This window comes from Bufo bufo, chromosome 8, assembly GCF_905171765.1.
Source record: "Bufo bufo chromosome 8, aBufBuf1.1, whole genome shotgun sequence".
Taxonomy (NCBI): domain Eukaryota; kingdom Metazoa; phylum Chordata; class Amphibia; order Anura; family Bufonidae; genus Bufo; species Bufo bufo.
In genome coordinates, this window is record NC_053396.1 from 23,707,537 (window position 1) to 23,845,203 (window position 137,667).

The 137,667-nt window shown below is 44.2% G+C and overlaps 1 protein-coding gene across 1 annotated transcript; it reads left to right on the forward strand.

The window, feature by feature from the left end:
* The first annotated feature begins 33,656 nt into the window (after window positions 1–33,656).
* On the forward strand, window positions 33,657–82,207 carry DUSP9 (dual specificity phosphatase 9). The gene is made up of 5 exons (XM_040442190.1): window positions 33,657–33,833; window positions 52,894–53,403; window positions 62,044–62,553; window positions 71,435–71,878; window positions 74,170–82,207. The coding sequence occupies exons 3-5, from the start codon at window positions 62,196–62,198 to the stop codon at window positions 74,472–74,474; spliced, it is 1,107 nt and encodes a 368-aa protein (XP_040298124.1). The 5' UTR covers window positions 33,657–33,833; window positions 52,894–53,403; window positions 62,044–62,195; the 3' UTR covers window positions 74,475–82,207.
* Window positions 82,208–137,667: the final 55,460 nt, after the last annotated feature.

The window sequence follows — 137,667 nt, forward strand, 5'->3', positions numbered from 1 at the left end:
CATGTATAGGAAGATACCACAAGCGCGCTGTAAGGCCCCTTTCACACGAGCAAGTTTTCCGCGCGGGTGCAATACGTGACGTGAACGCATAGCACCCGCACTGAATCCTGACCCATTTATTTCAATGGGTCTGTGTACATCAGTTCTGCGTTGCGTGAAAAACGCATGTTCTATATTCTGCGTTTTTCACTCAGTCCTGGCCCCATAGAAGTGAATGGGGCTTCAGTGAAAAACGCATTGCATCCGGAAGCAAGTGCGGATGCGATGCGTTTTTCTCTGATGGTTGCAAGGAAATGTTTGTAAACCTTCAGTTTTTTTATCACACGCGTAAAAAACGCACCAAAACGCATTGCACCTGCGCGGAAAAAACAAACACTGAACGCAATCACAGACAAAACTGACTGAACTTGCAAAATGGTGCGAGTTTCACTGAACGCACCCTGAGACAGTCCGCCATGCTCGTGTGAAAGAGGCCTAAGTCTTCCCGTACATGAATCTCTGCATCCCCCTGCAGTACCAGCTTGCAGATAGGGGGCAGTGTTGTCACCAGGTGCAGGATTATCCGTTATCCTTCATTGTGGTTGGTAAAGGGGTTGTCCAGGATAAGAAAATCATGATTGCCTTTGTCCAGAAACAGCGCCACCCCTGGCCATGGGCTGTGTCTGGTATTGCAGCTTGGTTTCGTTTGATTACATGGGGCTGGGCTGCAATCCCTGGAGGTCCGCAATAGATTTGTTGAGATATCATGGCTTTTTAGGAATTTATAAAAAAAAATCCTTTCTAGAATACAATGCCAGGACTACAGTGAAGACTGACAAACACGTCCATGCTGATCCGGAATAGAATGCCAGAACTACAGTGAAGACTGACACACAAGTAGAGGGAGCTGGTATGCATTAACAGTGAGGACAGATAGGGCAGGGGAACGCTGGGTGGCTACCCCCAGGGGTCTAAGCATCTTCTGTTTCTGGCAGATAATATGTTTTGCCCTGTGATGCCCCCACCTGGTGATCACTTGACATATCTAAAGCTTCTGGCAAATGGTCCATGTCATCATCCGTCTGGTGATTTCTTAAAGGGTTCATCAGCTCGGAAATTGCTTCCATCCTTCTGTTTTACGGGGAAGACTCCATATGTGAACCAGACGTCCTGGCTGCTCCCGCCCGGAGGACTCGACAGTGATGTCTCATCAACACAATCCCTGTGCATGTCCCATGCTGGGGGTATAGATGCCATGTGGAGACTGGGTTCAGAGCTGAACCCAGACATACCCATATTTTCACCCAGGCAGCCCCCCTGACAAAAGCATTGGAGCATTTCATGCTCCCATGCTCTCCTTTGCCCTGCGCTGAATCGCGCAGGGAAAAGGCTTTTTATTTAGATCCGGTGACGTACCAGGCTCTCCTTAGGGATGTTAGGCAGAGGCTTCCACCCAGTATGAGCCTGGTGATGTCACCGGCACTGATGGGCGGGCTTTAGGCTGCCCTAATCTGTTAAATGGCTAGGGCAGCGCTAAAGCCCTCCCATCAGAGCCGGTGATATCACCAAACACACCGAAATGCTCCGATGCTCATCTTAGTGGGGCTGTCTGGGTGAAAATATGGGTATGTCCAGGTTCAGAGCTCTTAAAAAAAAATTAACTTAATCCCAAAAAAACCTTTCCACTGCATTTCATTGCTGTCATTAAAGGACCTGCTGAGATCATTTCAGTAATCGTCTTGTTAACTCAGGTGAGAATGTTGACGAGCACAAGGCTGGAGATCATTATGTCAAGGCTGATTGGGTTAAAATGGCAGACTTGACATGTTAAAAGGAGGGTGATGCTTGAAATCATTGTTCTTCCATTGTTAACCATGGTGACCTGCAAAGAAATGCGTGCAGCCATCATTGCGTTGCATAAAAATGGCTTCACAGGCAAGGATATTGTGGCTACTAAGATTGCACCTCAATCAACAATTTATAGGATCATCAAGAACTTCAAGGAAAGAGGTTCAATTCTTGTTAAGAAGGCTTCAGGGCGTCCAAGAAAGTCCAGCAAGCGGCAGGATCGTCTCCTAAAGAGGATTCAGCTGCGGGATCGGAGTGCCACCAGTGCAGAGCTTGCTCAGGAATGGCAGCAGGCAGGTGTGAGCGCATCTGCACGCACAGTGAGGCGAAGACTTTTGGAAGATGGCCTGGTGTCAAGAAGGGCAGCAAAGAAGCCACTTCTCTCCAAAAAAAACATCAGGGACAGATTGATCTTCTGCAGAAAGTATGGTGAATGGACTGCTGAGGACTGGGGCAAAGTCATATTCTCCGATGAAGCCTCTTTCCGATTGTTTGGGGCATCTGGAAAAAGGCTTGTCCGGAGAAGAAAAGGTGAGCGCTACCATCAGTCCTGTGTCATGCCAACAGTAAAGCATCCTGAGACCATTCATGTGTGGGGTTGCTTCTCATCCAAGGGAGAGGGCTCACTCACAATTTTGCCCAAAAACACAGCCATGAATAAAGAATGGTACCAAAACACCCTCCAACAGCAACTTCTTCCAACAATCCAACAACAGTTTGCATTTTCCAGCACGATGGAGCACCGTGCCATAAGGCAAAAGTGATAACTAAGTGGCTCGGGGACCAAAACGTTGACATTTTGGGTCCATGGCCTGGAAACTCCCCAGATCTTAATCCCATTGAGAACTTGTGGTAAATCCTCAAGAGGCGGGTGGACAAACAAAAACCCACTAATTCTGACAAACTCCAAGAAGTGATTATAAAAAGAATGGGTTGCTATCAGTCAGTAATTGGCCCAGAAGTTGATTGAGAGCATGCCCAGTCGAATTGCAGAGGTCCTGAAAAAGAAGGACCAACACTGCAAATACTGACTCTGCATAAATGTCATGTAATTGTCGATAAAAGCCTTTGAAACGTATGAAGTGCGTGTAATTATATTTCACTACATCACAGAAACAACTGAAACAAAGATCTAAAAGCAGTTTAGCAGCAAACTTTGTGAAAACTAATATTTTTGTCATTCTCATAACTTTTGGCCACGACTGTACAGTGGATATAAAAAGTCTACACACCCCTGTTAAAATGTCAGGTTTCTGTGATGTAAAAAAATTTCGACAAAGATAAATCATTTCAGAAATTTTTCCACCTTTAATGTGACCTATAAACTGTACAACTCAATTGAAAAACAAACTGAAATATTTTAGGTGGAGGGAAGAAAACAAATAAAATAATGTGGTTGTATAAGTGTGCACACCCTCCTATAACTGGGGATGTAGCTGTGTTCAGAATTAAGCAATCACATTCACAATCATGTGAAATAGGAGTCAGCATACACCTGCCATCATGTAAAGTGCCTCTGATTAACCCCAAATAAAGTTCAGCTGCTCTAGTTGGTCTTTCCTGAAATTTTCTTAGTCGCATCCCACAGCAAAAGCCATGGTCCACAGAGAGCTTCCAAAACATCAGAGGGATCTCATTGTTAAAAGGTATCAGTCAGGAGAAGGATACAAAAGAATTTCCAAGGCATTAGATATACCACGGAACACAGTGAAGACAGTCATCTTCAAGTGGAGAAAATATGGCACAACAGTGACATTACCAAGAACTGGACGTCCCTCCAAAATTGATGAAAAGACGAGAAGAAAACTGGTCTGGGAGGCGACCAAGAGGCCTACAGCAACATTAAAGGAGCTGCTGGAATATCTGGCAAGTACTGGCTGTGTGGTACATGTGACAACAATCTCCTGTATTCTTCATATGTCTGGGCTATGGGGTAGAGTGGCAAGACGAAAGCCTTTTCTTACGAAGGAAAACATCCAAGCCAGGCTACATTTTGCAAAAACACACCTGAAGTCTCCCAAAAGCATGTGGGAAAAGGTGTTCTGGTCTGATGAAACCAAGGTTGAACTTTTTCGCCATAATTCCAAAAGATATTTTTGGCGCAAAAACAACACTGCACATCACCAAAAGAACACCGTACCCACAGTGAAGCATGGTGGTGGCAGCATCATGCCAAGGGGCTGTTTTTTATTCACCTGGAACTAGGGCCTTAGTTAAGCTAGAGGGAATTATGAGCAGTTCCAAATACCAGCCAATATTGGCACAAAGCCTTCAGGCTTCTGCTAGAAAGCTAAACATGAAGAGGAACTTCATCTTTCAGCATGACAACGACCCAAAGCATACATCCAAATCAACAAAGGAATGGCTTCACCAGAAGAAGATTAAAGTTTTGGAATGGCACAGCCAGAGACCAGACCTGAATCCGATTGAAAATCTGTGGGGTGATCTGAAGAGGGCTGTGCCCAGGAGATGCCCTCGCAATCTGACAGATTTGGAGTGTTTTTGCAAAGAAGAGTGGGCAAATCTTGCCAAGTCAAAATGTGCCATGCTGATAGACTCATACCCAAAAAGACTGAGTGCTGTAATCAAATCAAAAGATGCTTCAACAAAGTATTTGTTTAAGGGTGTGCACACTTATGCAACCATATTATTATATTTTTTCTTCCCTCTAAAAGATTTTAGTTTGTTTTTCAATTGAGTTGTACAGTTTATAGGTCACATTAAAGGTGGAAAAAGTTCTGAAATGATTTATCTTTGTCTCATTTTTTACATCACAGAAACCTGAAATTTTAACAGGGGTGCGTAGACTTTTTATATCGTGTGTGTGTGTGTTATATATATATATATATATATATATATATACAGTACAGACCAAAAGTTTGGACACACCTTCTCATTCAAAGAGTTTTCTTTATTTTCATGACTATGAAAATTGTAGATTCACACTGAAGGCATCAAAACTATGAATTAACACATGTGGAATTATATACATAACAAACAAGTGTGAAACAACTGAAAATATGTCATATTCAGGTTCTTCAAAGTAGCCACCTTTTGCTTTGATTACTGCTTTGCTCACTCTTGGCATTCTCTTGATGAGCTTCAAGAGGTAGTCCCCTGAAATGGTTTTCACTTCACAGGTGTGCCCTGTCAGGTTTAATAAGTGGTATTTCTTGCCTTATAAATGGGGTTGGGACCATCAGTGGCGTTGAGGAGAAGTCAGGTGGATACACAGCTGATAGTCCTACTCAGTAGACTGTTAGAATTTGTATTATGGCAAGAAAAAAGCAGCTAAGTAAAGAAAAACGAGTGGCCATCATTACTTTAAGAAATGAAGGTCAGTCAGTCAGCCGAAAAATTGGGAAAACTTTGAAAGTAAGGGCTATTTGACCATTAAGGAGAGTGATGGGGTGCTGCGCCAGATGACCTGGCCTCCACAGTCACCGTACCTGAACCCAATCGAGATGGTTTGGGGTGAGCTGGACCGCAGAGTGAAGGCAAAAGGGCCAACAAGTGCTAGGCATCTCTGGGAACTCCTTCAAGACTGTTGGAAGACCATTTCAGGGGACTACCTCTTGAAGCTCATCAAGAGAATGCCAAGAGTATGCAAAGCAGTAATCAAAGCAAAAGGTGGCTACTTTGAAGAACCTAGAATATGACATATTTTCAGTTGTTTCACACTTGTTTGTTATGTATATAATTCCACATGTGCTAATTCATAGTTTTGATGCCTTCATAGTCATGAAAATAAATAAAACTCTTTAAATGAGAAGGTGTGTCCAAACTTTTGGTCTGTACTGTATATATATATATATATCTCTACAGTTGCAAGAAAAAGTATGTGAACCCTTTGTAATGATATGGATTTCTGCACAAATTGGTCATAAAATGTGATCTGATCTTCATCTAAGTCACAACAATAGACAATCACAGTCTGCTTAACCTAATAACACACAAATAATTAAATGTTACCATGTTTTTATTGAACACACCATGTAAACATTCACAGTGCAGGTGGTAAAAGTATGTGAACCCCTAGACTAATGACATCTCCAAGAGCTAATTGGAGTGAGGTGTCAGCCAACTGGAGTCCAATCAATGAGATGAGATTGGAGGTGTTGGTTACAGCTGCCCTGCCCTATAAAAAAAACACACACCAGTTCTGGGTTTGCTTTTCACAAGAAGCATTGCCTGATGTGAATGATGCCTCGCACAAAAGCTCTCAGAAGACCTACGATTAAGAATTGTTGACTTGCATAAAGCTGGAAAGGGTTAGAAAAGTATCTCCAAAAGCCTTGCTGTTCATCAGTCCACAGTAAGACAAAGTGTCTATAAATGGAGAAAGTTCAGCACTGCTGCTACTCTCCCTAGGAGTGGCCGTCCTGTAAAGATGACTGCAAGAGCACAGCGCAGACTGCTCAATGAGGTGAAGAAGAATCCTAGAGTGTCAGCTAAAGACTTACAGAAGTCTCTGGCATATGCTAACATCCCTGTTAGCAAATCTACGATACGTAAAACACTAAACAAGAATGGATTTAATAGGAGGATATCACAGAGGAAGCCACTGCTGACCAAAAAAAAACATTGCTGCACGTTTACAGTTTGCACAAGAGCACCTGGATGTTCCACAGCAGTACTGGCAAAATATTCTGTGGACAGATGAAACAAAAGTTGAGTTGTTTGGAAGAAACACACAACACTATGTGTGGAGAAAAAGAGGCATAGCACACCAACATCAAAACCTCATCCCAACTGTGAAGTATGGTGGTGGGGGCATCATGGTTTGGGGCTGCTTTGCTGCGTCCAGGGTCTGGACGGATTGCTATCATCGAAGGAAAAATTAATTCCCAAGTTTATCAAGACATTTTGCAGGAGAACTTAAGGCCATCTGTCCACCAGCTGAAGCTCAACAGAAGATGGGTGTTGCAACAGGACAACGACCCAAAGCATAGAAGTAAATCAACAGAATGGCTTTAACAGAAGAAAATACACCTTCTGGAGTGGACCAGTCAGAGTCCTGACCTCAACCCGATTGAGATTCTGTGGCATGACCTCAAGAAAGCGATTCACACCAGACATCTCAAGAATATTGCTGAACTGAAACAGTTCTGTAAAGAGGAATGGTCAAGAATTACTCCTGACCGTTGTGCACGTCTGATCTGCAACTACAGGAAACGTTTGGCTGAAGTTATTGCTGCCAAAGGAGGTTCAACCAGTTATTAAATCCAAGGGATCACATACTTTTTCCACCTGCACTGTGAATATTTACATGGTGTGTTCAATAAAACATGGTAACATTTAATTCTTTGTGTGTTATTAGTTTAAGCAGACTGTGATTGTCTATTGTTGTGACTTAGATGAAGATCAGATCACATTTTATGACCAATTTGTGCAGAAATCCATATCATTCCAAAGGGTTCACATACTTTTTCTTGCAACTGTATATATACAGTACAGACCAAAAGTTTGGACACACCTTCTCATTCAAAGAGTTTTCTTTATTTTCATGACTATGAAAATTGTAGATTCACACTGAAGGCATCAAAACTATGAATTAACACATGTGGAATTATATACATAACAAACAAGTGTGAAACAACTGAAAATATGTCATATTCTAGGTTCTTCAAAGTAGCCACCTTTTGCTTCGATTACTGCTTTGCTCACTCTTGGCATTCTCTTGATGAGCTTCAAGAGGTAGTCCCCTGAAATGGTTTTCACTTCACAGGTGTGCCCTGTCAGGTTTAATAAGTGGTATTTCTAACCAAGTCCAAACATTTGCACTAACCTGGGAACCTTGGAATCAATTTAGGAGCTCCTCTCGTTTTCAAACCTGGTTGGTCTCAGGTGACTGTACCTGGGATACGTGATATGATGTCTTGTCCTTTCCCCTTCCCCCCCGCCCCCCCTACTTTCCACCCCCCCTCCCTCCCCTGTCTTTTGTTTCGTCGTGTTTTGTTCTTGTCTGTCCCCCTGTCTCTCCTAGGTTAACGATTTAATCTGTTTCACTTAAGAGTTACATATTAGTAGCCCTTTGTTCAAAACGCCATCACTGAGTATCTCAGGATTGTGTCCTAAGTTCCTTTTGCCTTCCCTTTCAGTAGTCAAGGTTCTTCATATCGTACTGTATGTAACTAATATTGCTGAACCTCTCCTTTAGCATTTATTTGATGGCATTTGTTTTCTCTGGTCTTCATGGTTGCGTCCCAGAGAAATATGGTGGTCTCTGAATCCATCTGTGCACTTTATTTTATGTTTTACATGGTCTTGGAAATGGAATTGGAGATATACTTTTCATACAATGTCTTGGTTGCTATGTATGATTGTTGTGTTCTTTTTCTATTCAATAAAAATAGATTCAACACTAATAAGTGGTATTTCTTGCCTTATAAATGGGGTTGGGACGATCAGTTGCGTTGAGGAGAAGTCAGGTGGATACACAGCTGATAGTCCTACTGAATAGACTGTTAGAATTTGTATTATGGCAAGAAAAAAGCAGCTAAGTAAAGAAAAACGAGTGGCCATCATTACTTTAAGAAATGAAGGTCAGTCAGTCAGCCGAAAAATTGGGAAAACTTTGAAAGTAAGGGCTATTTGACCATTAAGGAGAGTGATGGGGTGCTGCGCCAGATGACCTGGCCTCCACAGTCACCGTACCTGAACCCAATCGAGATGGTTTGGGGTGAGCTGGACCGCAGAGTGAAGGCAAAAGGGCCAACAAGTGCTAGGCATCTCTGGGAACTCCTTCAAGACTGTTGGAAGACCATTTCAGGGGACTACCTCTTGAAGCTCATCAAGAGAATGCCAAGAGTATGCAAAGCAGTAATCAAAGCAAAAGGTGGCTACTTTGAAGAACCTAGAATATGACATATTTTCAGTTGTTTCACACTTGTTTGTTATGTATATAATTCCACATGTGCTAATTCATAGTTTTGATGCCTTCATAGTCATGAAAATAAAGAAAACTCTTTGAATGAGAAGGTGTGTCCAAACTTTTGGTCTGTACTGTATATATATATATATATATATATCCTGCAGTGCCTGCTTCAGGAGTAATGTGGTATTACATGGCGACCGTTGATTTGCATATAATAAAAATATGTCTAATACAAGGTTTTAATGTTTGATAGACAAAAGCTATGTTATATATAGAGATGTTAGGAGATAGAGATCAGCGGCGCTACATGGGTGCTGCTTATTCTTCAGTGCTGCAGTGTGTATTATACAGTACGGTGTCACAGCTGCTGTAGAACATCATAACACTTACCTTTGCTGCTGCAGAACTTCATAGTACACACCTCAGCTGCTGCAGAACCCCATAATACACACCTCAGCTGCTGCAGAACCTCATACCTCAGCTGCTGCAGAGACTTATAATACACATCTTGACTGCTGCGGAACTTTATAATACACACCTCAGTTGCTGTAGAACCTCATAATACACACCTCAGCTGCTGCAGAACCTCATAATATACAGTATGTATCAGCTGCTGTAGAACCTCATAATACACACCTGGGTGCTGCATAAACTCATAATAAACACCTCATCTGCTGCAGAACCTCATAATATACAGTATGTATCAGCTGCTGCAATACCTCATAATACACACCTTATCTGCTGCAGAACCTCATAATATACATTATGTATCAGCTGCTGCAGTACCTCATAATACACACCTCAGCTCCTGCAGAACCTGATAATACAGACCTCAGCTCCTGCAGAACCTCATAATACACACCTCAGCTGCTGCAGAACCTCATAATACACACCTGGCTGCTGCAGAAACTCATAATACACATCTCAGCTGCTGCAGAGCCTCATAATATACAGTATGTATCAGCTGCTGCAGAACATCATAATACACACCTCAGCTGCTGCAGAACCTCATAATATACAGCATCAGCTGCTGCAGAACATCATAATACACACCTCAGCTGCTCCAGAACCTCATAATACACACCTCAGCTGCTGCAGAACCTCATAATACACACCTCAGCTTCTGCAGAACCTCATAATACACATCTCAGCTTCTGCAGAACCTCATAATACACACCTCAGCTGCTGTAAACCTTCTGTCTGAAAAGATGACGGTATTTTAGACCAATCTTTCCAACTTACCCTTCAAAAAGAGGTTCTGCAGGAGCCAGCATTATATTATGTGATATTGGATTTTTTTTTTACCACTTTATGCTAATGGACCTTTGTTTGTTAACACGCTCAGGCGAAGACATCACTGAATTGTGTGGCCGCCATTGTCGTTTGCCTGCTCCAGGCCTTCCTTTGTCCATTGTGCCCTGGCCTGTGAGAGCTGTTGGTACAGTACATGTCTGATGATGGGCAGCGCTCTGGGCCGGGCTGAGATTTCAGACAACTTCAGCTTGTCCTGTTTGTCTCCTTCGGCCTTGAACTCTGTTTTACAAACATCCCATTCTTTGCTTCCTCCCCCTCTTATCTGTTCCCGCTGGAGGAAGGGGATTATAACTGAAGTGCACTTGGCCGGACGCGGGGCTGATAATACCAGGAAGCTCTTAATGGTTCCAGAACAAAAGCTTGTCTTTACTGTCCTGAATCAGCGCAGCAGATGGCTGGTGATATGAAATAGTCTTAGCGAGTGCGTGCTGGCTGTGCGGGTGGGCCAAGCGCAGCACACCACTGCAGCAAGACAGGAGACCACGGCTTGAAGGACCTTCTCACTTTGAACCATGAGATTGTTCTTCTGGTGGTGATCAGGCCCAATTCTAATCATAAAGAGTGTTTTCACCAGAAGGTCCTCAAAAAGGTCCCTATACACATTATTGTTGGTCCGTCGTTTTCAACGGGGCAGGTTAACAATCTTATGTGCCTGGGGAGCTCCCGAGTGAAGATGTCAGGAGAGAGAAGGACGGGACATGTTGAATTCCTTTTGTGTTGCAGAAGTATCTAGCAACAGCTTTCTCCTCTCTCCCCATTGACGATACATACTGTATACCTTCGGCCATGTATCCATGTGTATGGTGGAGTAGGGAAAGATAGCCATCGGCCAAAGGTGTTGAAGGTGTATGGGCGACTTTGGTCTGTTTCCGGGTGATAACCAATATGGCCTTCCACAGAGGTAGTCAGCAGTAAAGAACACAGAAGAGCCTTTGGCAAAGATAAAAAATAAGATCTCTTTCAGGTGCTGCTTGAGACTATTTGACTTCTATGACCTCTTGTGATGGGGAGTCCTGGTGCCACCATCTCATTTTCCTGATGGGTACCCAAGCTTGCAGCAGCTGTGGAGACCACATCTCTATGCAGGTTCTCACCACTCATTAACGTGGGCCAAACTGTAATGGGCCACCGTTATACAGGGTCCAACGCAATTGGGAGCTTTACTGGACACTTGAATGCCACTGTTTTCTCAAATTATATATACCTGTCTGGTTTGCTGTTGCATATCTACAGTAGAAAACATCTGGCTGTCGATCCGGCGGATTCTTCGTTACCCTTGTATAGCATGATGGTTATAGCAGCAGAATCTGCAGTGATCATCTGATTACCAGGAGCTTCATTAGGGGGAAGTGAGGCAGTAAATCTTTTGGGCCTCCCTCAACCTGAATGTTGGGTTATGATAATATGAAGCAGCACCACCAGAGGACGCCTTTTCGGTTTTGCCCTCACTGTATACTACTGATAGCTGTCATCACATACAGTAGAATGTCAGGGCATTGGCGGTTAGGTGTTGGGCCCAAGTAAAGCTTTTCTACCTGGGCTTGTGTGCACCACCTTGTCCTTGTGACAACTCACGGCGGAATGGTCAAGATGGATCACAGACCGCGAACTAGTCCAATCCAACCCCAACCTAGGTGGGCATTCATAAAAAACAGCAAGTGGTAAGGGTGATGGGTCTAATGCATTTTGGATGGTGATGCCTTTTGAACCTTGGCTTCACTCTGAGGGATACCTATGGAGTATGTGCCAAGTGTACTAGGTAACAGGGGTCCCGAAAAGCCACTCTGCCATGGTCATGAGGAGCAAGGCTAGAGGAGCAAACTAAATCTTAGGAATCTTAGTGAAGAAAAGCCTATCCTGGGTATCATACATAGCCCATGATTTGAACACTGCCTCCTTCAGTCAGTCATGCACATTTCAGTGGTGACTCTAGGGTTATTTCTCCTCCGCACCAACCCAGTGAGCTCTGATCCAGCCAGTTAGTATATACTTCCATGTAGGTTTCCTCTGGGTTCTTCCGCTTACTCCCACACAAACATACTGGCAGGTTAATTACCATCTGACAAAATTGGCCTTAATGTGTATGTATGTGCCCGCGGTAGGAAAATTACAAAGCAAGCTGTACTCCAGCAAGAATAGAAGTGAATGAATGAATGCTCCCTGTAGAGCGCTATGTAATATGGCTGTGATATGAGATGATGGATAATCATGGTAATTACTGTCAGGAAATTCTTCTACATTTCCTGACGGCTACCAAGGTTTAGACTTTACTATCAGCATAGTTTTGGGAATCAGTCCACAAGAAATAGACCCTAGTGGAAAGTGTCTCCAAAGTCACCTCCCAATCGGGTTGTCTTCTTCTGGACCTTTGGTCCCGTTTTTATGTTGGAGCCTGGACCCACTGGTGGGTCCTCTGGTACTGATGGCCAGGAGCTAATTGCACTAAAAAAATATGCCATTGGCATTACTATTTACCCCATTACAAAGCAAGGGTCTGTTATCCATGGACTGAAGGCTTATCTAAACCTTGGACCCACCAAAAGCCATCATATTCCAAGTCCTCTAGGGCCTCAATGACTCTCCATCACTGATCTGCTACAGGTATTCTGAAGTGGAGTAATACAAGGTGAAAGGGGATTTCTGGTACCCAGCAGGTCCTGCAAACCCACCTTACTTAAACATAACACGACTGTAGAAGAAAGTTTGTAATATAATTATCGCTCCGAAGTAGCATGGATTGGCCTTTTGGCAGCCTGGTCACATGGCGCTCCACTTCTGAAAATCCAGCTTCCTCCGACATCATCTCCTTTACCGAGTTTCTGATCTGGGCTATGGATGGGATGTTATTTCTGCTGTGGATCGGCCACAACTACTCCTCTCAGTGGCACATGCACAAACTCCTGAATCCACCACATTTGTGCATGCACCAGGGAGAGGAATATTTCTGGTCCCATACACAACAGAAGTGTCACACCATCCATAACCCAGGCTGGAACCCTAGTAAAGGACGTGATATCGGTGGAAGCAGGATTTTCAGAAGAAGAGCATCATATGATTGTGTTCCCGAGTGCCCGATCAGCACAACTTTGGAATCCATGTTAAATATAATTACGGTGGGGTTACAGGACCCACTGGTTCCGCTAAACCCCTTTACAATAAAAGTCCTATCCCCAAACTGAATGGCATAAAGGGGTTCTCCACTTTGGACACTAACTTCAGTGTATGCCTGACTGCTGGGACCCTTCAATCAGCTATAATTGCACAGGAACACAGCTACAGGTGGTTTACATTTTGTGCAGTGCCTCCTCAGGTGAAATGAAGAATTACATGTGAGGTCCTCCAGGGCGAGGTATGCTCTTTGTAGCTGCTCTCTGCTCTGCTTTGCTCTGAACTCTGCTCTTAATCTTCTGGATTAAAGAACTGCATGCCCCTGGACCACAAGAGGGTCTTGGTGCCTACCAAGAATATACAGGTATAATACAGGTATAAAAGTACTATTGTAACTGTGATGTGAGACAGCCAAGACCAAATGGTTGACTGTAACTGGTTGGACGATCCGAGCATGCATGTGTATGGCGGGTTTGAGAGAGATAGCTGTCAGCCAACAGATATCTCATGCGTATGGTCAGCCTCAGTTATCTCCAGTATCCATGTTAGTGCATATAGATAACATACAGGAGGGTCCACTGCTCAGGACCACCTTTCTCGAGCCAGAATAGAGAACCACTGTGTTTGAGTGGCTCCCACTCTGCTGGACTTTTACAAGGACCCGATATATTTAAACGTCCGCCATGTAATACTACCTGTCCCCTACTGATTGTCAGGAAATGCATGGTCCCTGATGAGACATCCCCTTTAACTGTGCAGGGTGGTCCAAAAGTATGGAGACACCCAAATAAATAGAAAACGGTGGTTGAGGATGTTGGGGAAGGGGGCAAATCGGTAAGGGGCAGTGTCCAACAGGGCAGCCATTTTGAAAGCCACCATCTTGGAACCAAGTTGATATTTTCAGTTGGTAAGGGGTGCATGTGACATATGTATCTGACAGGGAATTTGATGAGGAATCCAAATCTGTGCCAAAGTTACTAACAATTTTGTTGTTGTTACAGACACAGATAGGACCTTCCACTGGACTCCTAAGCACAGCAAGATCAAGGAAACTAGATATCACGTTGCTTCGATCCTTCTGCTCTATGTGCAGTGAGCCCCTGAGGAGCTGGTGCAGAGGATGGGAGTGGTAGTGGCCTTGATGATGTGTTGTGCCATGTATACCCTCAGGCCGTCACTCCATGGGGATCGGTGGAGTGGAAATGTAGTTTGAAGAATCAGGCCAGAAGTAAATGTGTAAAAGACTCTCTTTACGAAATATAACTTGTGGCATATCCAGCAGTATTAAGTACAAAGTGCAGTTTCTGGCACCAGATGAGGAGGTATGGTGGTTGCAATAGGTTGGCACTTGCAAGCACTTGTGGATATAAGAATCCTCTTTAATACAGGCTTGATGTTAGTCTGGCCTAGCGATGGTTTAGGTAGGTGGTGGTGTCTGAGCTGTAGTCGCTCACTTTGCAGCAGTGTCTGTAAAGCTGTATTTCACTGATCACTCTGCTGTCTTGCTAAACTGATGCTTTCTTGAAGCTGGGCTCTTGAATTTTGCTGATCTCTCTGGAGTGTCGGTCTCACAGGAGAATAAGAAACGGTTCCTGGGAGTAGGAGCTCTGACATGTGCTTCCTCACTCTCCCACTATCAGAACAGGAAGGCTCCTCTCTCTCTAGCTGCACTGGATCTCCCCCTCCTGGCAGGAAGCAGGACCAGCCCTCTCCTACCAAGAGGGAGGAACAGTGTGGTTAATCCTGTTCCTGCCAATCATTGCCAACCATTCTGCTGGAATTAAATGGTCAATGTAATGAAAATACATAACATTTTCAGATACTTCTTCTAGGTCCTGGGTACTGCACATGCTGCCTGCAGGTTGCACTGCGTTTTCAACATGACGGGTTCCCTTTAAGTTTTACTACTGGCCGAGAGGTCACAGAGGTCGGATCCCCACTGATTGGACACGTCCTAGTTATATCTGATCAGTTTGAGATAACCCCGGCCTTTAAGTCCTTAGCAACAAAGGCGCCCTTGTCCTGGTCTGTGGCTGGTGATTTCATTGTGGAAGCATTATATGATTACAGGCCTGGCCATATTCACATTTAAAGGTTGCCCGGGGACACAGTTTATCAAGTCACAGGAAATTGCAGGTTGTGCTGGCGTCCGCACCTGGTGTGTTATTTGTATGAACTGCTTGTATTATGTCTTCAGGGTGGTGGTGCCAATATTACGTTAGAGGACAAGTTAGAATATCCAGTTGTGCGTCCCACTAGCTTTCCTATTTATGCCCCACAAATACCGTGCCCTTCCACTAACCCTTAAAAAATGTACCGTTTGGCTAAAACTGGCCTGACTTCCTCAGATTGTCCTGCGAAATCTTCGTCATTTCTCAGAAATCATAGAAACCGTCTCCATACTGCTCCTTTCATCGCGGCTGGCGAGAGGCCAATCATAAGGAATAAGCTCCTGTCGCTTTACAAAAGCCTTTTTTTTCCCCCCAGTCCTGAGATTAGAAAAGAAAATATCAAGATCTGTGTAAATAATTGTCTGGATCAGATACCGAAATCATAATTCAATTCTCGCTCGGTGTTATGGAGGCCTGAGTGTGTGCTTCCATTAGGTGACATGTTGAGACAAAGGTAGGCCAGCTCTCACATGTATGACCTGTTTCCATTAGCGCACTGTACTTATGAACTTAAAGGGGTTTTCCAGGATGGAGCTTGTCTTGCAAACCTACCTTAGTTACACATACTGTAAGTCTCCTGTAGAAAAAAGTCTGTAATCTACTTATGCAGCAAGCTGCAGGAGCGATGTGGAGGATGGGAGTAGTCATATGTACAGGTCCCTGCAGTGATGGGAAGGGCGCACTTTTTCTTCCCTTCGGAGCACACTCTCATTTTGGGGCTCTTGCCGGATGTTAGGTGGGGTGACCTTGGTGGTTGGAGAGTGCATCTCGGTGGTCTTAGGTTTTGAGGTGCAAGGCAGGCTTTGGTGCACACAATGATGAGGCCGGGTTTTGGGGTAACAAGTCCACTGTACTTTACTGAGGCTATTTTTCAAATGGTTCACCTAAGCACTGTACACATTAAATGCAGTCTTTACGGTTGGCATAGGCTGGTCTCTTGGTCTATCTCTTTTCCTGGCATAAGAAGTGCACCGTGTCTACGTATATACATATCTGGAGGTAAACATACAGTACAGACCAAAAGTTTGGACACACCTTCTCATTCAAAGAGTTTTCTTTATTTTCATGACTATGAAAATTGTAGATTCACACTGAAGGCATCAAAACTATGAATTAACACATGTGGAATTATATACATAACAAAAAGGTGTGAAACAACTGAAAATATGTCATATTCTAGGTTCTTCAAAGTAGCCACCTTTTGCTTTGATTACTGCTTTGCACACTCTTGGCATTCTCTTGATGAGCTTCAAGAGGTAGTCCCCTGAAATGGTTTTCACTTCACAGGTGTGCCCTGTCAGGTTTAGTAAGTGGGATTTCTTGCCTTATAAATGGGGTTGGGACCATCAGTTGCGTTGAGGAGAAGTCAGGTGGATACACAGCTGATAGTCCTACTGAATAGACTGTTAGAATTTGTATTATGGCAAGAAAAAAGCAGCTAAGTAAAGAAAAACGAGTGGCCATCATTACTTTAAGAAATGAAGGTCAGTCAGTCAGCCGAAAAATTGGGAAAACTTTGAAAGTAAGGGCTATTTGACCATGAAGGAGAGTGATGGGGTGCTGCGCCAGATGACCTGGCCTCCACAGTCACCGGACCTGAACCCAATCGAGATGGTTTGGGGTGAGCTGGACCGCAGAGTAAAGGCAAAAGGGCCAACAAGTGCTAAGCATCTCTGGGAACTCCTTCAAGACTGTTGGAAGACCATTTCAGGGGACTACCTCTTGAAGCTCATCAAGAGAATGCCAAGAGTGTGCAAAGCAGTAATCAAAGCAAAAGGTGGCTACTTGGAAGAACCTAGAATATGACATATTTTCAGTTGTTTCACACTTGTTTGTTATGTATATAATTCCACATGTGTTAATTCATAGTTTTGATGCCTTCATAGTCATGAAAATAAAGAAAACTCTTTGAATGAGAAGGTGTGTCCAAACTTTTGGTCTGTACTGTATATGTAATCATATATCCCCAGTATCTGCAGCAGAATACAGTCTATAATGGGGAACCTGAAGCTTATTTTCTCCCACCACATGCAGAGAAGTCTGTAGCCTCAATGGAGGGACGTTACCTTTCTCTGACAAATACAAAAATCTTGTTGCATTCTTTAACTCTTTTTCTTTCAAGGACTTCTGCTTTTGTAAGCCCCTGTTCAGCACTGCTCCCTTGCTGTTTTCTTATACACAGCTTATACTACACTGACTATGTATATAGCCCATGGGACACTGTGCATAGAATATATTACATTAGCTCTAGCAGTGGGACACTGCACTTACCGTTCCGAAGTTGCATGGATCGGCCTCTCGGGAACCCAGTCAAGTGATGCCCCTCTTCTGAAAACCCTACGTCCACTGACATCACAACCTTTACCAGGTTTCCATCCTGGCCTATAGATGGCAAATCACTTCCACTGTGGATAGGACCAGAACTACTCCTCTCCCTGGCGCATGCGCAAACTTCTGGACCCATCTCATCTGCACGTGCATAGAGAGAGAAATAGTCGCGGCCCCATCCACAGCGGACGTGACGTTCTGAACCCACCTCATCTACTCATGCACTAGGGAGAGGAAAAATTGTGGCTCCACCCACAGTTGAAGTGGTGTTCTGTCCATAGCCCAGGCAAGAAATCTGAAAAGAAAGTAAAGTCAGTGGAATCTGAACTGTCAGAAGAGAAGCCTTACTTGAGCGAGAGACTGATCCACACAACTTTCAAATGGTAAGTATATTACAAACTTTCTCCTGCAAGGGTGTTATATTTGAATAAGGTGGGTTTGTGGGATCCCTGCTCCTTGAAAAAAATAATATATTTTTTTTAAAGTGAATGTCTGCCTTTTAATGTCATACTCAGTTCCACCACTAGAGGGAGCCTATTGCATATTGTATAAGTTGCAAGCAGTGAGCTCCTATGCTCTCCCTAGTGGTGGTTCTAGGCGGCCAGAATTTTAACATGTTACGGTGACAGATGATATAGGGCTCAATATTAGTGTTCATCGAGCATGCTCGGCCAAACACTAGTTCGGCTCGAGCATCTCGATGCTCGGCACATGGCGGTATTCGGTCGAATACCGCATGCGCTCGAGCGCAATGCTCGAGTCTCCTCCCCGCAGGTTTGTTGGCTGCTACGCAGCCAATAAACGTGCAGGTGAGTACTGCCCTTTACTGTAATGCCGTAGCCATGTTGGTTACTGCCATTACAGTGATTGGCTGGCCGGAACGCTACATCGGGTGCTATATAGCTCAGTCTTAGTCAGGGAGAGTTGTGCTGAAGAAGGGAAAGATAGTGTAGGGAGAGAATATTTTTTTTTTAAGTTGAAAAACTTGTCAGAGACCCAAAAGTCCTTTTTAAGGACTATTGTGTGTGGCAGCAGCAAAATATACTTTTAGTGCAACTGGCGCTAAGTTGCTAAAACTTTACAGACCCAAAAGTCCTTTTAAGGACTATTGTGTGTGGCAGCAATATCTATTTTTAGCGCATCCTGCGCTAAATAGCGTGCAATAGTTAGTCCGCTGCAGACAGCGACATTATCTGCGTTACATCTCCTGTGTAACGTGTCTACATCACAAAAGTATCTGTGACATCCAGTGTACTTTTTCCGTAGACGGTGTCCACTGCGGACAGTGACATTACCTGGGGTACATCTCCTGTGTAACGTTTCCACATCCCAAATACCTGAGATATTCCCTGTAATTTTATATTAGCCGCTGCTGACATCAGCGACATTATCTGCTGTATATCTCCTGTGTAACGTTTCCACATCCCAAATACCTGTGATATTCCCTGTAATTTTATATTAGCCGCTGCTGACATCAGCGACATTATCTGCTGTACATCTCCTGTGTAACGTTTCCACATCCCAAATACCTGTGACATTCCCTGTAATTTTTTATTAGCCGCTGCTGACATCAGCGACATTCCCTGGGGTACATCTCCTGTGTAACGTTTCCACATCCCAAATACCTTTTTTAATTTTTTGCCGCATACACTTACAAATCCTACGCTACTGTACGTGTGACATACTTTCAAGCATATATAACATTTAATATGAAGAAGGCGAGCAGTAAGGGACAGGGAAGTGGCGGTGATGCTGATCGTGCACGCAGAGGCCGTGGCCCTGGGTGTGTTGAAACTGTGCCTGCTGCCAGAGCACAAGAAAAACAATCATCCACAATACCTAGCTTCATGTCCCAGTTTGCAGGGCGGCGCAGGACAACGCTCTCGAAGTCAGACCTGTGCGACCAGGTGGTCGGTTGGATTACAGCAGATAATGCTTCCAGTCGGTTAAACACCACCCTGTCTTCCACCAAGTCCAGTCTCAGTAGCCAAGAGTCTGGTCAACACAATCCTCACCCTGATCCTCCTTCCTCCCACCATGGAGAGTCTTGCCAAACAAGTGATCCCACACTCGGATATTCAGAGGAGCTCTGTTCAGCACCATTCCTTCATTTGGGCCTCTCGAAAAGCCTGCTTGAAGAGGGACATGAGATATTGTGCCCTGATTCCCAAACTCTTTAGCATCCACAATCACAAGAACATGACGATGGGGAATGGCAATTAGTGTTTCACTAGGTAGATGATGATGATGAGACAGTTGCCAATAAGTCAACTACAATTAGTGTCTCAAGAGGTTGATGATGAGACATAGTTGTCAATAACTGAGGTTGTTGTTAGGTCAACAAGTCAGGAGGATGACCAGAGTGAGGAAGTGGAAGAGGAGGTGCTGGACGATGAAGTCACTGACCCAACCTGGGAAGGTGGCAAGCCGAGCAAGGACAGCAGTACAGAGGGGGAGGGATCCACAGCACCGCAACAGGCTGGAAGAGGCAGCAGAGTGGCAAAAGGGAGAAGGCGGGCCACGCCAAAGATGCCCGCAACTGTTCCCCGGAGCACACCCTTGCGGAAATCTCCCTTGCCAAGGGGTAGGTGTTCCGCAGTCTGGTGCTTTTTTGAGGAAAGTGCGGACACCAAAAGAATTGTAATTTGCAACCTGTGCTAAACAAAAATGAGCAGGGGCGTGAACACTAGCAACCTCACGACCACCAGCATGATCCGCCACATGGCAGCGTACAAATGTCCTTACCCCAGGCATTTGAGCGGAAGTGCAAATACCCAGCCACCCACCCACAGGCCATAGCACTAAATGCGCAACATTCCAAATTACTGGCCCTGAAAATGTTGCCATTTAGGCTTGTGAACACGGAGGCCTTCCGCAGCCTGATGTCAGCAGCCGTCCCTCATTACGCAGTACCCAGCCGCCACTATTTTTCACAGTGTGCTGTGCCCACCTTACACCAGCATGTGTCCCGTAACATCACCCGTGCCCTGACCAACGCAGTTACTGGGAACGTCCACTTAATCACTGACACATGGACAAGTGCTTTCGGCCAGGGACGCTACATTTCCCTGACAGCACACTGGGTTAACGTTGTGAAGGCCGGGAGCGAGTCGTACCCTGGGATGGCACAGGTGCTACCGACGCCAAGGATTGCGGACCCTAATTCCATCAGGGTTTCTGCCACCACCTACGTTAGTGGCTCCAATACCCACTTCTCCTCCGCTTCCTCCTCCATTTCCACCTCAGAATCATGCTTTTGCAGCACTAGTCAGCCATCAGTCGGTAGCTGGAAGCAGTGTAGCACTGCAGTGGCGAAGTGGCAACAGGCCGTGCTTAAGCTGATCTGCTTAGGTGACAAATAAAACACTGCTGCAGAGCTGTGGCAGGGGATAAGAGACCAGGCTAAGCTGTGGCTCTCGCCACTCAACCTAGAACCAGGCATGGTTGTGTCTGATAATGGGCGTAACTTGGTGGCGGCTTTGGAGCTGGGGAAGCTCACACACATCCCATCCCTAGCCCACGTCTTCAACTTAGTGGTTCAGCGGTTTCTCAAAACCTACCCCAATTTGCCTGAGCTACTGGTGAAGGTGCGCCGCGTGTGTGCCCATTTCCGCAAGTCATCGACAGCTTTCGCCGGTCTGTCAATGCTGCAGCAGCGCTTACAATTGCCAGCTCACCGACTGTTGTTCGACGTGAGCACCTCTGGAACTCCACGTTCCACATGTTGGTTAGGCTTAGTGAGCAGCAGAGGGCAGTTGTGGAATACCAGCTGAAACATGGTCGTCGCCTTTCCAGTCAGCTTCCGTTCTTTACGAGCGAGGAGTGGGCATGGATGTCTGACCTCTGTCAGGTTTTAAGAAACTTTGAGGAATCAACACAGGTGGTTAGCGGCGATAACGCTATTATCAGCGTAACCATCCCACTTCTGTGTCTACTCAAATGCTCGCTGCACACAATTAAGGCCGACGCTTTGCATGTAGAAGAGGTGGAAATGGGGGAAGACATTACACAGGGTGATAGCCAGACCACCCTCAGTTTGTCTTCTCAGCGCAAATTGGATGATGATGATGAGGAGCAGAAGACGGTTGCCTCCGCTACAGAGGGTAGTACCCATGGAAGTTTAATTCCATCTGTTCTGCGTGGATGGGCAGAAGAGGATGAGGAGATTGAGAGTCAACCTTCTGATGACGACAGCTAAGTCTTGCCTGTTGGGACTCTGGCACACATGGCTACCTTTCCCGTGACCCACGCTTTTTACGCATTTTAGACAACACAGATTACTGGTTGTTCACCCTTCTCGACCCCTGCTACAAAGAGAACTTCTCATCTCTCATTCCTGTGGTGGAGAGGACAAGCAAAATGGTGCAATACCAAATGGTCCTTGTGGAAAAATTGCTCCAAAAATTTCTAGCTGACAACGCTGGCTGCAGAGTACGTAGTTCCTTGGGCAACCGAGGAGGGGAGACAAGGGGAACACACAGCAGTTCCAACAGAGGCAGGGCAACACTCTCCAAGGCCTGGGACAGTTTCATGACACCCCGCCAGCACCCTCACCCTGATGCGTGGCCTAGTGTCACAAGGAGAGAAAAGTTTTGGAAGATGAAGGAGTACGTAGCAGACTGCGTCAGCGTCCTCAATGATCCCTCTGTACCTTACAACTACTGGGTGTCCAAGCTGGACACGTGGCACGAACTGGCGCTCTACGCCTTGGAGGTGCTGGCCTGCCCTGACGCCAGCATTTTGTCAGAGCGGGTATTTAGTGCTGCTGGGGGCATAATAACTGATAAGCACATCCGCCTGTCAACTGAAAATGCTGACAGGTTGACTCTTATAAAAATGAACAAGGCCTAGATTGCCCCTGACTTCTCTACTCCACCAGAGGAAAGCGGCTGAACATAAAGGCCTTTTAAATGTGTTTTTTTTATAATGTACTGAATACACTGTATTCCCATGCACCCCTTCCACCACAAAAAAGGGTTTATGGTTCAAACTTCCTTTTCTCGTCCTCCTTCCCCTCTTCCATTATATCAACATGCTTATTAGTCTGCCCTCACTCCTAGTGTTGTAGAGGGTCAGCTCACCTGCAGGCCCTCGCATATAATGTTTTAGAGGGTCAGCTCACCAGCAGGCCCTGTGCTTCCTAGTGCTTCCCGAGGTCCCCAAGCACTCCACTTGACACCGTAAGCGCTGCAGACCCCACGAACTGCCGAATCTTGGTTGAGGTCTCACCGTCTCCTACCCACCCTGGACCTACGACAAGGCTCCAGGCTCCAGTGGAGGAACCTCTCCCAAATCCCGAGAGCAGGAACAGCTCTTACAAGAGCTAATAGTATGGCCAGGGGAGTATAGCAAATCTTCAGCGTATAGCAATCCCCCAGTGTCGATCAGTTACCCAAACACCAGCCTCCACATGGTAAAGGGCAAAACAGGAACTCTTTATTTGAACACACAAGCATTGATTTATACACATTTTCCAACAAGGTTACCACCCACAGGGTTTTGTAAAAACAGCCAATAACCACATACAATACACTCAGACACTCCCACACAAAATCCTCCCCTCTGCCCGCGATACAATTACCTCATTATGGGTTGATGCAATTATCACAGGCAGGAGAATACACAATGTCCTCTGTCCTGGAGACAACTGAGACGTAATTCAATTATCTCTCAGGACAAAGGACATCGCCAATACACACAGAGAGACAATGGAACAGACCTCACTACTCAACGTATACAATGTCCCACCCTTTTCAATACACATAGTCATGTAACCTCCCAAAATGGCACGAATTAGACCAGGGGTTCAAGTTAGTACAAGTCCTTTGTGAACAAAGGAAGCCTGGCTGATGAGAGGGCCCATAATCCTGGGGCAAGAGGCTGGTAGCCAGGCCCCTCCAAAACCCAGTGGCAAGGTTGGTTTCGCCACAGGGATAATGGCACATAAAAGGAACAATCAAACCTGATGAATCTCTACATGAGAAATAATGGGGTTGTCTAACACATGATAAAAGTCAGATTGGTAACCTTGCGATGAGGCCTGTAGTGGTAGGGGTTACCATATTGTTTGCCTTAAGGTTGTCATTGCAGCTGCTTGCTGCCGCCACTAGTGGGAGATCACTACATACAAACTTATAGACCTACTATTGTTTTCAATACTAACTGGATATGAAGTTAGCTCCCCCTAGTGGTGCCTGCATGTAGATCGAATTATAACGTTTATCAGTTTATAACAGTCAACAAACAGAGATCACTATACAGATATATATTAAAATGTCTTCACTACAGAATGTTGAACCTAAAATGATAATAACATACTTACCGTCAATTCCAGTGGTACTGTTTTGGTCCTCCCTGCTTGTCTATGCTTACTTGGCTGCAGCAGTGACATAGCTCTAAACCCTACATGCAGTGGTGTAGCTACAAATGACTGGGCCCCACAGCAAATTTTTGAATGGGGCCCCCCTCCCCCAGTAATTTTTTCGCAACCCCTTCCTTTCATGCCGCCCCAATTCCTGTGGCTAGTAAAGATTGCTCTCTCAGACCAGGCCCGGCAGCTGTTCCTTCAGTTTTCTACACTGTCTATACTGTCACTGTATATCATTTAATTGTGTAATACTGTTGAGGGGGCCCTGACAAAATCTTTTAGTCCTTCTCCTCCTGGATGGGCCCCTTCTGGGTCAGGGCCCCAAAGCAGCTGCTTCCGACTATAGTTACGCCCCTGCCTACATGGCTGCTGCAGTCAATCTCTGGTCTCAGTGACCACTATTGGCTGCAGCAGTCACGTTGGGTATCCAGCTGCAGCTAGGTAAACACAGACGGGGGAGGCACAGTGGCAGTATGGTTATGGATGGAAGTGATGGAGTTAACAACTCTGGCACATCCCTTTCAGGAAGCTTGGGTGTGGATCCTAGATCCACCATCTGCTAAGTATAAAGAGTTCCATCAAGTAGAGGAAAGAGGAGAAGGAATTCCATGTACTCCATTCCTCACAAGACTGAATTAAGCTACAGAGACTCACTGATCTCTGGATGATCTACAGAAAGAAAGAAAGAGACGAGAAGGTTCAGAAATCTGTATAGCTGAGCATTGGAGTCAGTAAATTAACCTGCTACCTAAGCTATTTAGACTTTACTGCAGTGAGGGGTATACTGTTATGACACCCTTCACACTTGGACACACACTCCTATTTCCCACTATAGTAAAGAGAGACTTTTATTCTTCTACATCTGGCCTCGTTACTGACTCCTGCACTTTACATGCCCTGCCTTGCACCTATACAAACACTCAACATCAGGGGCACCCTGACTACCATCAGGCAGGAGCCCTAACATCAGGGTGTGTCTTTGGGGGAAGAAAGGGGGCGTCCCTCTTTTCACTGAACAGCCCTAGGTAGCAACGGTGTTAGGAAAGCCACTTTGATTGACTGTAACAGCCAGAGCCACTACCACTCCCATCTTCTGCTTTCATTCCCCCCCCCCCCCCCCTTTAAAGGGCTTTTACATGTTCAGGATATTAACCTCTTCAGGACACATGACGTACCGGTACGTCATGATGTCCTGGTACTTAAGGACACATGACGTACCGGTACGTCATGTGTTGTTCCGATCACTGCCGCCCGGCCGGCTGTGATCGGAACAAGATGCCTGCACAAATCATTGAGCAGGCACCTCGGCTAAATGCGCGGGGGGGTCTCGTGACCCCCCCCCCATGTTGGCGATCGCAACAAACCGCAGGTCAATTCAGACCTGCGGTTTGTTGCGCTTTCAGCAGTTTCGCGGGGATCAGAAACTTTATATGCCTAAATCATAGTTTTATTAAACCCCCACTGCACTCCCGAATGATTTTATGGCGGCGGGAGGTGCAGGGGGAGGGTTGCGGGCGGTGCGGGAAGCGGGCGGTGCGGCAGGCGGGATCGCGATCCCCCACCCGCCTCCCCTTGAATAATCGTTGGTGGCCAGTGGGTATACCAGGTTGTCAGCACATTGCTGACACCCTGGTATAAACGGCTGACATCTGTGATGCGATGTCAGCCATTTAACCCTTTCCATACCGCGGTCCGTACGGACCGATTTATGGAAAAGGTTAACAGCTCAGGGAGCTCCCTCCCTCTCCCATCGGGGGGCTGCTGTGCCTTTGCAGCACCCTGATGGAGAGGGAGAGAGCCCCCAGACAGCCCCCCTCCTTACCCTTCCCCGTCTGCGCAGTTATGGCCACTACTGAGCAGACGGGGAAGGTTCCCATGGCAACAGGACACCTTCTCAGGCATCCTGCTGTCCATGGTGCTGAACAGATCTGTGCTAAAGGCATAGATCTGTTCAGACAAAGTGTAAGTAAAATACAGTACAGTACACCATATATTGTACTGTACTGTATTATACAGACATCAGACCCACTGGATCTTCAAGAACCAAGTGGGTCTGGGTCAAAGGAATGTAAAAAAAATAGGGAAAAGAGTAAAGATAAAAAAAACACATTTATCACAGAATAAAAAAAAAAATAATTAAATACACTACACATATTAGGTATCGCCGCGTCCGTAACGACCTGATCTATAAAACGGTCATGTTACTTTCCCCGCAGGGTGAACGCCATAAAAATAAAAAAATAAAAACTATGAGAAAATTGAAATTTTGCCCACCTTACTTCCCAAAAAAGGTAATAAAAGTGATCAAAAAAGTTGCATGTACGCCAAAATTGTAACAATCAAATCGTCATATCATCCCGCAAAAATCATACCCTACCCAAGATAATCGCCCAAAAACTGAAAAAACTATGGCTCTTAGACTATGGAAACACTAAAACATGATTTTTTTTGTTTCAAAAATGAAATCATTGTGTAAAACTTACATAAATATAAAAAAAAGTATACATATTAGGTATCGCCACATCCGTATCGACCGGCTCTATAAAAATATCACATGACCTAACCCCTCAGATGACCACCGTAAAAAAATAAAAATAAAAAAATAAAAATAAAAACGGTGTAAAAAAAGCCCTTTTTTGTCATCTTACGTCACAAAAAGTGTAATAACAAGCGATCAAAAGTCATATGCACCCCAAAATAGTGCCAATCACACCGTCATCTCATCCCTCAAAAAATGAGACCCTACTTAAGATAATCGCCCCAAAACTGAAAAAACTATGGCTCTTAGACTATGGAGACACTAAAACTTTTTTTTGTTTTAAAAATTAAATCATTGTGTAAAACTTACATAAATAAAAATAATTGTATACATATTAGGTATCGTCGCGTCCGGGACAACCTGCTCTATAAAATTACCACATGATCTAACCTGTCAGATGAATGTTGTAAATAACAAAAAAAAAAAACTGTGCCAAAAAAGCTATTTCTTGTTACCTTGCCGCACAAAAAGTGTACTATAGAGCAACCAAAAATCATATGTACCCTAAACTAGTACCAACAAAACTGCCACCCTATCCCGTAGTTTCTAAAATGGGGTCACTTTTTTGGAGTTTCTACTCTAGGGGTGCATCAGGGGGACTTCAAATGGGACATGGTGTCAAAAAAAAACAGTCCAGCAAAATCTGCCTTCCAAAAACCGTATGGCATTCCTTTCCTTCTGCGCCCTGCCGTGTGCCCGTACAGCAGTTTACGACCACATATGGGGTGTTTCTGTAAACTACAGAATCAGGGCCATAAATAATGAGTTTTGTTTGGCTGTTAACCCTTGCTTTGTAACTGGAAAAAAAATATTAAAATGGAAAATCTGCCCAAAAAGTGAAATTTTGAAATTGTATCTCTATTTTCCATTAAATCTTGTGCAACACCTAAAGGGTTAACAAAGTTTGTAAAATCAGTTTTGAATACCTTGAGGGGTGTAGTTTCTTAGATGGGGTCACTTTTATGGAGTTTCTACTCTAGGGGTGCATCAGGGGGGCCTCAAATGGGACATGGTGTCAAAAAAACCAGTCCAGCAAAACCTGCCTTCCAAAAACCAAACGGCGCACCTTTCACTCTACGCCCCGCTGTGTGGCCGTACAGTAGTTTACGGCCACATATGGGGTGTTTCTGTAAACGGAAGAGTCAGGGCAATAAAGATACAGTCTTGTTTGGCTGTTAACCCTTGCTTTGCTAGTGGAAAAAAATGGGTTAAAATAGAAAATTAGGCAAAAAAATGAAATTCTCAAATTTCATCCCCATTTGCCAATAACTCTTGTGCAACACCTAAAGGGTTAACGAAGTTTGTAAAATCAGTTTTGAATACCTTGAGGGGTGTAGTTTATAGAATGGGGTCATTTTTGGGTGGTTTCTATTATGTAAGCCTCGCAAAGTGACTTCAGACCTGTAGTGGTCCCTAAAAATTGTTTTTTTGTAAATTTCTGAAAAATTTCAAGATTTGCTTCTAAACTTCTAAGCCTTGTAACATCCCCAAAAAATAAAATATCATTCCCACAATAATTCAAACATGAAGTAGACATATGGGGAATGTAAAGTCATCACAATTTTTAGGGGTATTACTATGTATTACAGAAGTAGAGAAACTGAAACTTTGAAATTTGCTAATTTTTTCTAATTTTTGGTAAATTTGGTATTTTTTTATGCAAAAAAAAATTTTTTTTTACTTCATTTTACCAGTGTCATGAAGTACAATATGTGACGAAAAAACTATCTCAGAATGGCCTGGATAAGTCAAAGCGTTTTAAAGTTATCACCACTTAAAGTGACACTGGTCAGATTTGCAAAAAAGGCCTGGTCCTTAAGGTGAAATAAGGCTGTGTCCCTAAGGAGTTAATGGACACTGTCCAACTCTCAGCACCCCCACTGATGATCTGTGTGAAGAGGCAGTGGTCACACATGGCTCGGCTCCATTCACACAGGGGACTCAGGGACCTAGTTCCCCTGATTGTGGGTTTCCCAGAAGTCAAAAGTTAAGAACCATCTACCAAGAAAGCCCATATCTTGTCAGATATAAAAATGTGACTTCTGTCAAGATGTGTAATCTTGTTGGAAGAGTGTTCTACACCCCGAGGTTGCAATGGCCATTAAAACTAGACAAAGCCTTTTTGGAGGCAGGCGGTGTGTAATTACACAGGGTGCTTGATGGATTTGATTAGTTTAGATTACTTTAGTGGTCTTTACATCTGTGAGTAATCTAGAGAATTACCACATGGAGCAATGCGAGTAGATGGATCTTCCAGGTTCAAGCTAAGGCTGAAGTTAATTTTAGACTTTTCATGGCTGAGGGGGTAGGGTGGGAGTTGTAATCGTTTTGAAAATTTATTTTTTGATTGAAAATGTTCCATCAAAATACTTATTTGTTAGAATAATTGGAGCAAAACAGATTTATATTTTCTTAATGAGATTATCCTATGATCTGTTAATTCAGAGAGGTCCACCATTCACCATCTATGAACCCAAAAAAGGGAGCGACTACAAAGAATATCTGTCTGCAATCTGATAAAACCCAACTACCAGGATAGCATGAATAGCAGCTGCTTTGGGACCCATCAACTAAGGTGGGTCCATCTTCACTCAGAGGGAGAGGTGCAACTAGTTTTGACTACAAAGGATGGAAAGGGGACATTAAAAATTGGATGGGGCCCAGTTCTAAGCGTAGCTATGGAGCCACCTGGTTGCTTGTGTGCATTATCTCTCTACTTTGCATCATCCCCATACCATGACATCACTATATGTATTAAGGCTGCCATATACATTCAATAGCTGTTGGCCAAACCCGTCGGCTTATCTCCTGGGATAAGTCAAAAATATTCACTTAGTCTGTCGGGGGACAGTGGAGAGCTCCCCATGCACATTAGACTTTTGGACGAACCCGCTGTACACCAATGTGTAAAGGGGCCTATACATAGTAACATAGTACATAAGGCCGAAAAAAGACATTTGTCCATCCAGTTCGGCCTGTCATCCTACAAGTTGATCCAGAGGAAGGCAAAAAAACCCTGTGAGGTAGAAGCCAATTTTCCGCACTCTTGGAATGTGACATCATTTTGTTTTCCGGTGTGTGTGATGTCACTGTGTGCCAGTAAAATGTATGCATGTGTTATACCTGTATTATGATACCATTGAGAGCTTTATTCATATGCCTACTATTTGCATAATTCCAGTGGGTAGATTATCCTTGTGTTTATTATCCCTGTACTGTGACATCACTGTGTTTATTATCTTTATACTGTGACATCACTGTGTTTATTATCCCTGTACTGTGACATCACTGTTTTTATTATCTTTATACTGTGACATCACTGTGTTTATTATCCCTGTACTGTGACATCACTGTGTTTATTATCTTTATACTGTGACATCACTGTTTTTATTATCCCTGTACTGTGACATCACTCTGTTTATTATCCCTGTACTGTGACATCACTGTTTTTATTATTCCTGTACTGTGACATGACTCTGTTTATTATCCCTGTACTGTGACATCACTCTGTTTATTATCCCTGTACTGTGACATCACTGTGTTTATTATCCCTGTACTGTGACATCACTGTGTTTATTATCCCTGTACTGTGACATCACTCTGTTTATTATCCCTGTACTGTGACATCACTTTGTTTATTATCCCTGTACTGTGACATCGCTGTGTTTATTATCCATGTACTGTGACATCACTGTGTTTATTATCCATGTACTGTGACATCACTATGTTTATTATCTTTATACTGTGACATCACTGTTTTTATTATCCCTGTACTGTGACATCACTGTGTGTATTATCCCTGTACTGTGACATCACTGTGTTTATTATCCCTGTACTGTGACATCACTGTGTTTATTATCCCTGTACTGTGACATCACTCTGTTTATTATCCCTGTACTGTGACATCACTCTGTTTATTATCCCTGTACTGTGACATCGCTGTGTTTATTATCCATGTACTGTGACATCGCTGTGTTTATTATCCATGTACTGTGACATCACTGTGTTTATTATCCATGTACTGTGACATCACTATGTTTATTATCTTTATACTGTGACATCACTGTTTTTATTATCCCTGTACTGTGACATCACTGTGTTTATTATCCCTGTACTGTGACATCACTGTGTTTATTATCCCTGTACTGTGACATCACTGTGTTTATTATCCCTGTACTGTGACATCACTGTGTTTATTATCCCGGTACTGTGACATCACTCTGTTTATTATCCCTGTACTGTGACATCACTCTGTTTATTATCCCTGTACTGTGACATCGCTGTGTTTATTATCCTGTACTGTGACATCACTGTGTTTATTATCCATGTATTGTGACATCACTATGTTTATTATCCTGTACTGTGACATCACTGTGTTTATTATCTCTGTAGTGTGACATCACTGTGGTTATTATCTGTGTACTGTGACATCATTGTGTTTATTATCCCTGTACTGTGACATCACTGTGTTTATTATCCCTGTACTGTGACATCACTGTGTTTATTATCCCTGTACTGTGACATCGCTGTGTTTATTATCCCTGTACAGTGACATTGCTGTGTTTATTATCCCTGTACTGTTACATCGTTGTGTTTATTATCCCTGTACTGTGACATCACTCTGTTTATTATCCCTGTACTGTGACATCTCTGTGTTTATTATCCATGTACTGTGACATCGCTGTGTTTATTATCCATGTACTGTGACATCACTGTGTTTATTATCCATGTACTGTGACATCACTATGTTTATTATCTTTATACTGTGACATCACTGTTTTTATTATCCCTGTACTGTGACATCACTGTGTTTATTATCCCTGTACTGTGACATCACTGTGTTTATTATCCCTGTACTGTGACATCACTGTGTTTATTATCCCTGTACTGTGACATCACTGTGTTTATTATCCCGGTACTGTGACATCACTCTGTTTATTATCCCTGTACTGTGACATCACTCTGTTTATTATCCCTGTACTGTGACATCGCTGTGTTTATTATCCTGTACTGTGACATCACTGTGTTTATTATCCATGTATTGTGACATCACTATGTTTATTATCCTGTACTGTGACATCACTGTGTTTATTATCTCTGTAGTGTGACATCACTGTGTTTATTATCCCTGTACTGTGACATCATTGTGTTTATTATCCCTGTACTGTGACATCACTGTGTTTATTATCCCTGTACTGTGACATCGCTGTGTTTATTATCCCTGTACAGTGACATTGCTGTGTTTATTATCCCTGTACTGTGACATCGCTGTGTTTATTATCCCTGTACAGTGACATCACTGTGTGTATTATCCCTGTACTGTGACATCACTGTGTGTATTATCCCTGTACTGTGACATCACTGTGTGTATTATCCCTGTACTGTGACATCACTGTGTGTATTATCCCTGTACTGTGACATCGTTGTGTTTATTATCCCTGTACTGTGACATCACTGTGTTTTTTATCTCTGTACTGTGACATCACTGTGTGTATTATCCCTGTACTGTGACATCACTGTGTTTATTATCCCTGTACTGTGACATCACTGTTTATTATCCCTGTACTGTGACATCATTGTGTTTATTATCACTGTACTGTGACATCACTGTGTGTATTATCCCTGTACTAGTACTGTGACATCGCTGTGTTTATTATCCATGTACTGTGACATCACTATGTTTATTATCCCTGTACTGTGACATCACTGTGTTTATTATCTCTGTACTGTGACATCACTGTGTTTATTATCCCTGTACTGTGACATCGTTGTGTTTATTATCCCTGTACTGTGACATCACTGTGTTTATTATCCCTGTACTGTGACATCACTGTGTTTTTTATTTCTGTACTGTGACATCACTGTGTGTATTATCCCTGTACTGTGACATCACTGTGTTTATTATCTCTGTACTGTGACATCGCTGTGTTTATCATCCCTGTACTGTGACATCACTGTGTGTATTATCCCTGTACTGTGACATCACTGTGTGTATTATCCCTGTACTGTGACATCACTGTGTGTATTATCCCTGTACTGTGACATCACTGTGTGTATTATCCCTGTACTGTGACATCGCTGTGTGTATTATCCCTGTACTGTGACATCACTGTGTGTATTATCCCTGTACTGTGACATCACTGTGTGTATTATCCCTGTACTGTGACATCGCTGTGTTCATTATTCCTGTACTTCAATGTTATCTGCATGCTGCAACATCACTGTGCATTAATGGAAAGACACAAGGCACAGATTAGAGATTGGAATAATCAGACGTCTTTCATGGTAGAGTGGGGTCCCATTCCAAGTCTTACTTTGGGGCCCCATAGTTAGATAGTAACAACTCAACACGGTCAATTGTCTTCTTCTCCTTCTTCCAAGAACTAATGCTCAGCAGGGTCCAGCAGCATCCATGCATATCAGGTTTTTGGCCGATGATGCAGACAATGAGAAACGGGCAGCTTCATTCATTCTATACCCTACCAAAAGAATGGATCAATCAATGTGCTATTTTTCTTCTCTGCAAAGCATTTGCCAAAAGCTTGATTGAAACATATCCCCCGCTCATCCAGAAGGCCCCAGCAGGAATGCAGGAGTTAATTCTGTCTCATTCCTGAAGATGATCATTACACAGGCTCAGTCGTGAAAATGACTCAGAAATCCCCAGGCCCCCACTTTCCTGTGTAACCTGACATCAACCCAGGCCTCTGGTACTATGAAACCCCTCCCCGTATCCCAAATCATCCAGTATGGAGCAGCAGGCTGGGCTTCAGGTTGTACACAGCTTGCACGTGTACTGGGAGGAGGATACTGGGGAGTGATGGAAGGAGAAGAGGAGGGAGGGACAGGGGCTTGCTTCTTTTTTTTTTGTAAGAGGAAACACAGCAGCCAAGCTGTGCTGGAAATCATTAAAAGTCTTGCTTGCCTGCCAGCGTGCAAAGACAAGAGGGAAAAGACTGAGACAGGTTCTCTCGCCCTTTTCTGGTCATCCTAATCCTTCGTTGCATGTATCAGGACCACCAAGCTCAAGAGTGGACTTTATCCCAGCTTGCCAGGTAAGACATTGCCATACTGGGACTCACTGTCTGCATCTGGAGTGGGCGGTAGGGCTCGGGGGAACTGGAAGAAAAGTCCTCCTTCGCTGGAAGGGTGGAGGATTCGTGAAAACAGTAAGGCTAGGAGGAGGCGAATGCAGCAAAGGAATGGAGAAGGATGTACAGATGTAACCCGATGAATGGAAGAACACGCAAAAGCAAAAAAAAAATTCAAGACCATCAATGACTTAATATCCTCACTGAATCAGTACGTACCCATTATTAAATTCCGTTTGTGGGGTGGACTGGAGTAGCCTTGGCCATCACAACAAAAGTTCTTGCGATAGGTATTAGAATGGTGTCACCCGTAGACCAGATGTGTGAAACCCAAGCGCCGTCAAAAGTCACGCAGACCAATTGCTACAATTGACATTACATGACAATGGATCTCCTGTCCCCCACTACTACTTGTTCTACAATATATTTTCTAGTTTGTTTTTTTCCGAAGCAGATAGGGCACCACTAAGCAAGGGCCAAGAGTTCTCGCTGCTCCTAGCCTCTCTGCCATGACAACCTCAATATACATGGGCCAAGTCAAGGCAGAAGAGTTAATGAGGGTATTGTTTTGGCCAGTAGAAGGATTGTTGGAGAAATCACGGAAATGTGTTGATGCTTGACAGTGTGGGTGTTTGGGCAAACATTATGCTGTTCAAGTAGAAGAATCCAAAGGAAATGATAACAATATGTATGCAGGACCAAATAGGTCTCTCTGCTTGCCAGGAGGTTAAAATTAGTTCCATAAATGCGGTGGTGATGATGCTGGGAAGATGTCTTCCCGGATCTGTTTTACGCCTGGAAATGTTTACTGCAAAGGTCGGAGGATAATAAGGGTTTTCCATGATGGTATTTTGTCTTTGTAGATTTTGTCTTCTTGTTGACCTATTCCGTTCCATTTTGGTTCTTCGTTGGTGCCTCAATATCCTAGAATCTTGTTGGTCAATGACTGCCACCCAGTTGTGTGTTTTTTTTTGTTGTTTTTTTATCGTATCTCTCAAATTCGACCAATGATTTCTAGGTACACAAAGGTTGACCTCTAATAGGATAAAAGGTTTGACCATGGAAGGTTTTGGTGGTCCAGACACTCATCCTTTCTCCTCTCTTTTCCCTCATTCTTTTCTATTTTAGATCTCTCTCTCTCCCGCTTCCCTCTGTGTCTTTCCCCTCTGTCTTTGCTTTTCCTCCCTCTCTCTAGTACGGAGGCGATCAGCACATTTTCCATGCTCTGTAAAGCTTTTGATTCACAAGTAGGGATGTAACAGCTTCACGCAGATTCCTGCCCAGTCTCTGCTTCCAGGCTGATGGTATAAAAGAGACTTTGTGCCGGGATGTGATGCAGTGGTGAAACCACTAAATGGAATTTTAGGGGGGAAGCCTGGAGGGTGATTGACTTCAGAGAATTCCATGAAGGAGCCACATTGTAGACTAGACCCCTATAAATAGAATATCTTATCATATTTTTAAGACGGAGATCACAGGCCATGCTCTTTCACAAGACTAATATAACCTCCCCGAGTATGGTTCGTCCTTCCTTCATTCTTAAATGTCTCGTGAATTTTTCAATGTCTTTTTCTTGTTATGGTGGAGTCTTAAAGACGTATTACACATGGCATACATTGTGCTGTCTACCAGATCTTCTCCTCATTCTCCAGGAATTCCCAGTCCAAATAATTTGGAAGAGTCATGTTTCCAGTTTACTAAGTGGTTACCAAAACAACTCTTTACAAAAAATACTCTTGCATTTCATAGGTTGTGAATATGCTAAAAGGGGGTGTCCACTTTTGGAAAAACCCCTTCCTGAAATGACTTAACCCTACGTTCAATTCATAGGGGAGAAGGGAGGGGGGAGTTGCTGTGATATAAACATCTCTGGTTAGAGGCTATATCTCATGAATGGTTGAGACACTCCTCTATAAGCCATACAGGAACGCTTGCTAACATGCATGACTCTTGCTCTGGTGGACATGGCTTGTCCATATATTACGTGGATGGGCTTTTATCTGAATGTACTCATGTAATACTACATTCACCTGTAGCAGTCATTGTAGGGAAAATGAGCAGCCGACTGCAACTACAGCCGATCACCACAGGCCCAGCTCATGAGGCCCCCAGCAAACAGCCAGTTTTGCCACAGATCTCAAGAGCCTCCATAAGGATGATCAACTGATCGCTCCGACAGATCTTAGGTTAAAAGGTTAGTTTTTGATTAGACAACCCCTTTCAAGATGATGCTTTCTTGGAAAATATGCAGAATTGCAGATTGATGGTAGCTAATGGAGGTTTTCCTGTGTGTTGGCTGTGAATGAAGATGGTGTCACTTAAGCAAGGATTGTCCATGGGTGGTCAAACCCTTTTAAGAGATTGTACAGGATTAGAAACATATGACTGCTTTCTTCCAAAAACAGTATCCCCATGCACTTACTTCCGCAGAGTAGAGATGTAATACCAGACTCAACCTGTGGACATGTGTGGTACTGTTTTTGGAAGAAAGCAGACATGTTTTTCTAACCATGGGCAACCTTATTAAGTAGTCTGTGACATCAAGTTACTTCTCAGTCATATAAAATCACTAAATCAAGCCTTCTCATAAAGGGTTCGCTCAAGTGGGGTACATGGGGATCCCCAAAATTTTTCTTTATAGGCTGCCAATAATGCACAGAAATTATTCCTTCAAGAAAAGCCATCAAGTCCTTGAGTTGTCTTCTTCTTTCAGCCATTAGGCCTGCCCACCATTTGGTCTTGGATCTCATATTGCTGCATGATTAGGCATCGAGAAAAGTTGGGTGACACCCCTGTGATGGCCATACTAGTTGTGACCCAGCAGAATGGAATTTTTAAGAACATCAAATGTTCTTCAAGTAAAAAAAAAAAAGGCCTCTGTTGACTAGACTACAAAATATGCTTGACTTCAGACGTATCCAACAGCTGCAGTAGTAAAATAGAGCCACTGGCAAAACCAAATTATGACCTGCAGACAGTGGATATCTTCTTGTTTCTCTTTGTATTCTTCTTCAGTGACATCCGGAAATGGTAAACTCCACACAGATGTTTCTCATCAGTTAGGGACTACAACTGTGCTGGTCTCCATAATGCCAAACGTGATGGTGCCAGACCTAAATTACTGCATGAGCTTTTCTACGGACAGTCACCCGTGAAAGTCAGCTCCTGATCTATTTGGGCTAGAACCACCCAAGCATATCTACCATTCCTGACTTGCATTTTAGGAAACTGCATGAAATGAGACCTCTTCTAGAAGGCATTATAATCATGAGGAGTAGTTTCATGGCTGTTAACGGGGTTGTCTATCGAACGCTTGCTCAATATCTTAGAGTTTTATTTTCATGGGCAGATTTTCTGCCAGAAACAAGGGGCAATGGATAATGTAATTTAACTATTGGTGCTTGATTATTTACATGGAGCAGTTATTTGGCATGAGTGGCCAAAGGTTTGCACAGGGCAATGATCTGGAGTGAACGTTCATCTGCTTGAATATCATCCTGTACAAAAGGGTACTTACTTGGAACGAGTTTTGGGGTGTTTCTTGGAACTTTATTGGGGGTTCATTGGAAGCAATAGCTGGCACTATTAAAAGGGTTGTTTCATGTGTCCACCTCTTTGTAGATTAAATCTCCAGGGTGGGTCATCAATATTAGATCAGTGGGGTAGGGGGGGACTCTCAGAACCCCTGACGATCACGGGTCATGGTGCTCATGGGTGCAATGCAGCCTCTTCACTATTCACCTGCCTGACATCTACATGGTAGCGGTGGTGCAGTGGCAATTCCTGTTCTCATTACTTCACTTGAACAGGACAAAGGTGTAGTAGCCCCTTCAAACAGATGATTGGCATGGGTGCCGAGAATTGGTCTCCCACCGGTTTGATATTGGTGGCCTATCCTGATAGGCAAATATTCTAAAGCCAGAATACCCCTTTAAATCCGACTGTCTCCCAAAGTATCTGTTTCCAGCCCTAATTACATAAGTGCTATTCAGATTAATGGCTGTCTATGTAGTACTTGGATGGACTGGGTCCGCTGACTCGCAGAAGGGGATCCAGCGCTAGGGCCCCAGCTTTATCATGTCCATGAGCTCCAACCCCTTTAAAGGAAGTATGGATCTGTTTTAGGGTTTTGTGTAAAACCTCAGGGACGTCCAGCGTAAGTAATGAATGGTGTAGATAACCTCTGAGTGCCCATGTACCACTTTGGAAATTACCAAAAACATTGTGGTGCCCCATATGCATGTGCTCCAGCGATCTGCTGATGATTCTGGTTCTTGCATTCACAGATGAGGTTTTCCAACCAATTAAAGTTACTGTAATGAGGGAGAAGCCAGAACTTCCCCATGTGCAGGAAGAATGTACAGATGTTATCTAAATGATGGAATCAAGCCAATGACCTCTGGCTAACGGAATGACCCTGGTTCCTTGCCACCCATTTCCACACATTTGCTGTAGGTGAATCTATGCTAGTTTAAGAAGTTCTGGGGAAATACTATAAGCAAGGAAACTCGATTAGGCTTGTGTCACACATATGTTTTTTCTGGCTTTTGCTGGTTTTGGTGGGGTTTTTTTGTTGTCAGTTTTATGCATGTTTGTTAGACAAAAAATGTCAGTTGCCAGATGTTGCATGAAAGTCTTCGGGAAATATTAAATGCAGGGCAAACAGGCGTGTTTTTTTTTACTCTTAAGGTGTGTTTTTTGGGTGCAATGTGTTTTTTCCAAATTACATTTCTTTGGAAATGGGAACAATTGAGACCTCTTCTAGAGAACTTTATAATCATGGGCAGTAGTTTCACTGCTGTTAAATGGGTTGTCTACTCAACTCTTGTTCACTATGTAAGAAGGAATCATCGTGGATGATAGGTACGTGTCACCAAGGTTCCTGGCCTCCGTGGAGTAAGAGCCGTTTTTTATGTTGTCAGCAGCAGTTGCTGTTTGACACCTTAGTATGGTTGTATAGCTGATCCGGGACGGCTCTTACTGGGAGTAGTCAATGTGCTGAGTGGGTGACTATTCCCCATTATCCAGGCCGGGTTTGGCCAGGCCTAAAAAACAGCCAGCACTGCCAGGTGAGGAGGATTACCTCAGTCTGACAGTGGAGCTCAGGAGGTGTGTGTGCTGGGATCTGAGGTTTGTGCTGTGCTAGAGGGCTAAGACCTATCTGTAAGGGAAATGGGCCCCCTAAAAGCCTGCTACGGACTGCTGGAGGCAGAACTGCCAACAAGGTGATTTTTTGCTATGTGGACTTTCCATTGTGTGTGAACTAACACCAAGACTGCAAAGTGACATTTTGTTTTTGCTTTATGTGTGAATAAACACAGAAGTTTGATTTAATAACTGGTAATTTGCCTCTGTACTGCGTCCGCACACCCTGTCTACCAGAGTGAATCCCCACAACTATTAAAAATACAGAAATTAATTCTAACTAATCGAATTCTGGAGCAGCGGTGGGCTAGGCCCACTACTTGAAAGACTCTACCCTTGATGGACAGGGCCAGACATTTTGCTTGGCCCTGTCAATCTCACACCTGAGCCGTTGCTCTGAGTATTAGCGCAAGAGGAGAGGATCTGCTGCTTCTACCTGAGCAGCTCAGATACCAGCTACATATTCACCATTGAAGTCTGGGTACATGTCCGGTGACAGCACATGTGTGTCCCAGGGATCAGTGACAAACGAACAGCAAACAGTTTACACAGGGCAGTGATCGACCTGTGTAGATGTGCTATAATCTGTAAGCCAATGTTTCTCTACAAGGAGTTTTGAGTTGTTTCTTGGAACTTTTTCAGAGGTTCCTTGGAAGACAGCAAGGAACTGGCACAATTAAAGGGGTTCTCATTATAACCACCTGGTTAGGCCATCCATATAAGATCAAAGGGCGTCCGACTCTCAGCACCCCTGCCGATCAGCAGTTTGAAGGGGGCGTGGTAATCGTGGAAGCACTGCAAGACAAACAGGCCTTTTCTTGTAGTGGCATTTTTTTTTTAAAAAACATTACTAAAAACACTGATCAAGTCATGCATTTATTTTAAGAATTTGTATTGGCCCTAAAAACACCAGGACAAAAACTATGTGTGAATGAGCCCTTAGAAAAGTAAGGAAGCATATAATTTGCTGTATTATGGACTAACCCAGGATTAAAAAGGAGGGGAAAAAAAGCATCCCAAAAAAATCAAAGAAAAGCTAAAATTTTCTTAAACAATCTGTTCTTAGCAGAACCTCATTTAGCAAAAGAAAAATCAACCACCTCAATGGTTAAGGAAATACATCTGTTTACTAGAGAAATTGAAACCAGGTCTGTGTTTCCGTAATTGTGTCTTCAAGCGGCTCTCGACTACTTGAGGAACCAGGGACATCCCTAAAGCAAAACATCATGTACTAAAATCCTGAGCATTGCTTTTTGATGGCATCTGTAAACATGAGAAATGTTTGGAAGTCGTAAGTCGGCTGAAGTCGCTGCTGGTTTAATGTCACTTTAACCTCAAAATTTCACCCATAGTTTATGTGTAGTCACTGTGAAGTCTGGGCTGGGTAGGAAATGGTTGTCTAAGCCGCCATATTAGCTCAAGTTGGATCGTTTTTTCTAGGGTCCTTTCTCCTCTCTTGAGCTGTCCCTCAGAGGGGAAGGGCTGGGAAGCGTTCAGGGCACTGATGTCACGACCATGTCCATGGCCGTGACTCCTTGGGAGCCGCATGCGGTTGCCCGCGGTTTGGTGTTGTGTCAACCGCAGCTGGGGGCACTTTGCTGTTTGCCTCAAGTGCGGTTGCCGCGGACAACAGCTATGTGTGCGGTTGCATTTGGTTTGTGTGGGTGTTTGTATGCAATCTGAATGTCTGGTGTGCACTGTGTTTTATGTTGTGTGCACTCTGACATTTTCCCCTTCCCCTGTGGCTGCCCGTGGCAACGTTTGGTCTTTGTACATGTGGTGGCAGTGTCTCGGACTTTTGGCCGGTTCCCAGGACACGTTTGCCACACATGTCGTTGTCGACGGTAACAGCTACAGTGAGTGTTTGTGTGTATTCCCCTCTCTGTGGTTTCACTACACTGCCTGGTTAAGGAAGGGTTAACTCCCTCAGTGTGTGTGCACTGGGTGTGTCTGTGTGGGTGTGACTACTTGGGCCTATATAGTCTCTGCTTTAGCAGTAGTCAGAGGGGGTTCTTCAGCCATGCTTGCTGGAGACTTCCTCCTGTTATTCTCCATCTGCCAGTGGGGGCCACCCTTGTGGTCATAAGTTTAAGTTTTTGTAAGGTGTTTAGAAGATGTCTGTTTGGTCTTTATTTATTGCAGAATATGGTTTCCTGGGTTCCCGTGTGATGTCTGTGTGTGCGGTGTCCTTTGTGTTGTTTGTGGACAGCAGCACTTGCACGTGGGTTCCAGGTGGTGTGTCTGTGGCAGGTAAGTGTGGTGCTAGTCTCACTTACCTGTCACTGCCATATGTCTGTTCATGTCCCCCTTTCTATGTAGCCTGGCCACTATTAGACTCCTGTTCCTCCGTGTCCAGGAGGAACGGGCTGTCTACCCAGCTCCTAGTTCAGGGCCACCCTGAGGGCGAGCAGGAATATCAGGTTCCAGTGTATGAGCCCTCCCACCATCAGGGTCGGCTCATATGGCTAGGAGACAGGGTCAGAATTAGGGATGTGTAGGAGGTGACCTTCTCCCTTATTCCTGTCCTGGCCATGCTCTGACCATCCATCTTCTGATACCGCACGGCTGAGGGTTTTCCCCATCCTCAGCCGTGACAACTGAACGTAAAAGCACCACCTCCTGGGCCCTTCAGTCTTGGCGCCGGTGTATAAAAACTTCAGTCAAGCAATCCCTATGACCATCACATCACTATCTTCCTGTCACCTGTATCTAGTGTTGTCATCAGTTTTGAGGGCTTGAAACTGCTGACAGATTCACTTTAACTTTATATTAATGCAGAGGATTTGGAGCTATGTATCAAAAAATGGTCTAAAGATGTATTAGGATATTAAGCAGCAACCTTTTCTGAATTATCAGAGCAAGGATCTTCATCTCCTGGCCAGAGGATAGCTACAAAGAGTGTCTCTCACTCTGGAAGACCTGTCTGTCCTGCATTACACAGGGCAAGGATCCTCATCTCCTGGCCAGAGGATAGCTACAAAGAGCGTCTCTTACTCTGGAGGACCTGTTTGTCCTGCATTACACAGAGCAAGGATCCTCATCTCCTGGCCAGAGGATAGCTACAAAGAGCGTCTCTTACTCTGGAGGACCTGTTTGTCCTGCATTACACAGGGCAAGGATCCTCATCTCCTGGCCAGAGGGTAGATACAAAGAGCTTCTCTCACTCTGGAGGACATGTCTGTCCTGCAGTACACAGAGCAAGGATCCTCATCTCCTGGCCAGAGCATGGCTACAAAGAACATCTATCACTCTAGAGGACCTGTCTATCCTGCATTACACAGAGCAAGGATTCTCATCTCCTGGCCAGAGGATGGCTACAAAGAGCATCTCTCACTCTGGAGGACCTGTCTGTCCTGCATTACACAGAGCAATGATCCTCATCTCCTGGCCAGAGGATAGCTACCAAGAGCATCTCTCACTCTGGAGGACCTGTCTGTCCTGCATTACACAGAGAAACCATTAATAGTAGTGGACACTGTGTAATACCTAGTTTGACCTGTGGTGGTGCTGCAGGGAAGTTGAGCACTTATCACCACTTTTACCTATAGATTACAGTTGATTGTTTGGCATCCTAGCAGAATCAGAATGTGCGTCCCCTGAAAAAGTAGAGATTATCCACATCAGACAAGCCCCATTTAAGAGGAAGCAAAACTTTATAAATCCTGCATAGGGCACAATTGGTTTTTAGAACATCTGCAGGCTATAACCAACTTTAGTTAGAGTGGTAATTTTTTTTCTAAAGAAAATAGTGAGGGATTTTTGGCAGCGGCTTGAGAACAGTTTTCACCCAAATAGAATTTATATACATAATTTTCCCAGCCTGGCGGCGGCTCTAGCCTTCCTCTTGCTCTTACCCTGTCTTACAGTTTCTTATTAACGCCTCTCACACTTGCCAAAAAACACTTTATATAATCTATTACCTCCCTCTATGTCATAAAGTGAGCAAAATGCAAGAGAAAATTCCACTATAAAGAAAATACATGCACCAGGCGTCCATTTATACAGAGATAGCTCTCCTTCCAGAAACAGCTATGCAGCACCAGTGGGACCTTACAAAATGACTTTGGCCACCACAGTTAGCTCTACTGGATTCTGTCTGTACCCAGTCTCTTGTCACCCAAGTGAGTTTGTGTGGTCACAGGAGGGCCACTTTATATCAAGAAAGAGTCTCAGTGCAACGTCTGTGGTGCACTGTGTATCTGAGCTTGCCCTGTGGCTAACCGCTATCCAGACTTAATAAAATCTGCATCACTGATTAATTTTCCCTCTGAAAATTTCCACACCTTGTACATGAGATTTTGAAAATCTCATCTACCTAGCTGGGACTGTATTACGCTGCGGTAATCCTCACATAATACGCACAATGTGCATATACTGTAAAGTCAATTAGCATCTTGGACCCATCTCATCCTTGTGCTTTGTTCTGCTGAAGCATGAGGGTCCATTAGTATCTTGGACCTTTGAGACATCTTGGACCCATCTCATTCTCAAGCTATGTGTCACTAGAGCATGGGGTTTCATTAGTACTTTGGACCATTGATACATCTTGGACCCATCTGATCCTCAAGCTATGTGACACTGAGCATGGGGGTCTGTTAGTACCTTGATGAGGGTCCATTAGTATCTTGGACCTTTGAGACATCTTGGACCCATCTCATTCTCAAGCTATGTGTCACTGGAGCATGGGGTTTCATTAGTACTTTAGACCATTGAGACATCTTGGACCCATCTGATCCTCAAGCTATGTGACACTGAGCATTGGGGTCTGTTAGTACCTTGGACTGCTGAGACATCTCTGACCCATCTCATCCTTGTGCTATGTGCTGCTAAAGCATGAGGGTCCATTAGCATCTTGGACCTTTGAGGCATCTCGGACCCATCTCATCCTCAAGCTATGTCATTGGAGCATGGGGATTTATTAGTACTTTGGACCATTGAGAAGTCTCAGACCCATCTCATCCTCACGCTATGTGCCACTGGAGCATGGTGGTCTGTTAGAACTTTAAAATGCTGAGATGTCTCTGACCCATCTCATCCTTGTGTGCTGCTAAAGCATAGAGGTTCATTAGCAACTTGAACATCTCCAACCCATCTCATCTTTCCACTATGTGCCGCTTGAGTAGGGGGGTCCATTAGCACCTTGGACCTCTGAGACATCTCAAACCCATCTCATCTTTCCTCTATGTGCTGATGGAGCATGGTAGTCTGTAAGAACCTTGAACCTCTGAGATGTCTCAGACCCCTCTCATCCTCATGCTATGTGCCGCTGGGGCATAGCGATCCATTAGCACCCTGAACCTGAGAAATCTTGTACCCATCTCATCCACCTACTATGCCCTGCTGGAGCATGGGGGTCCGTTAGCACCTAGGACCTCTGAGATATCTTAGACCCATCTCATCTTCCCACTATGTGCTGCTGGAGCATGCAGGTCCATTAACACCTTGGACTTTTAAGACACCTTGGACCCATCTCATCCTTGCGCTATATGCTACTGGAGCATGGGGATCAGTTAGGACATTGAACCTCTGAGACATCTTGAACCTGTCTCATCGTCTCACTATGTGCCACTGCAGCATGAGGGTCTGTTGGCTCATTTTCTTTGAGAAAACTTAAGGTTTCAGATGTCCTACAAACAAACAAAAGGAAAGGCTTGAGCTTCTTCCTACACAAAAAGTTGGCCAAACGTGGAGCTTTGCTATAAATATCCCATGGCCTGATCGTGCTGGAACACTTTATTTTGCTCATAGTTTCCTTCAGGCAGTGGAATAATTGATACCGCTCTTATGGCATTTCGGTGTAGCGTCATCCCAGGGTAATTGTTTCCCGTCCTACCCGAGGAGAAGACTAAATGGCATGGTATTCATTGATCGCACCGTTTGAGGCCTGGGGCATCACATCTGTCTTTTTTTTTTTTGTCTATTGAGTTCCTTGTTTTTTTTTATGCTGGCATGATGGAGGTTAACCGAACACGGGACTGACGTGTAGCCGTGTGCCAGGCATGTTTTAGCTTGCTCAGGTAGTAAACCTCCTGCCTCTCCTCACCTCAAACCATCCCAAAACCTCAAACCAGTCACTACACGTCCTCCCTTGCCAAGTCCCAAGGCCAGCCCTTGGAAACGAGACACTGTTCCAGGAACCTGCAATTACACATCCAGGAAAAAAAAAAAGAGAGGAGTGATGGCGGGCATGTTCCAGGGCTGCAAAAACGCGTTAACCTCTCCACTGCCATGACCGAGGCGTAAAGGCCAAGCATGTTCTTCCACTTTGGTTTCAGGGGTTGCCTTGCCTTCAGGGTTTGAATGGTAGTGGTGGTGAAGGGGTTAAGGCTCGCAGCTCGAGGACCCCTGATAGAAGTGCCATTGTTGGGGGGGGGGGGGCGGAGAGGCTTGCAGCTGCAGGCACAGTGTGGCGGTGTGCGCTCTGTCACGAGTTGGTAGCGGTACGAACAGAGCGCACTCACATGATTAGCGACATGCCATGATGTGATGCCACTGCTAATGCCAATACCATCCAGTACGATGGGTATGAGAGGATTGGTAGTAAGCCGGCTCGATTTATACACAGATCCCTATGTTCTGATCCTATACAAACGTATGTATATAGACGTAGCAGAGCTGGGTTTGTCATTTGCACGGTTCTGTTCACGTTTATGAGAATACTATACCGTACATATATCTATGGTCAGTGGCGCCTAATTTCAGCTACCGGGTACAGAGGATGAACACCAGGGGTCACAAAAGCCCATCGTATAGAACTAATCCCATTAATGTATAGATAAATATTTTCAAAAGGACTGGTAATTGTAGAGACCCACTGCCCCTTGCCCCACTGTGCGGCTTTAATCCGCGACGGTGTCCGCGTTTACCCTGAAAATGAAATAATCACTATAAATATATTATTATGTGGTTTCTTAGTTATTTCTGTTTCTGAAAAAGTTGGATGACAGTCAATATGGCCGCCATTACACCCCACAAATGCAGGCACCTAGCTTAACTAAACCTAAATGGTAAAACTGCCTAGAAATGAAGGTGATCCACTCTAAAATTAGACTCTGGGAAAGCTGGATGACAACCAACATGGCTGCCATGACCACCCTCGTGACTGGGGGCTCAAGAGGGCTGGCGAGTGGAATAAGCGAAGGCCCATAATACTGTGTTAGCCTCTAATGGGTTAATTACCCATGAGCCTAATTGTCACGGGGCAGATTTATGTGAACTGTCAAAAAGAAAAATCTACCTGTTGCCCATAGCAACCAATCACAGAGCAGCTTTCATTTCACATTCTGCTTTTTAAAAATGAAAGCTTTGCTGTGATTGGTTGCTGTGGGCGACCAAGACAGTTTTGATGAATCCTCCATTCTTTCTCTCTGTTGCTCGGTTACACGGGCCAGGTTCAGGCCCAATACGCAAATGTCAATAAGGGAGCCCAAAATTTGCCTTTCTTATCCTTTTCTGGTAGTAAATTTTCCAGACTTACCCCATAGTCATAGTTTGTTACATAATTTCGGACATTGACAGACATCCCAACCTGCAAAAACTCATTTCAGGGAGGTGTACGTCTCATTTCAGGGAGGTTTTCTTTTTTTTTCTTTTACGAACTTTTTATTACATTTTCCAAACATATGCAGTATCTGCACACTGTGCTCTATGGTGTGGAGGACGGGGCTCATTACCCTGCCCCAAATTATCATATTTATGTATATGATTAAAGGGATTCTGTCACCACCTAGAAGCCCTGTGAGCTAAACATCTGCTCATGTCCAGGGTAGCAGCATTCTGATTTCAAGGTGGCCTTATAAAAGCTATTTGTGGCTTTATTCTGCGGAAAAACAGGTTTTACTAACCTGTCAATCATTGAATTAAGGTGCCCAAGCAGGGGAGGTCTGTGGGTGCATGGTGCCCGGACGCACGCATCGCCGCCTTCTACTCCTCAGTGCCGCCTCTCCCTCCCTCCCCCTCCTCCCGCTTTGAGATCCTGCGCGTGCGCACAGGCTCAGCCTGATGCGCCGTTGCGGACTGCTGGCATCGGCTTCTTCTTGCACTGTGCGCACGCGCCGAGAAGGGGACACTGCTACAGGTTGCCGGAAAGGTTTACTGCGAGTAAACTAGAGATGGGAAGTTCGGATCTTGGTTGAGGAATGCGCATGCGCGGATGCTTCCATTCACTCGCTGAGTCGGCTCTTGGTCTGAGTCAGGAAGTTTATTCTTTAAAACCCTGTGTGTAATTATCTACCCCACTGTAGGGAAAAAACAAGCATCCAGGGGGTGTGAATTTAACACTGGGGTAAATAATATAATTAAAATGGAGGGTTAAATGTGTAAATGTATTTAAAAAAAATACATCTCTCTCAATAGTTCTATAGCTACTGAATGAGACAGAAGGAGGGATGCCTTTAACATATAGATCTCCTTGAGAAGCCAATTTGACCCTAGAGGGTTAATTCAACCTGTAATCTAAACTCTGTCCTGTCACTTCTCGGATATATTGTCTCACATGCGGGTGTCAGGGAGCCGCTATCTAATAGCGGGAGACTCCCTGAACCTCCGGGAGACTTGAGATCCCTGCATTGAGATTGCCTCAGAATGGCCATCACCTGGGCCATTTTGGGGTAGCTTTTCACAAACCCTGCCTCTTTGCTTAAAGGGGATGTCTCACATCAGCAAATAACATTTATCATGTCGAGAAAGTGAATACCAGGCACTTACTAATGTATTGTGATTGTCCATATTGCTTCCTTTGCTGGCTGGATTCATTTTTCCATCACATTATACACTGCTCGTTTCCATGGTTACGACCACCCTGCAATCTAGGAGTGGTGGTCATACTTACTGTAACTACCACAAAACCGCAGCATAATCCAGTAAAAAAAAAAGAAGAAAATAAAGGCGACATAACTGAGCATCTTAGTATACCCTTAAAGGGGTTGTCCAGGTTTTAGTTTTTTTTATTACTTTTCACCCAGCCATTATCTGCTTCCTGCTCCCTGGCTGTCTTCATTACAATTCCAGTCCCCGTCTATCCTCTTCCATACATATGGGGGTCACGTGTGCCGCTGCAGCCAATAACTGGCCTCAACTGTTACATGTCCCCAAGTGGCACATGACCCAGCAGTGGTGTGTCACTTAGGGTTGTCACCGAAGAGTGCCGGGAAGCCACAGGAGCTAGAACGGAGTAGGGTTTGAAAAAAAAAGGGGAGGGGGGGTTTAAAAAAAAGAAAACCGGGACAACCCTATAATATAATGTCATAGGGATCCCGACTTACCCCGATGAAGAGCACAACCTTTGTAATACAGACAGGGGTTGTCCTACAGGGGCCTTACTACAGGTTGTCTTCACACTTGGATCCTGTGCCTGAGAGGCCCCATAAGAGGACATCAACATGTCCTTGACCTTTCATGATTAGGGGGCCCATTACAGAATTTTGCACTGGGGCCCTGGAGCTTTGCACAAGGTTACGCCCCCCTACTGGGTCATTGTACGTCATGTGGCCCCTTGAGGTCCTCATATACATCTGTGTGTAGATTTGGAGTACAATGCTGTATTGATTTCTTCATTGTAAGTAACTTGTAAATGTATTCTTCTGCCTCTGTCAGGATGTGGCCCATGGGAGCCCGGAGGATTAGTAGCGTTTTGTAGCTACTGTTAAACCATCAGCATCATGGCTGCATTAAAAAAAATCTGCTTCTTGCTCCCTTGAGGGAATGGTGTGAGCTCGGTAATGTACTGTCTCAGATCTGGATGACACAGATATGATCAACCCTCATGGGGAGATGATGCCCTTTATGTCCAGTGATAAGGGAAAGATGCCGATGAGGTCAGTAATGGTCTAAATGGCTTTTTAGACGTTGATGGTTTGAGGTTCAGCCTTCAATTAGAAGACCACTCAAGTACATAAAATCTTAGATTGTACCCATATGTAATCAGGGTGGAGCTGAACGTGCTTCTGACTCCAAATTAGTCATGTTAGTCCTTATGCTGGAGGACGGAAAAGTGGCTTCTTGATGCTTATCTTCAATCAACATATCCACCAGTCTAAGTGAACCCTCTAAAGTAGATGCTTGAAGGTATCTAACATACCTTCTTTTACAACTGATCTTATAGTATGTATGGGCAATTTAATTCACGCAGCAGTATCTATCTAATGTAACTTGCATCATATCTGGAAAGTCTTCAAATATGGAAGATCTTCTGGATCCCTGCAAAGACTGCTCACCAGCAGCGAGCCTAGCAGCCAGCATCCGACGTGTCTTCTACAGGCCTAAGCCTGCTTTTCTCTGTGAAGGCCTCCCAGCCTGTCTCTAGGGCATGTGGTCGCTTCCCAACTCTTAAAGGGCCAGTACACATTCACCCTAGTTTCCTCCAGCCAATGGCTGGTCACTTTAGGGTATTTAGGGCACCTTCTCCTATGTGCCTGAGTTTTAGGTTTTCTAGCTTGCTAGTTACCAGTGAAGGTGTGCCATTCTCTTTGTCTGCCTGTGTACCGACCTCTGCCTGTTTATTGACTATGACCCTCTGCTGTCTGTCCTGACCATAGCCTGTTAACTGTAATGATCCTTTGCTGCTTGCCCTAACCTCTGACTAATTTCACAGATTTGCATGAGCTCTGCTTGCGCTGACCTCGGCCTGTTTTCTAACTACAAGTATTGCCTGATCCCTCGTTGTCCTGCACCAATGTCTCTGACCCTTATGGGTCAGCTCCAAGTGGGACTACTCCAAGTGGTAGCGGCCTGGTAGCAAAGTCCAAATTGCTGTATCGGGATTAAAGGATGAATACCAAGGTACTGCCAGGATAACGCCCTTAGGTCTAGCCCAAAGTCAAACCCGTTGGTTGGCGTAGTGGTCCACACCCGTTGCCCATAACAATCTATATGTGGAGAGCCCACCTTTGTGGCAATTGCAGGCGTCCAGGATTTTAAATTTTGTTCTTTAATTATGTGAAGATAAGCACTAAGCTGGCATGGCTCATGTGGGGGCACCTTGTGGAATTGTTTATTGGGGTGCTCTGATGACGCTGTCTATCAAGAGTCAATCTTTGGTGGAACTAATGCTTATGGACCGTCTGCTGTCACAAAACAAAAACTATGTAGAATTTGTGGAATAAGCAACACCCTGGGGTCGACAATTGACTTAATCCTGAGGATAGGCCATCACCTGGTCTACCCTTTTAATTAACAAATTGCTGAAATGACGAATAACGATAAATCAGGGTTCCTTTTGAAGAAAATGACTAGATACTAGTAAGGTAATATCAGTGTAACATAATGATAGAGAATTTTTTCATTTCCTTTCCAGATCGTATGGTTTTGTGAATACAAAATCCTATGTGTCTCCATGGCTACAGACTACAAACGAACCCTACGTAGTCAGTCATCTTTTACAGTTTACAGTGTGAAACATGTACGTCAGGGGTTCAGTTATTGTCTGACGGGCCCAGAAATCTATGTGCTTTAGAAAAATATACCAGGATTATTTACGGCACAGTATAGTGACGGTGGCTTTTACATATCTTGCACAGGGGTTCAGTAGCTTCCAGCCATGAAACCGTTTAGCTATGACATGCTATATGCGCATCTCCTCCATCACGTAGGACTCGGAGAGATAGAAATGCTTCATTATACAGATATAAATAAGATAATTACTAGTTGCTTCCAGTCCTTTACATTTCCTGGAAAGTCCTTATGTCCCTATTCATGACTTATATAATAGAGCCTGCTTACACGACACGCTCCATGAACGCGTGCGGAAATCAATATTCTTTTATGTCGAGCATCTCGCCTACTCCACAGCTACTAGTTTGTGCATTTAAAGAGCTTGGCACCCCCTAAAAGCCTAGAAATCATAATGCCACTTTCCCATCCAGAGAATAGCTATACTACTAGAGCTTGGTTCTTTAGATGTAATAGAATAACGTTCTTCATTTAGTGGCAGTTTTACCAGGATCACCTGTGGATTTCTTCAAAAATGCGTTGGAACTTAAAGGGGTCTCCTGGTTTTATGGAAATAGAGCATAAAGTGGTATTCCAGCAGTGTTATATGGCAGTAGAATATGCTGTTCACCTCTCATCCATAGGGGTCCGGCTGCAGAGACCCGCAACGATCATCAAAGCACCATTTTTTTTTGCACGGTGCGGCTCCCCGTCCAGATGCTGTGCAGAGAACTGGACAGCAGTGATGCCACATTTCGGAGGGGGCCACATGCTCCCTCTGATTCTAGCCAGCAGATGGACCCACTCTGGCATGTCCTAGCTATGTGTGGCTGATATACTCTCTTAAAGGGCTTTTTTTTTTTCTGGGGAAATACATTTTTTAAAGGGCCAGAAGGAGTTTAAAAAAAAAAAAAAACGTTAAAGGGGTTTTGCTACTAATAACACATCCACTGTCTACAGGATGGGGAATAAGTGTTTGATCACTGAGGGTCTGACTATTGTGACCCCGGCAATCACAAGAATGGATTTCTGCAAGTGCTGTTGAACTGCCCCATGACGATGGAGCGGTGGTGCACATGTGTGACTACCACTCCATTCACTTCCATTGGACTGCTGCAAGCGCAGTCCCATAGAAGTAGACGGAACGGTGGTCACGCATGTGCACCGCCGCTCCATCCTCAGAAAGCAGTTTGGCAGCACTTGCAGTTGACCGCGGAGATCAAACACATCACCGTCCTGTGGGTCAATGTTGAAATCCTGGACATCCCCTTTAAGATGTTTACTTCCAAGATGTTTAAATCTAAAGTAAATGACCAGGATCGTAAAAACATGGCTGCTCTCTTCCTGAAATGACGTTTCGTTCACTCCCATGGTTCATCCCCATTTATTGCAATAACGCTGAGCAGCAATTCCCAACACGACCCATGGACAGGTGGGGCGCTGTTTCATGAAGAAGGCGGTCATGATTTTGTAATCCTGGACAACCCCTTTTTAATAAGATTAAGAAAAATATAAACAGGATAAAACAAGGAAAAAACCAGAATCGACTTGTAATGGATGCTAACAATACAACATCGTTATAAATAGCTCAGCGTGATAGTCAATGCTAGGCGCGCGGCAGATGTCTCCAGAACCTTCTAGTTGTTTGCTGGTTGAAGGTGCAAGTGTTTATTGGATTTGCAGGATTGTAGGTGAGATCTTTCTTAATGGGTCAACTAAATCCAAGTACTCCATGGTTAGGACCATGTAGTTATAGGGGCGTAATGGTGGAAATTGCCTGATAGGGCCCAACGGCTCCAATACCACATGGGAGAACACCAGTACCAGTTGAGGATGCTAGTGTTTATGGGATCTGCAGGATTATAGGTCAGTCTGGTGGATCTTTCAGACCTTTATATACACTAAGTCTTAATGAGTCAATTAAATCCTAGTATTCCATGGTTAGGAGTCGACCGTGTGGTTACAGGGATGTAACTGTGGAGAAAGCCTGATAGGGCCCAATGGCTCCAATACAGCATGGAAGAACACCAGTACTATTTGAGGATGCATGCGTTTATGGGATCTACAGGATTATACATCAATCTGGTGGGTCTTTCAGATCTTTATATAAGTCTTAACGGGTCAACTAAATCCTAGTACTCCATTGTAAGGACCATGTAGGTCCAGAGGCATAACTGTGGAGGGTGCCTGATGGGGCCTAATGGCCCCAACACCACATGGAAGGACATCAGTATTATTAATGACACTTGATGGTTGGCAGGACCTGGTACAGGTTTGGAACTGGGCCTTAGACACTTTAAGTTACACCTTTAAGTGACTAAATGTCCAGTAGTAATGAGAAGAAGAACATCTCACATAGGCCATGCAATGTTTGGGTTAACTTATTGTCCTTCTCCGTAACGACAGTGACATCAGGAATGTCCTTCCAAGTATAGGAGAGGAGCCTAATTATAATTTTCACACTGCAGCCCTCTTCTCTATGGTCAGCAGCACCGATGAATGATGAAGGAGCTCACTCAGCACATGGAACGATTGTGTCACATCCTCTGCTAAAGCTGAGGTCATGTGGACATGCCTAGGTCTCGGTGAGCAGGAAATTGAGGGGTGGATTTTCAGGAAAATGGGCAGTGAGATCCATTCTGCTTAGTTTTCAATGATTCCCCTTGGTATTACTTGCTGTTTTTTTTTCGTCTTTGTAGGTCAAAAACTTCAACGTGTGATACAGTTGACACCTGGACTCAAGAGGGACAAGAAGCCGAATTATCTGACGTTCCACACTGGAAGACACCTGGATGCCTTCTCGCCAAAGACGCATGATAAAGAGGAAGGCTGCTGTGGTGTCTGAACTGCAGCCTGGATAGAGGGCAGAAGACACCTGTAGACAGTCGTTCAGTTTGGGAGGACCATAACCAGAATTTATTTCATGAGGGAAATGCCTGGAGCTACTGACCACGCACAAAAATATAGAACAGAAGGAGAAAGATTGATCTGTTATGAATGAGGAAAGGGGGTGCTGACTGGGAAGAGTCCCACAGATGGGCTTCCAGTTGGGACATTGACTTGGTTAATAATCTACTACGACTTCTTGGATACTGAAGTCCCATCATGATCGCCTGGAGGCTCCGACCAAAATTCGATTTTGCATTGTGAGAATAATTCTTGCTCTGAAGAATCTGTAAATAAGAGGAACACACATATAAAAAAAAAAGGTAAATGTTAACCTATAAGATGTGCTGAGGTATAGAGGTAAGTAGCGAAGGATGTTTTTTTTCCACTTACAGCGCCCCTCTTGGTTTGTGTGTGGTACTGCGGTTCCGCTCCATTCAAGTGAATGCAATACCTGCCTTTGGCCAGAAATGGACCTTCAGTTCTCATTTCAGATAGCACTGTTTAGAGGGGTTGGCCAATTTTAGAAAAATAATGGCTGTTATCTTCCAAAAACAGCACCACACCTGACCACAGGCTGTGTGTGGTATTGCAGCTCAGTTCAATTCAAGCAGACCTGTGCTGCAATACTAGACACAACCCGTGGACAGGCATGGTGCTATTTTTGGAAGAAAAAAAATACGTTTTTTTTCCCATCCTGGACAACCCCTTTAAAGGGATGTCACTTATTGCTATAGCTACACCAAATGAGACTGAAATGCAGCAGACAATAAAATTCACAAATCCTTATATGCCGATTTTCAGCCATATTACCAGCACATATTAGCAGTATCAACCCTATAGACCAGTCACGACACCTGGTAGGGTTGATACTGCCTATTAAAATGCAAACTGTCTTGTGAAAATTGGTTGTGGCGTTTTTTTGTTATGCAAATTAGGGCTTCAGTGCACTGAGGGTTAGCACAATAAAGATGAGGTGCACTGAAGGGCTAGACCACGCCCCACAGTACACTGAAGCTCTAATTTGCATAAAGAATAAAAGTCTTTTTTCTCTGGAGCGGCGCCCCCGATTATCACAAGACATGTATAATTTTAATCAGCAGGATCAACTCTACCGTGTAGTATGTCTGGTTTAATAGAGTTGATCCTGCTGACAGGTGCTTTATAAGGTGGCCACACCTATTATATTAATGTCAGCCAAACCATTTGACTTCGGATGATCAGCCAACCATCTAATGTAAATGGGGGCATCCTGACTTACCCCCAAGGCAAATGTCAAGATAAGGAAGGATCAGGCTGTTGGATTTCAACATACCCAATCCTGATAGCCTTTTATTCCCTTTTTCCTATTGAGAATGCATGCATACTTGGCTGAGCATGCATGTGTTTGGGGAGGGGAAGTCATCCAAGGTATCTGTTTATCCTTATGGGACTTCTGTATCTGTCGCCCAGTGGCTCCTCTGCACCCTCCCTCTGTCCTCCCTGGCAGTCACAGTGAGAGACCCGTTCACTGCGCAGAAGGATGCTGGATCCACTCTATGCAAAAATTGTCTAAAATGTGATCTAGTATCAGTGATCAACCCAGAACATAGATTTGGATCACTCTGGATCTAGGCTGCGTGGCTTGTTGGCGCCCCCTGGCACCCACCACCCCCGGTGTACGCCCCACCAGCCTCCTCCTCTAGCTATACCCAAGCACCAACTAGTGATGTGTCATGAGACACTCCCACGCAATGCAGAATGAAAGTATGACTCCCCAGATTTCTGACGAATTTATGATTTTTTTTTATTAAATAGAATACATTTTTAATGGAAAAAATTGTAAAAAAATAAATAAAAATCACCCACTTTATCCAACTTCTATATTTCATTGTATTTACACTTTATTCAAATCTGCTTCCCTTCATGCAATAAATAAAAAAAACTGGCTGGCTGCCACCACCACTAGAGGGAGCTCAGTGCATGGGAATTCCAACAGTTACCATTGATCTTTGCACTGAGCTCCCCCTACTGCTGGCTACCGGAAAATGCAGTGAATTCACATGAGGAACAGGAGCAGAAGTTCGGCGCTTGGCCCTGTAGCAGTCTCGTGGTCTGCCTGCGTGATAGGTAAGCCACCATGCTCATAGCTGAAAAAAAATGGCAACTGGATTCTAAGGCCCCTTTCACACGGGCGAGATTTCCGCGCGGGTGCAATGCGTGAGGTGAACGCATTGCACCCGCACTGAATCCGGACCCATTCATTTCTATGGGGCTGTGCACATGAGCGGTGATTTTCACGCATCACTTGTGCGTTCCGTGAAAAACTCGCAGCATGCTCCTCTTTCTGCGTTTTTCACGTAACGCAGGCTCCATAGAAAGCATCCGTAAGCAAGTGCGGATGCCGTGCAATTTTCACGCACGGTTGCTAGATGGCGATTGGGACGGGGACCCGATCATTATTATTTTCCCTTACAACATGGTTATAAGGGAAAATAATAGCATTCTGAATACAGAATGCATAGTACAATAGGGCTGGAGGGGTTAAAAATAAATAAATAATTATTTAACTCACTTTAATTCACTTGTTCGCGCAGCCGGCATCTTTTCTGTCTTCTTTTGTGAAGAATAGGACCTTTGATAACGTCACTACGTTCATCACATGGTCCGTCACATGATCCATCACCATAGTCACCATGGTGATGGATCATGTGACGGACCATGTGATAAACATAGTGACGTTATCAAAGGTCCTATTACTCACAAAAGAAGACAGAAAAGATGCCGGCTGCGCGAACAAGTGAATTAAAGTGAGTTAAAAAAAAAAAATTAACCCCTCCAGCCCTATTGTACTATGCATTCTGTATTCAGAATGCTATTATTTTCCCTTATAACCATGTTATAAGGGGAAATAATACAATCTACACAACCTTAAACCCAAACCTGAACTTCTGTGAAGAAGTTCAGGTCTGGGTACCACAGTCGGTTTTTTATCACAAAACACATTGCACCCGCGCGATAAAAACTGAACAACGGAACGCAATCGCAGTCAAAACTGACTGCAGTTGCATACCTACTCGCGCGGGTTTGCCGCAATGCACCGGGACGCATCCGGACCTAATCCGGACACGCTCGTGTGAAAGAGGCCTAATTGAGGTCACATGTGTGAGTTTTCTAGACTAGGCCCAGCTTTAATGATAGCTGCCATGCCGTTTTCTCATTTTAGTGAACTGAAAGCCGTAGATCCAAATGACTTTCATTTAAAATGGATTTTCGCCCTGAACATAAAACTGGCCAAATAGTAGAAGAAAAAAAAATAATGACAGCGATAGACAAAGTAGACAAAGGGGTCTCACGAAATTGTCTTCATGAGACCCCCTTTAATGTTACAGCAGCATTGAGATGGTTTCTGCATCTTCTAAACAGCTTGGCCCTCTAAGATGGGGTGGGAGTAGAAAGTTTCTGTATGTGATACGCCCATGAGGAACCCTTGTAGCCAATCAGAAGAGCCAAGAGGGCTCACATGACCTAAGGTGATAACATAGGTGTCCTAACATTATAAGCTCTGTATGTAGCCGATACCCAACAGCAAGAAAAGGAACTGGACGTAGAACTGACCTGTGCAGATTATTTATGGGATTACTATTACATTGTGTTTTATTCTATTTTATCAGTAGTGTTTTATAGTGCACCAGTCTATACTGCCTTGAAGGCTTCAGAATGTTTTACGAGGCTTTGCTGCCTTATCAACAGGCCCCTTTGTATTCGGATGTGATGTATGAGACACCTGTTAAATCTGGTGACTGATGATAAAAAATGTGTCCAGTTTTTTTCTCTAGTAATTCAATACACGTTCATATAATACACATATTCTTCCTCGTCTAGGTGCCTCAGGCCAGTGTTCAAATAGTTATCCACTTTGGACATTTGCTTTTTTGGACAGGTTCCTCTAAAAAATATGTTGATCATAGGTTGTGGGACCACCAGTAAACCACTGTAATCTGTGAGGGGAACCTGACAGAATGGGTGCAGTTTGCCTGCAGTGCCTCCACAGGAGATATGAAGTATTACATTGTGTTCAATGGAATCAAAGGGCTCTTTGGTCCTCCAGAACATGGGATATTCTTGGTGGCTAATTGATGGAGGTTCCCCCCCTCTTATTAAAATAGTTTCTAAACCAGACTACCCCTTTAAGGTATATTTTAAGGAGTTGGGGTTTTCTTAGAGTTATTTACTGCAGATATATGAGTAAGAACATATAGCACCCTCCCATATAGCCTCCGCCACATTTCACTTCTGTGGGCCACTGTCCACATGTGTAACATCTTGTCCCTCTGATATTTTCATTTCCAATAGCCATAAGCTATCACAATTCTGTTTTTGGCCTATTTACATATAAAAATTAACTTTTATGGTTCTTTCTTTAAAATTACATCATACGAAAAAAGTGTTCTTTGCGACATTAAAAAGACTCAGATTGCACTTAGTTTCCTTCTATATATTATTATATCTGTTATGACTGGAGTTCTTCACTATACTCTAGTGTAGTGTTGATCGCGAATATTCTAATCGTGAAATTTTATTGCGAATATGGGCACTTCGAGAATTCGCGAATATCTAGAATATAGTGCTATATCTTCGTAATCGCGAATATTCTAGATTTTTTTTTTCATCGGTACCCATGATCCCTCACTGCTTCTTGATTTTTCGCCGAATGCGCGGCGTCCTCAGAGGTTAGGAGCTGCGAGTTGTCCATCTGATGCCACAACCATGACTATACGTAGAAGCACATCCATAATTAGTAGCAGCCAAGCAGAATATGGTGTAGGTCAACCACACGGGCACGACACCACATGGAGTAAGAGGGTATTATGGTTTTCATCTATCTAATATTAGGGAATAAGGCTAAATCCAGCTTAAACCCAACTGAACTTCTTCAAGATCCACCAGACTCAACTGAAATTTTTGAAAGACCAGTGGTGAAGTCAATCTATTAGTTAAAATTCGTAATCAGAATCATCATTTGAAGCATTTTTCCTAGAATACTACATTGTTCCGTCCTTCTGTTGTTCCTTTTGGAAATCTATGAATACATTTACAACTGGTGGTGACCCTTCCTCTCGGGTTTGTCCCTACACAATATGCAGTTGCCAACAGTCAAAATTTGCAGGGACTGTCACTAATTTGGCAAAATTTGGACTGTCTGAGGCCAAAAATGGGCAGGGCCTGTGCAAACCCCACCAATAAATCAGTGGTCCTGCATAGTTTGGGGGCATTCCTGGGGGGGCAGGGCCTATTCGTCTCGAATTTACCAACTGCAGAGTTGGTAAGCATGCACTGCGTAGGAATATACCCCATTTGTTTACATATTTACAGGAAGGATAACAGAGGATCAACGCAATGTAGAATAGATGTGTCATGTAGAATGCAAGAGGTCATGAGATCAAGTCAATTTCCGATCCGGCAGGGACAAGGGCAGCGGTGCGGGAACGTGGATAGGGAAGTTGCTTTTTTAAAGAATTTTAATTTTTTTTTATTGGCCACACATTATCACTATCGAGGGTGTCAGCTCCAAGGCCAGGCAACCCCTTTAAAGCCTTTAAAGGGGGTTGTGCCACTGGATACATTGTACATGTGTGAGCACCATGGGCCCCGATTCTGGGACTCTAATTGACCTCAAGAACAGGGTCAACTGGAATAGTGGTTGGTGGGTCCTCTAGCAATTATCTGTCCGGTGGAGAGTTGATAAATGAGTTTTGTGGGGTACACCTTTTAAAGGGGTTGTGCCAAGATTTTAACTAATACCCTAACCAGAGGATAGGGAATAAGTGATCAGTGGGGGCCCACCCACTGGGACCCCCAATGATCATGAGAATGTGGGATCCTGTGCTCCTCATATGAATGGAGCAGCGGTTGAGCATGCGCATGATCACTCCGTTCATTTCTATGAGACTGTTGGAGATAAGAGTACAGCACTTGCCTATCACTGGCAGTTCTATAGAGAGTCAATGGAGCCGTAGTGAGCATGCTCGACCGCTGATCTAGTCATAGTTGGGGAAGGCAGAACCCACATTCTCGTTATTCCAGCAGTTGGACCCTCACCGATCAGACACATCCCCCATCGTGTGGGATACGTTTCAATCTTGCCACAACCAATTTGAGTAAGAGTCATGTAAGTGGGGTCTGGCATTTGGTATCCCTAATGTTTTTGAGAATGAGTATGTCCCACCCCCCCTGTTTTTACTGGAGAAGTGGTAGCTCAAGAGTTACTGAAATCGTTGAAAATGAGACTAGGGTTCACTTCTTCTCGACACTGGTGGAGTCCTACTGTATCTGCTGTACCCCAACCATGCGATGAACCATTAATGACTTTTGTGACTTTTTGTTACCCGACTGCCTACTTTTCTGGCTCTGTTCTATGTAATCTTCATTATAAATGTCATTTTATCTAATTTAAACCTTGGTAGGACTCGGAGCACAAGTCCCATTATCTACTTCAGCTTCCGTACATTGAGGTCCATGGTACACCTAATTATATAGGAAGCGCTCCATACCGTAGATGTGTCATCGCGTATCAGGGACATACATTGTGCCATAGAGATGTTAATTATACCGTTTAGGCTTGATCCCCATGTTATGCTATTCATTAACGCTACGGACAAGTACTGCGGCTTTCGCGAGGCCGCACTCCAATATTTCTGGATCAGCTCATCGGAGAGAAGCTTTCACTAGGCTGTCAGTGCCATTAACATAGAGTATTGCGCATGAAGAAAAAGATGTAAAACCCAGCAAAGTGTCATCATAAAGGGACAGTAACCTCCAAGAAATCAGGGTGTCACCGGGACATGCACTGATAGACCAGGCACAATGCCTTGTAGAGCTAGCTCAGCTGAATGTAATGATCCGTTGCTTCATTCTGGAGAAAAAGTACTTTTAATAAGTATGTAAATTGGGGAACAAGTGCACTGAGGGCGGGCCCAGGCACTCTGTGCACTCTTGCTCCTCTTGCTTCCTCTGACAGCTCCTCCTTCTTCTTTACGGTTGATAGGACCAGGTTCCTACATAGTCACCAGTTCTATCAATCAAGAAGGAAAAGGAGGGGCTAGCAGAGGAAGCAAGTGGAGTAAGAGTGCACAGAGTGGCTTGGGCCCACCCATGGTGCACTTAAATGCTCATTTGTATATGCATTCAAAATATTTTTTCTCCACTGAATTGAATTGTGTCTGCAGAATAATCTCCAAAATCTGATTTCCAGAAATTGACAAAGAATCTGATTTCCAGAAATTGACAAGAAGATATCTAGTAGGTCATATGAGAGAATGTGGGACAACATAGGGATTGGAGGATGCTTCGAGGACGGTGGATGCCGACAATGCTCTTTGCATTCAGTCATCTATCAAGTAGACAGATTGGAAGGGGTTCAATAAATTCTCCAACTAACCCTACAGTAGTGAGGATCAAAGATGGGATAAATTCAGGATTGAACTGGCCCATCAGCTCAGGAGGCCAAGCAGAAGACAACATGTCTTGGCATATAAAAATCTACAAAAGGCAAAGGACAAAATTTGTCTTTGGATGAAATGTGATCTTATAATCAGTATTCTTCATCCTAGTATTGATTCAAGAGGTAGACCTGATTTTTCTTGATCAAAATGAGGTTTTTCAAAAAGTTTCCAACATAATAGTTAGTCCACATGTACATGACAGTGCCTGTATGTTGAGGTCTCTATGACTCTCCATACAGAGCCATAGACACTCCTGGGACACCACATGGTGCCTCCATATGGATATAAGATATTGTACCTTGTAAGCAATGCCTTTTTCATTCATCTAATCTTGGGCTCAAGTCAAGAATGTTTTCTTTACATCCATGTACATATGTGGAAAGTTAGAGCATTCCGTATCTTCATCCGGGTGATGAAGGGATAACCTAAAACAATGGGGGGTTGACATATGGTATGGTCTCAAAACCATTGTAGCCTATTAAGCCCCAGAGAAGCACTACAAATTAGATGCCTGTTGGCTGAACCCACAGATTTTGGCCGGATGGTCATCTATTGTTTATTGTGGAGCCCCGACTCTTACCCAATAGCAGATCCAGGAAAAAGAAGGGTTGGGGGGGGTTTACATATGGCATGCTCTCAAAACCATGGTAGCCTATTAAGACTTAAAGAAGCCATACAAGTTAGATTCCAATTGGCTGAACCTACAGATTTTGGCCGGCTGGTCATCTATTGTTTATTGTGGAGCCCCGACTCTTACACAATGGCGGATTCAGGAAAAAGAAGGGTTGGACGTGTTCCCAAGGGAAATAAACTGCTGCCAGAGATGTCTGTCAGTGGCTTACTCCTTTCTCCCTATTCAGAAGACATGCAAAATCGGCCAAGTGTGCATGTTTATTTGGGGGGTCATGAGGAATAGCTGTCTGACAAACGATCATTCAGCCAACAGCTATCTACAGTATATGACCCTTTTTAGCCTTAAAGGAGTTGTCTACTTTGACCACTCTGTTTTGTTAGACAGGTTCCTTGACAATCAAGGGATTCCAGAGTATACCCTACCTAGACCCCAGAAGTCAGCTGTAATCTGTGGGGGAACCTGGCAGCAATTGTTTCATCATCTTCATCACCACCACATGGAAAATGAAGCATTACATGTTTCTCATGGAAATCAATGGGCTGTTTGTGTAAATTAACATCCCTTATGTGTCTTCGGTCTGCTGCCTCTGCTGAGCGACATCCATGTGATTGAACTCGCCTCATGGATGGTGCGCCCCTGTGTGGAATGATGGAATAAGAGATATTCTTTGTAGCCGCTCTCTTCTGTGGTAGATAAGGAGGGTAAAAATGGGGCCCACTCTATAAACCCAGAATGACATAATACAATACTTGAAATGGCTTTTCTAAAAAAGACAACCTTTTTAATCAGCAATAACGACCTGTTTTCTTTATGATATTCACTTAAATTGTTTTCTTGTTGTCTAGGAAATGCCCTGAAATACTTAAGAAAGACGACGGGATTATTGGCAACTACCATATTTTGTGCAAGAATCCTCAAAACTGTTTCACTCCGGTTTAATTAAGTGGACCATCCTCTCCATTTCATTCCTCTGGTCCTTCTCATGTGAGTGAAACAGATGGAGCACCTGTGTAAATCCACAACATGGCTGCGGGATGAGCTGGACTCTCCTGCTCAAAATGTTCGTATCCTGGACTGTCGCAGCAGGGAACTTTACGACTCCTCACACGTGGAGAAAGCCTTGCATGTAGCTCTGCCTGGGCTGATGTTACGACGATTACGCAAAGGCAACCTTTCTGCCCATTCCCTCCTTCCCGGGTCTCCTCCTGTTGTAAGGGAAGTGGCCGTTTTGTATGACGAGTGCACTGCCAGCTTCCCAGGGAGAATGGGCGTCCTGTCGGAGGAACAGGAACCAGTTTTGGTGACCCTACTCCATAAGCTTAGGAAGGAAGGATGTCAAGCCTACTACTTACAAGGTAAGAAACAGATACTTTGGGTCAACCATCACAATTAATGTGCCCATGGTTCTCCATAACCAGGACATCAATACGCAATCCTCTACATCATTTATTTCCAGTGACCTTTAGAGTTGTCAGGGTCAGAAGACAGAGTAAAGAAAATGTATGGTTTTGAAGGCTTCTTCTCATATGACTTCAAGTACAATATAACTATAAATTATGAAATAATTGTTAATAAGAAGAGACACTACAAGGGGTGAGGGTATTGGGGGTGTAGATGTAGCAGACGCTCAGACCCTTGTCATGATCAATAACAAGGTGGCATCTTCCCGTCTAGAGTAAATAAGGTCTCTACACCAACATCAAAAAGGGTTCTTTACTGTAAGAGCAGTGAGATTAAATTTGTCATGGTCAATTCATTAGAAGTGGATTCTCCTTCCTGCTGGATTCACTTCTGGCTTGGGCCGAAAAACCTGCAGGCAAATCAGCCTCAAAACCTCCTCCCAAAAAACTCTGTGTGAACCTACCCTTACATGTATGGAGCAGTTTTACAGAAATGTATAAAGCAAAAGTCTTGAAACCTTGATCCACTGCTTGGAACTAAACAACTTTATTTTATCATTTGATATTCAAAATGTCTTACTGTGAATTTCGTCCTTCACTTTTCCTGCCAAGTAAGTGACATCCACATAAGATAATTGCTGTATAAGGCAACCTCAAAGCATTTATAGAACCTGCCTGTCAATAGCCCAGACATTCAGAGGAGACCACCACTATTTATAGAACATCTCAAAGTCATCGCTCAATAGTCCACTTGTTGCCTCAGTTCTCTGGGTGAAGATGTGTTGTAATTCATTGCGTGGTGTCCTCCGGTTAACTGGGACTGGCCGAGAGGACAGTGCACAATGACGCTGCTGTCATCATTGAGACCCTACAAGTCGTAGGTCTATGTACAGGATGAGCAAGGTCATCCTGTTATGAATCGTGGTCTCTGTACCTAAAGTGGGCCTTAAAGGTGAAATCCACCATAAAATATCTTTTGATTTATCATAACGACATCTTACAAGATGCCATTGCTGGTGGTGTAGGAGTCTATGACCCCAATGTTGAGGGTATATGGTGGCTCACCTGTTGTGGCAAATGGTTCTGGTGCTCTGTTAAAAGAGGTTTCCCTGAAAACCCAGTAGAATAAAATGTAAATGGTATTGTATAACAGGCAACTCAACCATCCAGAACTGCACCGATATGAGACATAATAGGCAAGATAGAATAAAAAATGCGTATCACTGTAACCAATTGATTGTGTTACAATCACTTATTGATTATGTCAAATAGTGTTTAAATTCATATATCATTTAATTTTTTTTTTAGGATTTTATTAAGATATTGTATTCGACAGTATATATATAAAGGGTATATAAAAGGTATATACAAAATACTGTAGATTAATCAATGGATAGTCCTATTGTAGTTTTGATTTAGTTCATTGTGTCCATATAGGAAATAGATATATCCAAAACTGCGTTTATCCAAATAGGAAAGAAAAGAAAAAAAGGTGAAGACTGTTCTAGTGATTGGTGAAAAATAAAAAATAAAAGTGAAAAAAAAGTATATATATATATATGTATATATATATATATACTGTATATATGTATATATGTATATATATATATATACTGTATATATATACTGTATATATATATTAAAAACGAAGATCGGACAGCACTCCAAAAAATAACAGAAATTTTATTTACCCATGTGGCAAAAAGGCACCATTTTGGCTCAACAATAGAGCCTTTCTCAAGCCTTTCCTATATCTATATATATATTTAAGGGATCGTCTTTTTATTCGGGGGTCTTTCTCACAGACTTCTTCCAGACAAAGGCTTTAGTGTCCAAACAGTGCATTTATTTGGCAGTCTTCATGCACAAACAGCAACCAAAACATAAATCAAAACAAATCCTCAGCCATCTGGCCACTGACTAAACAGTATAGTCCCTCTCTAGCAGGATCCGGGTCTACCACCCAGCTTCCCAAAACACTGCAGTGCTTACCCCACACAGGGTCAGAGGGTCCCGGCTCCCACAGGCTTTAGCACAGCCTGCTCCTTCCTCAGACTGAGAGCCCCTCCCAAGTCCAGCAACAGGATTAAATAGCATCCTTGGACATGGGCATATTCTTAAATCCCAGAGTGGAGCATGGGGAACGGGCACCCACCCAACACATTGCCTGTTCCCAGTAAAAGTCTGCCCTGGACTAGCTGGAGCCAGCTAAGCTAAGTAGCTTGGTGTCCACTAACTAGCTTAGTGGCCACCTATATCTAGGGCCTTTAATCCACTAAGGCCGGGTCCCTTGGTGACACACTCCTGGTGCAAACAACACCCCCTTTCCATGCTTTGCCGGGACTTTTCTGTTCTCACCCAGGCTCCTCTGTGTGAGATACACCCTTTCAATGGCCGTCATGTGGCCCTCTGGGAGCTCCACTGCAACAATATATATAAGGTAAAAAAATTAAGTCCGGTGATTGTGGGAAAATAATGATAAAGGTTAGAAAAATATAAACTTCTTCCTAATATGCAGGTATAATTATAGTGAAAGTCGCAGCAATGATAATAGTGATGCTAGATTGTGCCGATAGGTTTCCTTTACATTTAGATGTTATATCCACTGTATTTATAGTATTTTGTATCATATATACACTGAACAAAAATATAAACGCAACACTTTCGGTTTTGCTCCCATTTTGCATGAGCTGAACTCAAAGATCTGAAACATTCTCTACATACACAAAAGACCCATTACTCTCCAATCTTGTTCACAAATCTGTGTAAATCTGTGTTAGTGAGCACTTCTCCTTTGCCGAGATAATCCATCCCACCTCACAGGTGTGGCATATCAAGGTGCTGATTAGACAGCATGAATATTGCACAGGTGTGCCTTAGACTGCCCACAATAAAAGGCCACTCTGAAATGTGCACAGTTTTGCCTCACTGGGGGTAGGGTCAGAAAACCAGTCAGTATCTGGTGTGGCCACCATTTGCCTCACGCAGTGCAACACATCTCCGTCGCATAGAGTTGATCAGGTTGTTGATTGTGGCCTGTGGAATGATGGGTGCAAAACCGATCGATTACCAGCCAGGCTGTATTTCACAGTCGGCGGTATTACTTTTCAATAGATGATTTTGGCCTCTTGTGTTTGGGCTGTACTGTGTATAAGAAGCTTCCTATCAGATTGCATTCATATATTACCCAGTTATACAATACCATTTACATTTTATGACCCCAATGTTGCCTTAATCCAGGGGCCATGGTATTCTGCAAGATTCTAAACCCCTTAATAGTTAGAGTTGTCCATTACTGGAAGTGTCCATCACATTTTTAGAGCTATTGATCTCATTGATGGCATTTTGTGATAGGGTGTGGTGATGTGTCAGATAGTTTTATCTTAAAGGGGTTGTCCCATGAAAAAAATTCTACATTTTTCGAACCAGCACCTGGATCTGAATACTTTTGTAATTGCATGTAATTAAATATTTAGTATAGCCACCAAGTTATTCAATCTATCATTATAGCGCCACCTGCTGTTTGCTCATTTTCTAATTTCTCTGTCCTGCACACTGAGAGGGAAGCGGATGCTCAGTTCCGTACTTCAACTGACACCAGCTGCAACAGAAAGGATACACACTCTAGAAAGAACACGCCCCTGAGAAAGGACACACCCCTGAGAAAGGACACACACCCTAAGCTGCCAGCTTGAAATAAATCTATCAGGGCAACTGGGGCAATGAATGGGGAGATCTCTGGACCTATGTAAGATACAGGGCTGGTTCTAGCTTTGTTAGAAAGAGGTTGCCATGTACTAGATTATGTAGGATTTTCATTATTTTTTTTTCATTCTTCATGGTTATAACCCCTTTAAATTGTCCCTCATTTTTCTAATACTATATATAGGTATGTTTTCTGGTGAGTGATGCTGACTCCTGGCAGCTTTCCAAGGACAGCGCCGTTCATCATATAGTGGCAGTACTTGGTATTGCAGCTCAGCCCCATTGACTTGAATGGGGCTGAGCTGCAACTAGGCCACATGACCGATGTACAGTGATGTCATTGACCTAGGAAGAAGCTTCAGCGCTCAAGTCCTCTTCTAACCGCTGATCGGCAGGAGTCCTAGATACCGATGACCTATCCTATATCATAACTATCTTTTCCTGGATAACCCCTTTAAATGTTCTCACCAGAACAATTTTTTTATTAAAGGGGATGTACTCACCTCACTGATCCCTCGCTGCTCCTGGCCTGATGGTTCCTGACCCCTTCTTGGTCACTTTTGACAAAGGAAATGTGACCACTGAGGCAATTACTGGCCACACTCATGACCCGCCAGTGATTGACTAAGTGGTCAGATTTCTGGATCAAGAGGGACCAGAACTTAAGAGACTGGTGGAGCACCTTGGAATCGCCCCTTTGGAAGAGGACCACTTTTTGAAATCTTTTTTATTTTAAGCCATTCTAACCTTTTTTGTGCAGTTACTGTGGAGAAGAAGAACTCCATCCATGAGAAAGGACAAGACAAACCTTGGGTTGTCTCTTAAAGACAGCCCCTTTCCATATGCCCTGTCAGAGCGCGAACACATCATAGAGGGGGTCCCAATTTGGAATTCCTCTATTAACCAGAGTATACAGAAAGTACGCCTGTGTACTGTATGGCCATTCATTTGAATACTGGCATGTAATACTCTACTTCCCCTGCAGTGGCCGCTGCAGCCTCCGTTGGTGATAAGAGGCGATCTGTACTGATGACCAGCTGATCGCTGGGTCAGCTTTAATTTAAAGGGCCAGCACCTATTGTTCCACTGCTTATACCTTTACATCTATGGTTGGTTTTTCTTGTTTTTGAAGATCTTTTTCTGAGGTCTTGCATAGATAGCAGCAAGATATAGAAACTAAAAAAATTCAGACATTCCAATTACAGCCCATTCATGATCAGCATGTGATGCGGTATTTAGGATGGTAAGCGCTCCTTCCAGTTACCAGGAAACAATCCAGTCTAAGAGGCAGAGAGGGAAGCAAAAAGCAGAAATATAAGCAATTAGAACTAATTATAGACTATGGAAATGTGTTCCGCAATGGATCGTATAGGAAGAATCTATCTAATTAACCCCGTAACAGATTATGGGAGTTTATAAGATGACGATGACTGCTTAGCTGTCTGTATCTAGATGCAACAGAAAAACAAAAAAATGTATAAAAGAGGAAGTTCAAATACTTAGGCACAGACAGCGTCCGCTCCTTATTACCACTGGCCTATAATTATGCCCTTTCCTACAAGCAGGTATGTTCTCAACCTTAAAGGGAACCCGTCATCAACTTTATGGTGACCTCACTGGGGCAGCATAAAATAGTGACAGAAATGCTGATCTCAGCGATGTGTCACTCATGAGCTATAAGTAAGTGGTTGCTGAGAACCAACATCATAATCATTGCAGTCCGGGCCTTGAAAAGAGTCAAATCTACCTGAGAAGAGTCCTGGTTATTATAACCTCCTGCTCTCTCACCTATCTGCTGATGATTGGCAGTTCTCTCCTAGAGAGAAAGGGAGAAAACTCGGTAGAAGCCGGTCAGTCATCAGCAGGAGAGCAGGAATTCATGGATAACCAGGACTCTTCTCAGGTGGCCGGGACTCTTCTCCAGGCCCAGTCTGCAATGATTCTGATGTTGGTTCTCAGCAACCACTTTCTTTTTACTTATAAATGACAGAACCGCTGAAATCATCTCACCGGTCTCTACTTTATTCTGTTGTTAGTATGGGCAGCATTAAGGCTACTTTCACACTTGCGTTAGGAGCGGACCCGTCTGGTGTCTGTACAGACGGAGCCGCTCCTATAATGCAAACGCTTGCATCCGTTCAGAACGGATCCGTCTGCATAACTGTTTTTTTCAGATCTGATTTTTCACTTAGTGAAAACTCAGATCCGACAGTATATTCTAACACAGAGGCGTTCCCGTGGTGATGGGGACGCTTCAAGTTAGAATATACTAAAAGAACGGTGTACATGACTGCCCCCTGCTGCCTGGCAGGTGCTGCCAGGCAGCAGGGGGCAGACCCCCCCTATATTTAACTCATTTACAAAAAAATGGGCCACAGCACTCTATTCATAGAATGGCGAGGGTAGGTGCACGTCCGGGTTGTGTTCTAAAGCTCCACCTCCAGAACTTGTCAGTGTCACAAATATTTAGACAGCACTCCTTTGTAGGTGATAATTAAATGATTTTATTTCATGTTATTTCAGCCGGAATAGGTGGTTTGTCAGTTGCAACGTTTCAGGCGTAATAATCGCCCTTCATCAGGCACTCTGAGGGCCACACTAGGTATACAGCCGACGCTTTATTTAACTCATTAGTGGCCAGTGCGTCCCCCTCTCCCTCCCTCCCCTGTATTTAACTCATTGGTGGCCAGTGCGGCCGCCCCCCCCCCCTGTTTTTAACTCATTGGTGGCCATTGCAGCCGGCCCCCGCCTCCCCCCCTGTTTTTAACTCATTGGTGGCCAGTGCGGCCGGCCTCCCCTCCCTCCCCCCCCTGTTTTTAACTCATTGGTGGCCAGTGCGGCCGGCCCCCCCTCCCCTTCTAATTAAAATGACCGACCCCCCATCATTGGTGGCAGCGGAGAGTTCCGATCGGAGTCCCAGTTTAATCGCTGGGACTCCGATCGGTAACCATGGCAACCAGGACGCTACTGCATGGTTGCCATGGTTACCGATCGGAGTCCCAGCAATTAAACTGGGACTCCGATCGGAACTCTCCGATGCCACCAATGATGGGGGGTCGGTCATTTTAATTAGGGGGGGGGGGGCTGCCGCACTGGCCACCAATGAGTTAAAAACAGGGGGGAGAGGGAGGGGGGGCCGGCCGCACTGGCCACCAATGAGTTAAAAACAGGGGAGGGAGGGGGGCCGCACTGGCCACCAATGAGTTAAAAACAGGGGGGGAGGGAGGGGGGGGGTCGCACTGGCCACCAATAAGTTAAAAACAGGGGGGGAGGGAGTGGGGGCCGCACTGGCCACCAATGAGTTAAAAACAGGGGGGGAGAGGGGGGCGGCCGCACTGGCCACCAATGAGTTAAATATAGGGGGGAGTCTGCCCCCTGCTGCCTGGCAGCACCTGCCAGGCAGCAGGGGGCAGTCATGTACACAGTTCTTTTAGTATATTCTAACTTGAAGCGTCCCCATCACCACGGGAACGCCTCTGTGTTAGAATATACTGTCGGATCTGAGTTTCACGATCTAACTCAAATCCGATGGTATATTCTAACATAGAGGCATTCCCATGGTGATGGGGATGCTTCAAGTTAAAATATACCATCGGATTGGAGAAAACTCCGATCTGATGGTATATTAATAGGGACTCCTGACTTTACATTGAAAGTCAATGGGGGACGGATCCGTTTGCAATTGCACCATATTGTGTCAACGTCAAACGGATCCGTCCCCATTGACTTACATTGTAAGTCTGGACGGATCCGTTTGGCTCCGCACGGCCAGGCGGACACGAAAACGCTGCAAGCTGCGTTCGGGTGTCCGCCTGCTGAGCGAAACGGAGGCCAAACGGTGCCAAACTGATGCATTCTGAGCGGATCCGCATCCACTCAGAATGCATTGGGGCAGTACGGATCCGTTCGGGGCCGCTTGTGATACCCTTCAAACGGAGCTCACAAGCGGAACCCCGAACGCAAGTGTGAAAGTAGCCTAAGTTGGTGACAGGTTGCCTTTAAAGGGGTTCTCCAGAAATTATTTTTAATGGCTGCCAGCGACCTGTCCTAGAATGTGAGCAGGACTGGTTGGCTCCACTTGCAGAGCTGCCTAGGAGGGTGAGGGGCCAGGGCCTCTCACTACACACTACATTCTGGCACTTGCATGTACTACACATTGGTGAGTGTTCCTGTCAGGCTGCTCAGCCATGATGGCATATGGTAGGCAGGATCAAATCATTACCATCTATTGTAGAGCAATGTAATGTGTAGTGAGGCCCCCCCTTCCCCCCCTCACCTTCTAGGCAGCTGTGCAAGTGATGGCAACCAGTCCTGCTCACATTCTAGGACAGATTACTGGTGGCCATTTTAAATCATTCCTGGAGACCCCCTTTAACGTGCCTGAACATGCTAATTGACAAAGTACAGGATATCACAACATGGCAAAAAAAATAAAAATAAAATATTTTAGCCCATGTTGCACATCTCCAAAGGTCAGTATAGGCGGGAATTATAGTTTTGCACACACTAGAGACACTGATTTATTGTACTGTATGGCCCTAATGTATTGTATGATATTACTATTTGGCAGTGTATGATGTCACTATTTAAGTGCACTATGGCACTTTAATGTGGGCACTGTAGAGCATTATTTTTGTCAGTGTATGACACTAGTATGTGTGTAATGTATGGCACTGTTATGTGTACAGAGTAGGACACTAGTGTTTATTATATAGTGCTATGTAGACACATTACAGTATCATTATTTGGCACTGTACAGTGGTATTTTGTAGGCACATTATTATGGCAGTGTCACTCTCCATTCACCTCCAGTGGCAGTATTATTGCTCTATAATAAAATTGGTGAGGTGGTTGATCTGTAGGATTGGGCAGATCTCATGGTCAGGGGCACACTACAGGTACATTTAGAACAGGCCTTCTATCTACATGACCACACTGTCATGGAATTGGGAAAATCTCCTAAAAGACATCATGCCATCACACACCACCATAATGTTTCATCAGGGAGGTCCCAGCTATGGTCAGAGGCAGTTGAGATGCCAGTTGTCAGGGTGGGAATTATAGTTACAGATCGAGAAGTCTTTTCTTGGTATTTGATATTGAATAATTTACCTCTGGTTCTTCTTCACAGGTGGCTTCAGTAAGTTCCAGGCTGAATTTCCTCACCATTGTGAAACCAACCTAGACTCTACCAGTTGTGCCAGCAGCTCACCTCTGCCACCAACTCCAGTGCTTGGACTAGGAGGCCTTTGCATTGCTTCTGACTGCTCCGATGTTGAGTCTGACCTTGACCGAGAGCCCTTGAGTGGGATAGACTCCGAAGGCATGAGTCCACGCAACCAGCCCCCGTCCTTCCCTGTGCAAATTCTGCCACATTTGTATCTGGGCAGTGCTAGAGATTCTGGGAACATAGACACTCTAGCCAAGCTTGGTATTCGCTATATCTTGAATGTTACCCCAAACCTACCCAATATTTTTGAGAAGGACGGAGAGTTTCATTACAAGCAGATTCCCATATCGGACCACTGGAGTCAAAACTTGTCTCAGTTTTTTCCAGAAGCCATTGAGTTTATTGGTACGTATCATGTTGGCTTGATATAATCTCATAATTGCAATCTAAGTGCTAATTTTGTCAGCCATTTGCAGCCCTGTGAAATGAGGGGTTTATCAGTTGATGGGATCCATAGATGGATGGTTTCAGTATCATTCTCTTTATAAAATGAAATATCCACTGGAAGGTCCACCGGATAGTCCTTGTCTAGCAAGTCTTACCTCATCCATTAATTATATTTATGTACACGGATAAAGATGTATAGAAGAACAATAATTATCACTACATTACGGTATTACTGTTTCAGCTATTTACGGTAGTCCCATAGAGTATGAATGCAGCATAAGAGTGTATGCTCGACAGCTACGCCTTTCATTTGGGAACCCTTGTTTCCTTGATCAGTGTGGCTCCCAACGGTTGAACCCCCACAGATACAACACCTATCCTGTGGATAAGAGATACGTGTGTATCTTTGGCCATCCCTTTTAAAGGGAATTTTGAGTTAATACAAGGGAGTGAAGAGTGATTACACAGAGCATCTCTCACTCTGGAGGACCTGTCCTGTCCTACATTACACAGGCAGCTTTGACTTGAATGGCCACTGTGTAATGCTTAATGTCCCCTGTGGAGGTGCTGTGCAGAAACTTAACAGTTACTGTCAGGTTTTCCCACAGATTAGGGATGAGTGAACCCGACCTTTTCAGGTTCCGGTTTGGCGTTCGGGCTGTGAATAAATTCCGTTATGGATTCTGTTATAACGGCATATAACAGAATATGTGAAGGAATGCAAAATGGAAGCCTTTAAGAGGCATTCCATTTTGCATTCCATCATAATAGAAGTCTATGCCCAAGCATAACAGAACCGGCTAGATCCGTTATGCTTGGGCATAGACTTCTATTATGATGGAATCCATAACGGAATTCCTCCATAGCCCAAATACCGAACCTGAACCTGAAAAGGTCGGGTTCGCTCATCCCTGATTACAGCTAATCACTGGCGTTCCCAGTAGGAGACACCTTGTGATCAGTTTATTCTCAACGGATCCTTCTAACGATTAAGGACTATCCAAACTTTAGAACCCTTTTAAAGAGGTTCTCTGGGATTTTGATACTGATGGTCTATCCTCAGGATAGGTCATCAAAATCAGATTGACTCCCGACACCCTCGCCGATCAGCTGTACGAAGAGGCCGCAATTCTATGTGCAGCGCTTAGATCTCTTCCTAGAAATGTCATATGGCCTAAGCTGTGGATGGGCCTAAGCTGCGATACCAAGCACAGCCACTATCCAATGGATGGCGCTGTGCTTGGTAAGCTGTGAGGAGGCTGCGGCACTCACCAGAGCTCCGGTGCTTGTAGGCTTCCTCAAACAGCGGGATGTCAGGAGTTGGACCCCCACTGATCTCATATTGATCACTTATCCTGAATATAGGCTATCAATATGAAAATCTTGGAGGAACCCTTTAATACGCCCTTCAACATTTGATATTTTTCTATGAAAGGGTGGGTTCGGTACAAGAAAACATTGATCACAAGCAATGGCAGTAGATACTATGTTTGAAGAGATCCCTGGTGTGTATCTCTCTGGGCATCTTAAGGACATGTTTGTCTGTGCATGTCCTTGAGATTGACCTTGTCTGGCTTCTTGCTGCCTCCCGGATAGGGTTACCTTAATGGATGTCCCTCCTCCCATTTTCTCCACCACTTATTGCCTTTGTCTCCGAGCTATTTTTACATCACTTCGCTCTTTACTGTTATTGGGAATGTTGCTCCACGAAGACGTGCAGGTTGTTTGATTATGATGAATGGTTTTCTGGTGGCAACTTCTCCAACGTTTCCATCTGTATATTGTCTATTCTCCTTGTAATAAAGCATTATCATGGCATTGTCTAAGAAACAATGATGTGACTGAGAACATATACTCTAGTCTATAGCTTGATAACTGTACATTATATAGCTTTCTAGTTATTCGATCAAGGTCAAAAATGAACACAAAATGGTTGCAAAATGTTCTCCTGATAATAGAGCAATGCCCTTGGGTGAATTTTGTGGTGGCTCCTGCAGTAAAGATCAATAATCATGACCTGATGATCTAGGAGGCTCAATCATCTCAAATGAAAGCACCTTAAATCAAAGCAGCAGTAGATGAAAGGGGCAAGGACAATGACTGCCTGTCTGTCTCATTATGGTCCCTAGAACACAATGAATGAGTAGGTTCTTAGAGTGGATTTTCAAAATGTCACTGAATAATTGCCAAAAGAAGAGGCCCTACTTATGTCCCATGTCTAATACTGGTTGTTTCTACTTGTCTTACAGATGAGGCAGCTTCCCACAACTGTGGGGTACTTGTGCATTGTCTGGCAGGTATCAGTCGATCAGTTACTGTCACCGTCGCCTACCTCATGCAGAAGCTCAACCTGTCCCTCAACGATGCCTACGATTTTGTTAAGCGCAAGAAAACCAATATCTCTCCCAACTTTAACTTTATGGGCCAGCTGCTGGATTTTGAGAAAAGCTTGGGACTCAGTAGCCCTGAGGACAATCGGCCATCTGGCCACACCTTCTTCACAAGTCCGTCCAGCGATGATGTCTTCGAGCTGGACTCTTTGGACTCCACGTAGGAAAATTCTTTGAGGGCTATGCTATACGTTTTAAGCTATTATCTTTTACGGGCCTAAAGTGCTCACATAGAGGGAACATCTGCCGATTCGTTGCAGACCAAAACGACGATGCTAAGTCTAATATCTAACGTAAAACTGGAAGGGGAAAAGCAATGTATTGGATGAATATTCCCAAGTCCACCATGGTGTTACTGGAGATATATCCTTCAAAGATTTTTGAAGAAGGCGATCGAAATGCAGGACAAAAAATGAGAACCAAAGCATATAAACCGAAAGATAACCTTACAGTAGACTCTTGTAGACTTCCCGAGGACCAGCATCAAAACATTGTAGCCTACACCGGTAGATGTCAGCCGGTAGACTATCAGTACTATGCTTTCCCTTCCAGCATTATATGGGTTAGTATTGTTCTATGAACTGATTCACTCTTTTTTTAATTGCTGAATTTCAGAGCGGAGGCATCAGATGTTCTAAATGAAGTCTACTCAACTGGGAATAGAAGCTCCGACCAAGAACGTATCATGTTCCTCTTTGAAATGGATCACGACAAGGACTGACTCACTTATTTTGCTTGATTGGAATGATAAATCCTGTGAATTGTGGAGTTTTAGAAAGTGAAGGAGCAGGTGGTGAATATACATGATCCATCTGGTACCCACGTACGATGATCAGACTCGGCTCTTCGCCGCACAGGAGGAGTCCAGGCCAGTCAGGCTTGGGCCTAAACATGCAAAGCCATGTGTTTCTTTTTTTGACTCTTGTACAGTATTTCTATCCTATGGCAACTTTTATAATGATGCCATTCTTCTCAGGCCCCTGGCTATTATAACTTAACAAATATAAAAAAAAAAATTATAAGAACTCAGGATTACTTCTGGCATTTAAAGACCTGATGTGGGCTGTCATGCCGTATTAGAGTATTACCTATAATCCAAAGCCCTGCAGTGCAGGATGGGAGTCATCGCTTAGGAGAGTCATGGAGTTTAGTAAGGTCCATGTGAATAAGCTTTTAAAAGATTTGACCATATCGAACAAAAGGAAACTCTAGGTAGAAGGACCACATTTATCGATGCATCTTTTTTTTTCAAAATACAGGGACCTTTTATTTTTTTTACAGAATATTTATACTTTTATGATTGCAGAGTACAGAAAAAAATGTCCAGTTCTCTCAGCTGCCTTAAGCCAGGGGTGAAGATCTCCCATGAGTGACCCCTCAAATGTCATAGCTGGCCAGTATGCATTTATAGTAGATGCGAATGTATTAATGTATCCGCAGCATATTACACAAAAATGGAGAAGGATTCCTTAGAGGGGTTTTCAAGGAGTAGAATAGTGATGAAAACCCCACGATAGGTCATTGATATTCGATCGGTGGGGTCCACGCCAACTGATCAGCTGTTGGAAGAGGCCGTAGCTCTCCTGTGATCACCGCGGACTCTTCCTAGGCCAATAATGCCCCATTCATCAGTCACATTGCCTAGGCACAGCTCAGTCCCATTCAATACCAAGCACAGCCACTATACAAAGTATGGCGCTGTGCTTGGTAAGCTGTGAGGAGCTGTAAGGACATCCTCTTCAAGCAGCTGATCAACGGAGTGCTCAGTGTCCCCAACGATCAGATATTGATGACCTATCTGCACCTTTTAACACCATGTTGTATTTGGGTCCATTATTCCAACACATGATAACATTCTGGCTGTCTGCTGTCATTATTAGGGGGAGCTTGTGAGCTGACTGCAGACTGAGTTATTATTGAGTTCAGTGTCTAATGCCATATACTTTTAAAGGAGTTGTCCTGGCAATAATAAGTATGGGTTATTTATTTTAAAAAAAATTATATTCTATATTTTAATTACCGTTCTGCTCTGTATCTCACAATCTGAAAACCGGTCACATGACCCTGTCCACTATGTAACTAAACAAGACGATCCTTCCGCCGTTGTCTTGTCCATTGCTCTCCTCTGGTCTCAGAGCATGCCAACAACTGATTTGTTTAAGGGTCAGTAGGTGGTACTGGCATTCTTCCCCTAGTCACGGCGCATGCGCTGTTTACAGAGGGCCAATAGCCTGGACTGGGGGAAAGAATCTGGCACCACCTATTGACCACCCATGCAGATAAGTAAGGTGGTGACTCTCTGGACCATAAGACACAAGAGGAGAGCAGTGGAAGTGACGTTGGCGGAAGGACCGTCTTGTGTAGTGGACGGGGTCACAGTAAATAATAAAAGGTCTATAGAAATTAAAATTACCCACCCATAATTATTTTTTCCTAGACAACCCACTTTAATAAGCTCTCCCTAGTGGTAGCTAGTGATATCTATAATTTTGGACCTGCTTAGATTTTAAAGGCAGACATTTACTTTAACTGTACGTACTTCATTTACAGCCAGGTAAGAGGAACACCTTGAAATCAAATGGGGCCAGAATTTAGGCCTTCTTAAAGGGATAACGTCCCTTTAAAAATGACAAAACAGACAGCCTTATAAAGTTCACAGCCAGCTGAAATCTGATTGGCTGCTGTGGGTCACAAAGCCCCATCTTTCTAAGTTGGTTTCCGAAGGCGAGGCCCAAGGCGCAGTGACCAATATTCACCACCCTCCTTGTAGTTTTATCGGATATTTATATATATATTTTTTCCTCTCTTTTTAGAAGCCGCATGGTTTCTGGTAACGGGTGGGGCCCGCGGGGCCACAGGACTCAATATTAAAATGACTGTTAGAATCGCTGTTTCGTCCTTTAGTGACAGTGAATGTCATCGTCTAGATGTCACATTTGATGTTGTGTGATCTTAGGACGTGAGGTCAGTAATACTGCTCTGTACGCTCATTTATTGGCCATAGGAAAGTGTAACATACAATAGGCTTCAAGGGGTTAAATTGCAATCCCTTTAAAGAGGTTTTCAAGGATTAGGGTGGAAAAAAAGGGTCTGCGTTTTTTTGTTTTTTTCAAGAAATAGCGCCACTGTTGCCCATGGGTTGTGTCTGGTATTACAGCTTATCCCCATTCTACAGTTTTTTTTCTATCCCTAGACCATGGTTTGTCTGGTTTGGAGAATTCCTTTTCACCTTTTGCGTCTACCTTGATCACCGAGTTGATCCTGCTGCTTGGGGTCCCAGGGATCAGTGGTGGGTGACCACCCCTGATAAAGGCTGGCAAATTTAGTGGGGCCGGACACCTATCTGACATATATGGGGCGTGTTCGGGCTCTGCCCAACATATGATGGATTTCAGCATGCTGATCTTTTGGTTTCACAAGAGATCAGCCACCTCCAAAGATGTCTGGCGACGGCCTACTCCCCTCTGCCCACTGAGGACACATGCATATTAGGCCAAACCGAGTGTGCATGTGTATGGGAGCAGAGTCGGGAGAGATAGCGGTCGGACAAACGAGAGTTCGGTCAACACCTATTGAAGATTGGGGGCCCCTCTCTATTAGCCAGCATAGAAGGGCAGCTAGAAAAGGGGTTATTTAAACCAGACACCCACATGTGTAAGCTACACGAAATTCTGCAGTATTAATATTATTATTCACAAAGTGCAAACTTATTTTTTGTAGAAAATAGTCAAACCAGCTTGAGCGACTTTAGTAATTTTCCCCAGTTGTGTTGGGGAACATCGAGGTTCTAGCTATAGTGTAATAACCAGTCTACAGCACTAGGATTTACGGCAGGGCCGCACGCGCAGAGTCAGTGCCGCCATATTATAGTGCCACAGGAACCCTGTCTGCTGCTATATGGTGCCTACGTGCAGCAATGGATTACAGAGGTATGAACTATGGCTTTTAATTGGCCACACAGGTTATGACTATTGAAGTTGTGAGCTCCTAGACCAGACAACCCCTTTAACCTCGCAGCAAAACTCATACACCCTGTTGGGGACGGAGCATGACACAGAACCTAAGTACTGAATCCCTGTGTTATGCTCCGTCTCCTTAGAACCTGGCCAGAGCGCTCTGGTGTGTCCCGGCCGGGAGGTGTCGGCAAGATGAGACAACCCCTTTAAGTATGTGGCTCATCATTTTAAGGGGTATTTAATTGTAGAAATATTAGATCGGTGGGGGTCCCACCAACAGTCATGAGAACAGGAACACCAAAACCCGTGAGGCCCCAGATATGAACTGAGTATCAGGTACGGCTTGTACACTGCTTCTACATGTATCTCTGCCGGAGATAACCCAGTACAGTGCTTGCTACTCCCAACAAGATGAATATAGAGTAGTAGTGGGCATGCTCAACCTGCCATTCCATTCATTTCAAGAGTAGTCCCACAGTAGTGGGAGTAACTCCCATACAAAATGAATAGAGAGTAGTAGGTATGCTCAACCTGCCACTCCATCATTTCAGGGGAACTCCCACCGGTAGAGAGAGTAATTCCCATAGAGATGAATGGACAGGTAGTGGCCATGCTCAACCTGCCGCTCCATTTATTTCAAGGGGAGTCCCACCGCTAGTGGAAGTAACTCCTATAGAGATGAATGTAGTGGTAGTTGACATGCTTAACCTGCCGCTCCGTTCATTTTAAGAGGAGTCCCACCGCTAGTGGGAGTAACTCCCATAGAGATGAATGGAGCGGTAGTGGGCATGCTCAACCTGCCACTCCATTCATTTCAAGGGGAACTCCCACCATTAGTGGGAGTAACTCCCATAGAGATGAATGGAGCGGTAGTGGGCATGCTCAACCTGCCACTCCATTCATTTCGGGAGGAGTACCACTGGTAGTGGGAGTAATTCCCATAGAGATGAATGGAGAGGTAGTGGGCATGCTCAACCTGCCACTCCATTCATTTCAAGGGGAGTCCCACCATTAGTGGGAGTAGCTCCCATAGAGATGAATGGAGTGGTAGTTGGCATGCTCAACCTGCCACTCCGTTCATTTCAAGGGGATTCCCACCGCTAGTGGGAGTAACTCCCATAGAGATGAATAGAGGGGTAGTGGGCTAGCGCAACCTGCCACTCCGTTCATTTCAGGAGGAGTCCCACTGGTAGTGGGAGGAACTCTTATAGAGATAAATAGAGCGGTAGTGGGCATGCTCAACCTGCCGCTCCATCATTTCAGGAGGAGTCCCATCGGTAGAGGCAGTAACTCCCATAGAGATGAATAGAGCGGTAGTGAGCATGCTCAACCTGCCGCTCCATCATTTCAGGGGGAGTCCCATCGGTAGAGGCAGTAACTCCCATAGAGATGAATAGAGCGGTAGTGGGCATGCTCAACCTGCCACTCCATTCATTTCAAGGGGAACTCCCACCATTAGCGGGAGTAACTCCCATAGAGATAAATGGAGCGGTACTGGGTATGCTCAACCTGCTACTCCATTTATTTCAGGGGGAGTCCCAGTGGGAGTGCCATCAGTAGGAACTAATAGTTATGCCCTTTCTTGTGGATAGGGGATAGCTTGCTACAACCGGAATACCCCTTTAATGGTCCTCTTTTAAATGAATAAAGCCTTAATTATAAAACCACTTGCTGGCACATGGATATTACAGATGACTATTGGATCATTGAATCCCATGTACTTGAAAAAAAATAGCTTGTTACAAAGACTTAATGTTCTTATGCTCAAAAAGTGAGGCAGACACAGTCAGCGGTGACACAATGCTGCGGAGTCACCTGACAGCGCTGCAGATGTCCTCAATGAGTCACAGACATTAAACATTCCCTTATTTTCAACTTCTGTGCATTGTAGGCAATAACCAAAGATAAAACGTTTGAGCTGAATAATCCCATCCCCCGCCATCGGACCTTGACAAATCTATCCTTTTAAGCATGAGATTTACAGTATATTCTTTTTATTTGATGAGGTAAAGGACCAGTCATAGTTTAATGCAGTCAACACATTAGGCTGAGCCGAGGACTGGGAACAAATAATCATGCGATCAGTCATCCTCGATAATTGACCTGGGTAAAGGTGCTACTGTTCACCCGACAAATCAGAAAAACGCTCATTTGTCGGCTGATCGCATCTTTCATGAGGTCCTAAAATCGTTGTTGGTGGCCAGCACATTGCCCTGTGCATTTGAAAAATGAATGGGGGGCGAATGATCGCCATTACAATCATTCGTACCCCTTTCACTTGGCATCGGGCCATGTGAAAGGCACGTTACATGAGCACCAAGAGAATTGGATACGGTCGATCGGTGCTCATTTTTGGACCAGCATCTGTCCATGTAAGACTGCCCTTAGATTATTTCTTAAGCCATTTATGAAGCTGTCTGCAGAAGATGTGGAGCAAAGACAACCTAAACCAGCTCATGGAGGCAGCCAGAAATTTTGACTTGAGCTTTTTCTGTGTCTGCTAAAGAGATTCAGATGTTAATTTTGGATTCTGGATTCTGACACCAGCTACGGGGGAGGTGGGAGGTGGAAATGACCCAATATGACATCATCTATGGCACCAAGACAAAAGCAATATCAGTCAATCAATGTCATACAAAACTAGGTGGACCAGTAATGGACATGTTTGGAAGATCAGTGATCAGCTGAAGGGTGCTGTCAAAGCTGACTGCTTGCCCTAAGCTACAAATGACAGGACATTACCTAATTCGGCCAATTCTGCCTGGTTGAATTGGACAGTTGGTGCTATCTTACTTGGCTTTTTGTCCATAGAGCTATACAGTGAAGTGGCTAACCAATTAAGTCATACGAGACATTAAAATCTTCTCAGTAGGGGGTTTGGTTGAGGTTGGAAGACACTCTTGGTTGTCCATTCTTGGATGGTGGTTAGATTTTGTTTGATCTTTACAATCTACTGTTTGAACACCAAAGTAAGTGATGTCAGAGATCAGCTAACCTCAGCTGCTCTTGGCGCACCTTGGAGGGTGAACCACAAGTTGTGGTCAATATTATCATCTAGTAGTTGACACCAATCGGAAACCCTTCTGCCTCTAAAGGAATGTATGTTTGGACAGTAGGAATGTGCAAACTAATGGTGGAATTGGTGGTGTCAGAACAAGTTTCAGCAGTATGGACTTAAAATGGCCATAAATTGTAGCCCAATATGACCAGAAGCCTCAGTCATCACCTAACAGCAAATGATCAGATGGTGGACAATGTGGACAGATGATCAGATCTATCTACAAAAGTATGACTTCCAAAACTACTATAATATTTCAGAATGTTACTTCACCAGTATTTTTTTCCAGCAGTTTTGTTGATGTTGACAAATGGTGGTGGACCCTTCCTATAATGTCAATTACAAAAGAGCCTGGTGTAATGTAGGGTTCTCAGTATTAGGTCTTTCATCCAGGTGCTCTGGTGGGAACGAGATGCTGTACACTGAAGTTTTCATCCCACCTCCTGTTCTCCCAAGTAATTTCACTTTGACCATGAGAAGGTGAGGAGCAGAGATGAGCGAATTTCCTGTTTCCGGTTTCCGTTATGCAGGAGAGGACTCCCCTGCATAACGGAAACGGAACAGATCCGTTTTGCAGCTCTAAAGGCATTCCGTTATGCATTCCGTCATAGAATTGCGTTATGGTCCGTGGTAACGGACTCCATAACACAATTTACATTTTACCAGTAAACGAAGCGTGAACGAATTTTAAAATATGAAATTCGCTCATCTCTAGTGAGGAGCTGAGAAAGTCCCTTCTTTGAGCTATCACAATAACCGTCTAGGAGGGAAGATGGAACAATGTATTATGCAAGTACGGGGAAATGTCTTTTTAATTAATGACTTGTATATTCATTATTTGTTGTACGATTTTTCAGTAAAATAAATTGCACCTTTTTTCTAACTCTGCACAGTCATTTATTATAAATTGTGCATAAATACTCTCACTAGCTTTGGAGTCTACCAATAATAGAAGGGATTGCTGTGTAGGGTATCAGGACCCATCAACAGGCATAAGATGTTTTATGATAGACTGCAGACAAGAAACATATCTGCACCCTGCTTCTGGCATTTGAGGTGTCTCAAGCCCAATGGCTGGGAGAAGAGGTCTTCATGGAGCATGGAGAGACTGAGATATCAGCACATACAATATAAATGTTCCAGTAGATAATCTAAGTCAAGGAAAACAATCATGTTTGGTCATTGAGGATAACCCTTGACAGGCACAAAGGCTGAATTTCTAGTAGACATGAAGGAACAATCTGGGGAAGCCTCTGAAAGAAGCTCCTGTTATGGGCATTAAAGGGAGCACCGGAGGAAGGCTGAGTTGAGAACCTGGTAGGGTAATGGGAGCATTTCATATAGACAATGAAGTAACACCTGGTATAAGAACTGGAGGTAGCACCTGCTATAGACACTGAATGAGATACTTGGTATATACACTGAAAGGATCATCTGGTATAGACAATGAAGAGAGCACTTGCTATAGAAACTGAAGGAATCAACTGGTATCGACTCTGAAGGAAGCACCTGTTATAGGCATTGGAGGGATCACCTGTATAGTCACTGAAGGGATTACCTGCGGATAACACTAAAGGGAGGAACTGATATAGGCACTGATTGGAGCATCTGATATAGGAACTGAAGGGAGTTCCAGGAGAAGGAAGCACCTGGTAAAGTCAATGGATGGGGCACCTGATATAGAGAGTAAATAGAAACTAAAGGGAGCACCTGGTATAAGCGCTGAAGGGAGCAGCAGATATAGGCACTGAAGGCAGCCCCTGGTATAGACACTGAAGGCAGCCCCTGGTATAGACACTGAAGGCAGCCCCTGGTATACAGGGAGTGCAGAATTATTAGGCAAGTTGTATTTTTGAGGATTAATTTTATTATTGAACAACAACCATGTTCTCAATGAACCCAAAAATTAATTAAAACATTAATATCAAAGCTGAATATTTTTGGAAGTAGTTTTTAGTTTGTTTTTAGTTTTAGCTATTTTAGGGGGATATCTGTGTGTGCAGGTGACTATAACTGTGCATAATTATTAGGCAACTTAACAAAAAACAAATATATACCCATTTCAATTATTTATTTTTACCAGTGAAACCAATATAACATCTCAACATTCACAAATATACATTTCTGACATTCAAAAACAAAACAAAAACAAATCAGTGACCAATATAGCCACCTTTCTTTGCAAGGACACTCAAAAGCCTGCCATCCATGGATTCTGTCAGTGTTTTGATCTGTTCACCATCAACATTGCGTGCAGCAACAACCACAGCCTCCCAGACACTGTTCAGAGAGGTGTACTGTTTTCCCTCCTTGTAAATCTCACATTTGATGATGGACCACAGGTTCTCAATGGGGTTCAGATCAGGTGAACAAGGAGGCCATGTCATTAGATTTTCTTCTTTTATACCCTTTCTTGCCAGCCACGCTGTGGAGTACTTGGACGCGTGTGATGGAGCATTGTCCTGCATGAAAATCATGTTTTTCTTGAAGGATGCAGACTTCTTCCTGTACCACTGCTTGAAGAAGGTGTCTTCCAGAAACTGCCAGTAGGACTGGGAGTTGAGCTTGACTCCATCCTCAACCCGAAAAGGCCCCACAAGCTCTTCTTTGATGATACCAGCCCAAACCAGTACTCCACCTCCACCTTGCTGGCGTCTGAGTCGGACTGGAGCTCTCTGCCCTTTACCAATCCAGCCACGGGCCCATCCATCTGGCCCATCAAGACTCACTCTCATTTCATCAGTCCATAAAACCTTAGAAAAATCAGTCTTGAGATATTTCTTGGCCCAGTCTTGACGTTTCAGCTTGTGTGTCTTGTTCAGTGGTGGTCGTCTTTCAGCCTTTCTTACCTTGGCCATGTCTCTGAGTATTGCACACCTTGTGCTTTTGGGCACTCCAGTGATGTTGCAGCTCTGAAATATGGCCAAACTGGTGGCAAGTGGCATCTTGGCAGCTGCACGCTTGACTTTTCTCAGTTCATGGGCAGTTATTTTGCGCCTTGGTTTTTCCACACACTTCTTGCGACCCTGTTGACTATTTTGAATGAAACGCTTGATTGTTCGATGATCACGCTTCAGAAGCTTTGCAATTTTAAGAGTGCTGCATCCCTCTGCAAGATATCTCACTATTTTTGACTTTTCTGAGCCTGTCAAGTCCTTCTTTTGACCCATTTTGCCAAAGGAAAGGAAGTTGCCTAATAATTATGCACACCTAATATAGGGTGTTGATGTCATTAGACCACACCCCTTCTCATTACAGACATGCACATTACCTAATATGCTTAATTGGTAGTAGGCTTTTGAGCCTATACAGCTTGGAGTAAGACAACATGCATAAAGAGGATGATGTGGTCAAAATACTCATTTGCCTAATAATTCTGCACGCAGTGTAGACACTGAAGGCACCCCCTGATATAGACACTGAAGGCAGCCCCTGATATAGACACTGAAGGCACCCCTTGGTATAGGCACTGAAGGGTGCACCTGGTATAGAGAATGAAAGGAACTCCTGGTATAGGCACTGATAAGATCACTACACTGAAGTGATCACCTTTGGAGACTCTGGAGGGATCATTTGTATAGGCACTGAAGTGATCACCTGTATAGGCACTGAAGGGGTCATTTGGTATAGAACTTAAGGGATTACCTGGGGGAGACTCCGAAGGGATTATCTCTGTAGGCACTAAAGGGATCACTTGGTATAGAACTGAAGAGATCGGAGACTTTGATGAGAGCACACGATAAAAGCTCTGAATGGAGCATCTCATATAGATGAATGGATCACCTGGGACAGAGACACCAAAAGGGGTGCAGTTATTACCTGTCCATGCTATTTGTATTTTGTAGAAATATCTACAACTGAGCATAATGTTTTTATAGTTGTACTTATTAGTTCTGTATCACACATACCAGTGATCTATTCATAGTCAAACACATTTAATGGCAGTATTTTAGGACTGTGGACATGACCATCATTTATTCCATGATCTACCATTTACTGCCTTTAAAACCATAAGAGAAGCCATCAGATATATTGTTTTTTCCTTTCCAACAATGACTTTTTTTACTTGCCGACATTCTTCTTTCTGTTAAATATTTTCCTCAGTTCCATCTGTTTCTAATGTAATGCTGATCTCTGACAGTGGAGCATATTAGCATTTTCTTGATTTGGTGCCTCATGATGATTTGCAAATCTTTACTTCTCTAAAATAACATCAGTAAATAGCAAAGACTTGTCATCAGAAAGCAGTCATATCTGTAAGTCACCGCACAGCAAGGATTTGTGACTGGAGACTTGGATTGATTTGTGAGGCTACATCCATTGTCCAGCTACAACCAGATCTTCATGTTTCACCTTCATTGGATCTTCTCAAGATGTTCTAGTCAACCCATTGTAGAAAGTCCTTTTTTTTCCCAATGATATGCCTAACATAAAGACAGGTTTTGCCAGTGCTATTACATGCATCGATCTCCTCCACAGCATGGGGAGGAGCGATTGTCATTCCATTACTCGTTCCCATGCTGTATAGTGGTTTGCCGGCAGCAGATCGTGATTAGACACCATGATCTGCCGCAGGCAAACGATAATTTTTTAACATGTAAAAAGATTTGGATTGCCCGATGAACGAGCGTTTGCTCGTTCATCGGGCAATTGGTGGCAGTATTACACTGCCACATGATCACTAAGGAGCGTTCATACGAACACTGGTTAGCGAAAAATCGGCAGGTGTAATACAAGCTACTTATTCCTACATCTGCCATAAATGTAATGCAATACCAATAAGATGGAAGCCTTTATTATTTCAGTGCCAGTGTGCCAACCAATACCATCCAGTCTGCATCCCTTAGGGGGGCCAGGTCTTAATGATGACCATCCTCATCTTTTGTTGGCTTTACTTCTTCCAAATCATCCTTCAAAGTCTCCATGTCGTAGATAAGTCAGCAAGATGTAGAGAGAAGAGGAGCTGGATGTTCCTCATGACATATTCTCATCAATATTAGATGATGTGGAAAAGGAGGAAAAGCAGATGGCAGAAGAAGGGCTCCCACCTGAAGGTCAGGAGAGCGCTGGGGTTAGAGAAGTGGGTATGCCAGAGCTGATTAATATTCTGTATTAACTGTCAAATAACCTGCAGGAGATTGCAGGCAAGAACAGCAATAATATGCATATTGTCCGTCCCCCCCCCCCCCGTCCCCCCACCTAACCAGCCAAACCCCAGACCAACAACAGCCCCTGTTTAAAGGTGCCACACACCCATTAACAATGAAGAAGAACTATACAGTGCAGTCCTCATTATTAAATGAAAGGCAGCTGCGGGCTAATTGGCCTTGTGGTTCCTCATCGCAGCACAGCAGCTCCGTGTGGCCATACCCTAAGGCAGAGTGGCTTAGGTATACCTGATTTATAGTGATTCGTGACAAATTAATTAATAACGAATCAAATTTCTTGGCTAACTTCGGAGAAGTTGCCAAATGGAATTTTTCGAAACTTCGCTCATCTCTAGTAATGATGGTCGACCATCAGTTTGAAAAGTTGAGCAATTTCTAAATTTTACCACCAAAAAGTGGAGTATAAAGCTTCATGCACAAGACACAGGATCAATAGGCACTACATGTGATGCCACATGGTGCACCAAATTACACAGAAACTTAGGTAGAGCTTGATGGACAAACATCTTCCAGTTTTGAAAGGTTGGCCAATATGGAATGAGAGCCTCAGATACCGTAAGACAGAACTTCAGGAAAATGAATCCACTATGTTTGTCCATAGTCCTTTCATTAGTATACAGGCGTAGTGAAGTTTTGTGATGAGCGATGAGTTCCCTGGAAGTGGATAGGATGACATAATGCTCAATATCTGTACAGACGAGGAACCAAATCACAGCCTTCACACAGTGAGCAGAGCTGTAGGCTCTTTGGACTTCCGTTCCCATGGACTCCTTTCCCTCAGCCCTCAGCAACATCCTGCAAGCTGCTTCCGGGGAAGGCTTTCCTGCTCATAAAGGGGAAGTGTAGCTTCCTGATATGCCACTGATAAGCGCTTCTAGTATATTGACTAACATGGAGCCTGACATATTAACTATTTCCAGGCAACACCATTTAACAATAGGACAATCTCTGTCTGTGGTTCTTGTTCATAACTAAGTGAAATTAAGGTGGACAATTCTATAGACAATTCTATCGATGCACTTATAGCTGCCATTTTGAAGATGAATTTTACAGACTGACCTTTAATGGTGGGATCAGACTTTACCACAGTACAATAGGATTCTCCAATGGGCAGTCCAGCCCTGGGCCAGTGGAATCCCCCACCGCCTACAAGCTGCGGGCAATGGTTTACTGTAACCACCAGACAACATTCTTAGAGCTAACTCCATGTGTGGTACCATGTGTTCATACCAAATTATCACAGGTCCTTGCTGAACATCTGGACATCTCCAAAACAATGTGCACTAATATGGAGTTGGTTTCTCTTAGCTTAGATTTAGAATGTAACAGCTGGACTTTACATCCATTTAGCCATAAGAGCTTTAATGAAGTTGACTACTGATGTTGGATGACGAGTCCTGGCCCACAGCACTTCAAATTCATCTCGTGGGAAATTGTTCTGGTCCTGAGCAGGCCACTGTGCATTAGACTCAAGCATTCTTTGTAGTTGATCTTCTCTTGAACCAGGTTCATGCAGTCACTCAGAATTTGGTAAGTTGACTTGTTGGAAAGGTGCCTTCCTATGATGGAAACCATTGAGGTCTTCAGAAGGACTCATTCTACTTGTAATGTTTGTTGATGGGTTACAGACAGAGTGGGGATGGTGATTCTTATTAAAACTTAACTTTTAATTCATTTGATAGAATAAAGTCCCTAGATATTTTTATTTGATAACAAAAAAAGTGCATAATAACACAAAAGATAGTGAATAACGTGGTGCACGGCGGCACCTAAGATAACCGGTAGTCCTACCGTTTTGCTGGAGCCCTCCGGTTTGTATAGATATTCAGTAGATGTGGTATTACTGAAGAAAGAGTTTGTGCTGGACGGGGGTATTGGTGGGTTCTGGGTCCCTAGACAACCCTATGATGTGGGTGCTAGCGTGACCCTAGCGTCCTAATCACGGAGCACCCGTTCTAATAAGAACGACCCCGTCCGGAACCTTGCCCTTTTGCTACTTGGCCTTATTGTGCCCTAGTGCAGCTAATCCCTACACGCATGTTTCGTGTCATAACTCATCAGGGGAATATTGAGCACATACAGGGGGGCTATACAATAACGTATGGTGCTGGTACCCGTAAATCAGTGATCAACACACACAGTTATCAAAAATGACAAAAAAGACATATTGATATCTTACAGGTGGTAGCCCCTATTTTAGGCTCTACACATGTATCAGGGCTCAGTACGTACCTAGGGATGAGAAGGCAGTGTTGAATGGGCAGCCTAGTGATGATGAGCGCAGCGATGTATCCTGAGGCTATGATATCGCTCATGAATAGGGATCCTATCATCACTAGGCTGCCCATTCAACACTGCCTTCTCATCCCTAGGTACGTACTGAGCCCTGATACATGTGTAGAGCCTGAAATAGGGGCTACCACCTGTAAGATATCAATGTGTCTTTTTTGTCATTTTTGATAACTGTGTGTGTTGATCACTGATTTACGGGTACCAACACCATACGTTATTGTATTGCCCCCCTGTATGTGTTCAATATTCCCCTTATGAGTTATGACACGAAACATGCGTGTAGGGATTAGCTGCACTAGGGCACAATAGGGCCAAGTAGCAAAAGGGCAAGGTTCCGGAAGGGGTCGTTCTTATTAGAACGGGTGCTCCGTGATTAGGACGCTAGGGTCACGCTAGCACCCACATCATAGGGTTGTCTAGGGACCCAGAACCCACCAATACCCCCGTCTAGCACTAACTGCTCTTTCTTCAGTAATACCACATCTACTGAATATCTATACAAACCGAAGGACTCCAGCAAAACGGTAGGACTACCGGTTATCTTAGGTGCCGCCGTGCACCACGTTATTCACTATCTTTTGTGTTATTATGCACTTTTTTTGTTATCAAATAAAAATATCTAGGGGCTTTATTCTATCAAATGAATTAAAAGTTAAGTTTTAATAAGAATCACCATCCCCACTCTGTCTGTAATCTTAATTATAGGTGATCAAGTCATCAATTAACATATAGCTTTCCTCTATTTGTTGATGGGTTGTCCAAATACTTTTACCCCTGTGGTTGATTTTGTTCTTAGATTACGTTGATCCAAGCCTCAGAAATCCAGGATGACCAAAGTCTTAAATTTCCTGATGACCGTAACTTATTAAGTATGAATTAGTTGTCCTTAAATCTACTCTAAAGCGGGTTAAATGGAAAGGATATGCTCATTTCCTTCCCACAATATATTTTTGCAGTCAAAGCAACAGAATTATTACCCTCCCTGATCACTTGTCGCCATGTGTGCAGATGACTCGGGTTAACAACAATCATTGTTTCCTAGTCTCGTAGACCTGGCTGACCCTGCCGTACACTTTGCTCTTCCATATCCTCCTGTGGAGCTCTATATGATTTTTTTTGCCCTGTAGCTACATACAGTATTAATGGCAGAAGTACTCGGAGCCTTCCGGCATGAGATGGACAAGTCCGGCTTCCATCCTGTCCACCTATCATTGCCAAAGAGAACTTTGACCTTGACTGTGAATAAGGAAGTGGACATCACTGGTGCACCATGACCTCCAGTCACATAGGAATCTGGGAACTAGTTATGTTTTGGGAAATAGGAGACCACACATGAAGAAGACCTAAGTATAGCTGTGAGGATGAAACTAGATGTGGTCAGTGGAGATTCTCCTTCAAAACCACACGATGGTACGGCACTATGTGACACTGTTTATCTGGACATTGTAAGGCACTATTCATTCGAGCTCTGAATGATCATACATATTTAGGTACTGGAATATAGCATTTATCTGAACACTGTTTGGCACTTATTGGGGCACTGAATGGCAATAATAAACGGGTGATTAATGTGACAAAATGAAGATCAGACATCATATAAGACATGACAACCTCTTTCTTACAATACTAGAACCAGCTGTGTACCTCACATGGATCCAGAGATTTCTTCAGTCATTGCTCCAACTGCTCTGCTAGATTTATTTTAAGCTGGCAGCTCAGGAGGCATGTCCTTTCTGCTGCAGCACTCTCCCTATCACAGCTCAGGGAGTGTGTCCTTTCTGCTGCAGCTCTCTCTCCCTGTAACTGTCACAGCTTCTACCATTAGATCCGACTGGTGGCAGTTAAAGGATGGAACTGAGCATGTGTGTCCACCCAATGTCAGACTGGTTCACCAGTGGATCCTCCGGTGGTCCCAGGCTCTGACACATTAATGTATCCCTAACACAACAAGGCCCCCTAGATCTATTCAACTGGGAGAATAATTTACATCCAAAAAATTGCCACTAGTGAACAAGGGCCCCCAAAAGCAGTTAGCATGGGGGGACACATGGTGGCTAAGTCACTGCCAACTGTATGTAAGTGTTTACATGCTTCCCAATGTTTAGGTTGGTCAAATCGGGGCACTCAAACCACCAACTCCCCCCAGGAAACGCCACGACTCTGCCCAGAACTGACCACTTAAGAGGCAGGGTTACCATTGCCCACGTTCGGTCAGAGGCAGCCCGAATTTGCAGAGGAACAATCCCTCAAAATTCAGGACAGTTGGCAGCTATGGGTTTATTAAAGGTTGTTGCCCTGCGTTTTTTGGGGGGGGAGGCCTGGATTTTGTTGGTTTGTTCTGTTTTGTCTCCCCTGCCTCCGTGTCCTTTCATTTATTTCAGTGCTGCTTACCAATTGGAGGGCATCTTTGAGTCAGCTGTTCTGGGCAGTTGCAGAGAGAGCAGAGCCTCTAGGTGTAACGGTAACGCCCCCGTTGCTCCTAGAGGCTCATTTGGATATATTATAACATCATTTTTCTCAGCAATGAGGACACATATGAACATGGGACCAACACAGATGTCTTCAGCTGCCAAGTGCACATGCAACAGGTCAGCCAGTGTCATAGGTACAAAACTGCTGACAGATGCCCTTTAAATAGGCAGATAGATGTAAAGCTATGGAACCATTTTTAAAAAAAATCTTCCTGATGATTTTTCAGAATTTACCCCAGATTAGCACACATAATGAATCTGCTAGACAATTATTCCAAATCCTCCGCCACTTTTAGTTAGTAAGGAAACCCCCTTTGAAAAGGGCTTCTTCTTCTTCTTTCCCGTTTCTATGGCTCCACATTCATAGCCAAATGTGATCATTTATTTGTGTCATCTGCTTTTGGGCAGCAGTCAATCTGCTAACGGGCAAACATGCACTTATCAGAGCATTAATCTTTCCAAACTTGGCAAGCGAGCGCCTGTCAGCAGAATAGGAACGAGGGAGATAAAGCTGCAGTGTATTACCCGGGCTCTCCGCCTGTTATCGGGATGTAGCAGAGCTGGATTCTTGTTTCTGCATTAATGTAGGGGGTGAAGTGGCACCAGAGATGCACCTCCAATGAGGCCAGGTGAGGCAATTGCCTCAGGCAGCAAAACGTAGAGACAAGTGGGGGTGGTCGCAGGGCCATGGGAAATGAACGCTTCCATTGTGGAAGTGCTTATCTCTCTATAGTTAGCTGTATCACAGTATGCCTTTATCAGTAGGGAGAGTGGGGGGGCGCCGTTTCAATTTTCGCCTCAGGCAGCAGAAAGGCTAAGTGCGCCCCCGAGTGGCCCTTTAAATTGTCTCATTCTTTCTGGGCCTACTCTCACATATAGGTCTTTCTTTTCTGTAGCTAAGTCCGTTTAGACTTTCTAACTAACCAGGGGGTGGACTTAGTCCATCACCTGGGTAACCTAACCAGATCTGCCAGTTAGTTAACTATTTATTGTCCATACATTTCCATTAGGGATACATGATGCACAAAGAAAAGTGTGCCTTCACACGCTGTGGATTTTGTTGCAGAATTTTCCTCGACTGAAAATCAGTTCAGTTTATTTCAAAGGGGTGGCAAGAACATGGATTTCTACAATCCTCATTCACCCTAAATTACGTCATTTCATCCCGTAGCATTAAATTAACCCTTCTCTGAGGCACTGCACTCACTAAAGTGAATGGGAGCAGCACTGCAGTTACCAGCTCTCTTCACTACAGAGTGGATGGAGCTGTGGAGTTCGAGCGCCAACTTCCAGCATCGTCACTATACACTGCGTGCAGAATTATTAGGCAAATGAGTATTTTGACCACATCATCCTCTTTATGCATGTTGTCTTACTCCAAGCTGTATAGGCTCGAAAGCCTACTACCAATTAAGCATATTAGGTGATGTGCATCTCTGTAATGAGAAGGGGTGTGGTCTAATGACATCAACACCCTATATTAGGTGTGCATAATTATTAGGCAACTTCCTTTCCTTTGGCAAAATGGGTCAAAAGAAGGACTTGACAGGCTCAGAAAAGTCAAAAATAGTGAGATATCTTGCAGAGGGATGCAGCACTCTTAAAATTGCAAAGCTTCTGAAGTGTGATCATCGAACAATCAAGCGTTTCATTCAAAATAGTCAACAGGGTCGCAAGAAGCGTGTGGAAAAACCAAGGCGCAAAATAACTGCCCATGAACTGAGAAAAGTCAAGCGTGCAGCTGCCAAGATGCCACTTGCCACCAGTTTGGCCATATTTCAGAGCTGCAACATCACTGGAGTGCCCAAAAGCACAAGGTGTGCAATACTCAGAAACATGGCCAAGGTAAGAAAGGCTGAAAGACGACCACCACTGAACAAGACACACAAGCTGAAACGTCAAGACTGGGCCAAGAAATATCTCAAGACTGATTTTTCTAAGGTTTTATGGACTGATGAAATGAGAGTGAGTCTTGATGGGCCAGATGGATGGGCCCGTGGCTGGATTGGTAAAGGGCAGAGAGCTCCAGTCCGACTCAGACGCCAGCAAGGTGGAGGTGGAGTACTGGTTTGGGCTGGTATCATCAAAGATGAGCTTGTGGGGCCTTTTCGGGTTGAGGATGGAGTCAAGCTCAACTCCCAGTCCTACTGTCAGTTTCTGGAAGACACCTTCTTCAAGTGGTACAGGAAGAAGTCTGCATCCTTCAAGAAAAACATGATTTTCATGCAGGACAATGCTCCATCACACGCGTCCAAGTACTCCACAGCGTGGCTGGCAAGAAAGGGTATAAAAGAAGAAAATCTAATGACATGGCCTCCTTGTTCACCTGATCTGAACCCCATTGAGAACCTGTGGTCCATCATCAAATGTGAGATTTACAAGGAGGGAAAACAGTACACCTCTCTGAACAGTGTCTGGGAGGCTGTGGTTGCTGCTGCACGCAATGTTGATGGTGAACAGATCAAAACACTGACAGAATCCATGGATGGCAGGCTTTTGAGTGTCCTTGCAAAGAAAGGTGGCTATATTGGTCACTGATTTGTTTTTGTTTTGTTTTTGAATGTCAGAAATGTATATTTGTGAATGTTGAGATGTTATATTGGTTTCACTGGTAAAAATAAATAATTGAAATGGGTATATATTTGTTTTTTGTTAAGTTGCCTAATAATTATGCACAGTAATAGTCACCTGCACACACAGATATCCCCCTAAAATAGCTAAAACTAAAAACAAACTAAAAACTACTTCCAAAAATATTCAGCTTTGATATTAATGAGTTTTTTGGGTTCATTGAGAACATGGTTGTTGTTCAATAATAAAATTAATCCTCAAAAATACAACTTGCCTAATAATTCTGCACTCCCTGTACAGCTGATCGGTGGGGGTGCGGAGTGTCAGACCTCCACCAATCCCATGAGGTTGAGCATGGACCCTGCTGCCCTATTCATTCTTTATATGGGACTGCCAGAAATAGCTGAATAGCTCCATCAAGACCCCCATTCTAGGAATCGGTGGGTTTCCCTGCAGTCAGACCCTCGCCAATGAGTTAAAAATTAATATAAATTAATATAAAGCACAACCCCTTTAATGCCCATCCACCATGTTCGTCTGACTTCTTGAGTCTGAAGTGTAAATGGGGATTTGAAGATCATAATGGACCAATCAGAGTAACGTTTGCAGGCTGAGCTGATGGCCAATCAGGTGTTGAGGCTCAGTCAGGGGTGAGGAGCAGGGGCGGACTGTCCATAGACCCTACAGGGAGACTACCCAGCGGGTTGATGCCCAGGGGGCCACCTGAGCCTTCCTCGCAGCTGACAGCCAGGTAAGTAATGATCTGACTCTCTCCTCCTGAATTCAACTGTACTGCCATCCTGAAGCAACTGGAGTATCTGCCACTGCGCACCACAGAGGGGCAGTTTTTGGGGAGGTAATTTGTGCTGCACTGTGGTATTTGGCTCTGCTGAGATGCTACTTGTCCACCCACTATACAAAGTAGCAAGAGTGGCACAAAATCACAAAAATCTGCCCATTTTTCAGCAAAACTGTCATGCAGTAAAATTTGCGACTTTTTTTTCCAACAGAATTCTGGTAGAAATGGAGTCATTGATTCCCCCCTTTAGTTTTATACAGCGCTCACATGCGCTTACGTATAGTGCACACACAAAGGGCCAAACTGTGCCCACATTGCACCAAACAGTACTCAGTGTGCATTTGGAAGGTTTTTATCTAGAAGGTTTGCTGCAAGCCACAAACTCAGCTCTGCTGCATGTGACAAACTTGACAATATCTGACAGTCTCAAGTCTGATAGGCACATTATATGACATACTGTATACACTCAGCCTGCTACATCTGAGTGCAAATCGCATAAAAGTAATGAATGGATAGATAGATAGATAGATAGATAGATAGATAGATAGATAGATAGATAGATAGATAGATAGATAGATAGATAATTAGATAGATAGATAGATAGATAGATAGATAGATAGATAGATAGATAGATAGGAGATAGATAGTGTGGGGACTCGCTCTGGTAGTTAGGACTAGCGGATGGAGGACTCGCTCTGGTAGTTAGGACTAGCGCATGCAGTATAGAGGTAAAGTACACAGTTCTTGAATCAAACAGCGGTGTTTATTCACACATTGGTCTATAACAAAATGCAGATAAGGTGTATCACAAAACACAGGTGGCTTGTTGTTTGTTCACACACAGGGAAAGTCCATAAACAATAAAAGTCACCTTTTCTCCTGGGTGTCAATTCACATCCTGTTAGCAGTTCAGCCTCATCAAGTCCATAGGCGGGCTGTTTGCCTTTAGAGGGGCCTGAGCCCTCCAGCCCGGCTCAAACCTCAAATCCCAGCACAGCCCTCAGTTCACAGCACACGGACTCCTGAGCTCCACTGTCAGAGGGAGGTAAATCCACCACACCTGGCAGTGCTGGCTGGTTTTTATGCCTGGCAAAACCCGGCCTGGAACATGGGGAGTAGTCACCCACCCAGCACTTTGACTACTCCCAGTAAGAGCCGTCCCAGATCAGCTATGACAGCCATGCTAAATCTCATGGTGTCTATTAGCAATAGTGCAGTGTCCCACATCTGTGTGAAAAAGGGACGCTTCAAACATCTGAATTATCTGTACTTATTGAATTGTAATGTATAGTATTCTTCATTATCTGGCTGGCAATGTAGTTTCATTCATTCGCCCCTAGGTGGCATCACATAGTATAAATAGTGTGGGGGGGGGGGTGTCCTAGCTAAGAGCAGTTTTTAGAATGTAGTTGGTGAGAGGAGGAAAAAGCAAGTTCATGGAGGAGAGACACAGACTAAAGTCACCATGTAACCATACTTTCCTCTGGGCCCTGATCAAGCCTAGAGAAGATATCTACAGAAGACCAGCACCAGACAGTGAGTCTATACACTGAGATGCAAGGAGACTAGTGAGGGTAACAGCTAACTAAGGCTTACAGACCTCATTAGCACAAGTGATCAGGAGAAGCATTCAGAGTGCCTGAACACAACCAGACAATTTAGGCCAAATTGTCATTATTACTAACTTAACCTTCCGGGTGGTAGTGAGAAAACATAAAATCTGTTTCTAGGAGAGTTTCCTGACAAAGAATGAAGCAGATGTGTTTGCCTACCGTGAGGGGGACACCCTTAAAGGAAAACTCCTAGATAAATAATTATTAGCATCTTCAGTGCCAATGTGCTGTGAAGTAAATATAGGATTTCTACCAGGATCCTTTCCTGCCAAGAGTCTACTCCTAAAAGGACAATTCCTCGAATACATTAGCCACTACCAGATAATAAAATACCATTGAACTTTTTATGCATACAAAAGCTGTCCATTGATGAACTGTACCAACTGTCCAGAGACTATTGATCTTCAGTAAATGTTCAACTGGTTTACAATTACTGACTCCTCATTCTTACAACTACTACTCTCAACATTTGCACCTAACGGTGCTGGCGTCACGAACCAGGGGCCCAGCCACAAGCACCCTAAACATCACCACCATCAAGGGCACCTCAACCAATATCTGGCTGGTGTTCCCTGCAATAGAGAGTGCCCCGGAAGATCTTGTGCTGTCTTCCCATCCACTGCACTGCCGACCCAGGGAGGCATCTGCTAACCGAGAGTACATGAACTATTGCACCCATCGGCCCTCCGTGAGCTTCACGTGTTTCCCCTGCGGTCTGGCATGCTGCAATAGCTGCTACTGACACATAAAATACTGTCTCTTACTTCACCGAGGCCAGGAACCTCGGTGACACATACCTTCCATCCACAATGATTCCAGGTACCTTCTTACATACCCCCCTTTGTTCAACCCTGAGGGGGTGAACACCTGCCATACAATATACCCGGGACAGGGCATCCGCGTTTCCCTGCAACCGGTCTGCCCTGTGTTCCACGGAGAACTTAAAGTTCTGTAAGGACAGCAACCACCTGGTGACTCAGGCATTCCTCTCTTTGGCCTGGCTCATCCACTTGAGAGGGGAGTGGTCGGTCACCAGGCAGAACTTTCTCCCCAACAAATAGTAGCGGAAAGACTCAAGTGCCCACTTGATAGCCGGGCACACTCTCTCCACTATACTATACCGGGTTTCGGCTGGGGTGAGCTTGCGGCTTAAAAAGACAATGGGATGCTCCTCCCCGTTGACTTCCTGAGAGAGTACAGCACCGAGGCCTACTTCAGAGGCATCTGTCTGTACCACGAACTCCCTATTGAAGTTGGGCGTCACCAAAACCGGTGGCCCACACAGGTGACTGGTGACCCGACTTCAAAGTGGAAAAAGCCTCTTCCGCCCGCTCATCCCAGCGAACCATCACTGATTTTCGTCCTTTCAAGAGCTCTGTCAAGGGCGCGGCTATAATGGCAAAGTGGGGAACAAATCTCATGTAATAGCCTATCATTCCTAGGAACAACTTTACTTGTTTAGTGGTGACAGGTCGGGGCCAATTCCTTATCGCCTCTATTTTGTTCACTTGGGGTTTGATCACTCCGTGCCCAATGACATACCCCTGATATTTTGTCTCCTCTAACCCTATTGCACATTTTTTTGGGTTATCGGTTAGTCCAGCTTTTCAAAGGGAGTCCACTACAGCCTGCACTTTGGGCAGGTGACTTTCCCATTCGATACTGCTAATGACAATATCGTCCAGGTAAGCCAAAGCGTACCGACGATGTGGTCGCAGCACAATGTCCATTAGCCTTTGGAAAGTGGCGGGGGCGCCATGCAGACCAAAGGGTAACACCTTATACTGGTACAGCCCCTCTGGTGTGATGAAGGCTGTTTTCTCTTTGGCAGTCTCCATTAAGGGTAAGTACCCTTTGGAGAGGTCCAAAACAGAAAAATATCGGGCTTGTCGTAACCTCTCAATCAGCCTGTCTGCCCGGGGAATGGGATACGCGCCGAACTTAGATACCTCGTTAAATTTTCGAAAATCTTTACAAAACCGCAACATCCTGTCCTGTTTGGGTATCAGTACTATAGGGCTGGCCCACTCACTTCTAGACTCCTCGATGACGTCTAGTTGTAGCATTAGTTGTACTTCCTCAGAGATGGCTTGTCGCTGGGTCTCGGGTACCCGGTATGGTTTCAACCAGATTTTGCCCTGAGGCTCAGTGACAATGTCATGCTGGATTATGGAAGTGTGTCCAGGGAGGTCTGAGAACACATCCGTGTTCCTGCTGACAAACTCCCTGGCCTCCTGAGTCTGTTTCGAGGAGAGGCTGTCAGCAATCTTCACTGTGGCAAACGCTTCTCTTATTTCAGACTTAGGGGCCGACACCTCTCCCCCTAGAAAACTCGGCCGCGGGCTATCGTCAGTACTGGTCTCCCTATCCTTCCGTGGTTTGAGTAAATTCACATGGTACACCTGGTCCGGCTTCCGCCGCCCTGGCTGGTGTACCTTGTAGTTTACTTCTCCAACCTTTTCGAGTACCTCGTAGGGTCCCTGCAACCTAGCCAGTAGCTTACTGTCCACTGTCGGTACCAGAACCAAAACCCGATCTCCCGGGTTAAAGATCTGGACTCGAGCCTGCCATTTATACACCCAACATTGAGCTCGCTGAGCTGCCTCCATATGTTTCTTTACCAGCGGCAACAAGGTTTCCATACGTTCCTGCATCTGGGTGACGTATTCAACAACACTTTTATATGTGTGGGTTGTTGCTCCCACGCCTCTTTGGCTATATCCAACAGACCGCGAGGATGTCTGCCATATAGCAGTTCGAAGTGCGAGAACCCAGTAGTGGCCTGGGGCGCTTCTCGCACTGCGAACATAAGATAGGGCAGAAAGAGGTCCCAGTCCTTTCTATCCTTAGCTACTACTTGTTTTAACATAGTTTTTAACGTTTGATTAAACCTTTCTACTAGGCCGTTAGTTTGCGGGTGATAGACGGATGTCCGTATCTGTTTGATATTCAGCAACTTACAGAGCTCCCACATGACCTTGGACATAAAAGGAGTCCCCTGGTCAGTCAGAACCTCTTTGGGTATCCCCACTCAGGAAAACATCTCCATTAACTCTTTTGCTATGAGTTTGGCCGATGTATGTTGCAGTGGCACCGCCTCCGGGTACCGAGTGGTGTAGTCCAGAACGATCAAGATGTGTTGGTGCCCCCTAGCGGACTTCTGTACTGGGCTTATGAGATCCATAGCGATTCTCTCAAATGGTACCTCGATAACCAGGAGGGGCACTAAGGGACTGCGGAACAGGTGCTGGGGGATAGTGGTTTGGCAGGTCGGGCAAGACTTACAAAAGTCATCCACCTCTCTAAAGCCATTGGGTCAGTAAAACCGTTTTATTATCTGGTCCTGTGTCTTCTGCAGTCCGAGATGACCCCCAAGAACATGTTTGTGGACTAACTCTAACACGAGTTTTCGATAGGCCCCGGGCACCACCAACTGTTCAACAGGTTCACTCCGCAGCTGGTTTACCCGATATAGCATATTTTGGTGGACCACAAAACGGGGAAACATCGACTCGGCCCCAGGTTGTTGGGGTACACCATCAAGTATTACCACATTCTCCCAGGCCCGGGATAGGGTTGGGTCTCGGCGTTGGGCTGTACCGAAATTCTCCCCGGAGACGTTGAGGTCTGCCAACTCAGGTCCCAGTGGCAATTCCTCCCTGTCTCCCACCATTACCCTACGCGGGGTTGTCTCCTCCTCTTCCGCCGAAGTGGCGGTCAACCTTACTGCTGGCCCTTTGGCCTCAGGTTCCCAGAGTTCTGGCCGTCCCCCTGAACAAGTCCATTCTCCTTGGCTTATTCCTGTCTCAGGGGTATCCTTAACTCTCACAACCAGCCATAGGGCAGGGAAACCTGGAAAGTCTCTCCCTATTATGAGTTCATAGTGGAGATTTGTGGCGACTGCCACTTCGTGTGTCCACTTGCCGGCCACCGTCATTAGAGACACCAGCGCGGTGGGGTAGTCTTTCAAGTCTCCATGAATGCACGTCACCCCAACTTTCCGGCCAGTATACTCAGCGGATCGCACCAGGGTAGCCCTTACCAGGGTCACCAAGCTCCCTGAGTCCAGCAGCGCCTCCGCTTGAGTGTCTCCCACTTCCACCTGGCACAAGTGGTCTAGAGCTCCGGGGTACCTGTGATAGCGATTGTCGGTAACCACAATTAGTGTCCATGGGCTCAACCCGATGAGGACACTTTGCCCTGGTGTGGCCAGATTCCTGACACCGCCAGCAGAGTAACTGGGTCCGGCCCATAGGGGGAACCCCCCGGGGGGGTTTCAATGGCTCATACCGGTAGGCCTGGGGTGGGGAGTTCTGGAGTTTGCCTGCCCTCCTCCCAAAAGAACCCCCCTTGAGATTTTTAGTAGCCTTATAGCGTTCCAACAGGTCCACCATTTCCAGGGCATTTCCAGGAAATATCTGGCCGATCCAGTGCTGAAGAGGGGGTGGCAGCGCCTTCCAGAATATGTCAGCCAATAGTCTATCAAGCATAGCCTTGGGACTCAGCACATCAGGCTGTAAGTCATAATACTGGGGTCTCGTGGGCTCAGCCAGCTTAAACCCCCACTGATGTACTCGCTGGGCCCGGACCAACACATTCACCCCCAGTCTTGCCAAAATCTCACCCTTTACCTTCGGGTAGTCGGCCGATTGATCGTCCGACAAGTCGAAATACACCCGCTGGGACTCTGATGCTAGGAAAGGAGTGACGACCTTAGCCCACTGGTCTCAAGGCAGCTTTTCCCTGGTGGCCACTTTCTCGTACATCGCCAGGTAGGTTTCGATGTCATCTGCGGGTGTCATCTTAGAGATCGCTGCACAGACTGATTTCCGGGCATCTTGGACGCTTGGGGTTGCTCCTGCTGTCTGCAAAGCTATCACGTATTGTAGCAGCAACTGGTTGGTCTCTTGCTGCTGCTTATTAGCCTCCCATTGGTGCAGGTTTGTCTCTCGCTGCTGCAAATTAGCCTCCATGAGGGCCTTCACAACAGCCTCCATTTTGTCGTGGGGCACTGGTTGGAATACAGCTGGTTTGATGTACAACATACAACTGTGCCCAAAAATGCAAACCCAAAAATATATTGGCGTTAACGACAGCCTCACTGCATCCTCCCGCATCCTCCACCAATTGTGGGGATTCGCTCTGGTAGTTAGGCCTAGCGGATGCAGTATAGAGTAGAGGCAAAGTACACAGTTCTTGAATCAAACAGCGGTGTTTATTCACAAATTGGTGTATAACAAAATGTAGATAAGGTGTATCACAAAACACGGGTGGCTTGTTGTTTGTTCACACACAGGGAAAGTCCATAAACAAAAAAAGTCACCTTTTCTCCTGGGTGTTAATTCACGCCCTGTTAGCCGTTCAGCCTCATCAAGTCCATAGGCGGGCTGTTCGCCTTTAGAGGGGCCTGAGCCCTCCAGCCCGGCTCAAACCTCAAATCCCAGCTCAGCCCTCAGTTCACAGCACACAGACTCCTGAGCTCCACTGTCAGACGGATGTAAATCCACCACACCTGGCAGTGCTGGCTGGTTTTTATGCCTGGCAAAACCCGGCTTGGAACATGGGGAGTAGTCACCCACCCAGCACTTTGACTACTCCCAGTAAGAGTCGTCCTGGATCAGCTATGACAGCCATGCTAAATCTCACTGTGTCAATTAGCAATAGCTGCTGCTGCTGACACATAAAATACCGGCTCTAACTTCACCGAGGCCAGGAACCTCGGTGACACATACCTTCCATTCACAATGATTCCAGGTACCTTCTTACAAAAGATAGATAGATAGATAGATAGATATGAGAGAGATAGATAGATAGATAGATAGATAGATAGATATTTCCAGCAGGGGAAGTGTTACAGATGGGTGAGGGTTACACTGAGGTGCCAATGTGCCCAGTGAGTGCCCAGCCCCTAACAGCAGGAGTGGCGGTGCCCACTGGAGGATCACTGAGGGGGCGTGCAGAGAATGACTATAGATGCACATTTCAGATGAGTCGGTCCTGTGTTGTGGTGATCTCACCAGCCAGCCCAAAGAGACGGGAGAGCGTGCGGCTGGTAAATGTTCCAGATCATCATCTCCACACATCAGATGGAGAATGAGAGTCAGGCCTCGTGCACACCATTGTATTTATTATCCGTGCGGCCGCTTCGCAGATTATAGAACATGTCCTTTTGCAGATCCGTGGTTTGCCAACCAAAATACGGATACAGTCGTGTGCATAAGGCAGCTGTGTATATATATGTGTGTGTGTATATATATATATATATATATTATTTTTTTTTGTCCTTGATTATTATTTTTGCCCCCAGTGTTCTTATACCCACTGCCTTACAATCTCTTCTTGTCCATGTGTCCCTTCCCAAAACGGGTGCATCGGGTATTGTGAACCCTGTGCTCTGTGTAGTATCCACTCTCTTCAGTTTCCTGCACTGATCCTCTTTGGGGGCAAAATCAGGGTATTTGTTAATATATAATTGTCCGTAGAGATCTATACATAATGTCCCATTCACCGGAATGTGTATATGTAAGTAAACATCGCCCCCTGCAGGTGCAGTCCTATATCAGCAGCCGAGTGTGCGCTCTCTCTCTCGCTCTCTCTCTTCAAAAAGTGCTCAAATAACAGTGTCATATATTTCCTATGTAATACCATTATACAGTGCTGAAATATCAGTGTGACGTGTGGCCCATATAATACTGCTATACAGCGCTTAAAGGGATTCTGTCACCTCCTTTTACGATTTTAAGCTGGCACCATCGCTATGTTGACTAAAGTACCTTATTTCCAGGACTCTTCTTTTTACTTTATTTCGTTTAGTAGTTTTGATGTAAAAGCGATTTTTATGTTATGCTAATTATGGGTCCAAGGTGCCCAGAGGGGCGTTTTTCTCACTCTCCGGTGCCCAGTGACGCCCCCCTGCAGTGCCCAAGACAGCCTCCTGATCCTCAAAACACCTCCCACAGCCCGGCAAACGGTTCCGCCCCCTCCGCACGTCATAATCTACCTTATAGATATGCCCCGTCCTCCTTCCTGTCTGCAGCCAGAAAACTCGCGCAGGCGCAGTACCGTCATCAACGTCCTGAGGGCAACAGCCTCAAAAGTCTCCCTGGGCAGACAGGAAGAAGGACGAAGCATTTCTATAAGGTAGATTATGACGTGCGGAGGGGGCGGAACCGTTTGCCGGGGCTGTGGGAGGTGTTTTGAGGATCAGGAGGCTGTCTTGGGCACTGCAGGGGGGCGTCACTGGGCACCGGAGAGTGAGAAAAACGCCCCTCTGGGCACCTTGGACCCATAATTAGCATAACATAAAAATCGCTTTTACATCAAAACTACTAAACGAAATAAAGTAAAAAGAAGAGTCCTGGAAATAAGGTACTTTAGTCAACATAGCGATGGTGCCAGCTTAAAATCGTAAAAGGAGGTGACAGAATCCCTTTAACCACCTCCGGACCGCTGTACGCACAGACGCGTCCTGGAGGTGGTTGATTCATTCCGAGTGGACGCATATACGCGTCATCTCGCGAGACGCGAGATTTCCTGTGAACGCGCGCACACAGGCGCGCGCGCTCACAGGAACGGAAGGTAAGAGAGTTGATCTCCAGCCTGCCAGCGGCGATCGTTCGCTGGCAGGCTGGAGATGTGTTTTTTTTAACCCCTAACAGGTATATTAGACGCTGTTTTGATAACAGCGTCTAATATACCTGCTACCTGGTCCTCTGGTGGTCCCCTTTGTTTGGATCGACCACCAGAGGACACAGGTAGCTCAGTAAAGTAGCACCAAGCACCACTACACTACACTACACCCCCCCCCCCGTCACTTATTAACCCCTTATTAGCCCCTGATCACCCCTGATCACCCCATATAGACTCCCTGATCACCCCCCTGTCATTGATCAACCCCCTGTAAAGCCCCATTCAGATGTCCGCATGATTTTTACGGATCCACTGATAGATGGATCGGATCCGCAAAACGCATACGGACGTCTGAATGAAGCCTTACAGGGGCATGATCAATGACTGTGGTGATCACCCCATATAGACTCCCTGATCACCCCCCTGTAAAGCTCTATTCAGATGTCTGCATGATTTTTACGGATGCACTGATAGATGGATCGGATCCGCAAAACGCATCCGGACGTTTGAATGAAGCCTTACAGGGGCATGATCAATGACTGTGGTGATCACCCCATATAGACTCCCTGATCACCCCCCTGTAAAGCTCCATTCAGATGTCCGCATGATTTTTACGGATCCACTGATAGATGGATCGGATCCGCAAAACGCATCCGGACGTCTGAATGAAGCCTTACAGGGGCATGATCAATGACTGTGGTTATCACCCCATATAGACTCCCTGATCACCCCCCTGTCATTGATCACCCCCCTGTCATTGATTACCCCCCTGTAAAGCTCCATTCAGTTGTCCGCATGATTTTTACGGATCCACTGATAGATGGATCGGATCCGCAAAACGCATCCGGACGTCTGAATGAAGCCTTACAGGGGCATGATCAATGACTGTGGTTATCACCCCATATAGACTCCCTGATCACCCCTGATCACCCCATATAGACTCCCTGATCACCCCCCTGTCATTGATTACCCCCCTGTCATTGATTACCCCCCTGTAAAGCTCCATTCAGACGTCCGCATGATTTTTACGGATCCACTGATAGATGGATCGGATCCGCAAAACGCATCCGGACGTCTGAATGAAGCCTTACACGGGCGTGATCAATGACTGTGGTTATCACCCCATATAGACTCCCTGATCACCCCCCTGTCATTGATCACCCCCCTGTCATTGATCACCCCCCTGTCATTGATCAACCCCCTGTCATTGATCAACCCCCCTGTCATTGATCACCCCCCTGTCATTGATCACCCCCCTGTAAGGCTCCATTCAGACATTTTTTTGGCCCAAGTTAGCGGAATTATTATTTTTTTTTCTTACAAAGTCTCATATTCCACTAACTTGTGACAAAAAATTAAATCTCACATAAACTCACCATACCCCTCACGGAATCCAAATGCGTAAAATTTTTTAGACATTTATATTCCAGACTTCTTCTCACGCTTTAGGGCCCCTAGAATGCCAGGGCAGTATAAATACCCCACATGTGACCCCATTTCGGAAAGAAGACACCCCCAGGTATTCCGTGAGGGGCATATTGAGTCCATGAAAGATTGACATTTTTGTCCCAAGTTAGCGGAACGGGAGACTTTGTGAGAAAAAAATAAAAAATATCAATTTCCGCTAACTTGTGCCAAAAAAAAAAAATTTCTATGAACTCGCCATGCCCCTCATTGAATACCTTGGGGTGTCTTCTTTCCAAAATGGGGTCACATGTGGGGTATTTATACTGCCCTGGCATTCTAGGGGCCCCAAAGCGTGAGAAGAAGTCTGGTATCCAAATGTCTAAAAATGCCCTCCTAAAAGGAATTTGGGCCCCTTTGCGCATCTAGGCTGCAAAAAAGTGTCACACATCTGGTATCGCCGTACTCAGGAGAAGTTGGGGAATGTGTTTTGGGGTGTCATTTTACATATACCCATGCTGGGTGAGATAAATATCTTGGTCAAATGCCAACTTTGTATAAAAAAATGGGAAAAGTTGTCTTTTGCCAAGATATTTCTCTCACCCAGCATGGGTATATGTAAAAAGACACCCCAAAACACATTCCCCAACTTCTCCCGAGTACGGAGATACCAGATGTGTGACACTTTTTTGCAGCCTAGGTGGGCAAAGGGGCCCATATTCCAAAGAGCACCTTTCGGATTTCACTGGTCATTTACCTACTTACCACACATTAGGGCCCCTGGAAAATGCCAGGGCAGTATAACTACCCCACAAGTGACCCCATTTTGGAAAGAAGACACCCCAAGGTATTCCGTGAGGGGCATGGCGAGTTCCTAGAATTTTTTATTTTTTGTCACAAGTTAGTGGAAAATGATGATTTTTTTTTTTTTTTTTTTTTTTCATACAAAGTCTCATATTCCACTAACTTGTGACAAAAAATAAAAACTTCCATGAACTCACTATGCCCATCAGCGAATACCTTGGGGTCTATTCTTTCCAAAATGGGGTCACTTGTGGGGTAGGTATAATGCCCTGGTATTTTAGGGGCCCAAATGTGTGGTAAGGAGTTTGAAATCAAATTCTGTAAAAAATGACGAGTGAAATCCGAAAGGTGCTCTTTGGAATATGGGCCCCTTTGCCCACCTAGGCTGCAAAAAAGTGTCACACATCTGGTATCTCCGTACTCAGGAGAAGGTGGGGAATGTGTTTTGGGGTGTCATTTTACATATACCCATGCTGGGTGAGATAAATATCTTGGTCAAATGCCAACTTTGTATAAAAAAATGGGAAAAGTTGTCTTTTGCCAAGATATTTCTCTCACCCAGCATGGGTATATGTAAAAAGACACCCCAAAACACATTCCCCAACTTCTCCTGAGTACGGAGATACCACATGTGTGGCACTTTTTTGCAGCCTAGGTGGGCAAAGGGGCCCATATTCCAAAGAGCACCTTTTGGATTTCACTGGTCATTTACCTACTTACCACACATTAGGGCCCCTGAAAAATGCCAGGGCAGTATAACTACCCCACAAGTGACCCCATTTTGGAAAGAAGACACCCCAAGGTATTCCGTGAGGGGCATGGCGAGTTCCTAGAATTTTTTATTTTTTGTCACAAGTTAGTGGAAAATGATGATTTTTTATTTTTATTTTTTTCATACAAAGTCTCATATTCCACTAACTTGTGACAAAAAATAAAAACTTCCATGAACTCACTATGCCCATCAGCGAATACCTTGGGGTCTCTTCTTTCCAAAATGGGGTCACTTGTGGGGTAGTTATACTGCCCTGGCATTCTAGGGGCCCAAATGTGTGGTAAGGAGTTTGAAATCAAATTCTGTAAAAAATGACGAGTGAAATCCGAAAGGTGCTCTTTGGAATGTGGGCCCCTTTGCCCACCTAGGCTGCAAAAAAGTGTCACACATCTGGTATCTCCGTATTCAGGAGAAGTTGGGGAATGTGTTTTGGGGTGTCTTTTTACATATACCCATGCTGGGTGAGAGAAATATCTTGGGAAAAGACAACTTTTCCCATTTTTTTATACAAAGTTGGCATTTGACCAAGATATTTATCTCACCCAGCATGGGTATATGTAAAATGACACCCCAAAACACATTCCCCAACTTCTACTGAATACGGAGATACCAGATGTGTGACACTTTTTTGCAGCCTAGGTGGGCAAAGGGGCCCACATTCCAAAGAGCACCTTTCGGATTTCACTGGTCAGTTTTTACAGAATTTGATTTCAAACTCCTTACCACACATTTGGGCCCCTAGAATGCCAGGGCAGTATAACTACCCCACAAGTGACCCCATTTTGGAAAGAAGAGACCCCAAGGTATTTCGTGATGGGCATAGTGAGTTCATGGAAGTTTTTATTTTTTGTCACAAGTTAGTGGAATATGAGACTTTGTAAGAAAATTTAAAAAAAAAAAAAAATCATCATTTTCCGCTAACTTGTGACAAAAAATAAAAAGTTCTATGAACTCACTATGCCCATCAGCGAATACCTTAGGGTGTGTACTTTCCGAAATGGGGTCATTTGTGGGGTGTTTGTACTGTCTGGGCATTGTAGAACCTCAGGAAACATGACAGGTGCTCAGAAAGTCAGAGCTGCTTCAAAAAGCGGAAATTCACATTTTTGTACCATAGTTTGTAAACGCTATAACTTTTACCCAAACCATTTTTTTTTTACCCAAACATTTTTTTTTTATCAAAGACATGTAGAACAATAAATTTAGAGCAAAATTTATATATGGATGTCATTTTTTTTGCAAAATTTTACAACTGAAAGTGAAAAATGTCATTTTTTTGCAAAAAAATCGTTAAATTTCGATTAATAACAAAAAAAGTAAAAATGTCAGCAGCAATGAAATACCACCAAATGAAAGCTCTATTAGTGAGAAGAAAAGGAGGTAAAATTCATTTGGGTGGTAAGTTGCATGACCGAGCAATAAATGGTGAAAGTAGTGTAGGTCAGAAGTGTAAAAAGTGGCCTGGTCTTTCAGGGTGTTTAAGCACTGGGGGCTGAGGTGGTTAAGTAACAGTATCATATATGCAAATATAATACTGCCATACAGTGCTCAAATGCCAATGATATATACTGTATTGCCTATATAATATAGTGCTCAAATAACAATGTCGTATATTGCACATATACAGTCCTGATCAAAAGTTTAAGACCACTTGAAAAATGGCCAAAAATCCTATGTAGCATGGCTGGATCTTAACAAGGTTCCAAGTAGAGCTTCAACATGCAACAAGAAGAAATGGGAGTGAGACAAAACATTTTTTGAGCATTCAATTTAATGAAAACAACGAATAAACTGAAACAGGCTGTTTTTCAGCTGATCAAAAGTTACAACCACACCTCCAAAAAAAAACGATATCCCCCCAAAACAGAAATCCAACCTCCAAACATGAACTCAGTAATGAGTAGCTCCGCCGTTATTGTTTCGGCATGCTTGATGCAAGCGTTTACATGAGGTAAATGGGAACATTTCTCCAAGTGGTGAAGACGGCCGCACGAAGGCCATCTACTGTCTGGAACTGTTGTCCATTTTTGTAAACTTCCCTTGCCATCAATCCCCAAAGGTTCTCAATTGGATTTAGATCAGGGGAACACTCAGGATGGGCCAAAAGAGTGATGTTATTCTCCTGGAAGAAGTCCCTTGTCCTGCGGGCATTGTGTACTGTAGCGTTGTCCTGTTGAAAAACCCAGTCGTTACCACACAGACGAGGGCCCTCAGTCATGAGGAATGCTCTCTGTAACATCTGGACATAGTCAGCGGCCGTTTGACGCCCCTGCACTTCCTGAAGCTCCATTGTTCCACTGAAGGAAAAAGCCCCCCAGACCATTATGGCGCCCCCTCCACTGTGGCGTGTAGAAAACATCTCAGGTGGGATCTGCTTGTCATGCCAGTAACGTTGGAAACCATCAGGACCATCAAGGTTACATTTTTTCTCATCAGAGAATAAAACTTTCTTCCACCTTTGAATGTCCCATGTTTGGTGCTCTCTTGCAAAGTCCAAACGAGCAGTTCTGTGGCGTTCAAGGAGACGAGGTCTTTGAAGACGTTTTTTGTTTTTGAAGCCCTTCAGTCTCAGATGCCGTCTGATGGTTATGGGGCCGCAGTCAGCACCAGTAAGGGCCTTAATTTGGGTCAAGGATCGTCCAGTGTCTTGACGGACAGCCAATTGGATCCTCCGGCTCAGTGCTGGTGAAATGTTTTTGGGTCTTCCACTTGACTTTTTTGTTCCATAACCCTCAGGATCATTTAAGAAATTCCAAATGACTGTCTTACTGCGTCCCACCTCAGCAGCGATGGCGCGCTGTGAGCGACCCTGCTTATGCAGTTCAACCAGGCTCGGACTGACCCACAGGGGTACAAGGGAATCCCCGGTGGGCCCCTGAGCAAGTCCCCGGTGGGCCCTAATCTCCCACCCCCTGCACAAGTGGAACATAACACAATAGACTTACTGCACTTCATACATATATATTCAATGTACAGCACCTCAACCAGCCTCTGTTCATATAAAAAAAATTGTTACATTATTTATTATATTCGAATGTATCCGTACGGTGGCCCCCCAAAATACATTTTACTGGTGGGCCCTAGGTACCCCAGTCCGACACCGAGTTCAACAACCCGACCACGTTTTTTGCCTTTGCCATCACAACGTGTGACTACCTGACAGAAAATGACAATGAATCCACATCTTTGCACAGTATTTAGCCTTTTAAAGGCATGTGGGCCTAAACTTTTGATCAGCTGAAAAACAGCCTGTTTCAGTTTATTCGTTATTTTCAATTAATTGAATGCTCAAAAAATGTTTTGTCTCACTCCCATTTCTTCTTGTGGAATGTTGAAGCTCTACTTGGGACCTTGTTAAGATCCAACAATGTAAAATATGATTTTTTGCAATTTTTCAAGTGGTCTTAAACTTTTGATCAGGACTGTACTGTAATACTACCAAACAGTCCTTAAAGGGGTTATCCAGCACCTATAATGCTTTCAAAATGCTCGGGCACCTCATATAGATTATACTTACTGAGCTCCCCAGCAACCACGTCGCTTCTTATGCCCGCACGGCCGCCGCTGCATCTCCCCATCGCGCGGATCAAAACATCCGGTGACGGAGGGCAGCCAATAGCAGGCCGCGACGGAGAGGCGACACTAGGGAGGCTCATTCCCTTCGCAACCTGCTATTGGCTGCCAGTGCCAGATGTTTTCATCCACTCAACGGGAAGATGCAGCGACGGCCGTGCGGGCATAAGGAGTGACGAGGGTGATGGGGAGCAGGGTAAGTATAACCTATGAGGGGCCGGGCATTAGAGGGGCATTATAGGTGTTGGATAGCCCCTTTAAATTACAGTGTCATATATTGCCCATATAATACCGCCAAAAACAGTTTGTAACAGCAGTCTTAGTCTATCTGCTCCATAATGTCAATTTTTCCTGTCATGCAAATAATACGCAAATATAAGTAAAATAGGGGGGCACTCAGATATCTGTTTCTACAAGGACCACCAAAACGTACATAGAATTGAAAATATGAACTCATTTATTATTAAAAGTGGCAAGTACAATGTAGATAGATGGTGGTTAAATCACCCGGGTGTTGGCTATATCACATGCACATATACCATAAAACATAAAGCATAAAATATGAGGTAAAATGATCGGGACAGCAGACAAGACAAATAAGAAAAGTGATAATAGTAATAATAGTTAAAAAGTGGAGAAGATATATAAATTGTAGGAAGGCGGAAGGTATGTGTCACTGAGATTCCTGGCCTCGGTGAGGTGAGAGCCGGTAATTTTAAGTGTCAGCTGCAGTTAGTGCCGGCTCTTACTGGGAGCAGCCAAAGTTCAGGGTGGGTGGCTGCTCCCCACATTCCAGGCCGGGTTTTGGTTTGGGATATAAAACCCAGCCAACAGTCTCAGCTGTGTGTGGATTATCCTCCACTTCACAGTGAAGCTGTGGTTTTGGGATCTGCATGAGGTAAGCCATGCTAAAGGGCATTGCTGGAAAACAGGCCCCCTAAAGCCTGCAGTGGATGGCTGATGAAAAACCGCTAACCAGGTGAACGTTTGTGTTCTGTGGACTTTCCATGGTGTGAACATACACCAATACTGCGAACTGTTATTTTGTTTTGCCTTTTGCCTTTTGTGTGAATAAAAACTGAACTATTTAAGTTAAAGACTTTGTGATTGCCTCTATACTGTGTCCGCTAGCCTGTCTACCTGTCTTGGTGGTGCCCAAACATGAAGAGGTATGGGCTACAGAGGATCTATCCGGTCTGGATTAGTAGTTCCTTGAATTACAAGTAGAAAGGGGAAAAAAAGTTCCATTCACCAGTTAGTACTGACTTTTTAGTAGTCCAACAAATATATGATTCACCGAATTGTGCAAATATCAAAAAATAGCACATTTATTTCAAGCGGAAAAAGTGAGTATTGTGTTGGTTGGTTGGTACAAACTTATTGTTGGTCCAACAGATCAATAGTCCACCGCAACTGTACACATGAAGAACAGTTTGAATGTGAAGCCAGGGACCTCAAACAACAATTCTTGGGGAAAAAAAACTACCCAGATCATATAATCGATAAAGCACTCGAGAGTCTATGAATAGGGAGGATATCTTCATACCTAGAACAGAAACTAAACAGGACGACACCCTTAGAATTATCCTACCATTCCACTCCCAATATAGAAATCTAGAAATAATTATCAATAAATGTTGGTACCACTTACTAACGGATAAAATCATAGGTCCTCTTCTCCCGAATACCCCAAAAATAACGGTTTTCACATCAATAACCGCCAACTATCTACATTGTACTTGCCACTTTTAATAATAAATGAGTTCATATTTTCAATTCTATGTACGTTTTGGTGGTCCTTGTAGAAACAGATATCTGAGTGCCCCCCTTTTTTACTTATTTTTTTCCTTCTTTCTATACACGACAAAGGGTGAGCCGTGGGGTGTGCACCGATCCATTTTTGGTGGAACTAGTTTTGAGCCACTATTCCTTTTTCGCTCTAATACACAAATATACCCAGACATATACCATAGATACGAGGATGGCTTTCAGAGTCTACGACCTGTGCGGTCACTACCCTATGGTCTGGGTACGCCAAGCTTCCAACCCCAATCCCACACTTGGTGCCCAACTCACAAAATGGCAGCTGCACGAGATCCAGCTTCATGCCCTTGTTTATTATTAGTGTTATTATTTGGCCACACTATGACAGTGTTTCAGCACATTATGGCAGTATTATTTGGACACATTATGGTGGTGTTATTTGAGTTCATTATGAGAATTTGGGTTTGGGCACAATATGACAGTGTTGTTTTAACATTATGACAGTGGTATTTGGGCACATTATGATGTATTATATTAGGACATATTATGATGGTGTTATTTGGACACATTATGGCAGTATTACTTGGACATATTATGGTGGTGTTATTTGATCACATTATGAAGGTGTTTGGGCACACTATGACAGTGTTCTTTGGGCACATTATAAGGGTGTTGCTTGGGCACATTATGACAGTGTTATTTGGGCATTTTATGACAGTTTTTTGTGTGCACATTATGACGGTGTTATTTGGGCACATTATGACAGTGTTGTTTGGGCACATTATAAGGGTGTTGCTTGGGCACATTATGACAGTGTTATTTGGGCATTTTATGACAGTTTTTTGTGTGCACATTATGACGGTGTTATTTGGGCACATTATGACAGTGTTGTTTGGGCACATTATGTGGGCATGTGTTATTTGGGCACCCTATGGCAGTTTTTTGTGGGCACTGTGACACAGTGAGAGGTTTGGTCTGGGAAAACAGGTATTTTCCTCCCAGCATGTGCTGCTGGGCTGATTTACAGTCAGGTGAGGTCAAATATCGGACCTGGCTGTCCTTAAATAGGCAGCTGGGCTCAGCAGCCATGTGTCTGTGTTGGGATCTGGGAGCCTTGTGTCTGGATGAAGGCTTGCTACCTGTTTGGCCTGAAAACAGGTTGGTGCTGCTATGAGCAGGGACTCTTTGAGGCAGAATTGCCGCATGGTGTGAATTACCACCAACACCGCAAGGTGACTTTTTGTTTCATTATGACTGCTTGTTTTGTCACTTGCCTAAAGTGTGAATAAAACACTGATCTGTTTGATCCAAAGAACTTGTTGTTGCCTCTATACTGCGTCCGCTAATCCTGTCTACCAGAGCGAGTCCCCACAGCAAAGTGCTGTTTGGGCACATTATTGCAGTGCTGTTTGGGCACATTATGATGGCGTTCTTTCGGCATATTATGACAGTGCTGTTTGGACACATTATGGTAGCATTATTTGGACACATTATGGCAGTGTTATGTGAGCACATTATGACAGTGCTGTATGGGCACATTATGACGGTGTTATTTGGGCACTGTATAATATGGTTATTTTTGCACTGTGTCATTGTTTGATATTATATCATTCACCAAAAGAGGGAGCTGGCTTCAACAGAAGGTACTGCACAGGGCACCATGCCAACAAGCCTCTCTGGTTTGGCCAAGGTCATTAGGCTAGGGAAGAAAACAGAATCCTTGCCCCAGGCGATGGAAAGCTTAGCGACAACTGGTTGTTAGGGCCAGCAAAAAATATAATATATGGACATAGAGCAAAAAAATTGCAAAAAAATAAAAAATTAAATCTGACCTTTAGTTGAACACAATGCAATGCTGCCACCTACTGGTAAAATGCTGATGGTGAACGTTACAGGAGCTCAGGGCTATACTTGAGTATTAAAAAGGAATTAAAAAGGACTCCGTCACCTCTCTTGACATGTTTGTTTTATACTTGTATTCTCCGTAATATATTCATTCTGGATCATCTTTTCGTAGACCTCTATGTTGTGCTGTGGCACTATTATTTCTCCTGGAAATGTATGAATAAATTGGTGGCTGGGTCTTACCAGTTGGGGGTTTGTCCCTGCACATTATGACAGGTCAATCGGTGCTGCTGGTGTCAGACCATGTAGGAACATGCCCCTTTTGCAAGAGGAATGGTAACACCCAATTGTCCATTTAGTTGTACATTTCTAGGAGGAATCAAAGAGGAACAGTACAAGACAGAGTCATAAGAAAATATGCTCCAAAATTGCTATTTCATGGGGAATGCTAGGGGGCCGCAGAAAATGGTAGTTGGATGAGTGTGTGTACGTTACTAAGGGCAGAGCAGAAGATAAGCGTCTGCCAGGTACAGTGGTGGGCAGGACAGCCAGCCGGGCTGCTATGCCTGGCAGCAGCTCATATAGCTGTCTGCTGGCAGCCTGGTTTGCTGCACAGGCGCCGCATAAGTTGTAATGTACAGCACAGGCGCAGTGTCCTGGGAGCAGTCGGTGTCAGAGTGACATCGCACTGATGTCACCAGTTACCAGCGCCGCACATAACATCACTTTGTCAGAGTCATGTTTAGTACTTACAGTATGGGTCGCCTGATGCAGGTGCAGTGTACAGTGGTGCAGTGATGGCAACAGAGACAGATAGCAACTGTCTATAAGGAAGACCACAGTCCAGTAGTCCACATTGGAATTTGGGAGAAATGGCTGCCGCCCATCATTGCAGTCCAGGTGGATGCACCAGGGATCGTGCCCCTCATTTAATTTTTTGTGACTACTGTATTTAGATCTAGGACCCCCAGACATAAATTTGCTTAGAGACCCAGAAATACATCCCCTCCGCAGGCAAATATCATATGTGTATCTAATGTGTCTGGCTAACTGGTGGGATTTTTGCCAGAAAATGTACAGCAATAGTAAAAGTGATAATAATAATAATAATATTAGTAATAATAATAGTAGTAATAATGATCATAATAATATTAGTAATAATAATGATAATAACAATGATGATAATAGTAGTACTAATAATATTAATAATGATAATAATAATAGTAATGATAATAATTATAATAAGGTTAACAATAGTTAGAATAATAATAGTAATAATAAAAATACTAAGAATAATCATGGTAAAAATTATCATAATACAAATAATAGTAGTAGTAAAAATGATGATAAAAAAAATATAATGATAATAATAACAGTAATGATAATATTATAAATAGTAATATTAACAATAATAATAAAAGTAATAATAGTAATAATAAAAAAGTAAGAATAATAATTGTAATAATTGTAATGATAATAATAGTAGTAATAATGATTATAATTATAATAGTAATAACAGTAATAATGATAGTAATCAAAATAATGATAATAGTGATAATAATAGTAATAATAATGATGATGATAATATTAGTAATAATAATAGTAATAAAGATAATAGTAATAATTGTAATAATAGTAATAATGTCCTAAAATTCCCAAACACGGTAAATGCATTTAAAATACTTATGATATTGAAACACCACAAGGTGGCGCCACAACAGAGCAAACAAATAGAAGAGTAATAATAATGAGAATGATAATAATAATTGGAATAATAATAGTATTAATTACAATAATAATAGTAGTAATAATATCCTAAAACTCACAATAACAATAAATCATACATTAAAAATATTTATGATATTGAATCACCACAAGGTGGCGCCACAACACAGCAAACAAATGGGATCTGCACCTTAGGCCCCATTCAAACACAGCTGCATATTTTTAAAAAGGAAAAAATGTACCAAGAGGAAGTTTCTTGTGTAAATAAATTATTTTGGGGTAATAAGTTTGTTACACGTGGTTTTCTCTGCAGCTTATTGAATGCAATGGGGGGAAAAAAAGGTAAGGCTGATCGGCGGGGGTCCCTGGTCCCACCAATGAGATACTGATGACCTAACCTGAGGATAAGTCATCAGTATACAGGGAGTGCAGAATTATTAGGCAAGTTGTATTTTTGAGGATTAATTTTATTATTGAACAACAACCACGTTCTCAATGAACCCAAAAAACTCATTAATATCAAAGCTGAATATTTTTGGAAGTAGTTTTTAGTTTGTTTTTAGTTTTAGCTATTTTAGGGGGATATCTGTGTGTGCAGGTGACTATTACTGTGCATAATTATTAGGCAACTTAACAAAAAACAAATATATACCCATTTCAATTATTTATTTTTACCAGTGAAACCAATATAACATCTCAACATTCACAAATATACATTTCTGACATTCAAAAACAAAACAAAAACAAATCAGTGACCAATATAGCCACCTTTCTTTGCAAGGACACTCAAAAGCCTGCCATCCATGGATTCTGTCAGTGTTTTGATCTGTTCACCATCAACATTGCGTGCAGCAGCAACCACAGCCTCCCAGACACTGTTCAGAGAGGTGTACTGTTTTCCCTCCTTGTAAATCTCACATTTGATGATGGACCACAGGTTCTCAATGGGGTTCAGATCAGGTGAACAAGGAGGCCATGTCATTAGATTTTCTTCTTTTATACCCTTTCTTGCCAGCCACGCTGTGGAGTACTTGGACGCGTGTGATGGAGCATTGTCCTGCATGAAAATCATGTTTTTCTTGAAGGATGCAGACTTCTTCCTGTACCACTGCTTGAAGAAGGTGTCTTCCAGAAACTGGCAGTAGGACTGGGAGTTGAGCTTGACTCCATCCTCAACCCGAAAAGGCCCCACAAGCTCATCTTTGATGATACCAACCCAAACCAGTACTCCACCTCCACCTTGCTGGCGTCTGAGTCGGACTGGAGCTCTCTGCCCTTTACCAATCCAGCCACGGGCCCATCCATCTGGCCCATCAAGACTCACTCTCATTTCATCAGTCCATAAAACCTTGAGATATTTCTTGGCCCAGTCTTGACGTTTCAGCTTGTGTGTCTTGTTCAGTGGTGGTCGTCTTTCAGCCTTTCTTACCTTGGCCATGTCTCTGAGTATTGCACACCTTGTGCTTTTGGGCACTCCAGTGATGTTGCAGCTCTGAAATATGGCCAAACTGGTGGCAAGTGGCATCTTGGCAGCTGCACGCTTGACTTTTCTCAGTTCATGGGCAGTTATTTTGCGCCTTGGTTTTTCCACACGCTTCTTGCGACCCTGTTGACTATTTTGAATGAAACGCTTGATTGTTCGATGATCGCGCTTCAGAAGCTTTGCAATTTTAAGAGTGCTGCATCCCTCTGCAAGATATCTCACTATTTTTGACTTTTCTGAGCCTGTCAAGTCCTTCTTTTGACCCATTTTGCCAAAGGAAAGGAAGTTGCCTAATAATTATGCACACCTGATATAGGGTGTTGATGTCATTAGACCACACCCCTTCTCATTACAGAGATGCACATCACCTAATATGCTTAATTGGTAGTAGGCTTTCGAGCCTATACAGCTTGGAGTAAGAAAACATGCATAAAGAGGATGATGTGGTCAAAATACTCATTTGCCTAATAATTCTGCACGCAGTGTATAAGTATATAAGAGCTTTAAAGGAAATCTGTCACCAGGATAATCGCTATTGAAGTAAAGCCATGGCCTAATAGCACTTAGTACCTTATTTCCAGATGTGCCTTTGTTACAGCAATAGATGTTTTTATCCTCTGAAAATCCAGTTTATTTGGTATACAAATGAGCCAGTAAGGTGCCCAGAGGGGCGTGACTCTTGCAGGAAGTTGCCCAGAAACGCCCCCTGCCACAATGTGTCCACCCTCAAAGACTTAAAACCCCGCCCCCAGGTCACGCTAAGCCACGCCACTGATCTGGTTAGGCCACGCCCCCTCCCACTCCTGAGCCAACGGGGATTGTAAAAATCAACTTCTGTCAGCTGCAGGGTGGAAGGGAGGGTGACTTTCTCCCTGTAGCTCACACTCAGACAGTACAGTGCTGCTGTCTTAGAGTGAGCTGTTCAAAAGGACACGCCCCTGATCCAGTAAAGGCCACTGTGGAGGTCAATGTCAAGGCGGTGGTATGCTGTTAAAGTCACTGTTAAAGGGGAAGGCTGCTGTAAAGGTCAAAGTTAAGGGGGTGGGCAGCTGTGGAGGTCCAATTTTAAGGGACGGGGCACTGTAGGGGGGTCAGTGTTAAGGGGTGGGGGGCTGTGGAGGTCACTGTTTGGGGGGCGACTGCTGTAGATGTCACTGTTATAGTGGATAGTGTTGATATCTTTTAACGACACACACAAACATTAAATGAAATAGATTAAAAATACCCGGCTCCTTCAGCTAGTAAAGAATTTTTTTTCTTTACACACATAACAAAAGGCAAGACAATGATAATATTTAGAGATGAGCGATTTTCATATTTTGAAATTCGTTCACTCTTCATTTACTGCTGAATTGTGTTGTGGATTCCGTTACCACGGACCATAATGCAATTCTATGACGGAATGCATAATGGAAACGGGACGGATCCGTTTTGCAGCCCATAGACTTCTATTATGACGGAATGAATAACGGAATGCCTCTAAAGGCATTCCGTTCTGCATTCCGTCATAGAATTGCGTTATGGTCCATGGTAACGGAATCCATAACGCAATTCACCTTTTACTAGTAAACGAAGCGTGAACGAATTTTATAACCTGTCCTTTAGGCCTTGATGTTTTTGGCCTTCTTGGACTTGATATTGTTTGTCCGCTTGGCCATTAGTGCTTGGCCTCCTTGACCTTGATGTTATTGGTCTTCTTCGTTTTGATGTTTTTGGCTTCCTTGACCTTGATGTATTTGGTGTTCTTGGCCAGGATATTTTGGCTACCTTGACCTTCAGGTTATTGGTTCTCTTAGCCAGGACAATTATATCCTTGGTCTTCCTTACCATGATGTTTTTGGTCACTTTGACCTGGATGTTATTTTTCTTATTGATCGTGATATTTTTGGTCCTTTTTGACCATGATATTTTTGGAAGAAAGATGGTGGTTGAGCTGCTTTCTGCAGGAGTGTTTTATGAGAAGGTGCATATACTCCTGATGTTTTGATGTCAAGTGCGGTGGAAATGTATTTACATGTGATAAAATAAGATCGTTAACGTTTTATGTTTTAGCAATTAGATGTTTTTAGTAGGACAAGACAATGATGTTACTTTAATTTTTTTTATCATGATGTTGTTCTTTTTGTATTTAGGGTCTTTTAGGACATATTTCTGGCATTCTTGCCCTTGATGGTTTTAGTTGTCTTGGACTAGATCTTTTTTACCTTAATGTTTTTGCTCTTCTTGGCCATTGTGTTTGTGATCTCTTTCTCTATAGGGGTTTCTAATCCTTTTTTGACTTTCCAGTCTCTTCATCTTAAGTTAGTTTCACATAGAGAACAGATCGCCAGAGCCCTCTGGATCCAAAATGGGGTCTAGCGGAGATGTGGCCACTATCCTGCATGCAGCAGATTTTGTCCGGCTCATTCCCAGCATTCTATGCCGCAACAGCCTGCATGTGAAAGTAGCCTTAGGGTCTATTGACACGACTATAGGCCATCCATGCCAATATTGCGGACCGCAAATAGCGGTTACGCAATATTTGGGCACCGGCCATGTGAATCCCGTATCACGGATACAGACCTATTGACTTGAATGGGTCCACAATCCTCAAGATAAGGCACAGGATCGGTCACCAATGGAATCAGAAGCTATTCCGTGGGCTTTTTTGTCTGTGCCTCTGCGCCACAAAAGATAGAACATATTCTATATTTTGCTGTATCTTGCAGATTGTGGGCCTAGGGCAAAGGGGTTATTGTTAGCATCACTGGTGGTTTAGAGCCATAAGGGCTTAATTTATTATTAATAATTGTCTAGTGCAGTAATGGTTTAATATCAGTCTCCCTGTAGTCTAGGACAAGCAGAGCAGAGAGGAGGATGAGGCAGCTCTTTAGCTCAGTGCTCTGAAGTAACCTGTCCTTCTGTGTGATTAGGGCAGGTTTTGTGTTTACTAATAGGACAGTGGCCATTTTATTTCTCCTAATGATTGCTCCCGAGACAAAACAAGCCATTATAACTAACGAAATGTATCTGGGAATATATTTATAATAAGGTAATATTTAAGTATTCATTTTCTTAATTTCCGGAGAACCCGTTTAAAGGGGTTGTCTGGGTTCAGAGCTGAACAAGGATATACCCAGAATTTCACCCCTCTGGCCCCCCTGATATGAGCATTGTAGCATTTCATGCTCCGATGCTCGGCCTTGCCCTGTGCAGGAAGTTTTTTTTATATTTATAACAACACATTGCTAGGCGGCGCCTCTAACCAGCATGTCCATGTAGCCTATTTGATAGGATAACATTAGGCCTACTCTTGGTTATAATTTACTTATTGCTGGATGGCAAGGTCATTTCAACACATAGTGGGCACAGTGCAACCTGCCAGCAAGTCCTTATTAGACAGGTAGTTCTTGTAGATATTGTTATATAGCAGTCATGGGCTCCAGGCATTGCCTGCAACTGCTTTTGGTTGTTCTCGATGATCATAGCCAGTGATTCACGATATGTACACCTGGCCTTCAGTGCACCATCTGTAACACCCCAGAGTTGTCTTACTACACGCCTCTACCCTGCTACTATCTCCTAGGAGCCTTTATACTGTCATCAGATATAATTTACATTATGTCTTCCACAAATGTGCATATAAATCTATGTCAGTTTAGTGTATCTGAGCTGGAATGGTCTATTCCAGCTTAGCTCCCACTCTGTGGAGAGGTGGGCTGGTCCCACATCCTGCAGAAAGGGTGAAGAAGGAAGTTAGTCAGAGTTTAGCCCACCCCCTGCTAGGGCTAGGGGTAGGGTGTGTGGAGTTCCCCTACATAGGGAAGACAGCAAGGACCTAGTCTCGGCTGAGACATGGCCATATACCCAGCTAGAGCACCTTCAGCTCTGCTGGATGAAGAAAGCAGAAACTACAGACCAACTCCAGAGTTCCAGGAAGAAAGCATCCCCTCAGAATCCATCTGTGAGATAAGTCCAGTGACTAGGAGAAGCCTATTCCTCCTCAGCTAGTCTGTCCCCACACAGCAGAAGTTACATTCAAAGCAGAAGTACTCATTCCTGCCAATCATTGCCAAAACCTGCTGGGACCAAGAGACCAAAGCTGTATACTGTTTGGATGCAAATTGTTCCAAGTAAAGCAACAATTGAACTTCATCTAGAGGTCCGGACATAATTTATTCTGCAAAGTTCCTCTATTACTCCTGCTATCACTACACTCAAATTTATTGCAAGTGAGCCAGGAGTCCGGCCGTACCCAGGTAGGAGACACTGTGACACAACTACCACAAAGCTATAGAGACATTATAGGCCATTACACAACTCTGGCATTTCTAATCTGGGCTGTGCGTTATAACACCTTGGAAGGGCCCTGGGATAGTACCCTGCCAGGGCCATCTTTAATATTGACTGGACCCTGGGCAAAAATTTACTTGGGCCCCCTGGATCCCGCCTTCCCACACCTTAGCAGGCAATCACGCCCTCCACCACAACACACACACAAAAAATCCACACATCTGGTAGAGTACAGTGAATGACTGTAAATACTTCCAGTTCTGAAGACTCCAGCGGCTCAGGATCAGTGCTCTGGGCATCTGGGCTCAGGCTGGAAGTGGGCACCTGACTGACTTTAAAACCAGCCTCCAGGGCAGACTAACTGGTCAGGTGTGCATGGCTGTCATGTCAGTATAAAACTGAGTCTGCTTATACACTGCGTGCAGAATTATTAGGCAAATGAGTATTTTGACCACATCATCCTCTTTATGCATGTTGTCTTACTCCAAGCTGTATAGGCTCGAAAGCCTACTACCAATTAAGCATATTAGGTGATGTGCATCTCTGTAATGAGAAGGGGTGTGGTCTAATGACATCAACACCCTATATTAGGTGTGCATAATCCTTTCCTTTGGCAAAATGGGTCAAAAGAAGGACTTGACAGGCTCAGAAAAGTCAAAAATAGTGAGATATCTTGCAGAGGGATGCAGCACTCTTAAAATTGCAAAGCTTCTGAAGCGTGATCATCGAACAATCAAGCGTTTCATTCAAAATAGTCAACAGGGTCGCAAGAAGCGTGTGGAAAAACCAAGGCACAAAATAACTGCCCATGAACTGAGAAAAGTCAAGCGTGCAGCTGCCAAGATGCCACTTGCCACCAGTTTGGCCATATTTCAGAGCTGCAACATCACTGGAGTGCCCAAAAGCACAAGGTGTGCAATACTCAGAGACATGGCCAAAGTAAGAAAGGCTGAAAGACGACCACCACTGAACAAGACACACAAGCTGAAACGTCAAGACTGATTTTTCTAAGGTTTTATGGACTGATGAAATGAGAGTGAGTCTTGATGGGCCAGATGGATGGGCCCGTGGCTGGATTGGTAAAGGGCAGAGAGCTCCAGTCCGACTCAGACGCCAGCAAGGTGGAGGTGGAGTACTGGTTTGGGTTGGTATCATCAAAGATGAGCTTGTGGGGCCTTTTCGGGTTGAGGATGGAGTCAAGCTCAACTCCCAGTCCTACTGCCAGTTTCTGGAAGACACCTTCTTCAAGCAAAGGTACAGGAAGAAGTCTGCATCCTTCAAGAAAAACATGATTTTCATGCAGGACAATGCTCCATCACACGCGTCCAAGTACTCCACAGCGTGGCTGGCAAGAAAGGGTATAAAAGAAGAAAATCTAATGACATGGCCTCCTTGTTCACCTGATCTGAACCCCATTGAGAACCTGTGGTCCATCATCAAATGTGAGATTTACAAGGAGGGAAAACAGTACACCTCTCTGAACAGTGTCTGGGAGGCTGTGGTTGCTGCTGCACGCAATGTTGATGGTGAACAGATCAAAACACTGACAGAATCCATGGATGGCAGGCTTTTGAGTGTCCTTGCAAAGAAAGGTGGCTATATTGGTCACTGATTTGTTTTTGTTTTGTTTTTGAATGTCAGAAATGTATATTTGTGAATGTTGAGATGTTATATTGGTTTCACTGGTAAAAATAAATAATTGAAATGGGTATATATTTGTTTTTTGTTAAGTTGCCTAATAATTATGCACAGTAATAGTCACCTGCACACACAGATATCCCCCTAAAATAGCTAAAACTAAAAACAAACTAAAAACTACTTCCAAAAATATTCAGCTTTGATATTAATGAGTTTTTTGGGTTCATTGAGAACATGGTTGTTGTTCAATAATAAAATTAATCCTTAAAAATACAACTTGCCTAATAATTCTGCACTCCCTGTATAGCACCTACCAGTAGCCATTTGGCTCCAGGAGAAGTATATGGTGGGCTCAGCATGCATGTTGGTACTTGCATCCCTGGATCCGATGAAAGCTGTAATGGCACCGGACGGGGTTAAAAGCAGAGTGTGCCTGGCATGCATGCTGACCTGCGCTCCCTGGACTTTGTGTGGCTGTCATGGCCCATAACAGGTAGGAACTAGTGTTAGGGACCACTCATGGAGGCGACCTTGACGTGGTGAGTGGCTTATTACGCTTTGGCCAAAATGTACACCAATGCCTCATTCAACATCCAGCATAGAGGCAGGGCAGAGTGCTGGTTGCAGAGTGCGGTTGCATTTGTGTTTTTGCGTTTGTATCTTATTGTACCCAGGAGAATCTTCAGAACTGTCAGTGGCACCGGTGCTTTTCTGTGATAGGTTATAGAGAAAGGGACTTTAGAGTGCGCTGTAGAAGCGGACCCTGAGTAAGAGGGGTAGATAGGAGTATCAGCTGAGGGTAGCCTGGACTCTGATGTGTTTGCTGCAGAATGCATTTATTCTAACTCTTGTTCATGCATTCTGTGTAAACCTGTTTATACTGTTAATCCAATTTTCCGGCAGTTACATCTTGTTCTTTAATAAAGCCGGTTTTTCTTCAGTCTCCTTGTCCGCTGTACTGTACTTGAATCCTGCTTTGCGGTCTCTCCCTCCTCTGACCGCTACAAGTGGCGCTGCGAGCAGGGTACAGTCACAGAGATGGAGGCGGCTGAAGGCAATGTGCATAATGCTAATGTGAGCACCTCAGACAATGGTGGAACCCCTGCAAGGGCCCTCCCTATTGGCACGTTGTTTAACTTGCTACCCAAACTTGATGGCCAGAACATGTCATTGTCGGACTGGGTGTCAAGATTACAGAGCACTGCTAGGATTTACAATGTCAGCCCAGAACTACAAGTAGAAATAGTTTTGGCCGCTCTAGAGGGTGAGGCCCGACAAAATGTTCTACTACAACCGGAAGCCACGCGCAATACATTGAAAGAGATAGTACGATTCCTGGGAGAAATATACGGTGAAACAGCCAGCGCAGGGCACCTCAGGGCAAAATTCTTTTACCGAATTCAGCAGGAAGACGAAGATGTCTCGCAGTATGCAATGGCGCTACAGGAAGTGTTGGCCGAGGTGCAGAAAAAAGAGGCAATCGGAGTAACCGCCATGGGAACTGCAGATCGGATCCTGCGGGAACAATTCATTCTGGGACTCTACAGCACTCCCCTGAAACGGGCCCTGCAGGAACGGGTTAGGGTGGACCCTACACTAACCTTTAGACAAATATTAGCAGAGGCAGTGGCATGGAGCAAAGAAGAAAGTTATGTGTCCGGACCCAGACCGTCACCTCCCTCGGAGTTTCAAAGAGCGAAGAGGTCCTAGTCAGAGTAGTACAAGACTTACAGAGCTCTCTGAGTGCGATGCATGAAAAGTTGACACACCTGGAAAAACAGATGGAGTCGCACTATGCCCCTGAAACTGCCTACCCGGCCCGACAACAAATTTATCAGGCGCCCCCATGGATTCCTATACCAGAATATCCTCACCCTAATTTACTCTCCCACCAAGCTCCTCAATATCCTCCAAGGAGGCCCGTCAATCAAGTCCTAAGGGCACCCCCCAGTCTCTTTGTCCGCTGTACTGTACTTGAATTCTGCTTTGCGGTCTCTCCCTCCTCTGACCGCTACACAGGCATATAATGCAACAACTAAAATGTAAGGCTTCAAGTATAACAAGTAAAGTTCAAACACTTCTTGCTTGAAGTTTCAAGTAGGATTCAGCAACCTAGGCAAATAAGTTCATTCTCCAAAGGGCAAGAGTAGTATAAGTTCCGTGATAGGCCTGATGAAAGTCTTTACAGTCCCTTGTCTTGCGATGGTGCGTACAATCCTTATCCACTTGGAAAAACGTTCAAAGCGTTGACAGCCCAAGACGAGTTTTTGTTTAGTTCTGGTGGCGAGGGTTGTGACTTCAAGACGAATCTCTGGATCCTTGTCAGGTTCTAGAAGACCGAAGACGTCAGCCGTGGTCTCTTCTGTGTGATCCAGCAGGAATTGAGGACCTGTTAACCAGGAAGAATTTGCAAATACACTGGCAGACACTGGCCTAGTAGCATGATCTGCAGGATTAATTTCAGATGGGACATAATGCCATTGTTCAGGTTTAGATGATTCTTTCTACACGGTTGCTGACGTAGACATAGAAATGTTTAGTCTGGTTGTATATGTAGCCCAGAACAACCTTACTGTCTGTGTAGAATTTGGTGTCATCTATCTAAATGTCTAGCTCGTGTAATATGAAATCTGTGATTTCTACAGCTAGCATAGTCCCACAAAGTTCAAGCCTAGGAATTGTGTGCTCAGGCTTAGGTGCTAACTTAGCTTTCCTAAACAGAAACCCTATGTGGGTTTGATTAGAAGAGTCTCTCACCTTGAGGTAGGCAACAGCCGCTATGGCCTCAGTAGATGCGTCTGAGAAGATGTGAAGCTCTTTTCTCCAGCTCGTAGCGAGGGAAGCTGAGGTGCAGCAGCGTGGTATATGGATTCCATCTAAGGCGTGTAAAGATTGCTTCCAGGACTCCCACTTTGAAAGCTTGTCAGATGACAGTGGAGCATCCCAATCTTTAATAGACTCTGAGAGCTGTCTAAGTAAGGCTTTACCTTGTATGGTGATGGGAGCCACAAATCCCATTGGATCGTATAGGCTGTTTACCACTGACAGAACACCACGCTTGGTAAATGGCTTGTCTGTAGAGCTGACTTGAAAGCTGAAAGTGTCCTTTAATAGGTCCCACCATAGGCCCAGACTTCTCTGTATAGGTGGCATGTCCATTCCCAGATTTAAGTCCTTAAACCCTGTGGCATGATCGCCGGGTTGAAAGACTTTCATAACAGCAACACTATTTGAGGCAATTTTGTGTAGTCTGAGGTTAGCCTCAGAAAGCATACCTTGTGTCCTTTGGAGCAGGTCTATGGCTTCTTTGTCTGTAGGCAGTGTCGGACTGGGGTACCGAGGGCCCACCAGTAAAATTTATTTTGGGGGCCCACCATATGGATTCATTCAAATATAATAAATAATCTAACACGTTTTTCTTTATATGAACATAGCCTGGTTGATGTGCTGTACATTGAATATATGTATGAAGTGCAGTAAGTCTAATCTGTTTTGTGCCACTTGTGCAGGGGGTGGGAGAGTAGGGGCCCACTTTGCTCAGGGGCCCACCGGGGGATTCACCTGTACCCCTGTGGGCCAGTCCGAGCCTGTCTGTAGGTAAAGACTTAAGTCCATCGTCAACATAAAAGTCTCTCTCAACGAAGTGGCGAGCATCCGCGCCATACTCCTTTTCTCCATCAATGGAAGTCCTTCGTAAACCGTATGTTGCAACAGTGGGTGAGGGACTATTTCCGAAGACATGTACTTTCATGCGGTATTCAATAATCTCATTGTCCATGTTGTTGTCACGGTGCCACAGAAACCTTAGGAAGTTCCTATGGTCTCCACGTACAATGAAGCAATGAAACATCTGTTCAATATCAGCAGTTATGGCAACTGGTTCTCTTCTAAATCAAGTACAAACTGGATTCCCAAAAAGTTGGGACACTATACAAATCGTGAATAAAAACTGAATGCAATGATGTGGAGGTGCCAACTTCTAATATTTTATTCAGAATAGAACATAAATCACGGAACAAAAGTTTAAACTGAGAAAATGTACCATTTTAAGGGAAAAATATGTTGAATCAGAATTTCATGGTCTCAACAAATCCCCAAAAAGTTGGGACAAGGCCATTTTCACCACTGTGTGGCATCTCCCCTACTTCCTACAACACTCAACAGACGTCTGGGGACCGAGGAGACCAGTTTCTCAAGTTTAGAAATAGGAATGCTCTCCCATTCTTGTCTAATACAGGCCTCTAACTGTTCAATCGTCTTGGGCCTTCTTTGTTGCACCTTCCTCTTTATGATGCGCCAAATGTTCTCTATAGGTGAAAGACTGCAGACTGGCCATTTCAGTACCCGGATCCTTCTCCTACGCAGCCATGATATTGTGATTGATGCAGAATGTGGTCTGGCATTATCTTGTTGAAAAATGCAGGGTCTTCCCTGAAAGAGATGACGTCTGGATGGGAGCATATGTTGTTCTAGAACCTGAATATATTTTTCTGCATTGATGGTGCCTTTCCAGACATGCAAGCTGCCCATGCCACACGCACTCATGCAACCCCATACCATCAGAGATGCAGGCTTCTGAACTGAGCGTTGATAACAACTTGGGTTGTCCTTGTCCTCTTTGGTCTGGATGACATGGCGTCCCAGATTTCCAAAAAGAACTTCCAATCGTGACTCGTCTGACCACAGAACAGTCTTCCATTTTGCCACACTCCATTTTAAATGATCCCTGGCCCAGTGAAAACGCCTGAGCTTGTGGATCTTGCTTAGAAATGGCTTCTTCTTTGCACTGTAGAGTTTCAGCTGGCAACGGCGGATGGCACGGTGGATTGTGTTCACTGACAATTCTGTGATTTCCTTTACAGTAGCATTCCTGTTTGTGGTGCAGTGTCGTTTAAGGGCCCGGAGATCACGGGCATTGAGTATGGTTTTACGGCCTTGACCCTTACACACAGAGATTGTTCCAGATTCTCTGAATCTTCGGATGATGTTATGCACAGTTGATGATGATAGATGCAAAGTCTTTGCAATTTTTCGCTGGGTAACACCTTTCTGATATTGCTCCACTATCTTTATGCGCAACATTGTGGGAATTGGTGATCCTCTACCCATCTTGGCTTCTGAGAGACACTGCCACTCTGAGAAGCTCTTTTTATACCCAATCATGTTGCCAATTGACCTAATTAGTGTTAATTGGTCTTCCAGCTCTTCGTTATGCTCAAATTTACTTTTTCCAGCCTCTTATTGCTACTTGTCCCAACTTTTTGGGGATTTGTTGACACCGTGAAAATTGGAATCAACGTATTTTTCCTTTAAAATGATACATTTACTCGGATTAAACGTTTGATCTGTCATCTACGTTCTATTACAAATAAAATATTGACATTTGCCATCTCCACATCATTGCATTCAGTTTTTATTCACAATTTGTTTAGTGTCCCAACTTTTTTGGAATCCAGTTTGTACGTCTACAAGGTTGTTGGTTAGATTCGGGCCAGTGAGAAGAACATCGTTTAGAGATACACCTTGATGCTTGGCACTGGAGTCAAATACTATCCTGATTTGTTTTGGCTTATGTGGATTATACACTCCGAAGAAAGGCAGATACCTGCACTGTTCGTGTCTTTGAAGTGGTGGCACTGGTTTGGCGTGATCGTTGTCAAAGATCCTTTTCATAAAGGCAATTAAATGGTCTTTCATTTCAGGCTTGTTCCTTAGTGTTCGTTAAAGTGAGTTGAATCTGGATAAAGCCTGTTCACGATTGGTCGGGAGTTTGGCCCTTGTAGCACGAAGAGGTAATGGTGCAACCCAGCTGTTAGACTCATCCAGAAAGAATTCCGTATCCATTATTTTGATGAATTCTCTGTCTTCAACTGACAAGGCTATTTTATTGTCCTCACTTGTTGTACAAAACACTGTGGTACCTAGGTTGTCATCAAGAAGGACAGGAGTAACATCAGGTACTTGGATGATGTCAAAAAGCTTCTCCTTTACTTCATAATAGTGAGGGCACTATTAGAAGTGGGATGCACGTCCGTTTTCCAACACGTAAGTCTTGAAGGAGTGGATCTCAGCTGGCGTACACATCCTATCCAAGCATACATTGCCCACTATTACACAGCCTAGGTCAAGTCTTTGTGCATAAGGGGCGTTGTCAGGCCCATCGCACTGATTGCGTACTTTATGTACTCTGAGAATGTCCCTTCCTAATAGGACTAAGATTTCAGCACTCTTGTCCATTGTAGGAATCTCATCAACAAGGTGCCTTAAATGAGGATGGTGATATGCAGCCTCTGGAGTGGGAATCTCTTCTCTTTCATCTGGTATCTGGTCGCACTCGACTAACGTTGGTAGGGGTATGCCCTCTTCCTCATTGTTATGAGAGACCATCAATCCCCCAACCCTTCTGCCGAAGGTCTCTATACGACCAGAACAGGTTCTGAGAGTATATGGTGTTGCGTGACCCTCTATGCCAAAGATCTCAAAGAATTTAGGCTTAACAAGGGATCAGTTGCTCTGTTCATATATTATGGCATACATCCTAGCAGCTTTCTCAGGATGATCCCTTGGGTATATCTTGACTAGGCATATCCTGGCACAGCATTTGTGGTCCTTGCCTTCTCCACAGACTTCTGTACATAAAGAAGAGACATTATCTTTGGTTGAAGCTTGACCTTGTTGCTCCCCGCCATGATTTGAGACAGGAGTGGAGGTAGGAAGTTATTGTGGGTTGTCTGGAAGTGGCGTAGGATGCATGACTGTAACATGTCTGTCGCTACCGCATTCCGTGCACTTAATGACAACTTTACAGTCTTTAGCAAAATGGCTATAAGAAGCACAGCACTTGTAGCATATGCCAAGTTTCCTGAGAATCTCCCTGCGCTCTTGTAAATTCTTTGCCCTAAGCCCACGACATTTCTTAAGAGGGTGAGGTTTCTTGTGAATAGGACACTGACTATTAGGGTTTTTATCCCTGTCATCCACAACGCCCTGATCAGTATGTGAGGTTGTGGAGGGTGAGATGTCTGTCCTTTTAAAAGATATTGCTCTATTTAAGTCTCTACGTTTAGCTGCTGTGTTATCATACCTTGATGATGGTAAGGATGAAGCAGGCAGGTTGGGTTCACTGAAGCTGGGATCGTTTCTCATCCAGGCTTAATCGCTAATAAACCTGCAGAAGTATGAGAATGGAGGAAAGGATACATTATAGTCTCTTTTGTATCTTGAGCCCCATTTCTCTTGTAGGCCGTATGGCAGTTTAGACACCACTGGGTTGACACCATGAGCGGTGTCTAGGAAGCTTAGTCCAGGTAGACGTGGGTCAGTCTTTGCCAACTCTAGCTCCATGAGGAGGTCACTTAGATCTTGCAATAGTCCTTGTTCCCTATTTTGTGGAAGTTTTGCAGTCTCTTGAATAGAGCGCTTTCTATGGCTTCAGAGATACCATAGGCCTGCTCAAGTCTTGCCCATGCAGCAACAAGACCTGCATCTGGGTGGTCAACATATACTGTTCTGAGTCTTTTAACACGACCTGCAGATTCTGGTCCCAGCCACTTTATGAGCAAATCAAGTTCTTCCTTAGCAGTAATGCTGAGATCAGCAATAGTAGCCTTGAAGGTTGATCTCCAGGCCCTGTAGCTTTCTGGACAGTCGTCAAACCTTCAGATGCTGGTGTTAATGAGCTCACAGCGTACCATGTATCTGGCAAAGTCATTCATGTCTGGTCTCTCACTCCTTGGTGTCAAAGTAACTTGTGGAACCCCTTGGGTGTGAAAGTTCTCTGGTGATGTAGGGTGAGGTTTACCAGGGTAAAATGATGTTGCCTGAGCGTTTAACTGTGGTATAGTTTCTAAGGCTTGTGCTGGCTTTGGTTTGAGCTGCGGCTTATCACCGGAAGTCACCTTGTTGTTGACATGAGTTCATCCAGTTTGCTGCGTAGATGTACTTGCATTGTAGACTTGAAGAGGCGCAGACATATAGAGCTGAGAGGTCTCTGCGTTGGAAGTCAGAACAGTGTTGTTAGTAGGAGGTACAGGAGATGACTCTGTATCTTTCCAGATGTTATGCTTTAAAACATATTCACTGGTGCATTCAGCTGGATCTTCCAGTTCTGCTGGCATAAGGCAGTCTGAATTAGTACTTTGTCCCATTTATTGTTCAAGGACTTTCAGCCTTGCTAGGGAAGCCGCTTCCTCCCCTTCCATTTGCAGAATATTTATATGTGAATCTGCCTCTGCTTGGAGAGCTTTGCTTTGTGCTTCCATCTTGGCTTGATGAGCTGCCATCTCTGCTTGTTGAGCTGCCCTTTGAGCTTCCATCTCTGCTTGACGAGCTGCCATCTCTGCTTGTTGAGCTGCCGTTTGAGCTTCCATCTCTGCTTGCTTTCTGGTAAAGAAGCTTTGCGCCTTTTTTTATTCTGCATCAGCGCGGGCCTCTATTAACTTGTCGCTTAATGTTGATCTTCTGGAACGAGAGGATCTGGAAGAAAGTGCAGTGCGCTTGGTTGTGGTGGATCTGTGACATCTGGTCTCCTGCAGTTGAGTAATGCGAAGTTCTGCCTTAAGCTTAGCATTTTGCACTGCGAGATCCCTTTGTTGGTTCAGTGCATCAGTCCTAGTCAGTTCTGCTGAAGAATCCTCTATATTAGAGTCCTGCAAGAAGGTTGAGTATTTTGCAGACAGCTGCTGGTAGTGTACATACACAGCAAATAGGTGATTTATAGAGTCTCTTATTTCAGCTGGTTGATCATTAGTGTGTGACAAAACTGACATGCGGTGTGAGGTTCTGTCCCAGAGGTCTGACAGATTACTGGAGAACTCATCTCTAGTGGCTTCATAGTTTTCTCTTAGTTTCTATGTTGGTTTTATTGTACGTTTGGGTCTTACACTCTGTTCGGTAATAACTGCAGAATCTGCTCCCTGTACGTCTGCCGGTTCAGAGGAATGATGTATCTGCGTTGGTTCAGCCATAAAAGAGTGTTCAGAGCCTTGTCTTGTCATTATATTTTTTTTACGGTTTTGCGAAAAAATTGTACTGTCTCTTTAAGAAGACGAACAGCAGCTTAGACAGGTGAGGTAACAGTGCAATGTAGAGAAACAGTTTTGAACATTCACTTGAAGTGCAGTAAGCTTGTGCGACCATGTGCTTTCACAAGATGGCGGATGGCACTGAGCTTGATTGCAGATTAGGCACACATATATACACAGCAGGCTGTAGGAATTCTATGCTTCTTTTGACTATTCTGACTCCGATTGTTGTAATAGCGATTTATCCCTAGTGAGACCTCTATGCCTGGCCTGTATAAGCAGATATAATCACTGCGGACCATCCTTATCAGATAGCTTGAACTCACCAACAACGAGTTTATCCGTGTAAGTTGCTTTATTCTGTAAGCCAGATAACAGAGTACAGCAGAACAGATGGATTCTGGTATTGTGCGGTCAAAAGATGATGCTTTTGTAAGCTTACATGAGAATACATGTGTACCTGTTCAATGCCTAGAGCAGTATGGAGAAACAGGAAGTGAGGTACACAGAAGAAGGGGTGGAGCAATGAAATGAATGACATATATGACGAACCAAAAAAACAAGTGCATTACCAAAAACGACCACTAGATGGGAGCATATGACCAAATATAGAATATCATATGAATTAAACTATATAGATTTTAACTGCGTAGCAGCACATCCTATATTGTGCTCCAGGTAATAATGCCTGTATTGTGTCCCTGAAAAATAATGTCCCCTAATATGTCCTTGTAATAGAAATGCCCCTGTAGCCCCAATAGCAACATCCCCCACACTACCCCCATATAGTAGTTTTCCCCCACAGTATTAATTTATCCACATTGCCCCCACAGTATTAATTCCCCCGTGGTAGTCATTTTCCCCCACACTGCCCCCACAGTATTAATTGTCCTCCACACTGCCCCCACAGTATTAATTTCCCCCACACTAGTAATTTGCCCCCACGTAGAGTCCCCCCCCCCCCCCCCCCGCTGTCCCTTCAATAATATTCTCCTGTGCCCCCCAGTAATGTCCCCCAAAGTTGACACTCACAAAAAAAAAAAAAAAAGCTAATACTTACTTAGTAGATGTAGATGGTAGGCAGACGCGCTGCGCACACACGCTATGACGTCATCACTCCCGCCTGCACCAGGATTTTACTACCGCATAGGCTTCTAGGCCTGAAGCCTATAGCGGTGATCGGGGGGCAGGGAACTATGCGCTCCCGTGCCCCGCCGTAGTTTGTGGGCCCGGGGCTACAGACCCAAACGCCCCAATTATAATCCGCCACTGTTTGTAACGGTAGCGTTTTTGCAGATCCATGACGGATACGCAAAAAACGCTAGTGTGAAAGTAGCCTAACATTAAGAGGAGAGGATTCCAGCACATCAGGAGCTGAGGAACTCCTCCAGACACCCGGGAAGTCTAATTGGCTTCCTCAGTTTCTCTCCTCCTGAAGCATCTCTTTTTGTCTCTCTCCTCCTAGTGCATCTTCCCGATTTTTGGGTCACGTGATGCTGCCCAAGGGTTGTGGACAAGGGTTGACCGGCAAAACCCAGCCTCATAATCAGGATCCCATTTTGATATTTTATGTGCAGGCTCCTCTCTTCTATGCACTCCACTAAATAAAATGTTTTATTAGACCTTTCTGAAGTAATGACCACAGTCTCTTGTGACTAAGGCCTCCATATTATCTGTGTAATCTCAAGGTCTGGACAAGAAAGAGCGCATAACTCTTTAGGTGCCTGCAATGTTAGCTCTATATGGTGATGACAGAAGACGCCACACTGCCTGGAAAGGGTAGAAGCTCTTAATGAAATGTTCCAGAGCCAGGGAGGAGAAGGGGTGGAGGTGAGGTATGAGGAGGGGGGCAAATGACTTTGACGCATATCTGACATAAACACTTCTAGATAATGCACTCGGAGAGAGAATGCCATTTAAATCCAGCCCCTGTTATGACAAGTGGGAGCTTAGTATAGAGCGGAGGTTACACAACTCGTGACTTTCTTTCCCAGTGAGCACTTCATACTCTTTTAAGCGTTGTGACACAGTGAGGGGTTGTGTCTGGCAAGGCAGGTAAAGTATTTTCCTCCCAGCATGTGCGGTGAGGTCAAATACCGGACCGGACTTTAAGTGCCGGTCCGGGTTTGGCAGCACTTGGCTGTCCTTAAATAGGCAGCTGAGCTCAGCAGAGATGTCTCTGTTTTTGGGGATCTGAGGCTTTGTGCCGTGCTGGAGGGCTGAGAGCCGCACGCTGGGGAAACAGGCCCCCTAAAGCCTGCTGTGGACTACTGGAGGCAGAACTGCCAGCAAGGTGATTTATGTTATATGAACTTTCCATTGTGTGTGAATTAACACCAAGACTGCCAAGTTACGTGCTGTTTTGTGCAATTGCCTCAAGTGTGAATAAACACTGACGTTTTTGAGTTAAGAAGAACTTGTATTTTGCTGCTGTACTGCGCCCACTTACCCTATCTACTAGAGCGAAACCCCACAGTGTTTATACACAGGCCGAAGAGAAGCACCAGTTAGGAAATCTGTGCTTAGAGTATGGATGGACCTGCCAGCCTATGTAAACCCAATAAGTCTGTGATAGCTTACCCCGCTCTACACTGTAAAGGACTGGACAGCTTGAGTTTACATTCCAGTGTCTACATATATACTGATCCTGTATACAGAACAGTTGAAATGGACCATGTGGCCTAAAATATTTGAAGTATGGCATCAAAAGTGTATTTAAATGGCCCTTTCCAGAGCTCTGATATTGATAGGTTTCCTTGGGATGGTTTCAGCAAGAACTTTCATTGTTTGATCCAGATGCAGCGCCTTTCATGAGGTTGTGACGGTTCCTGGAACTGTGGCTCAGTTCCATTCTTGACTATGTCCTCCATATTTAAGGTGTAGATTAATGCAATTTTTATCGTACCCTATCAGATATTTCAAGCTGGTGAGTGTAGCGACCCACTGTGCCTATTGAACGGATTTGACTGAGAGCTGCTCCTGAGAGCATTGTCAAGGTTTTCACCCTCCTTCCAGCCTCCTACGGGACTTCATCGCATGGGCCCCTAGGCTGCTACCTATAAGAGTAGTCTCCACTCAGAGGCTGTTAATTCTGGTGGGTCAAGAGACAATGGTGCGTGGCATCAAGGGGACAGGCAAAAGCATGGTCAGAGGACAAGCCAAGGTCAGGACATGCAGAGTTCCTGCAATACCGTAAACAGGCAAAGGGTCAGGGCAGGTAACACAAGGTTAATATGGTGATCAGACAGAGATCAGTGCATACAGGAAAAGGTCAACAGTCATCGGTAAACAGACGAGGTCAAGAACAATATAATAGAGCACTTTTGCAGGATTAGATAAGCCAGGAACCTATAGCTAAGACACCTTCCCATAGGTGAAGGTGGCCTATAAATGCCAGGGAAGGCTGCCATTGGTTGGGGGCAGGACTAAATAGCCCATGCACACTGGGGAGAGCTGGGGAGAAGGTACGCAGGGAGTGAGTACCAAAAAGTAGGCAGGAACAGCCTACAGGATGGATGAGTACTGTGCCCACAGGTAGAGGGGAGATGCTGGTGGGCATGGACCACTGGCATCACAGTGAGAGACTCATTTTTAGGGTTGTGAGATAACTGGGAGAATGAGGGGATACAGAGATTGCCTGTTGCTTTGGAGGAGTCTGCACCTCTGTGCAACCCAATTATTTCAATGGTCAGAGTGTAATTCTTCATTTTCTCTGCGGAGTCACTGCAGGGAAATTGAACACTGAAATTGAGCGTCCTTGCACATTGCAGCTGATCACTTGGGATATTCTATTACCTTCTAATACAGTAGTTACACCACTGGTCATTTGTTGAAATAAAAAATTTGCAGACCTGTTCTTTGGAACAAGACCATGTGTATATAAGAACTCTGGTGAACCTACAATCTGAAAAAGGATCTTTCAAGGTGGTTGCATTTTGGCAGGATCAGCCAACTATCTAATGTGACTCTTCCCAGATGATAGATGTTGTGGAAAGAATCCTCGAGCATGTTCCTTTAGTCCGATGGGAGATATTCTCCTAAATATTAGGACAGCACTCCTTAAGTAGTGAAAATTAATGATTTTATTTCATGTTATTTCAGCCGGGATAGGTGGTATGTCAGTTGCAACGTTTCAGGCTTAATAATCGCCCTTCATCAGGCACTCTGAGGACCACACTGTGTATACAGCCGGCTGTATACACAGTGTGGTCCTCAGAGTGCCTGATGAAGGGCCATTTTTAAGCCTGAAACGTTGCAACTTACATACCACCTATCCCGGCTGAAATAACATGAAATAAAATCATTAATTTTCACTACTTAAGGAGTGCTGTCCTAATATTTGTGAGATTTATAGTTCTGGAGGTGGAGCTTTAGAACACAACCTGGACGTGCACCCACCCTTGCCATTCTACGAATAGAGTGCTGTGGCCCATTTTCCTGTAAATACGGGAGATATTCTCCTAGCAGTGGCTGTTTCTACTCTTTCCTACTCAGAACACAAAACTCTGCTGAGTGTTCATGTGTATGGGGGAATTGGAAGGAATAGCTGATGTACCTGAGGCCACCTTCACACTGACCCTATAGACCTAGCTGTAGCATCAGAACGACAATATTAATCTTTCCACAATTCAACAAAAGCCCAAGCAAGTTGGAGAACCCTCCCAAGGTAAGGTGAAGCTCCAGGAGTCCAATGCAATATCTGTAACAGGGTCACACCTATCTACCTACTGGTTCTTCTGATGTGGTTGAGAGGTCTTTGGGCTGGGGCCAGGGTCTGGATGCAACTGTCACCTTGGCACCCCTTGCAGTTGCTCCCCTAATCCTAACCTAAGGGTATATTTTAAACATAAAAATCGGGCATTGAGGTCGGTCTTGCATATGTTTTGTTGCTAAGCAATGGATATTGTACATAGAAATCAACTGACAGACAAATTTACACGTGAGCTACATCTGCGTTCCAGGGAACAAGTGCAGCTCAAGCAGGAAGCCACTAGATGGTTTCTCCTTCTACAAATAGCTGGTTCCATGGTCTTATTGATGGGATCATGTGTCATGCGATTTGGCTCTGATTCAAGGACTAAATTGGCTTTGGGATTCTCCCGACTTAACCCCACACACACACACACACACACATTGTGACAGTCATACTTAGCTTTGAACTGACTAATAAATGAGGGTATTCTGCCTTTTTTTTAACCATTTCATAAAACCTCTCAGTACATTTTTCTTTACATGGATTTTTTTTACACTTACTACTAGCTGCTTAATTTTCTCTCTCACTCTGCTACTCATTCTTCCCCTTTCCATATGGGAAGGTGTCATCTGATCCTTTGGTGATCCTAGTCCATCTAGATCTCTCAAGATGGATTTATCACAGAATTCAGACAGAACGTTAGTTTAGGAAGGAGAAAGAAAAGAGCTGATAAGTGGAGAACAAGGCATTTTTCTCTGATAAGATATATTACAAAGTTTCTTATATTTTCCTGTACTATTAATT

Excerpts from the sequence above, each read along its gene's own strand:
- DUSP9 (XM_040442190.1), top strand. The coding sequence starts at position 62,196 with ATGGAGCACCTGTGTAAATCCACAACATGGCTGCGGGATGAGCTGGAC. Across the intron at positions 62,554-71,434 it reads TCAAGCCTACTACTTACAAG|GTGGCTTCAGTAAGTTCCAG; the intron begins GTAAGAAACAGA and ends TCTTCTTCACAG. Across the intron at positions 71,879-74,169 it reads AGAAGCCATTGAGTTTATTG|ATGAGGCAGCTTCCCACAAC; the intron begins GTACGTATCATG and ends CTTGTCTTACAG.